General features: G+C 43.2%; 14 protein-coding genes across 18 annotated transcripts in view; 7 read left to right on the plus strand and 7 right to left on the minus strand.

The window, feature by feature from the left end:
- The first annotated feature begins 5,299 nt into the window (after positions 1-5,299).
- mad2l1bp (MAD2L1 binding protein) lies at positions 5,300-8,901 on the plus strand. The gene is made up of 4 exons (XM_083658066.1): positions 5,300-5,595; positions 6,045-6,368; positions 6,613-6,878; positions 7,803-8,901. The coding sequence occupies exons 1-4, from the start codon at positions 5,304-5,306 to the stop codon at positions 8,316-8,318; spliced, it is 1,398 nt and encodes a 465-aa protein (XP_083514192.1). The 5' UTR covers positions 5,300-5,303; the 3' UTR covers positions 8,319-8,901.
- Positions 8,902-16,201: 7,300 nt separating this feature from the next.
- LOC310796147 (glycine N-acyltransferase-like protein 3) lies at positions 16,202-17,492 on the minus strand (the record flags this gene model as incomplete). Its single annotated transcript, XM_083658292.1, has 3 exons — positions 16,202-16,610; positions 16,724-16,850; positions 17,471-17,492. 3 exons carry the CDS (start codon positions 17,490-17,492, stop codon positions 16,202-16,204), a joined length of 558 nt encoding a protein of 185 aa, XP_083514418.1.
- A 2,740-nt stretch (positions 17,493-20,232) lies between these two features.
- LOC310796148 (glycine N-acyltransferase-like protein 3) lies at positions 20,233-21,900 on the minus strand (the record flags this gene model as incomplete). The annotated part of the gene is made up of 4 exons (XM_083658293.1): positions 20,233-20,644; positions 20,758-20,884; positions 21,374-21,476; positions 21,829-21,900. The coding sequence occupies 4 exons, from the start codon at positions 21,898-21,900 to the stop codon at positions 20,233-20,235; spliced, it is 714 nt and encodes a 237-aa protein (XP_083514419.1).
- Positions 21,901-24,574: 2,674 nt separating this feature from the next.
- Positions 24,575-30,079, minus strand: ephx5 (epoxide hydrolase 5; the record flags this gene model as incomplete). The annotated part of the gene is made up of 9 exons (XM_083658295.1): positions 24,575-26,300; positions 26,393-26,518; positions 26,672-26,780; positions 27,032-27,243; positions 28,565-28,694; positions 29,115-29,327; positions 29,464-29,644; positions 29,741-29,954; positions 30,057-30,079. The coding sequence occupies 9 exons, from the start codon at positions 30,077-30,079 to the stop codon at positions 26,099-26,101; spliced, it is 1,410 nt and encodes a 469-aa protein (XP_083514421.1). The 3' UTR covers positions 24,575-26,098.
- Positions 30,080-36,285: 6,206 nt separating this feature from the next.
- On the plus strand, positions 36,286-41,370 carry cst3 (cystatin C (amyloid angiopathy and cerebral hemorrhage)). The gene is made up of 3 exons (XM_083658459.1): positions 36,286-36,570; positions 37,384-37,494; positions 40,919-41,370. The coding sequence occupies exons 1-3, from the start codon at positions 36,370-36,372 to the stop codon at positions 40,994-40,996; spliced, it is 390 nt and encodes a 129-aa protein (XP_083514585.1). The 5' UTR covers positions 36,286-36,369; the 3' UTR covers positions 40,997-41,370.
- A 1,522-nt stretch (positions 41,371-42,892) lies between these two features.
- Positions 42,893-44,883, plus strand: LOC310795875 (glycine N-acyltransferase-like protein 3; the record flags this gene model as incomplete). Its single annotated transcript, XM_083657966.1, has 5 exons — positions 42,893-42,967; positions 43,052-43,159; positions 43,267-43,384; positions 44,226-44,358; positions 44,484-44,883. 5 exons carry the CDS (start codon positions 42,893-42,895, stop codon positions 44,881-44,883), a joined length of 834 nt encoding a protein of 277 aa, XP_083514092.1.
- Positions 44,884-46,087: 1,204 nt separating this feature from the next.
- Positions 46,088-49,703, minus strand: mgme1 (mitochondrial genome maintenance exonuclease 1; the record flags this gene model as incomplete). The annotated part of the gene is made up of 5 exons (XM_083658006.1): positions 49,561-49,703; positions 48,789-49,264; positions 48,002-48,239; positions 47,769-47,901; positions 46,088-46,222 (listed from the first exon to the last, which is right to left on the minus strand). Exons 1-5 carry the CDS (start codon positions 49,623-49,625, stop codon positions 46,088-46,090), a joined length of 1,047 nt encoding a protein of 348 aa, XP_083514132.1. The 5' UTR covers positions 49,626-49,703.
- Positions 49,704-50,198: 495 nt separating this feature from the next.
- snx5 (sorting nexin 5) lies at positions 50,199-60,277 on the plus strand. Its single transcript, XM_083658372.1, has 13 exons — positions 50,199-50,337; positions 51,445-51,549; positions 51,668-51,778; positions 51,967-52,088; positions 52,345-52,468; positions 52,883-52,978; positions 53,074-53,179; positions 53,274-53,349; positions 54,109-54,148; positions 54,268-54,354; positions 55,408-55,567; positions 55,684-55,769; positions 58,336-60,277. Exons 1-13 carry the CDS (start codon positions 50,302-50,304, stop codon positions 58,384-58,386), a joined length of 1,200 nt encoding a protein of 399 aa, XP_083514498.1. The 5' UTR covers positions 50,199-50,301; the 3' UTR covers positions 58,387-60,277.
- Positions 60,278-66,462: 6,185 nt separating this feature from the next.
- On the plus strand, positions 66,463-84,572 carry rrbp1a (ribosome binding protein 1a). 4 transcript variants are annotated; one of them, XM_083658730.1, is made up of 27 exons: positions 66,463-66,608; positions 69,470-70,328; positions 72,664-72,818; positions 72,971-73,093; positions 73,727-73,879; positions 74,109-74,227; positions 74,559-74,712; positions 75,904-76,042; positions 76,757-76,938; positions 77,031-77,065; positions 77,175-77,250; positions 77,404-77,444; positions 77,541-77,622; positions 77,734-77,774; positions 77,872-78,451; positions 78,540-78,632; positions 78,740-78,832; positions 78,919-79,008; positions 79,146-79,238; positions 80,044-80,115; positions 80,233-80,328; positions 80,603-80,686; positions 80,924-81,001; positions 81,861-81,944; positions 82,765-82,863; positions 83,823-83,966; positions 84,068-84,572. In XM_083658730.1, exons 2-27 carry the CDS (start codon positions 69,488-69,490, stop codon positions 84,104-84,106), a joined length of 3,786 nt encoding a protein of 1,261 aa, XP_083514856.1. In that variant the 5' UTR covers positions 66,463-66,608; positions 69,470-69,487; the 3' UTR covers positions 84,107-84,572. The 4 variants fall into 4 exon arrangements, with proteins under 4 accessions (XP_083514856.1, XP_083514858.1, XP_083514857.1 ...); XM_083658732.1 differs by having other exon boundaries at positions 78,543-78,632; XM_083658731.1 differs by having other exon boundaries at positions 77,407-77,444.
- Positions 84,573-86,331: 1,759 nt separating this feature from the next.
- On the minus strand, positions 86,332-91,179 carry cfl1l (cofilin 1 (non-muscle), like). The gene is made up of 4 exons (XM_083657965.1): positions 91,022-91,179; positions 89,197-89,489; positions 88,277-88,353; positions 86,332-87,035 (listed from the first exon to the last, which is right to left on the minus strand). Exons 1-4 carry the CDS (start codon positions 91,022-91,024, stop codon positions 86,917-86,919), a joined length of 492 nt encoding a protein of 163 aa, XP_083514091.1. The 5' UTR covers positions 91,025-91,179; the 3' UTR covers positions 86,332-86,916.
- A 5,599-nt stretch (positions 91,180-96,778) lies between these two features.
- Positions 96,779-112,392, minus strand: LOC310795865 (calpain-2 catalytic subunit-like). Its single transcript, XM_083657957.1, has 20 exons — positions 112,020-112,392; positions 105,898-105,967; positions 105,142-105,260; positions 104,293-104,426; positions 103,987-104,155; positions 103,761-103,844; positions 103,580-103,665; positions 103,401-103,475; positions 103,011-103,171; positions 102,727-102,908; positions 101,140-101,351; positions 99,902-99,938; positions 99,479-99,547; positions 99,312-99,369; positions 99,143-99,207; positions 98,574-98,642; positions 98,394-98,472; positions 97,550-97,666; positions 97,371-97,429; positions 96,779-97,270 (listed from the first exon to the last, which is right to left on the minus strand). Exons 1-20 carry the CDS (start codon positions 112,254-112,256, stop codon positions 97,247-97,249), a joined length of 2,106 nt encoding a protein of 701 aa, XP_083514083.1. The 5' UTR covers positions 112,257-112,392; the 3' UTR covers positions 96,779-97,246.
- A 4,565-nt stretch (positions 112,393-116,957) lies between these two features.
- On the plus strand, positions 116,958-130,508 carry LOC310796341 (calpain-1 catalytic subunit-like). The gene is made up of 23 exons (XM_083658519.1): positions 116,958-117,040; positions 119,008-119,025; positions 119,799-120,048; positions 120,865-120,934; positions 123,150-123,268; positions 123,371-123,504; positions 123,651-123,819; positions 123,979-124,062; positions 124,157-124,242; positions 124,383-124,457; positions 124,566-124,726; positions 125,540-125,709; positions 126,223-126,234; positions 126,456-126,667; positions 126,765-126,804; positions 126,922-126,987; positions 127,293-127,350; positions 127,542-127,606; positions 128,353-128,421; positions 128,519-128,597; positions 128,726-128,839; positions 128,982-129,040; positions 129,417-130,508. Exons 3-23 carry the CDS (start codon positions 119,800-119,802, stop codon positions 129,441-129,443), a joined length of 2,118 nt encoding a protein of 705 aa, XP_083514645.1. The 5' UTR covers positions 116,958-117,040; positions 119,008-119,025; position 119,799; the 3' UTR covers positions 129,444-130,508.
- A 510-nt stretch (positions 130,509-131,018) lies between these two features.
- LOC310796310 (large ribosomal subunit protein uL14m-like) lies at positions 131,019-133,066 on the minus strand. The gene is made up of 2 exons (XM_083658478.1): positions 132,749-133,066; positions 131,019-131,522 (listed from the first exon to the last, which is right to left on the minus strand). The coding sequence occupies exons 1-2, from the start codon at positions 132,826-132,828 to the stop codon at positions 131,156-131,158; spliced, it is 447 nt and encodes a 148-aa protein (XP_083514604.1). The 5' UTR covers positions 132,829-133,066; the 3' UTR covers positions 131,019-131,155.
- A 479-nt stretch (positions 133,067-133,545) lies between these two features.
- The window catches only part of LOC310796464 (CSC1-like protein 2), a 40,357-nt gene continuing 32,438 nt past the window's right edge, over positions 133,546-141,464 (plus strand). For both annotated transcript variants that reach the window (XM_083658648.1, XM_083658649.1), the window contains exon 1: positions 133,546-133,810. The gene's annotated coding sequence lies outside the window, so the exon portion shown is untranslated. The remainder of the gene's footprint in view (positions 133,811-141,464) is intronic.

The following is a 141,464-nucleotide window of genomic DNA, read 5'->3' on the forward strand; positions in this document are numbered from 1 at the left end:
CACAGTTCAGAATTCAACCGGCGCGTTTCCAATTGTATTTCTGCAGAAACTTCCTCACTCCCATAGCACAAAACAGTCCAAAAAGCTCCACCTCGCACTGTGTCATACATCAAGAAGACAACGTTCAATTAAATATAGAGGGGTCACCATTTGGAATGAATGTTCTTATTTAGGAGATTAATCTCCATTGAATGTATTTAAAAGGATTTTGAGCTGCTAATGCACTTATTTACATACATTTCATTGCTTACCTAATAATCCTGGAGATGTACGTGATTTATTCATATTTTGTTTGTACCAGTTTACTAAACACTATTATGTAACATTCCACTAATTGCATTTTCACTACTACTTAGAGTGAATTATAAATGACTAACTTAATCAAGGCTATACTAAACATTTGTGAGTTTTTAATATAAGCTCACCTCCGGCGTTTTACCCCCCCTGCATTTATTTCCCTCTCTGTCTTTAATAGTTATTTAACTTTTTTTTTTTGGGGGGGGGGGGGGGTTTAATGCATATGAATAAAAAATGCACCTATAGTTGTAATATAGTCAGTGGTAGTTTTTGTATCCAGAGCGCTGTCAAGTTGGTTTCACCTTCTGTCCGGGATGCCCTTTTGTTTACATTTGGATGATAGATTTGGCCTTGAGAGAGCCAGGCCCGTGGGCCCGTGGGATAATAACCAATTACCGTCTTCACTCCATCAGTCAAAGCAATCAAAACAACTGAAGCACAGGTCCTGTTGGTTAATGCAAACAGATACAATCAAAATGCACGGCGTGGCGACCTACTGAAGGCCAATTTTGTTGACAGCCTTGTACTCTTCGCAAAGGAAAGAAAAGGGAGGATTTCTCTCTTCTCGAGGGCAGTGCCCGTTCGCCCTGCTGCTGCAGAGGGCACTGTTCGCGCCGCCCGCAGAGTAGCTCATTATTTTCAATCTCCGGAGTTTCCCTTTTGACCAGGTTTTCCCTGCAGGAAGTACAGACGGGTAGTTGGGAGTAGTGTCCTCTAGAGAGAGTGGCGTCAGCGGAGGACCAAAATGCGAGACTCATTAGCCAATGAACAGCCAGGAATGGGTCTCACGCTACTTTTGCATGCTAAAATAAAGCTGATAATGTACAATTTGATTCAAGGGATGAAAAACCCTTTCAAAGTACAACACAAACTGTCTATTTTACTGCAACTCGACAGTGCTGCTTTTTTTACTCAAGAGTTCCAGGACCTTACTTCCTGGAAAAAAAACTGGTCCATTGGAGTGAATGGAGATGTCGGAACTCTTCTATCTACACGGCTCTGGTTGGGAGCATTTGCAAATTGTGGACCGTTACTTTTAAGAGACTAGGGCAGATGTGACCATGTACAGTCAAGTTATTAACCACTTCCTGTGTTGCCAATAGGTGGCATTACGACTATACCTGAATATTGGCATGTAGACTTCTTCAGGCTGGGACTCTCGTCAAACATGTGAAGTTTGGTGCAGATTTATTTAACCATGTACAGGAGAGTTACAAACCACTTCCTGTGTTGCCGGTAGGTGGCACTATGACTATGTCCAAATTCCACCAAATTCAACACTGCACTTCCTCGGGTTCCCCAGCAACATACTCGCCAAGTGTTAAGTCGATCGGATGAATGCTTGTCGAAATAAACCACTTCCTATGTTGCCAGTAGGTGGCGCTATGTGCGTTTGAAGTCGATGGGACGAATCTTTATACAATTATAATAATTGTTTTAATTAATTAAACATTTATACAAGTACAACATACGAGTACATACATACATGGATACAGACTGTCCTGCATTTAGTTGAGAGATGGCATTACCAAACTTTCGCCACTTTTCAATATTGCCATGTCAGCTCAAGGGCAGTTGGCTATTAAAGATTATTTAGCCGTCAGGTTCTCTCTTCATTTAGAGCCCATCACGAAGTGGATGAGTGGATGTCTGCAAGCTAGTCAAGCCCCCTCGCTGCACCATGTTCCTCCTGCTCCACTCTGACTGGAGTGCTACCTGACGGCTGATTCTAATCAACACAAGTGACAGCTCATCTAACCGCTCTCTGGCACCCAATCAAACCTGCAGCACTCAAGTTTTTTGAAGTAAACTTCAGGTTCAAGTTGCAGTTGCCTCACATTATCATCAACTAAGCATAAAAGTCCTTTAAAAAAAATTAAAATAAAATAGGAGGCTGGAAAGCTTCTTACATTCTGATGTCAGAGATCGCATGGCTGGGTGCTCTATGGGGGAAAAAAGGGTTATGATGAGGTTAATAAAACGGCTATTCTATTAATTATGAAAAGCTAAAAGTGCGCCTGATGCGCTTTGGCCTCCTAGCCTTCATCAGAGTAAAGAAACGGCCTTGCCTTGAAATCTCTTTTCCCTCAGCTTTATTACTTATTCCTACCATCGCTTATGAAAATGAAATGCGGTGAATTGAAAAGTGGCTTAATTTGGTATCGACTTGCTCCAGCACTGCTAACAAATATTAACAGGATGCTGCTGCTGATTTGAATGCCCGCAAGCGGGATGGGGGGTGATCATTGATTAATTGGGCAGACTGCTAATAGTCCCCGAAGCTTCTCTTTATAAAGGAGGAGCCTTACTTCCCGTCTGTGTGGGGCCCTCTTACCTGACCTCGGTGCGGAAGGACACTGCATCACTCTTGGCTCTCTGAGAAATCTCGCAGAACAGGCCTTCGCAGATCCGTGGGATTAAACCTTTATCCCCCTGGTGGTCACAATAAGAAGGGAGGGAAATGTTACAATTATGAGCCTGGCGCCACAAAATGCTACTGTACTCACACACACACACACACACACACACACACACACACACTGTACAAGGCCATTATGCTCCCATTGTGTTAATGTGGTTGTCTTTTGCTCTCCTGCGACCGCAACTCTGCACGAGCAAAGACTGCTGAACACCCACAAACAACAGCTCATCTGATATGGAGTTACCGGAGCGTGAAAGCAATTCCACTCTGAGTTGCGCTCCCTCTTGTTTTAATTACAAAGTAACAGATAGTAAGTATTAAGAGCCATATATAATTATCTGATGTTGACAGCAGCCCCGCTGATGACCTTGCTGCTGCACATGTCTCCCGGGGTAGACGCCGGGCAGAAATCTCATCGGCAATGTGAAATTCCAAATGCTGCGCGAGCCAAGGTGAGGAGAGAGAGAGAGAGGTGGAGGACTGCTGGCCTCATCACATCCTCTGATTAGTGGGGAGAAACATGGAGGAGAGGAGGGGAGGAGGACCATGGGGACGCGGTGGCACATCGGTTAGTCTCTAATGTGGCGAGGAGCGACGCGCCCACGCCGGGCGAGCAGCAGTGCAGCCGGGGACGTTAGCTCGGCAAGCTCCGTGGTGTCGGCAATGTCATGTGACGTCCTTTGTGTTTTCGATGATGCAAGGCCGAGAGGCGTGTTTGTTTCGCATGCAAGTAGGAGATATTCAAAGTCTCCCCTGAGAAGGATAGGTACTTTTTACATTAAAAGTCTCCATGACATGTCCTGGAACGTGCCGTGTGGAAGCTCAGAGGAGGCCTTACTTACTGTATGTCCCATCATGGTGTGGGACTTCCCTGTGCCCGTCTGGCCATAGGCAAACACACAGGCATTGAAACCCTCGAATGCAGCTTCCAGGACGTCAGACCCCAAGTCCTGAAAGATCTAAAATAGCAGAATGAAGGTTAAGGTCAAATAAGAGACAAAAGAACATTGCATACATAAACAAGTCTTGTTTCCATTCAATTTGGGGGGGAGTGCACTAGGTTTTTAAGAAGCATGGGTTCAGAAAAGCAGCTGCACAGTTGCTTAATATGCTGACTCAGATAAGGACGGTCAACAGTCATATGGAGGATGACTGTGTTCAAGTTGCACAATGCTTTTGACCCAAGTCTTAACTCCTCCACAATAAATACACAAAGCTATAGTGTATAGCTATAGCTTGGCATGCTATATCAAAGAAAAAGTATCCATAATTAACCTATCACTGAGACAGATGAGATATGAAATGAAAACATCTGGATACCTTCTCCTGGGATGCAAAACTGGGGCTGCTTGTGTCAGATGAATCATAGGAGAAATCATAAGCAAACGTCTTCCCTCTGTCCTTCAGAGTAACAGGTTTGGGAAGCTAGAAAAAACAAAACTAACAGATTATAATAAATGAAAAACAGATGTTTCCACGTTAGAGGAGCACTGTTTGATTTAGTAGTAGTAGTACCTTGGCATTGATTATAGATGTGGTGTTCCCCTTCATATGGACTATCACTTTCGACGCTAACTGTTTTTCTCTGTGGAAAGGAGGATGTGTGGGAGGAGACAAGTCAGCTGAATAAAGTGGACAGTGCACATGTTGACAAAGCTGCGGTAGTACCTTTTGTTCAAGGGTCGGAGTCGGACTGCCACTCGCACTGAAGCCATTGTTGCGAAATAGTTGGTGAAGTGCAGACGGGGAGATTCAGCTAACCGCCAGTTCACCTCTGACACACAAGCCACACACACACACCAGGCGTCGCGACCTGACCTCGCGCCACCAGGCTCTCTCAAAAGCAGCCTGTCTTTCCCCTTTGTTTGATGGACCGACTGCCCACTCATAATTACCTCACCTGGCTGTACCCCCACTTTCTTGACTTGATGTACCACACAAACTCGCCACTAGTGGCACTTGTGGGAGATATGCGCCCTAGGACGAGCCACTTATATTATGTGAAACCTTGCAATAACTTTAGTTTTACCTCACAATAATAACCAAACGTAAGCTTGCATGTGTTTTCCAGCCTGTCATTACGTAACATTACCGGTTTGCCACGAGTTTTTCAAAGTAGCTTCAAGCTCCGCCCACTTTGCTTGTGCTGGGAAGTGGGAATGGCTCACTCGTTTTGTTGTTATGCGTCATCATGCGCATGTCACGCGGTATCATAACAACTAGTGTCCTCTAGTAGGTGTGGAGGAGACGAATTTGAAAACTATAAAGTCAAAGAGGTAGGAAGAGAGTGGGATCTGATGGTGATTATATGGGAACAGAGGGAAAAGGGATAGGAATCACGGGATACAAGATTGGTAGGCAGGATTTAAAATATTAGACGCAAATCGTTAAACGACATGATGTTGCACACTCTTGTACAGTAGGTGGCGGTATGCACCTAAAAGTTGTTTGCGACCAGTCATTAAATCGAGAGAAGAAGAAGAATTTAAAAACTATGGCGGAGGAGTCGAATGTAAAACCAACAGTGAGCTTGGAAGATAACGAGAATACTTCCAGCATTCATACCGAAGATGATCAGATAAAAATGTGCCTCTCGTTTTCGTTAGAAAAGGATATCACCAGACGTAAGGAACCCGATATAGCCTGTGAAGTCCTAACATTAGACAACGCAACTTGTCAAACTAGCGTTTCCGACACAAACTCACACCAGCCTGCTTCGGAAGTCGTCGGACAACTCTCACCATGTCTACAAGCAAAAAATACGTGTGAATCAGAAGATGTCTCCTCCGAACATCCGACAAATTCAAAACAACATAATTTGAGCAGCATGGACGACAAGGAAAACACCGCGCTGCCCTCTACAACCCCCGGTCCTGGTAGGTAACCAGCCATGGCAGGGTAGCTACTAGCGTTAGCTACTAGCTTAGGCTAGTTAGCTCCTGGCTAAATTTGAACGGGGTCCACCTGCTATGCCGACCACCCGCAGTGCCGACAGCCCAACACATTTGAGGGAGAGGTTAGGTTCAGGGTTAGGGTCTGGGGGAAGGTTAGGTTTAGGAGTGGGGGGTGGGGGAGGTTAGGTTTAGGCGTGGGGGTGGGAGAGGTTAGGGTTAGTCTGGGGGACGTTAGCTCCATTTGAACAAGATAGGCCTGTTGCTCTGCTCACCCTGCTAATATTATGATTTTGACAGATTTTTGATTTTTATTTACAAAATGATCATACCTGTACATATCACATATCAAGTAAGACATGTAGAAACCAGAAGTTGGCTACATGTACATATCAATAAAGATATGTAGCAATCATGTATTGTTATTTTGACAGATGACATTCAACAAGAGGACAGTTTACACGTCCCCCTTGTGACTGCCACGAAGCATGAAGACACAGAGGCCCCTGATGCTGAGGTGGTGAGGAGAGCCCGGGATGAAGGCTGTGTGGAAACTTGTCAAACTAGCGTTTCCAACACAAACTCACACCAGCCTGCTTCGGAAGTCGTCGGACAACTCTCACCATGTCTACAAGCAAAACATACGTGTGAATCAGAAGATGTCTCTTCCGAGCATCCGACACATTCAAAACAACATAATTTGAGCAGCATGGACGACAAGGAAAACACCGCGCTGCCCTCTACAACCCCTGGTCCTGGTAGGTAACCAGCCATGGCAGGGTAGCTACTAGCTTAGGCTAGTTAGCTCCTGGCTAAATTTGAACAAGATAGCTCTGTTGCTCTGCTCACCCTGCTAATATTCTGATTTTGACAGATTTTGTATTTTTATTTGCAAAATTACCATACCTGTACATATCAAGTAAGACATGTAGAAACCAGAAGTTAGCTACATGTACATATCAAGAAAGATAATGTAGCAATCATGTATTGTTATTTTGACAGATGACATTCAACAAGAGGACAGTTTACAACTCCCCCTTGTGACTGCCACGAAGCATGAAGACACAGAGGCCCATGATGCTGAGGTGGTGAGGAGAGCCCGGGATGAAGGCTGTGTGGACGTGGTCTTCTTTGGCACTGTAACCCAGGAGGGCTGCTGCCGTTTTGTCAGCGAGGTCCTCAAGTGCATTCTCTACCAGAGACAGCAGCTGCCCATGACCTATGACCAGCTGGTGTACTCTCAGAAGAAGCAGCAAACTTCAATGCAGGTGAATCCAGCTCTGGGGAAATTGTGTAAAAAATGATGGAATGCCGTTGGGAGCTTCTTGAAGTAAACAAGAGTAGAAATACTGTTGTTGTATTGTTTATTGACTTAACTAATATAACTGCAGACAGGAGGGATGGTGTTATCTTACTTTTGATTACTTTTAGATAAATTTTTGTTTTCATTATATCACACCATCATTCTGAATACTTACCCTGCTGACGCTTGAGGAATGTTCACTTATGTTGTGCTCAGTCTCAATGTATGTCATGCCTCGGTGCCTGTTAAAGGGATACACCACTTTTTTGGAAGTAGGAGGAAGGAAAAGAGGAAGGAAAAGAGGTAGCCGGCACTACTTTCCAAACATGGCCGCCGACCTCTTTTCCTTCCAAAAAGACAGATTATGTGCATTTTGGATTAACATTTCATCGTGTGGTGAGTACCCGAAGCACAACATGTATTTTGGCGCAGTGAGATGTGTGTTTTGGCAGATTTTTAACAGCTGTACCATTAGCCTCCATTCTATGGAGATAATTACTAACTTCACGACTGTAGCTCACTGTAAACTGAGCGGACAGTGCCGGTAAGGCATGGTGTATCATGGTTATGTTGGGGGGATGTGGCAAATGAGCTAAACTTCCAAAAAAGTGGTGTATCCCTTTAAGAGCGTCTGTGGTTCTCAACGTAGGGGTCCAAGGACCACCAGGGATCTGAGAGGGTTCCATTGGTTCTCCAGAAAATTAATGAATTGTTAAACTTCATAATTATTTAATTTATAAGAAGTTGAACACAATTAGAGAATGTAGAAGAATAACAACTGTTTTGATCATAGTTTCACAGGCCCTTTATATGAAAATGATTGAGAATCACTGTGCTAAATGCCTAAATAGTAAGGTGTTTGTTAAGCCTTGTTTCTTTTCCCTCGCAGAATAAGGACGTGGTGAGCTGGAGGCCGGTGCAGTCAGCAGATTTGGAGTGGCGGAAGTGTCAGCGGTCCCTCCAGGAGCTCGAGGAGCTGTTGCAGCAGCTGGAGGTGTTGTTCTCCCTTGGCCAGGTGCCTCGTGTGCTGCTGCTACTGGGCGGCACCCTCAACATCCCCAAAGAGCTGTATGAGATCAACATGGAGGCGCTGGCATTGGCTGCTGGAGATCAGAGTCTACGGGTGTCATCGTGCTTAAGGCAACTGTTTCGCACACTTTTTGTAGCTGACCTTCTGTCCGATGCTAGACCTGTTCATCTAATGGCCACCACAGTCTTAGCTTTGGCGCACAGAGGTTGTGGCGTAACTTGGTTCCGGCCTAAACTACACTTTAAGGTGCCAACCCGGGTAAAGAACAAAATTATTGCCCTGTCAACTGATCCTGGCGTCTGTGGGGCAGAAGTGTCAGACTGGCAGGATTATGTTTGGTTTCAGGCCCCCATGACTATCAAGGGTTTCAGGTAAATTCAGGAACTTTACACAAGTATAAGTTAATTGGGGGTGCTGCGATTAAAACAATAGTGGGTATGGTTCATTCATTGATCTGAGCAGTTCCGTATATTGTCTCCTTTTGTATAGCGTTGACAGCTTTTTTTGCATTGCGTCTTAAAATTTGATCCAGAACGGTGTGTATTCTTATATTTATAGTTTGTTTTACACGTTTTGCATAGAATATCAGCTCATTAATGAGTGTGCCTTTTATCAAGGACTTTTACAAAATCACACACAATTTTGGTGCAATGCATTATTAATAAACAGTGCTTGCAAGGTTTTTAGTACATTTATGTTGCTTAGTGTTTTTTGTTTTGTTGTTTGGCAATTTTTGTATATTTGTTAACATCTTGTTGCTAGCGAACCAGCAAGTGGGATTAAGAGACCAAGAATTGATATTAGCGGCAGTAAGCAGCATAAACGTTCAGGCAATGTCATGTCTCGCAAAATGTTTTCACAAGGCATTTTTGTTTACATTGTATTTATATTTTTCAAGTTTAAATAATTAAATAAATTCAAGTGTTGCATAAGTCATAAGTCATAAGGTCGTGTTCACATAGCATCAGGCAATAGAGCTCAACAGTCACATGACTTTTTGGGACGTTTCCCGCCCCGGAAGTAAGCTCCCCATTAATTTTCTCCTTGCTCAAACCAACTGTTTTATAGTCCCTTGCGTGATTCAGTAGGTCACCGGTTGGCTCGGTTCCAGCCTTAAAACTCATAAGGATTTTTCAAAATGTCTATGGAGAAAAGGAATTGGGAACTTACTTCCCGGGCAGGAAATGTCACAAAAAGTCATGTGACTGTTGAGCTGCAGAGAAAACACCAGTTAACCGCAGGTCCGCAGCTGTCGTGTGGCAAAAAGTTGAAACAGACTCAGCTTTTGGAGAAACGCAACCCGCCACAGTGCCAATCACAGATGCACACGGGAAGAAGACGCAGTCGGGCAATTAATTGCTAAGTAAGCAGTCCAGCAATTAATTGCTGGACTGCTTACTTAGCAATTAATTGCTAAGTTTCAGTTGCTTTGTTTCAGCAAGAGCTGGCGTAAGGGCCCCAAGTGTGTGTGTGTAGTGTAGTGTAGTGACACTCCCCCACAGACGCTCAATCCTCAGCTAATCACAACATCGCCTGATTCTGTGTGAATGCAGCCAAATGTGGGACCTCTGGATGTATTTTATGTACAAATCAATGCATCTTCACGTTTAAAGCCAGTGGTATTGTAAGAACAGTAGTGGCAAGGATGTGCAGATGTGGCCCCATTTGGAATGATGAATACAAAATCAAATATGACAGCAATATAACAAAAACCAAAGTGCCATAATTAAATTGGGTAAAGTGCATTAACAGGCTTACACCTTCTCCACTTTCTTAACGAACTGGAGAAAGTCATTGGCGAGCAGCTGGGGTTCCTCGGGGCATGAAGGAGTAGGAGTAGATGTTTCGATACCTAACCTCTGCCCATGGACGAGGAACGTGCCTCAGCTCATGGGGGAAGGCAGCCACTCCAGTAGGCACAAATATACCAGTCCTAAGACAAAAGAGCGATATTTCACAAGGAGTATAATAGAGGAGCAAATGCTTCTGCACACCTAAATGACAGGTGCATCGGGAGGAGGGAAAACCCGACTGGATCAAAAGAAGAACTCCCGCACACTCTCCAAATGCAAAAAGTTTATTTGACAGAATAACGTTTCGGTTCAGATTCTTACAGGGTAAGAGGAGGGACCCAGTTATATAGGCAGGTAGATCTGTGTGTGGACCAATCCCGACACACCACTCCCTACAGCATCATAATTGGAGCCAATTGGCCTGAATTGGCAGGTATGAAGGAGTAGGTTATGACATTCCATCATCCAAGCAAAATAAATTACATTGAAATAGCAATGTTGCAAATACACTTCATACATTATATACCACAATTAGATGTCAGTTATGTAGAAGCCTATAGAAAAACAAACAGCCAGAGTCATAGGGAAAGAAAAATAAGTAGCCTAATGATTCTGGAGCTAAAGGGAATCCTCCTAGGAAATGTCCCTATAAACAAGAAGAGAGAAATAGAATTAGAGGAATACAGTTAAAATGTATATAGACTATACAAGTTATCAGTGGCAACAAAAAACATAAAACTTTATTTTTGATACAAAAGTCTAAAAATAGGCTAGGTCCTAGACAACAATATAAAGTAATCAATACAATAAGTATAATACAAAGATCGATAGCCAAAATTAAAGCACACTGTGCCACATACAGTGTATCCACTCTCTTCTCTATAGTCTTCAAGTTCTCTTTGTAGAAGCGCATAGAAGAGACCATGGAGCCTGTGGTCCAGTAGATAATGACGTTGGTCAGGAGGTCACCCAGGCTGAATTTCCTGCAAAAAAAAATTCAACATTTTATGATTTACTACAACCAGGACCAATCAAATAAACCAAGTTGGCTTGTACAGTGTGCATCAAAACCACAATAAAATAATAATACCGGTAATCAAATCTAAAAAGACAAACTGGGAAAAGCCCTGTTGTAGGCTACCTCTCCAGTCCACCATCTACCAGGTCTTTGTTCTTGAGGTCAGTCCAGGTGGAAAACTTCTCCAGAATGTATAGGCAGCCAAGCCAACAGGAGAGTCATTCACTCCACAGCCTGTGCACACACGATGAAAGCTTTGTCAAGAACTGAAATGATGGTACACTGAGATCAACTAACAAATAATTAAAGGGTTTTGCAAGAAATTGTTGTCACATTTCATTTTCTGGAACCCATATCTTTACATCCAGTACAAAAGTGAAGTAAATAACAATGTGTATGAAAGGTGAACTATCAACAGTGTCAGTGTGTCCGAATTTGTGATCCTATTTCATGGTTGTCTTCCCATCTGCAGTGTCTGGTTTAGTGGCCTTGATATGAAGGTAGCCCGTTTCTCTCAGGAGGAGCTTGTTCTTCTCTCATGAGAAAGGAAACAACCGGCAGCAGACGTCTTCACGGGTGAAACCAGTTGCCCACCCCTGAAGTAGAACAATGATTGTATTGATCATGGTTTCACTGTTATCTACCTACAATAAATATAGTCATGGGTTTCTGGACAAAATCATGTCAAACAATACAATACAGTAGGCATGTTCTAAAACAGTCTAACATATCTTTGTGAAAACTGGCCCCTCAGGTGTGCAGGTCAGCCCTCACGGCCTCACCTGTGCAGGCACGTGCACACATAGACATCAAAGGGGGCTTGAGCCCCTGCCTTTTTTTCAGTCTGTAAAAAGTGCCCTTTCCTGACCATGCATGCAGCATTTCTAATGGTGCTTTGTATGGAAATTGCCCTTTCCATGCCGTCACTGAAGGCAGCATTCAAAGAGAAATGCCTTTTCCGAGCTCTCTTGGCCTTGAATGCACCATTTCTAATAGGCCTCTGCATGGACCAGTGTTTTTCTAAGCCGCCCCTGAAGGCAGCAGCCCAAAGCCCAAAAGAATTTCCGCCGGCGGCGGCATTTCTGCGCCGAAGTGCCCTTTTAAGAATTTGAGCCCCTGCCCCTCTAATGTTTTCTGCACGTCCCTGCACCTGTGTGTCGGCCTGCCTCAGACCCGCCCCCACAGCACAGCCCAGCCCCGACATCGATGTTGTTTATATAGGCATTAGGCCTAATATATATAAGCTGTCTGTTCTGTTGTTTTGGCTCCAGTTCTTCTTCAAGCCGTCGTGACCAGAGAAACATGAGTTGGAAGGTGACCGTTGCCATATTTGCGGCGGCGTTGGCCGTGGGCATGGTCATGCCTCAGCCTGGCACCATGATGCCGGGAGGAGCTCCGATGGACGGCGACTTCATGCACGACATGATGGACCCCGACTTCATCCCCGACTTAATGAACGACATGATGACAGGAGCTCCGATGGAAACCGACACCGTGCTGCACCCAGGATCCGTGAGGGACGTCGATGTGAATAAAGCGGAGGTGCAGGATGCCCTGAAGGTCGCTATGGTGCAGCACAACAAACAGAGCAACGACATGTACCTCAGCCAGGTGGCCCGAGTGATCCGCGTTCAAGAACAGGTCAGCAATAACGAATAGGTTCATCCGTTGGACTCGTTAAGTTGTGCAGATCTGACAAAAAGCCACTGGTCCTGGCCTGTCCGAAAAGACCATCCAGTTTATATGGAGGCTGCCTGCGTTACGAAAAGGACAGCCAAACTCTTTTAGACCTGTAACATTAGGTGAATAGCCCACCAATTTGGCATTATCCCAAACAAAATCTCATTAACGTTACGTTACAGTAACGTTGGCCTATGTCTGTGGTACTCGATAATGAGTTTATGATCACATTATTTACTTTACGTAGCCTACTTTGTGTTTTTTTTTTTTATGTTATAGGCTACTTGATTTCCAATGTTGGGCAAGTTACTGAAAATTGGTAATTAGTTACAGTTAGCCTACTAGTTACTTCTCTCAAAAAGTAATTTAATTACTTTAAAGTTACTAGTTAGGCTAGGGAAAGTAACTTTTGTGTTAGCCTACTTTTAAAAGTCCACTTTGATTGTTATTAATGTTATGTTAGTGTTGCTGTGCCACAGTGTGGCATTGAACATTCATTCACATCTGGGGAGGCTTATAGCCTATCAAGGTCATTAGCCTCTGGTGCTCTGGCTGCAGCTGCGGCTCTCTCCCCAGACTAGGTCTGAGGATCAGAACCCGGATAATCCTCTGAAGTTGTCCGTTATTTTCATGTCCTAAAGTAACTAGTAACTAACCCAGTTACTATTTTAGTAACTGTAACTGTGGTAGCCTATACAGATATATTTTAGTTTTGCTGTGATATTTGTGTAGTGTCTCTGTCACTGGATTATTTTAGGATTATAGTTCCGTTTCCTCAGGGATATATACTTTTCTGATATTGCCTCACCTTTTTATTATTATTATACCGTATTATAATATGTGTATTTCCCATAGGGTTTGTGTCAGACAGTGAGTTAACAAGCATCCTGAACCTCACCTGAAATTAAATCACTACAATATGCCTACAGCCAGGGACTAATTGTTTGTCCTGTGTACAGTAGTGTGTAGTAGTTTGGACATATATTTTTTTATGCCATGCAGCCAGCCCTATATAAATCCATCCATCCATCTTCAACCGATAATCATAATATTATGCATTAAAGTGACTTCATGGCACAAATATGCTATTAAGATAGATAGCATTTTTTTATCACTCTAATAACCCTTTAGGCTATTCGCTGCTGTGATATTTGTATAGTAGCCTATCCTTCTGAACTGTATTGTAGGATGAGGTTGTGGTTATTGTGAGGATCTATCCCCTGATATGCCATGTCTCACCCACTCACTGCCCCCTACAGGTGGTAGAAGGCTATATGTACTTTATCACTGTGGAACTGGGGAAGACACCCTGCAGGAAGAGCAGGAAGAGATCCTGCAGGAAGAGGGGTGACCGGAAGGCATGGAGCGGTGTGGAGCAAGTGTGCAGCATCTATGCAGACCTAGAAAAGGCTCGGGTAAGGACAATGTTTTAATGGTGTGAGCTAGACTTGCCACCCACGCATTATCAGATTGTGAAACAACTAACAACTTTGTTGTTGATGTAAGGGATAATGTACAGTGAGCTGGTCTTTATTGGAAAATAACAGCCTTCAGGTTGTTATTTTCTATAGGACGAATCAGCGTGACATCACGACACCCGGATATACCACCCGGAACAGCAGGAGTTAACTAGTATGATGAGTTGTGCCAAACAAATGTTAATATCTCAAAAGCTATTGATCACATCACTTATATGTTGACATTCTGAGTGAGAGCAGAAGTAGCTCAAGGGTCTCGATGTATAATATGTACGTCGTGTTACAGTTGTGTGAACTGTCACAGTTTTTCAAATGAAGTGAATTTAGTCAAAAGCACAGACTGCTAGCACGAGACACTCAAGGCTGGCTATAGGGTCCCATTACAAGGGATCAGTGTTTACCAACACTGATCCCTCGTATAATCTTAGTCATTGGAAAAATAGTTATACAGGTACTAATAATGTATAAATGTATGCCTACTTGAAACACTCAATATTATTTAGTAGCCTATCACTGTTTAACATGGGGAAAGGGAGGTGTCATTGGTTTCCTGCCCCATTTTCACTGCCTACAGGAAGAATACGGTGTTTGTTCCCTCTAAAAAATAAAATAAAATAAAAATTGCCTTGCCTTTTATTTTGTGATCGTATAGAGATCAATTGTTTTACCCTCATGATTCATCTTTTAACAGGTTGGTTTGATTCAAAGCTTAATACATCGGGCTGTATATCGGCCTTTTCTTTAAATGCCTATGGAGAAAATGAACAGGACCAGGCCCACTGAAAGGAGACATTTGGGCTCTAGTATCAATCTATCACACCAGCAAGGCTGAAGTCACTGTCATGAGTTTGTTTCATTATTATTAGGCCTATTCACCTTATTCAGAAGAGACTCATAAACCTAGTCTGACACATGAAAGTGAGTTAAACTAGGTTTGACCAGGTGAGTCAGACTAGTTTGAGCAGGTAAAACAGCCGGCATTTTGAACACAATGGGTCAAGTGGGCGGTGCTGCATAAGGTGAATAGAGTAGACTACACTGGTAAAATAATAGAAAGCCTGAAAATTCAATTTAGAGAACTTCAGTTGCTACAAATCTGTATGTTTATGTGTTTTCTAAACTTGTGTCCTTTCTTTTCCCTCAGCTTTACCAGTGCACATTTGAAGTGTGGAGCCGCCCATGGAAGCATGCTACTCAGTTGCTGAAGCAGACGTGCCACCTGTAAGAGTACTGCAGGGAAAATGTGCATTTCCAGCTTTATTTGCAGAATATAACCTTCACGCACCTTGAATTGTTCAGATGAACCCGCAAAATTGCCCCTAGCATTTTCTACGTTACCTCACCACATGCTACGTTGAATAACTTATGTGTGTGTAAGCGTTAACACTATGCAATATAACAATATAAGAGTAACTTTTGGTATATAGTCTGGGACAGCTCCATTCTGTCTTGCATTTCATTTTATTTGTAACTTGACTGAATCTGTCTGTCTCTTTAAACGTAACCCTACTGTCAATGATACAATTATATCAGTATCAATCATCTGCTGCTGTCTGTACCCAATCACCCCAATGTGTATTAAAAGGGGGCGGAAAGAATAGTTTTTTTGTGATTCTTTGTGTATTTTCGGGGGGAGGGGCTGGGGGGCTGTATTATTTATTATATTATTTTGGTAGTTGCAACGCTTTTCGACATGTTAATTAATAAGGGTTTCATTTTAAAAGTATATTGATTCTGGTCGCCACAAGGCTTTTATTTGGAAAATCTTGACCGGAAGCCATTTTTTTAATCCACCTTTTTGGTTGTTGGTAGAATGGATCAATCAGAGGGCACTAACCCCAACCAATCATCACTCGCCATGCCTAAATCCAACCAATCATCACTCCCCATGCCTAAACCCAACCTCTCATCACTCCTCGTGTCCCTCCAGCAGATCCATTGTAGCATCGACCCACATTTTTCGGGCCGTCTTGCCTTGACAGCATTCTTGACAGTAACTGTGTAACTTACTGTACACTAGTGGGCTGTTAGGGGATATATGTAGGCTATATAAGAGGATATATGTAGGCTATATAAGAAGATATATGTAGGCTATATAAGAAGACAGGTTGCATAACCGCAGATCCTGACAGTGGTTGTTGTCATGGCTGGCTCAAAGTTCATGGCAAATAACAGGAGAGGCAAGAAAAAGTTGAAATAATGCGAAGTATTTAACTAAACTAACAAGTGGAGCAGTGGTGGCCCAGCGGATTCCACTGTAAATAACATTGTAGCTCTCAAGTAAGCGCTTTACTTGAGAGATGAACTGTTGAAAAGGAACCAGGCTTTCCTGTAGGAGGGGTCTTCAGTGAAGCCCAGGTTTGTGAAGAGCCTGTGGGACAGAACATTCTCCTCCTCTATGAAGCAGTACACAGGGAGGCCCTGAGCATGCAGTTTCTTGGCCATGGTGCTGACCAGGACTTTGGCGTAACCTTTCCCTCGGTGCTCCGGCAGAGTGTACAACAGGCCCATGGCACAATATGCGTAGGTCAGAATCCAGGCCACAGGCTGCCCGTCTGCATCCAGCACACAGCAGGAAGGCAGTTGTGCGATCATGTCCCGTAACATCCCCGCGCTGGCATCGTCCTGGGCAAACTTCCACATCCGATTCACCAGGCCAACATGCGATTCATCCAGAGAGCTCAATGAGACTCCAGAGCTGATGCAAAAGAGAGCAGAGGACTTTTGAGATCAGAAAATGCCATTAAAAATGAATCGCAATGATTATGTCTCATGCTGGAATTAAAATACTATTATGTAGATAGGCAATACCCGTCTATAGAGGGAAGGTTGGATATGTCTTCTAGTATCATCTGGTGACACACTGCCACTTTGCTCCCGGACACGTTTCTCTCTGAAGCCACCGCCTTCACCGTCTCCTCATGGCAAAGATCTATTGCTGGATGGGAGTGAAGAACATTGATTTTTTTGTAATGGAAAGTGCTTCACAGATATTTGAAACTTTTATTTTTCATTCTTTTGTTCAGAAAATGTATTGTTGTGGATAATTTATATGATGCATAATGCATATAATACATGTCATGTCGAAATAATAGGACACACTCTCAGTCGCTGTGAAGATGGATCTGTTTATTTATACACCACACAATCATTTTATACTAAACTGCACCTCGCACGCAAAGCCCAAGTTCACACAATGAAAGGAAACCACACCACCTAGCTAATCGTCCCTCAGGGAAATTGTTGACAACTTCTTACCTAGAAACAATTTCACCTATTCCATGCGTGAGTCATGCAAAAAATCCACTACAGTATCACTCATGCAGGATCAAGGCCTGCCTTCATTCAGCAGATTCAAGTACTGAGATTTCAACCTCATTTCTAAACCAGAAGAATGGAAATCTTCATGTGTTATGAAGGCTCGGGTCACCAGTTTGCTCTAATGTGGCACAGCAGGCAATTAAATCAAGATATTCATCGCAAAATTTCAAGTGTTCTGTTTTGATGTGAATCCCTATTTTGATCGCTCTCAAAATCCTTTCTCCTTATAACTCTTACTCCAGTTCTTGTGCCAGCACATTGCTCTTAGATTATTGTCTTATGGCCATTGGAATATTGTAATGGATTTGAGTTTGCACTCATTTTGGTTGCTTTAGATCAGATTTTATGTGAGAGACAAAGAAAGAACAAAAGTGAGTTGTTATTACCAAAACAAAGGTACTGGGTCCAATGCATAACCTTCCTGATGGTTTCCTTGAGAATAGCTTCATCAGTTGCGAAAACCCACAAGTCTTTAAAGTAGTCACCCTTCTGTAAGAACAATGAGATTTGATGAGTAGCCTATAATGGGAAGAGGTTAACAAGATCGATATTTAATTCATATTATTAGTTACCTTCTCACCTTTTCATATTGTGGTTGGCAAACAATGACACTGAAGTCTGGCCAGTGGTCCACTAAAACCTTCATAGGGTATGCTACTGATGTGTTTCTGAGCACCAAATGACTGTAAATCTGTAAATGAAACAGGAATTGTGATTTTAAGTCGCTATTCAAAAATGTCAGAAAAAAACAGATTGATCTTCATTGCAAATATCAAATGAGATTCATCAGTAATTATAAGAGTTAGATTTGACTTAATTGGCACACCTGTTGTGACTGAGGTAAAAACCTCCTCAGTTGAGTCTCAACCACTTTCAGCTGCTCCCCGGTCAGTTCCATGGCAGACGAGGCTGCTTTCTCCAGCCTTCACCAAAGCGTGAAGTGACTGGAGCAGGTTTAGCAACCAAACAACCTCGTACTATTTTAAGAATCGAGATAGTGAAAATATGTTTTAAGTAGGCTACACGTTTATAATCTTACACGCATTAGGAGACAGAAGCCAGCACTGTCAATACTTCTACCAGTGAAAGTGAAATTTGAGAACTACCGGTATTTTGCCCCTCCGCCGAGCGAGAGGCTTTTCAAAATAAAAGTACCGCGGTCTATTTTTCTAGGGGTGCATTTTGCAAGGGGGAAACCAGACCGGGCATACCTCCTCCGCCCCCTGTGATTTAACACTAGCCTAGGCACAAATGGCATACAAGTCGACTGGCCAAACTAAGCATGTCTATGCGTCTGATCTCCTATTCTCAATTTACTAATTTCATTTAAATTCTATTAAGTCAATTTGAAATTAGGTTTGATAAGGGTTTCATTTTGAAAGTATATTTTTGATTCTGGTCGCACACAAGCTCTTATTTTGGAAATCTTGACCGGAAGCCTTATTTTTAACCCACCTTTTTGGTTGATGGTAGAATGGAACGACCGGAGGGAGATAACCCCGCCTCTAGCCCTAAACCCAACCAATTGTCACTCCTCGTGTCCCTCCGGTCCATCCATTCTAGCATCGATCCACATTTTTCGGGCTGCCTTGCCTTGACAGCATGCTTGACAGTAACTGCAACTTACTGTAGCCTACACTAGTGGGCTGTTAGGGGATATATGTATGCTATATAAAAATATCAATCAAAAAAATATAAGCAGGCTGGTTACAAAACCAAAACCGCAGATCCTGACAGTCACTGGATTGTGTACGCGTAGTGTATGCAAGGATGCAAATTAGTCACCTTTAAGTGTCACCTTTTTCATCCCAAAGTAGGAGGATTTTTGAGTGGTTTTATGTCTACCCAGGTATGTCACCACAAGGCTCTTATTTTGAAAATCTTGACCACAAGCCTTTTTTTTTTATTCCACCTTTTTGGTTGATTGTTGAATGGATCGACTGGAGGGAGATAACCCCGCCTCTAGCCCTAACCGCCATGCCTAGTCTGGGCACCTTCCACCCCGCTTTTTGTCATGGGGGCGTAAACCCCGGACCCAGAATTATCACCGGAAGGAAGTGGGCCAAAAAACGTCTTTGTTGCCGTTAGCTTGACGTCTCTTTCCTCGATTAATTGTCTGATGCAAAGCTTCTGTATTGGTTTAAAAGATGTGAGATTGTGAATGTTTATACAAGAACTTCTTCAAAAACTTCGTTAGGTACGTCCATCTTTTGTTTTGTTGTTTGCCGTTCTGATACGTTGTGTCTAATTGTCAAGTTAACGTGAAAGTTGACGAGCTAGATCCGGTCTAGGGCGGGCTCTAGGCCGGACCCAGTATGATGACAAAATCAATTGTGGGCGGGAGCCAGGCTCTTTCTCGCCGAGAAGAGCCTGGTGACGCGAGGTTAGCCATGCCTAAACCCAACCAATCATCACTCCTCCTCCTCGTGTTCCTCCAACTGATTAACCTCGCGTCACCAGGCTCTTCTCGGCGAGAAAGAGCCTGGCTCCCGCCCACAATTGATTTTGTCACCCTACTGGTTCCCGCCTAGAGCCCGCCCTAGACCGGATGGCAGCGTTTCTAGCTCGTCAACTTTCACGTTAACTTGACAATTTGACCCAAGTATCAGAATCCTCTTTCACCGTTTTGACCAGTGTGTCAGGCGGTGGTGGCGGAGATGCCATATTGCATAAACGTTTTGTTTTATGTAACGCTAGCTTTGTTTTGATCAGACTCTAGTTTAGGTAACATCACCGCGTCAAGCTAACGGCAACAAAGACGTTGTTAGGCGCATTGCCATCCGGTGTTAATTCTGGGTCCGGGGTTTACGCCCCCATGACAAAAAGCGGAGTGGAAGGTGCCCAGACTACCAACTGATCCATTCTAGCATGGACCCACATTTTTCGGGCTGCCTTGCCTTGACAGCATGCATGAAAGTAACTGTAACTAGTATGCTGTTAGGGGATATATGTAGGCTATATAAGAAGACAGGTTGCAAACATGCAGTGCAGTAAGCGCTTTACTTGAGAGATGAACTGTTGAAAAGGAACCAGGCTTTCCTGCTGTATGAGGGGTCTTCAGTGAAGCCCAGGTTTGTGAAGAGCCTGTGGGACAGGATGTTCTCCTCCTCTATGAAGCAGTACACAGGGAGGCCCTGAGCATGCAGTTTCTTGGCCATGGTGCTGACCAGGACTTTGGCGTAACCTTTCCGTCGGTGCTCCGGCAGAGTGTACAACAGGCCCATGGCACAATATGCGTAGGTCAGAATCCAGGCCACAGGCTGCCCGTCTGCATCCAGCACACAGCAGGAAGGCAGGTGTGCGATCATGTCCCGTAACATCCCCGCGCTGGCATCGTCCTGGGCAAACTTCCACATCCGATTCACCAGGCCAACATGCGATTCATCCAGAGAGCTCAATGAGACTCCAGAGCTGATGCAAAAGAGAGCAGAGGACTTTTGAGATCAGAAAATCCCATTAAAAATTAATCGCAATGATTATGTCTCACGCTGGAATTAAAATACTATTATGTAGATAGGCAATACCCGTCTATAGAGGGAAGGTTGGATATGTCTTCTAGTATCATCTGGTGACACACTGCCACTTTGCTCCCGGACACGTTTCTCTCTGAAGCCACCGCCTTCACCGTCTCCTCATGGCAAAGATCTATTGCTGGATGGGAGTGAAGAACATTGATTTTTTTGTAATGGAAAGTGCTTCACAGATTTTTGAAACTTTTATTTTTCATTCTTTTGTTCGGAAAATGTATCACTCATGCAGGATCAAGGCCTGCCTTCATTCAGCAGATTCAAGTGCTGAGATTTCAACCTCATTTCTAAACCAGAAGAATGGAAATCTTCATGTGTTATGAAGGCTCAGGTCACCAGTTTGCTCTAATGTGGCACAGCAGCCGGCAATTAAATGATATTCATCGCAGCATTTCAAGTGTTCTGTTTTGATGTGAATCCCTATTTTGATCGCTCTCAAAATCCTTTCTCCTTATAGCTCTTACTCCAGCTTGTGCCAGCACATTGCTCTTAGATTATTGTCTCATGGTCATTGGAATATTGTAATTGCTTTGAGTTTGCACTCATTTTGGTTGCTTTAGATCAGATTTTATGTGAGAGAGACAAAGAAAGAACAAAGGTGAGTTGTTATTACCAAAACGAAGGTACTGGGTCCAATTCATAACCTTCCTGATGGTTTCCTTGAGAATAGCTTCATCAGTTGCGAAAACCCACGAGTCTTTAAAGTAGTCACCCTTCTGTAAGAACAATGACAAGAGAGGTTAACGATTACACTATTCTGCTTTACCACCTCAAAATGTTGCTGTGAATTTGAAATGAGCCTATTCCATTAGTTACCTCACCTGTTCATATTGTGGTTGGCAAACAATGACACTGAAGTCTGGCCAGTGATCCACTAAAATCTTCATAGGGTATGCTACTGATGTGTTTCTGAGCACCAAATGACTATAAATCTGTAAATGAAACAGGAATTGTGATTTTAAGTCGCTATTCCAAAAATTTCACTTAAAAACAGATTGATCTTCATTGCAAATATCAAATGAGATTTATCAGCAATTATAAGAGTTAGATTTGACTTAATTGGCACACCTGTTGTGACTGAGGTAAAAACCTCCTCAGTTGAGTCTCAACCACTTTCAGCTGCTCCCCGGTCAGTTCCATGGCAGACGAGGCTGCTTTCTTTCCTGCCTTCACAAAATCATGAAGTGACTGGAGCAGGTTTAGCAACCAAACAACCTCGTACTATTTTAAGAATCAAGATTGTGAAAATATGATTTTAAGTTTTAAGTACACGTTTACGCATTAGGACTGGAGACAGAAGCAAGCACTGATACTTCTGCCGGTGAAAGTGAAGTGATTGGAGAACTACCGGTATTTATTTGGCCCCTCCGCCGAGCGAGAGGCTTTTCAAAATAAAAGTACCGCGGTCTATTTTTCTAGGGGTGCATTTTGCAAGGGGGAAACCAGACCGGGCATACCGCCGCCCCCTGTGATTTAACACCACTAGCCTAGTAGGCACAAATGGCATAATGAAAAGTCGACTGGCCAAACTAAGCATGTCTATGTCTGATCTCTCATTCTCAATTTACTCATTTCATTTCAATTCTATTAAGTCCATTTAAAATTTGATTTCAAAGATGCTTTAAAAAGTTCAAGTAGCCTACATAAATCATAATCAATAATTGCCTAAGAGTAGGCTAATATGTAATGTGTTGCTTACCTTTGTTATGAGGAGTGCAGTGCCTGTTCAAAACATGCCTGGGCGGGCTGATGCGTGGCCTCCAGTTTTCTTGAGAACCGCACAACTTCACACACAACACTAGCCTACTACGCTTCTTCAGGTCCTGAAAATGAACACATTTCACATGCACTTATTACAGTAGGGCTACCGGATTACAAAAACAACAGCGCTTTCGGACCAAACAGTTCCAGCCTTCATTGCAAATATCAAATGAGATTTATGAGTAAGAGTTAGATTTGACTTGGCACACCTGAGCCCTGTACTACGAAACTAGTTTAACAGATCCGCGATAAGTCCCTTTGATCTGGTTTGACTGAACAGGATCAAAGCTATCTAGTTAACTGATACTACGACGCTGGTTTTTTACTAGGTAAGTGGACCTGGGATCTGCCTGTGCACGCGCACGTTTTTCGCTCGTGCACAGGCGCGCGTCCACGCGAAAGAGGTGCGCTAGCCAATCACATTATGAACAGCTGAGTTTATCCACGCCCACACCCATTTCCACACCCATTTCCTCGTTCAATGAAGCGCAGTGCATGATCAGAGTTTTAGCGGATATTTAATGTATCCGCGATTTAATGTCAGAATGAAAATCCGCGTTGGATAGTCTGCTGAAGGGCTGTCTAAAGCAGCAGCTTGTATTCACATCAGTCATTTGATTTACTTTGATCAGCGATTGATACAGCTGCATTGATACAGGCAGCAGCAACAAATCTAAATGTGTAATCTCAGTCTATACATTTCCACAATCTGTAAGCCTATTTAGACCATAGATTTAGAAACGCATGCTCAATGAATAATGATCTCTATCACTCATGTGTGTGGTTGCACTGATCGAATAATTCATATATAAAATAGCCTAGTATAAAGCCTAATAGCCTACTATAAAAGAGAAAACTGCTGAACTGAATTGAGACAATGCGGGCATAGTTATCATTGATAAAAACTAGCCTATTTTTGCTCATATATTGGCATACAGCCTACAGGACACAGATCCAGCTGAAAGATGCAAGAATAGCCTGCATATTTAGTATTGGGGCTATCCATATTTATCCCATATCTATATTATATGTATAGGCTTTTCTGGCATGTAGGAGAATATCACCCTCACTCCATTTGAGGGTCCATTCATGATATGCGCCGCGGTGATTAATAGTGATCATATTTCTCCACGCATCGTTGAGCTGTTAAGACATAAAGTGGTAAGTAGGCTTAATTTAATTATGTAGCCTACAGAGCCACAAATGTTTTTCTTGTTATATTCTCAGTTGACTGCAATCTATTTTTCATATGGCGATCTTATATGAACGGTGAGTGACTCCAGAGAGCCGATTATATGGGTCTGTCATGGATTTTGATCTTATCCTCTGACGGCCCGGCCACATCTACGCGTCGTTTGACGCGGGGCTGACGCTGCTGCCCATCCACTTTGTATTGGAACATGCTGCTCGACGCCTCGCAAAGCATGCTGGGAGACCAGACGACGCATGCAGCATGTTCCAATACAAAGTGGATGGGCAGCAGCGTCAGCCCTGCATCAAACGACGCGTAGATGTGGCTGGGCCGTGAAGCTAACCTGGTCGCGACCAGGTTAGCTTTGCAGCGTCAGTTGCCATGGTGATTGAAAGTTAACTTGCTTTGTAGTACGGCTAAACCAGGTTTAAACTCAAACTTACTCGGATAAGGCATTAAACTAGCTTCGTAGTACAGGCTACTGTTGTGACTGAGGTAAAAACCTCCTCAGTTGAGTCTCAGCCACTTTCAGCTGCTCCCCGGTCAGTTCCATGGCAGACGAGGCTGCTTTCTTTCCAGCCTTCACGAAAGCGTGAAGTGACTGGAGCAGGTGTAGCAACCAAACAACGCCATACTATTTTAAGAATCAAGAACTTAGTGAAAATATGTTTTAAGTACACGTTTATAATCTTACACGTGAGATAGATGCAAGCACTGTAAATACTTCCTTTACCATTAGCAGCAGAGTCAGTGCTTCAGGGTTGCTCTCTGCCAGCATGCGTAACCGCCGGTGAACTTCTGCGTTGTGTAACTTGTTTGTGATTGAAATGAAGGACCCAGACAACCGGAGTATCTTTGTCATCCGTGTATTCTGACAAGAAAGAAAATAAAACAAAATCAAACCTCCTGCACAGAGGGGCGGCTTGTGAACAGGCAAGGCAGGCAACTGCTTGAGGCCCCAGTCCGTTAGGGCCCCCTGAGGGCAGACAAACTTTACTCCACAGCAGTGACCACAAACCCATATCCATTAAAGAACCAATTGAACATTTGCAATGACATTGAAACCTCCCTAAAGGGGCTCCATGACATCCCCTGGCGTGGACGATTTTGAATGATGTGAATTCACTTTCACTTTCAATTCAAGTCAAGTATGCATGATTCACGTATTCTCTTGAATTGAAAGTGAATGAAATTATCTGGAAGTCAAAACGAAAGAGAAAAAAGAGGATGTGGGAAAAAAACAAGTGGAGCAGATTCTGATTAGGCAGATAACTGAATGCTGTTATTTTAGTATAGCCTATGGGGAGATACTTGAATAAATTTAGCTAGCAATGGTGTCACTTTTTTGTTTTTTTTGTTAGTTAACCTGGCTAAGCTAATAGTTAAGCTATGAATTGCTATGAAAGCAGGGCACACAATTAGCACCAGTCACCACTCACCAGCCAAATGCTGGTAAAATATAAATCTGCACGTGGCTGGAAGGTAGATTTGATTCACTCACCACCAGCCAAAAACAAACAATGCTAATCCACTGAGTGGCTGCAACATTTGAACATTCACTAGACATTTGGCCGGTGGACAAAAAAGTAAACATTGCACCATGTATGAACGTTATGAATAGGCTAATAAAATATGTCCTAGGAACTTGAGGAATGCTAATGATAATATTGATGTATGTCACGTTATTAATAATGGTGATGAGGTTGGAGGGGCCCCCCGGGGAATTTTTGCCTAGGGCCCCTACAGACTCTAGAATCACCACTGCTCCTGCTGCACTCTCCACGTCTCAAACACAATCGTCTCCCAACGAGGAACAGATTAAAGAGGGAAGAGTCACCACATCGACTCATTGATTCACGGTATGACGTTAAACAGTGTTTTTGGCAATTGTGAAAACGTAACAATATGGGTGAAACAAAACACAGTAAACAACATATCTGACAAGAAAGAAAATAAAACAAAATCAATCCTCCACTCTCCACATGTCCAATGCAATCCTGCAGAAATTAAACCAAGGGAAAATGCGTAAGTTCAGCGGACAGATTTCGCTCGTCAAAACACATTAATACATGGATCAATACATGGAAATATATGAACTAACAGGTGCATCCATACTTCATAAAGGTAAGAACAAAAATATAAACAGAATTGATCAGAGATTATAGGATGGAATGTGATACAGAGCAAAAACAACACCCACTTCTCCCAACGAGGAACAGAGTAAAGAGGAAGAATGAGGAGTTATATTACTAGACAGCAGAGGTGGGGTTGGAAGTAGAAGAAAAACTGCCAGGTATACATTAAAATAACAGAAATAACAGAAATGAATAACAGATTCAGTGTAATTATACATACATTGGTTAGAGTCACGAGTGCATAACAGGCTTACACCTTCTCCACCTTCTTGACGAACTGGAGAAAGTCATTGGCGAGCAACTGGGGCTCCTCAAAGGCAGCAAAGTGGCCTCCTCGGGGCATGAAGGAGTAGGAGTAGATGTTTCGATACCTAACCTCTGCCCACGAACGAGGAACGTGGTTCAGCTCACGGGGGAAGGCAGCCAGTCCAGTAGGCACAAATATCCCAGTCCTGAGAGAAAAGAGCGATAGTACACAATAAGCAACAGCAAAAGTATAATACAAAGATCGATAGCCACAATTAAAGCACACTGGGCCACATACAGTGCATCCACTCTCTTCTCTATATTAGTCTTCAAGTTCTCTTTGTAGAAGCGCATAGAAGAGACCATGGAGCCTGTGGTCCAGTAGATCATGACGTTGGTCAGGAGGTCATCCAGGCTGAATTTCCTACAAAAAAAATACAAAAATGCAACATTTTATGATTCACTACAACCAGGACCAATCAGATAAACCAAGTTGGCTTGTACAGTGTGCATCAAAACCACAATAAAATAAAATAAATCAAATCTAAAAAGACAAACTGAAAAAGCCCTGTTGTACCTCTCCAATCCCCCATCTACCAGGTCTTTGTTCTTGAGGTCAGTCCAGGTGGAAAACTTCTCCAGAATGCAGGCAGCCAAGCCAACAGGAGAGTCATTCACTCCACAGCCTGTGCACACAGGATTATGATGGTAGACTGAGATCAACTACAGTAACACTAATTAAAGGGTTTCGCAAGAAATTGTTAGCAGCTTGTCTGTGTCACATTTCATTCGCTGGAACCCATATCTTTACGTCCAGTACAAAAGCTGATTATGTGAGGAAATGTGAAGTAAAGAACAATGTGTATGAGAAGGTGAACTATCAACAGTGTCAATGTCTCTGAATTTGTGCTCCTATTTCATGGTTGTGTGTTCCCACCTGCAGTGTCTGGTTTAGTGGCCTGGATATGAAGGTAGCCCGTTTCCCTCAGGAGCTCATAGAAGTTCTTCTCAAAGAAAGGAAACAAACGGCGGACGTCTTCACGGGTGAAACCCACCAGGAAGGGCAGGTAGGGACCAATCAGGAGGGACAAGCACACTTTGAACCCCATTTGTGACATAATCATGTTCTGATGGAGACCTTTCACACATCTGAAAAGGGTAGATTCGGAAGGAAATCACAGACTTTCACTTAGGACATTTTGGTGATTTTCTCATTTGACATCTGTGGTACAATTTTGTTCTGAGGAATTCCTCTGTATTCAGTACAGATTGATTATGTATTACATCAAATGTATGAATAAATCCAAGTTAATACAATGTTCTTGTGTTGGCAAAAGTACCCACAACAAGCTGCAGTACGCAATACATGCGGCTCCATGACTTTGCAGAGTCACCAGTTTTTCAGTAAATTGTGCACTTTTGTTGCACACTGCAGGCACTGTTCCACTCTATGACTAAGATTATCACAATGTCTTCTTTGGGAAAACAAGTGGGCGGTGGAAAATTCCAGGGCGATAAGTTAAAACCTTGGTTTCAGTAAACGCCTGTAAACAAGTCTGTGTAACGCAGGGGTGTCCAAACCTTTTTGAATGGGGGCCAGATTAGATCATGTGAAAATACCGGGGGGCCGGTCAGCTGCTTCTCGCATCATATGCCTTATAAAAATACAAATAAGATACAATTGTACGTGGAGCAAGGAAAACTAGTTCATTTAAAGTTAAAAAGCCTTTATTATTGCATGGCTTTAGGCTACATGTAGAACAATTAACAATTAAAAAACCGACCGGTTTTTGACCGACAAGGTCTTCATCACCCTGATGAAGACCTTGTCGGTCGAAACCGGTCGGTTGAACCGGTCGGTAATTGGTGAACTCCCTCACCAATTAGGTTTGGGTGACACCCCAAACCAAGCACATTATTTCTGTCCAGCCTGTCCGTCCTCATTGTAACCCTGATGAAGACCTTGTCGGTCGAAACCGGTCGGTTTTTTAATTGTTAATTGTTCTACATGTAAAGCCATGCAATAATAAAGGCTTTTTAACTTTAAATTAACTAGTTTTCCTTGCTCCACGTACGAGTGCCTGAAGCCTGCCTTTTGCTCCAATATGATGAACCCTTTCTTCAAGAGCACCTACGTTCATTTTCCTTGAGACACCAGAACAATCCTCAGAGCACACCACCACCTCTGTTCACAAGATACAATTGTACACAATTGTGTTTACCATCTGAAAACATTAGTTCTGCCTGTGCTGTTCCTACGTGGTGCTCGTCTACAAACTGTATGATAGTGCTGTCATCGTTAGGTGAACAGAAAAAATGCTAATTGAACTGGCTTGATTAACCAATACTGTGCGGAGGGCCACATATAGTATATTTTGAGAGACAAGCCGAGGGCCAAAGGTCATCTGTCTGGCCCCACGGCCGGACTTTGGACATGCCTGGTAACGCCTTGTTTGGCCGGTTCTCTTACTGTGGCTTCATCTGTGCCATGTTGATGGTGATGAGGGCGCCCCAGTCGCCTCCCTGCAGATAGAACTGGGAGAATCCCAAACGCTCCATCAGCGTCAGGAAGACTCGGGCAGCAGCAAGACTGTCAAATCCTGGAGAGGTGCCAGATGTACGGCTGTAAACTGCTGCTCAAACCAAATGTTTCCACTTTTATCTAGCATTAGGGCTGGGCGATAATTCAATATTATAGTCTATCGTCTTTCAGTGGAATTATACTGCGATATGAAGATATTTTAATACCATGACATACATTCCTGCCACCTAAACTGAAGATTACAACTGGCAGATTTCACATAAAAACTCAAAATGAGTTATGGTAGGAATATTTGAATACTTCTGTTTTGTTTGACATCATTACCATTGGGTTCAATGAGATGCACATTCATTTGATTATTGAATGTGATTTTGCATACGTCATGAACCATATCATGATATACATTGATAGAGAAAAATCCTCATGATTATCGTGATATTGATTCCACCCATACTGTCCAGCCCTATTTAGTCTTCACCTTGTTTATGAGGGGCTTCTGAGAAACCGTAGCCAGGGATGGATGGGCATATGACCTCAAACACAAGGCCATCTTCTTGGGCCTCTGTGAGCAGGGGCAGAATCTTGTAGAACTCGTAGAAGGAGCCGGGCCAGCCGTGGACGAGCATGAGGGGCAGAACCCGCTGGCCCTCGCGGTGTGGTGGGCGCACATGGATGAAGTGCACATCCAATCCTGCATTAGCATTCATGAAAAGAAAAATTTATTATTTCTGTATTGTAGAATGGATCTGGATCAATTTTATTTAAACTAGTGGAGCACTGTAGATGGATAGAATACAACCATGTTGATTCAGGATTGGGCTGCTTACCTTCTATTCTGGTTTTGAAGTGTGGATACTTGTTAATCACTGCCACCTGCTTTTTCCAGTCGAACTCATGTCTCCAGTAGGAAACCACTTTCTTGAGATAGGTGGAGTTGAAGCCATATTGGAAGCAGCTATCTTCCAAAGGCTCCGTGTAACGCGTTCTGTCAATGCGCTTGTGAAGGTCCTGAAGAATAAGCATATTTTTAGATTGCTTCACAGAAACCAGTGCATGTTTCTCCTAGACAGTGATGAAAGTTTGATTCAAATTGTCCTAAATTACCTCAATCTCTTCATCTGAGGTTTGCACCTCAAAGGGATGGATCGTATCCTCCTCTGACAGTGGCTTCTCTCCTGCACCCCACCACCCCTCGCCCAAAGGAATACTTTTGACTTCTCTTCGTTTACGCAGCAGATAGGCCAGGACTGCCCCAGCTGCCACACCTGAGCCTATTAGAAGCTGTTGGTGAGCAGCATCCAAACTGAAGAAAGCTTGTCTGCAAAGGTTGGATGAAAATAAAACCTGATTGTAAGCACACACAAGCATTGATCTGAATAGATTCATAGGGCAAGATTTGTGTTAAATATAGGCAACTTACTTCAAATCATGAAGTCTCTCCATTGTGCCGTTCCACAGTTGGCTGCCTGCTTGGCTTCCTGGTAAACAAGGTCTAAAGGTCTATCTATGGAAACAAGCCAAAACACACAGTCTGAACCAGGGCCGGCGCCAGGATGAAATGGCTTAGGGGGCGGTTATAACTGGGGAGGGGTCTAATATTTTTATATCGTAAAACATAGGTTATATACCCGCTATGCCTATTTATGGACTTTTTAACCATAATAACCTCTGAAAAGTGCAATAACAACACAAGAAAGACTACTATTCAAAATCAAATAAAACATTTATTTCACAGCAGCAGATTAAGGCATTAATAGAGCTGAGCTTTGCATAACGTAAAATGCGGGACCTGTCTGGAGCACTCTGAACATATATGTCTATGAAAAGTCATAGAATAAACAATTGCTGCAAAAATCAACAAAAACTAAACAAAATAATAGCCAGTCAGTGCCAGGTTCATTCAATTAAAGAAATAAAGTGATCAGATGCGTTGTCTCCGTCTTTCTGCCCTTGTGACAACCAAAGCACAGCAAATAGCGCTTCCCTGCCAATTCTGAAACAACAGAGCTATGTTTATAAGGGGTAGCCTACATTAACTTAAACTGATCAAATTTGATGAAGACTGCAGAAACAGCAGCTGAAACATGTCAGGTACAAACATTGCCTAACTGGCCTTTATAGATGAACTATTCTAAAAATTTTTTTTTTTTTTTTTTTTTTTTTTTTTTTTTTTAAAGTGCAAGGGTATATAAGGGTGCAAGTAACAGGTTTTGTCAAGTTTTTTTTTTTTTTTTTTTTCGTTTATTGAACAGGGACAAATGCATTGAACATGATTTCATATGACCTACAAAACAGATGTCATGCATACAGGTTTCTAGCCAAGGCTAATTTGCAACCCCTGTCCCTGGTTAGGCCTTTACTATTAAAACTAAAGTTCAAGAGAAAAGTTAAAACAGTACCAAAGTCAAGTCGAGTCGAGTCCTCAGGAGACAAGTCAAGTCCCCCCCCCCCCCCCCCCCCGCCCAAGATACTGCAGTCTTACCTTGCTTTATAAAGAAAAAAGCCAAGGTATTTCCTGCCAAATAGTGATATTATTGGCCAATTTATCTAACCTGTTCAAAAGTATGACAATGAATCAGAATCAGAATCAGAATCACTTTTACTGCCACAGTATGCAAGTTACATACGAGGAATTTGTCTTAGTGTCTGTAGGCTATGTAGCGGTCACATCAATATACAGAGATAAGAAGTAGGAAGATAACTAAAGACAATCGCAAAGTTGCAAGTGCAATCAAATTGAGTAAATATATACAATATGTACATGAGTGGTGAAGTGTTCTGTGGATGATAAATATGAATTTACGTTGGATTTACATGAGATTTACAGACTGAGTTAAATAGATGTTAAATAGGCAGTGGATTTACATGAATTTACAGTCGGAGTTTAAGAGTTTACATTGAATGTACATGAAATTTACAGGCTAAGTTAAATAGGCATTAATGTATTAATGTGCAGGGAATTTACATGAATTTACAGTCCCAGTTAGACAGGCATTAAATTATATATGAGTTCCAGTTTTATGGGGGGAGTTGAGTTTAGGAGGAGGTAGTGAGTTTGTGTGTGTGTGTGTGGGGGGGGGGGCGGGGGTTGTTGGTGAAGCCCTTGGCGGAAGGGGTTTCCGGGCCTTGTTGGTGAGGCTGATGGCGGTTGGGAAGAAGCTGGTCTTGTGGCGGGTGGTTCTGGTCTTGGCAGACCTCAGTCTCTTGCCGTGGGGGAGTGTCTTAAAGAGTTTGTGGCCAGGGTGGGAGGGGTCAGCCATGATCTTGCGAGACCGCTTCAGTGTCCTGGCTGCATGCAGGTCCTGGAGGGATGGCAGGTTGCATCCGATTATCTTCTCAGCGCAGCGGATGATGCGCTGAAGTCTGTTGATCAGAATCAGAATCAGAATCAGATGTCTTTGAGAGTGGCAGCAGCATACCAGACGGTGATGGAGGAGGTGAGGATGGACTCAACGATTGAGGTGTAGAAGTGCCATCGTGGCCAAACACTAGCCTGGTAAACCGCCCGTCACGTGAACTCCCATTTCATTTGGTTCTCCGTGACGGTCTGGACCCGCACAGGCAGTTAAGATGATTGGTCGAGCCATGCCGGCTCGACGAATCAGCGGCAGCCTAGGCGGGCTTAGGCTCGTCTGGGCAAGTAGTGGGTACATGGTCTTTGTAGTTCTTTTCACTCGTCAACATGGCTGCCGCCGCGGAAGTGACAGGCAGTCTGAATGAAATTGAATGTAACGTTCCCAATTCTATGTATTAAATTCTAAAAAACGACCCTCAACATTTGGGAAGGCTAAGCCACACAACTAGTTCGTTATAATCTAACTAAATGCTTCGAAGGTGACTTTACGACCGTGAGGACTCAATCAATGAATACCACGGAGATCATCCACAGGCACCTTCGGCGATCTGATTGGTTGAAGTTAACACCCACCAGCGGTGATAGACAGATGGGTCATCCAATCACCTGCCAAGTAGCTTGGAAGAAGTGCCCGCCTCCGTCAGCGGGTCTGGTGACTTCATTCCCAGATCGACTGGTTTAGTGAAACCTATGTGGAGCTATACCGTCCATCTGGCAGCGTCAGGTTAGCCAAACACCATCACAATTCACAATTCAGTCACAATTCACAATTCAGTCACGATGGTGACTGAATTGAATTTGGATTAAAATTATTGATATTCAGTTAAATTAATGTAATCAAACATAATTACATCTCAACTTAGTCATGTCAAGTCTCGAGTCTTTAACGTCCAAGTCCAAGTAAAGTCTCAAGTCATTTACTTTTTTGTCAAGTCAAAAGAGGCCCTCAAGTCTCAGTGCCTGCGTCCGTATAGTCTAGGGAAAATAAGGTTTGACCTTAAACTAATTGCAACAGAATTTATTTTCACATTTTTATGTTTATATTGATGCCCGAAACACTATATTAAAAATCCCAGAAAATCCCATTAGTGGAAATATGTTAAAATTACATTTTTTCAAAATGGCTGCCATTATTAAAATGTTGGCCATATCTTGACTCCAACTAGACATAGAATTACAAATTTGGTGTCTATTTCCACATTTTTGGGGGCAATCCACAGAAATGGTTGTTGAGTCTCTAAGTAGAACATATTTTTATTTTCTCATGTAAGTATGTAGTCGTAATACAACATGTAATTTCTCACAATGTTAGCTACAACTTCGTATTTGTTAATCATACACATTTTGGGTGATACCCATTACCCTTGAGCATATTGAAGTGCTTGCCATTGAAAAAAAAAGTTTGTTGAATTTATTCCCTCACAGTGTCTCTAAAAGTGTCTGGAAATGCATCAAAAATGAGCACATCTATCTACAGTATCTAAGGGAGCTAGGGCTCTGTTTGTTTGTCTGTTTGTCTGTCCGTCCCACTGATGACATCATCTCGAGCAATTGTGATGCCATCAGTGATGTCACTCGAGCAATTGTGATGTCATAAATCCTTCCTGGCTCACCCTATATAAGTGGAAGCAGTGCACACGCAAGCATCCAGTCCCATAAAACACCACCAGCAAGCATCCAGTCTGTCCATAAGACGAAAAAGCAGCTCCTGCTGGTATATCAATTGTGTGACCCCACAGACCTGCAGCGTAGGACCGAAGAGATACAAACTCCCCAGGTGGCTATTAATCGCTCAGCCTCCCTCTCCATCTAACATCAACTCCACCAGTACCTCATCCACGCTACAACAGTGAGGCAACAGGCAAGTAACTACTACTTTTGTTTGTGAATATACTGATTCCTACTTGTATTGTTGTGAGATGCCTCGCAACAAAAAACGGAATCAGATGATGAAAAAGCTACATGCTGCAAAGAAACCTGAACCTGCTTTGAATCCCTTAGTTTTAGCTATGCAATGTTCTAAGCAGACTGGATGGCATGCAGCAGAAGCAGATGATAGAACGCTCATCCATAAGAGACTTGAGACTTGACTTGGACTTGTGACCAAAGACGTGAGACTTGACTTGGAGTATAGCTAAAAGACTTCAGCCTTGACTTGGGGACTCTAGCTCAAAGCCTTGAGACTTGCCCGGCCACGACCCATTGCTGTGCAGCAGCTATAATTGTTTATTTATGTTTGTTTGTTTATTTGCACAAAGAAAATGAATAACAACAGATAGTACCTTAGAAAGTATCTTAATTAGCTATTATTAAGCTATACCTATTAGTAAGCTATTAGCTAACTAGTAAGTGCTTATTAAGCTAGCCTACTTTGAATGGTAACACACAAAGACTGTCATTGGTAACAGACGATAAATGGCGGTCAACTTATCCATAACCTTCGGATATGGAGACTTGCGCTGTGCCTTGCCAAAATCAAATTGCCTCCAATGCGAAGCAGCTGCTTATGCGAGCTGCAGGGCTAGCTCAGCGAGCTGCAAGGCAGGCGAACTCGCGTAGGGTGCAAGATGCCTAGTGGATTATAATTTCAATTTGAATGGTGAAATTAGATCCTACTTGATATATTTGAGTTTTGCTATGAGTTGTACCATGTTCATGAGAATCACACACCTGTGGCATTCTCAATCCTCCCATAGGACATGGATTAAAGGCCAGGGGGTCTCTGATTTTGGATATTGATGTGTCCAACTGCTGCTATGTCACAGCTATCAGAGGTACTGGTTTGGCTCTCTGGTGTAACTCCAGCTATAATGCCCATAACATGGAATGTGTTGTGGCCATCAATGGTTCTGATGTTATGGTCCAATAAGTGGGCAGGCGGTGTGTGTGCCACGATTGTGATGTCACGATTGTCATGTATCAGTGATGTCATCAGTGATGTCACTTGAGCAATTGTGATGTCATCAGTGATGTCACTTGAGCAATTGTGATGTCATCAGTGATGTCACTTGAGCAATTGTGATGTCATCAGTGATGTCACTTGAGCAATTGTGATGTCATCAGTGATGTCACTCGAGCAATTGTGATGTCATCAGTGATGTAATAAATCCTTCTGTGGTGTTTTATGGCAGTTGGCATCCTTTATGTTGCATTACCGCCTGGCTGAGGCTTTATAAGTGGTTGGAGTATAAGTAGGGAGAAGAGCACAAGTGGTAGGCTACATCATCTCCAGAGTAAGTGTTTATTGTTTATTTATGTTTGTTTATTGTTTATTTGCACAAAGAAAATGAATAACAGATAGTACAAGTATCTTAATAAGCTATTATTAAGCTATACCTATTATAGCTAACTAGTAAGTGCTTAATAAGCTAGCCTACTTTGAATGGTAACAGACAATGACTGTCATTGGTAACAGACAATAAATGGTGGTCAACTTACCCATAACCTTCGGATATGGAGACTTAGCCTACCTGTCCACTAGTCTGCATGTTTGAGCTACAACTTGCGCTGTGCCTTGCCGAAATCAAATTGCCTCCAATGCAAGACTCATGAATGACATGACTATGAAGTTATGGTTTGCGATGGCTGTCTGAGGGAACAAGATGTGCATGAAAACTCACCCTTTTCCACTAACTATTAGAACATATTAGCCACACTTACATTTTTTATGTTTTGTTTTGTTATGTTACAGTATGTTTGGTAGAGCTTTTCCCTAGCCCCACCTTTTTCCTGACCACACCCCCTCCCACCTCCCACATACACTCCCCCCCGATACACCTGTCCATGCCCCCTACCCACCTCTCGAATCCAGACTCTCTACGACCTTCCTATCCCTAGCAACAGACTCTTTTCCCTAGCCCCGCCCCCTCCATTGAGCCGACCCGGATCAGATCCGCTCCAAAATGTAATGGGTTCTTCCTTGGCCCACGCTACACCCTTCCACCAAGTTTCATGAAAATCGGCCCAGTAGTTTTGCCGTAATCCTCCTGCTAACAGACAAACAGCACTGAAAACATCACCTCCTTTGTGGAGACAATGCCAATTTTGAGAATGTTCCACTTCTGGGATTTTCTGGGATTTTCAGTATGTTAAATTGGAAGGTTTCAAGAGCTGAATACAACACAAATAATTTCTGTTGCAATTTGTTTAAGGTTGGGTAATTTTTTCTCACATATTCCCTAGACTAGTAGTCTCACGTGGTCTACTGCGGCCGCACCGGTGTAGAAAACGAACGAACACACACAACGGCCTGCCTGCCTCAGTCCCCGCCCCCACAGCGCAGCCCAGCCCCGACATCGATGTTGTTTATATAATAAGCTGTTCTTCATGTTGTTTTGGTTCCAGTTCTTCTTCGAGCCGTTGTCGTGACCAGAGAAACATGATTTGGAAGGTGACCATTGCCATATTTGCGGCGGTGTTGGCCGTGGGGATGGCCGGCATGCCAGGAGCCCCGATCGACGCCAATGAGAATGAAGAGGGGGTACAGAATGCCCTGAAGTTCGCTGTGGCGCAGCACAACAAAGAGAGCAACGACATGTACCTCAGCCAGGTGGCCCGAGTGATCCGCGTGCAAAAGCAGGTCAGCGATAATAACGGTTTATCAGTTGGACTTGTGAAGTTATGCAAAGTGACGAAAAGCCACTGGTCCTCCTGGCCTGGCCCGAAAAGACCATCCAGTTTATATGGAGGAGGCTGCCTGCGTTATGAAAAGAACAGCCAAACACAGCCAGCCATTTACTTTGTTTTTAGGCCTGTAACGCTAAATGTGAATAGCCCACCAATATGGGATCATCCCAAACAAAAACTCATTAACGTTACGTTACACTAACGTTGTGCTGTGTCTGTGTGGTAGGCTACTCGATGATAAGTTTATGATGACGTTATCGTACTTTGTGGATTTCCTGCGGTATGCAGATATATTTTAGTGGTGTGATATGTGTCATTGGATTATTTTATTATTATAGTTCTGTTTCCTCAGGGATATTTACTTTTCTGATATTGCCTCACCTTTTATATACCATAATGTGTATTTCACATAGTTTATTAAATCACTACAATATGCCTACAGGGACTAATTGTGTGTCCTGTGTACAGTAGTGAGTAGTAGCTTGTATTGGACCTGTATTTATTATGCCCAGCCCTATAATCCATCCATCTTCAAGACTTCAACCGCTTATTATCATAATATTAATGTATATTAACGTGACTTCATGACACTTAATAGTATTTTTGTATCACTCCAATATCCCTTTAGTAGGCTATTCTGCTGCTGTGCTATTTGTATAGTAGCCTATCCTTCTGAACTGTATTATAGGATTAGGTAAAGGTTGTGGTTATTGTGAGGATCTACCCCCTGATATGCCGTGTCTCACCCACTCACTCCCCCCTGCAGGTGGTAGCTGGCCTAAAGTACATTATCACCGTGGAAATGGGGAAGACGGCTTGCAGGAAGAGCGGTGTTGAGGAAGTGTGCGCCATCCATACGGAGCCAGCGCAGGCTCGGGTAACTAAGGACTGTATTAAAGAGTTGGAATGTCGGGTTCTGGGAGACGGTTTCCTATTCATCTTTGCCACTGGGAATTTGATTGTTAGCCACAATGTTAATAGTCTAAGCTAGACTTGCCACGTATTATCAGATTGAGTGAAACAACTAACAACTTTGTTGTTTACCACAAGTTAACAGATTGTGAAACAACTAACAATGTTGTTGTTGTTGTTAAGCTTAAGCTAAAGAGAACTCAGCACACTGCGCTTGCAACACCACATCAGTTATTTTAATGAACACAGTAGCCTACTAACATTTACAGTACTAACATTCCATCTGGTCTTTCACCACTATCTTCATCAAAATAGCTTGTGGTGTTGCAAGAGAAGTTCTCTTTTCTCTTTCACACTTCTCTTTACTAAGTTTGATATTTCCCCTCATGCATCTGCACCAATCAACTGGATGTGCAAATACATTCCTACTGCACCATGATTAACTTTACTGTTAAAGTCGAGCTGAACCCAAAAATGACTTTTCTTTTCTTTTAGTTCAAATACCTGGGTATGCAGTGCACCTATTTAACAGTAATGTACAGTTTGCTGACATCACCTAGTACTATCAAATTTGTACCCCATTTCAACCAATCATATCACAACATGCAGCTGTCAATCAAATCTTCATTTCAGGATAATTTTCTCTTCCAAATAAAGTCGAAAATGGCGCCTAGTGCCTGTCATCTGGCATAATTCCTATCCCATAAACTAACTACCGTACTAACTTGGCCAATTGTTAGAAACGAACAAAAAACAAAAACTATAATCTCTAAGAATGCAAAGAAATGTAACTGGCTCGTTAAAACATGGCATTCCAGGGATATCGTATCGTTACAGCAGCGATAATGGCGCGCGCATCCGAGAGCTTGGTTGTCAGGGGTCGCACTTCGGAGATTCCAGGCCGACGTGCTGCACTCTCCGCTTGGCAACACGAAGGCAGCTGGCTGCCTGCGGGTCGCTGAGCTCCACTCCTCCCGTCAAAAGGCTCTTCCCGAGGGGAGCGCCACAACACACTGAATCCCACTCGATTTGGAGGCGGAACGCGCCAGGATTGGCCAAAGCCCAATCCAGTCCCCAGAATTGTCAAATAAAATCATCGACATGATACTATGACCCGCCTCTCAACCTGTCATCTTAGACAAACTATGTTTTCAGTCTGAAACGGACTCATTATGCACGTGACGAACAGGTTCAGTTCGACTTTAAGACTCGTTAATAGGCTCGTTTGAGATTACCTCTGGCTGGCCTCGAACAGACGAGAGCAGCCATGCGAGGCGTCACCAGCCAAACACGCCCGACTGCACAGTCACTGCTATTATTTCTTCTTCTACAGTTTTGTTTAACGGTGGTTGATAAACATCTTAAAAATGCGCATTACCGCCACGCCACCCACACATAGCCTGGGTAAACCCAGCCTCCACGTGACCTCTATCTATGTGCTATCAGTCACTGTGACTGATTGCACATAGATAGGTCACGTGGAGGCTGGGTTTACCCAGGCTAACCCACACACACTTCTCAAATGACCCAGCCCTTCACGTTACTTATTTTTGTTTTGATGTAGGCATGACAGGTGGTAGTTATGGAAAATATGACATAGCATGCTAATGACAGATGTAAAGTTGAAGTTTCTTCATTTCACTGTGGGTGTATGTGATACAACTGTGCACAGTCGGGTATAGTAGGCGGAGCATGTCGGACAACTTTTCTAACCATCATGCAATGAACCAAGCAAGTCGCAGGGTGTTTTATTCCCAAGCTCCTCGTGAAACACACTACACTATCCAGAAGCTTCAGTGAGTCTCCACCGATCACCAAATCGATCATTTTGCTCGATCGAAATGACCACCACTAAAACGATCACCCTCCCTTTCATCCGCGTCTGTCTCCAATATATTATTCCATACTATTATGCTTCTCAAACCTATCTAACTGCAGTTTAAATACTGCAAGCATGTAAATACGCTACACTAAAGCAAGATCAAAGTGAAAATAATGTTCTAAACGCATTGGCTAGAAAAATATAGCCTATCCCTATGTGGCCTATGTCATGATGAGATTAGATTGGTGAAAGTTTGTCCAGATTAGAATGATATCGTTTTCTCTTGCTACCTTTTTGACTACTGTCAATGTGTTTTAAAAGTAGGCTTACACATTTTACTACTACTACTACTATAATAATAATAAAACCTCTACAATCTTAGTCATTTAACAAATGACTTAAACATTAGTTTGCAAACAAAAGATGTACCTGGAGCAGGAAAAATAACTATACAAGTATTAACTATGTATAAATGTATGCCTACTTGAAACACTCAATATTATTTAGTAGCCTATCACTGTTTAAAATGGGGAAAGGGAAGTGTCATATGTAGCTTCACTTCCCCATTTTCACTGCCTACAGGAAGAATACGGTAGTTTGTTCCCTCTTAAAATATATATATAAATAAATATATATATATGTGTGTGTGTGTGTGTGTGTGCGTGTATGTATGTAATGTATATATATATATACATATATATAGACACATATATATATATATGTGTGTGTGTGTGTGTGTATATATGTATATATATATATACATTACATACATACACGCAACAATGACGATCACCCAATGCAGGCCGTCTTTAGTGACCTGAAGAGCTCCATTAGTGACAGGCTTATTATGCCTAGGTGCTCTTCAGAGAGATTTAGGAAATCCTTTGTACCTGCTGCTGTGAGGTTTCTTAACGATAATTGTCGTTGAGCTGCTTGTTGTGTCTATGTTGTTGCTGCACTCTAGCCTGCAGACTGCTGCAGTGGGTGGCATCATGGAATATTGGACTTATTAACCTGGTTGGCCTCGTTTGGCAATGTGCTCTCCTCTTTTTTGTGCTGCTGAGACATGTATTTTATTTTATTCTTTGTCCACTGTGATTGTCTTTACTGTTTACCATTGTCTGTTTGTCTTGCATGTCCAGTATGGTGGCACTCAGTTTCTCCCCTGGGGGATTAATCAAGTATTTCGTATCGTATCGTATAGCCTTGCATTTTATTTTGTGTCCATATATATAGAGATCTATTGTTTTAACCTCACGATTCATCTTGTAACAAGTTGGTTTGATTCAAAGCTTAATATACATTGGGCTGTGTGTATATTGGCATTTTCCTTAAATGCCTATGGAGAAAATGAATGGGAAATTGACTTCCAGGACCAGGCCCACTGAAAGGACACATTTCAATCTATAACACCAGTGAGGCTGAAGTCACTGTCATGAGCTTGTTTCATTATTAGTAGACTACACTGGTAAAGTAATACAAAGACTGAGAATTGAATTGAGAGAACATCAGTTGCTACTGTTTCATATAATGGGTTTCTAAACATGTGTCCTTTCTTTTCCCTCAGCTTCACCAGTGCACATTTACAGTGTGGAGCCGCCCATGGCTGCATGATATTCAGTTGCTGAAGCAGACGTGCCCGTAAGAAGAGCACTGCAGGGGAAATTTCCGATTCCAGCTTTATTTGCAGAATATAAACTTCACGCACCTTAAATTGTTCAGATGAACCACAAAATTGTCCCTGTTTTCTACATGTTACCTCACCACATGCTACGTTGAATAACCTATGATGTGTGTGGAAGCGTTAACACTATAGCAATATAAGAGTAACTTTGGTATAGTCTGGGACAGTTCCATTCTGTCTTGCATTTCATTTTGTTTGTAACTTGAATGAATCTGTCTGACTGTCTGCCTTTCTAAACCCCCTACTGTCAATGATCAAATTATATCAGTATCAATAATCTGCTGCTGTCTGTACCCAATCACCCAAATGTGTATTAAAAGTGGGGGAAGAATACAGTTTTTGTTTTGTGATTCTTTGTGGATTTTCGGGGGGTGGGGGGGGGGGGGCACAGCTGTATTTTCATTGTATTACTAGATTATTATATTATTTTGGTACTTGCAACGCTTTTCGACATATGTTAATAAGGGTTTCATTTTGAAAGTATATTTTTGATTCTGGTCGCACACAAGGCTCTTATTTTGAAAATCTTAACCGGAAGCCTTTTTTTAAACCATCCTTTTGGTTGATGGTAGAATGGATCGACCAGAGGGAGATAACCCCGCCTCTAGCCCTAAACCCAACCTATTATCACTCCTCGTGTCCCTCCGACCGATCCATTCTAGCATCGACACACATTTTTCAGGCTGCCTTGACAGCATGCTTGACATAACTTACTCTACACTAGTGGGCTGTTAGGGGATATATGTAGGCTATATATAAGCAGACGGGTTGCAAAACCGCAGATCCCGACAGTCACTGAATTGTGTAAGCGTAGTTTATGCAAGGGTGCAAATTAGTCACCTTTAAGTGACACTCAGTCACCTTTTTCATCCCAAAATAGGATTTCTGAGTGGTTTTATGTCTACCCAGGTATGTCACCTTTTTCACTCTCCACAACTTTGCATCCCTGTTTACCGTAGGCTTATGTCAAACACTGATGTCAGACTGTTTATTTGTTTATTTGGATCCCCATTAGTTGTTACCGAGGTAACATCTACTCTTCCTGGGGTCCACCTTAAAAACATAAAAGTATATACATGCTTTCACATAATATGCATACATTAACCCCCCCCCAAACAAAAACAAAAACCGACAAAACAAAAACCAAATAAAAACATTACAGTACAGTACACAAAAAATATTTCAAGCAAATAGTGTTTCAATGAACCACATAAAACTCTGTATCTCTGCTATATCGATATCAAAGTTATCTATGTTTTTTGCGGGCCTGTACCCAAGAATAGCCTCTTTAGTTTCTTTTTAAAGCTATCTTTGCTTGGTGCTTGAGTAATTAAGTAAGGCAACTTATTCCAATGGGAGAGATTGCTCTATACAAAACAGTTTTTTTCATTGCATTTGTTCTTGGTTGAGGCATTGTAACATGACCCCTACTCACTTGTCTTGTTTCATGGTCATGTCTGTTCTTAGAAAATAATATTTTTGAGTACAGGCTGCCGGGTTGTTTTAAAAACACAAATATTTCTGAATAAGATTAGGAGACTGCATGTTAATCTGACTTCCACTTTCAGCCAGGAAAGATCAGCGTGCATTTTATCAATACTTTGGCCTTATTCAACACCTGAGGGCAAGACGTGCAGCTCTATTCTGCACTAACTGAAGCTTGTGCAGCTCTTTATTGCTGCACTGGACCAGATTGCAGGGCAGTAGTCAAGTCAAGATGAGACAATACCAATACCTGTATAACCTGTTAATGATTTATCGAGACTGAACTGACCACAGTGTAGGCCTATCTACAGTATTTACACAGGAGATGCTTTGCGTCCGTAGGCTACAGTACATAACTAACGGGACTCCAACATGAAGACCCTAAATACAGAAGATCTACAAATCGCTGAAGGAGTGCTGTTGAAGCATTTACCAAAAAGTTTTAAGGTAAGACTACACGCCATCCGAGATCAAATGAAGCAAAGGTTATTGGTCAATGCAGCCATTGCAGCTTTGTTTTCTGTGTTATAGGTGTATGGATTCTTGTATGCTATGAACAGGAACAGACCTAACACACTGGAGGTAGTTGTTGATACATGGCCTGATTTTAAGGTCATCATTTGCCGACCTGACCCCAAGGTGAGTTCAAGCTGCATAAATAACTTGAATTTTGAGCTTTCGTGCCAACCAGATTAGTTGCCATTTTCTGTGTGACATATAGTGCTGCTAAACTGTTTATTTCACAGAACAAGCATGCTTTAGAGTTCATGAAAAAGGTGACCTACTACAGCATGGATGAGCAGATCTTGAGAAGAATGCTGACAGAAGATGCAATTGACTGGAACACTTATTTCTTAATCGGAGGTGAGTTCAGAGCACTGTAGTGAATCCCATTCAATTCAACCTCAGTTGAACGAACACAAGTTAACTGCAACAGTGTCAAATAATACCTGAAAGGAATAGTTCACTCAAAAATGGAAATTTCTGTCACCTACCCATCCTCAAGCAAGTCGAAACACAGATGAAGTTTGTTCGTCCACACACACACACACACACACACACACACACACACACACACACACACACACACACACACAGGTTGCCAACACAACTCCATATAGCAGCCTTCTCCAAAACAACTGAAGTCAGTGGGGCTTCAGAGTTCTTCAGAGTTCCTCTTACACCATAATTGAGTACAAATCGTTATTGATTTGCAACAAATAATGGTGTACTGTAGGGCTTTCTATTCACAGTGACTGTTTGACTGTTTTTGCTTTGGAACTCTAAGAACAGGGTCCCCAGGTTATAGCCTAACAAATTTCACCTGCATTTCATTAAGCATGAGGGGTGAATAAATGATGACAGAAATTACATTTTTGGGTGAACTATTCCTTTAATTGTATATAAATAGTCTGTGTCGAAAGGTCAACCAATACAACATGCAAATAGGACCGAATGGGCCTTTTTCGAAGCAGCCATTTTGTGTCTAAAGGCAGGGTAAACATAGGTGCAACCAAAACATTAATGAGGGTTTCCAACTTCCAATCCATTTAGGTGTTCCCAGTGCTGGGGACCTCATTAATGTTTTGGTTGCACCTGAGTTTACCCTGCCTTTTAGGCACAAAATGGCCTCTGTGAAAAAGGCCCATCTTTCTTGTTACTGTATAACCTTAGTCTGTGTTTGTGCCAATCATTTGTCCCACAGGATTTGATTTTTCCCATGCCCCCATGCTCAGAGAGGTGTCCTCCGCCAGAGGCGTCAATAACCGACTCTATGTTTTGGTGCATCTGATGTATTTGCCGGACTGTAGCACTCTGCCCCCATCAGCAGTTGACAGGTAGGCTACAGGTTAAAGGCTAGATGTTTCAGCTCAATCTCACCTGGAAAAGGCGAAATCACCTTTTTTTCTTCAGTCAGAGGAAGCTGAAATTGTAATCTTTCCTTCCTTCTGCAAATTCACAGCGAGCTGGAATCAAGGATATCACCTCTCAACGATTCCCACATCGAATTGGTGAATAAAACGTGGAAGTTTGGAGGGAACGCGAAGGGGTACAGGAACATACAAAAGCTCATCAGCAACTTCCCTTCGTGCTGCATCACGGATGAGCAGGGTCAGCCTGTGGCCTGGATTCTGGCGTATGATTACTGCGCCTTGGGCCTGTTGTACACTCTGCCCGAGCACCGAGGGAAAGGTTACGCCAAAGTCCTGGTCAGCACCATGGCCAAGAAACTGCATGCTCAGGGCTTCCCTGTGTACTGCTTCATAGAGGAGGAGAACATCCTGTCCCACAGGCTCTTCACAAACCTGGGCTTCACTGAAGACCCCTCCTACAGGGCAGGCTGGTTTGAGTTCAACTTTTGATTAGTTCGCTTTTCCTCCGCACCTGAGTCAGTTAGTTTTTCTCGAAGGAAAGACATATAGCGAATGGAAAGTAGGCTATTTTATTTCAAATTGCCAGCCGTTATTAAAATATGAGCCAGCCAGCAATAAGCTGTTTTTCCCCCCAGAGTTTTATTCTTTATTCTTTATTTACTTTTATCTGAGAAAAAGCCTAGCCTATAGCAAATGGAAATATTTGATTTCAAATTGGCAGCTGCACTAATGAAAATATTTGTGAGCAATAAGTTTGTAAGTTTTTTTTTTTTTTTTTTTCAAAGAGTAAGCTAATTAAAATATTATGAGCCATGGTTATTTCAAAGAGTGTTTATTCCAGAGCCATTACATTTCAAAGAGTTTTTGTTTTACCCTAATGAACGCATGCCGTGGCTGCGTGGCATGGGGTGGAGTCTATTGTCGGGAGTCGGGACAAATCATAGGCTAATTGAGTCTTATAGTGGCCTGGTTTATACTTTTAAATAAAAAATATAAATCTACATGCATCTACATGTCATTCTTTATATCACCTAATCCTATAACAATTGTTTTTACAATGTTATTTATTACAGACTATTAAAAGCGGATGTTTTATCCTTTGTATCCACATTTAGTGATGACAGTCCCTATAAGTATTTTAATAAAGATTAAGAAAAGAATACATGTTACCTGCACCTTCTGAATCTGACCTAATATATTTCTAGTCTGGGAAAGTTTGAATTGAAAATGCCCACTTGGCAGAAATTGGAAGTTTGGTTACAAAAGGTCAAGTGTAGATACATATATATACACTTGAACTTTTGTAACCAAACAATTTCTGCCAAGTCAGCATTTTCAATTCAAACTTTCCAAGACTAGAAATATATTAGATCAGATTCAGAAGGATAATCTATTGGATTTAATGGCTTATTTATATGGCTGTTTTTGTATAGACTCCTGTGGTGCAGGTTTATGGAGTAAAATACAACCTTTTAGTTTTTGATATAACTCCATAGTCAAACAATACTAGGACATTTAATAATTTTTAAAATCTAAAATTTATTAACCATAAAATAGAATAAATTTTTTGGAAGGGATTATAAAAAAACACGACATTTGCTGCCTGGAAATGTACGTGTTGAACATAACACAATTGTGCAGATGTTCTTTTATCTGAGTCGTCTCTGGAGTTGAGGCTAAGCTGTGACGTCCTTCACCTCTTCTCCACAAACTCTTCAAGGCGAATGAGCCACCTCTCCCAGTACTGCCCCATCTTCTCTGAGCTCAACGGATGAGCGTGGGCAGGTGAGCCATCTTTGTAGGCCACCACAATGAGTCCACTTTCCACCTGCAGAGACGCACAGAAACCAAACACAGATCAGGCACAGAGCAGTGCCCCTCAATCTGTTCAGCTTGTGACCCTGAAAATGAGCCAATGGCGCAACTTTGACAATGAATAATGACTTTAATCTTCCCTGATAAAGGGCCAGCTCACCCTAAAATCCAAAATGACATGTTTTTCCACTTACACGTAGTGCTATTTATCCATCTACATCGTTTTGGTGTGAGTTGCTGAGTTTTGGAGATATCAGGCGTAGAGATTTCTGCCTTTTCTCCAACACAATGGAACTGGATGGCACTCGGCTTGTGATGCTCAAAACGGCAAAAACATACATTTGAAAAACACAACAGCAAATGTCTCTTTCCAGAAATAATGACCCGGTTACCCAAGATAAGACAGACCTAGTTGTGAGCAGTTTCATGTAGGAACTAACTAGTTCCTAATGGGTGTATTTCAGTCTAAAGAAAATAGTTCCTACATGAAACTACACACAACAAGGTTTGTGGATTATCTTGAATAACCGGGTCATGATTTCTGGAAAGAGACAATGCTGTTGAGTTTTTCAAATCTATGTTTTTGTCACTTCGACCACCACAAGCCGAAAGCCATCCAGTTCCATTGTATTTGAGAGAAGGCAAAAATCTCTAGGGCTGATATCTCCAAAACTCAGGCAACTAACACAAAACGATCAAGATGGATAAATAGCACTACAGGTGAGAGGAAAAATATGTATTTTGGATTTTAGGGTGAGCTGTCCCTTTAAGGACATTTAGCTGATCAGCAGCTGCGGCACCGTTGGCTGGTATTGTTTTCCCTTTGTGAGTCTGTGTGTGTGTGTCATCAAGGCTAAATGTGGTCCTGGAGACACCTGTTGTGGCGGGGACTACCACAGAAAAGGTTTTGAGTACTTTGCCAGGTGTCTGTGGACAGATTCAAAGTGAAGCTTTAGTTTGAGAATGGGCGTGATCGGAGCACCCCCTGCACCCCCCACACACACACACACTTTCCCTGGCCCACATTCGGTTTTAAGTTGCGGTGTGTCCAACGTCAGATGGTCTCTAGTTTATTATTGCAAGAAGACTAGGGCATGCAAATATTAATCATAGAGACACTGCGGAGCGCGTCATCATTCAGAAACCACGCCCAAAACGGGGGAAAAGAGAAACCCCCCCCTCCAATCCTGGCGTTCTCCTATGTCGCGTGCATGGTTGCGTGTTGCACAAAAAGATCGTATATACGGAAGATGAACACTCCAACTTACTTCCTTGACAGCTAGATCCACATTTTTCTTCTCGCCAATTCTCAATGGCTTCCTTGTTTTGCTCAGGAGTACAAAAAAACTCGTAACTGCCGATTATTTACATTTGTTGTGTGCGCAGCCCACCACACAACAGCTTTTAGCTATGTTTAATTCAAGGAAAATGATGCTGGTCTATGGGAGTGAACGGAGCGATTTCCCCCGTGATGGGCGTGGCCTATTTCATGCAGTGTCTCTATTGTCCAAAAAAAGTTTGCATCACAAAGATTCAAATGAATCTCAGTGCAGCAGCACCTGGTATTTGTAGTTGTCATCGTTGTTCAAAGCCCCGGCATAAGCTGCAACCTGGAGAGGGTTGTCATATGTGTTGCTGATGTAGGGCTTGGGTTTCTCCGAGGTCTTCCAGTCGATAACACACAGAACCCCCCTGAGGACGAGAACATTGGACTATGAAGGAACCGAGGAAACAGGGAAATCAGAGAGTGTATAGCGACGTCTACCTGTCTTCAAACCATCAGGGCGTTTACCTGTAGCGGGCCACACAATCCACAATGCCCAGATAATTGAGTGTCCCGTGCTGCACAGTGCTCTCAAGAGCTCTCACTCCGCGGACATCCTCCAGGACATGAGCGATGCTCTCCATGTAGCCCTCGACCTCAGGTAGCCTCTCGGACGTCTCTGCAAGATCTGGCTGCTTCAGCGCTGCACCCGTCGTCAGCATGTCCTCCACAGCTGCATGGAAAAGCTTCCCTTGCCTAAATAAAGCTGATTTAAAACAAGACGAAGAACAAATTTAGTCCACAATCATCAGGCTGTGCAAGGAAATCACACTTTTCTTTTTTTTAATAAAGTTTATTCAAATTCTTCTCCCATTTTCTTCCCAATTGTACTTTGCCAATTCACCTGCTAGGTTGTCCCGGTTATTGCTCCACCTCCTTTACTGATCTGGGGAGAGTTGTAGGCTTAGCACATGCTTCCTCCGATACATGTGCAGTCGCCAACCGCTTCTTTTCACCTGAAAGCGAGGAGTTTCACCGGCAGGACGTAGCGTGTGGGAGGATCACACTATTCCCCCAGTTCCCCTCCCCCCCCGAACAGGCGCCCCGACTGATCAGAGGAGGCACTAGTGCAGCGATCAGGACACATACCCTTAATCCGACTTCCCACCGACAGACAACGACCAATTGTGCCTGTATGGACGCCCGGAGGTAACATGGGGGGGGGCTCGAACCTGCGACCGTGTTGGTAGGCAGAGAATCTAGCGCTGCACTACCCGGAAATTACCTTTTATCACATGAAATTCACAAAACTTACTCTGAGTGTACTCTTTGAAGCCTTCCTCCCCCAGCTCTGCTATCATCCTCCTCTTCCACCTCTCCAGGTAGAACATCTGCTCAGGGGAAAGTGTCTGTTGAAGAATGCGGCTCACACTTGGGACCGATGACCTGTCTTTCCCCCGTTTCAACACAATCTGGGTAGGAGGTCCTGGCTCAGGCTCTCCGGCTGTATAAGTCCCGTGGAAGTTAAGGAAGGGGTGGTTGATTTTAGGCACTCTGGGCTCTGATCTTGTTTGGGCTTTGACAACAGGTCCATAAATGTGCTCGTCCTCCTCTTCTAGGGTGTGGGGGGTTTGGGAGCTGACCTTAGACACAACAGACTTGACGAGGGATGAGTATCGCCCACTGTCCACTGAGCTGTACGGGCTGTTTCTCTTTGGAGATGCCAAGGCTTGGTAGGCAGAGAAGTTCTTCCTTAAGAGGCAGGTGCATTGAGGGATCCGTTTAGTAGAGCTGCAATGATTAATCGATTAGTTGGCAAGAAAAAAATGGGTCCAAATTCTCTTATCCCAAATTCTTATAAAATGTGTGTAGTTTCCGGTTTATTTAGTTACTCCTCTATGACAGTAAACTGAATATCTTTGGGTTTAGGGTTATGATCAAAACAGGATATTTGGACATCATCTTGTGCTTTGGGAAACACTGATCAACATTTTTTCACCATTTTATAGACCAAACAACTAGTCAATTAATCTAGAAAATAATGGACAGATTCATCAACAATGAAAATAAACAATTTGCAGTCCTACCGTTTAGTCGTGGCTCCAGTGGATGCCACACGTTTAACACACCTCAGCAACCGACAAAAGTACATTCTGGCGTGTTTCAGGCAGCACGTTTGGAAGACTGCATTACCGACTATTCAAGATTTTTACAGTAACGTTACACTGTGGTGGAGATACTTTCCCCAACTTTAAAATATAATTCTTCACTGTTCCCAAACGGCGCAGCTCCGAGGTTACACAAATTTCCGTAGCTGGGATTTGAAGTTCCAAGTGTGAGTTTATGAATGGATCACTAACGCTGAAGAAACTACCTTACCCATAATGCACACAGTGTATCATTGAAATGTGTCCGTGTGCCTAGTGAATAGGCGGTACTGATTTTATAGTTAATTTAATATCTCATCTTTCGCCGTTTATTACGACCCATCTGTTGACACACTATTTTAACACATACTAGCTGTGTTATTATGAGGCAAATGTGTCACTAATAAACTGTCGTCAGTGGGCCTAGGAGGGCACAGTAAACCTCAGGGACAACATATGATTGACAAGGTAAAAAACCAATCGTTGCGTTTGTAACTTTGACATTGTCCAGTCAAATTCATTGTAAGGCGGGGTTTATTCTCTTATTAGCATGAGGGCGAGAAAAACGGTTTGACAGTTTGTCAGCTCGTAAAGAGAGCTTCCTGCTATATATTTTTGTTATTTGATTTGGCCAACGTCAAGCAGCTTCAGATCATTCCGTTAATTTCAGTCCCCCCCATCATGACATCTACCCCAGATGAAATGGACAAAGAAAAGGTAAGTTAAATGGGGACAAGACAGCCAACGTCAACGTTAAAGTTATTAAAATGCCAGTCTTGCTAGCACTAACGTTAGCTAACATTAACGCTTCCTGACGCCAATGTTAGCTTTGCAATGTTTGTCGCTAACCTCTGTTGTTTTTGTCTACATAACAGTCAGTAGATGGCTAACGCTAATGCTAACCTTTTATCGATCAATCTGGATAGCGTTCTGTGTGTCAGTCTGTGTGCAGAATTAAACTACGTGGACTAGTAACGTTACCGAGTTAGCGTATAAAACCTATCACAGCAAGCTTGCAGGAAGATTTTGTCAAGATATTTGCGTTGATCGCTACTTTAATGCACAGCCTGGGCAGGGCACTCAGACTGGTTGAGGTATGAAAACTTAGTGAGCCGACATGGCAGGTGGATCCCTCCAGCAGCACCCCAAAGCTAGCCTGGGAACCTGGCAGATGCGTTTTGCTCCACCAAGATCATAACCAATCAGGTCAATGTTTGTTGGTTGTGTTATATATATAATCATCCAATAAGCAAGTTTGTGGGAACTTTTTTTTTTAACCTTTATTTATTCAGGGGAGTTTCGCTGCTCAATGCTCTCTTTTTCAGGAGTGTCCTGTTCACATTCACACACATTCATTCATACCTTTGCTGACCAGTACAACCACAGTCTGATCGGCTGGCCACTGAGCAGCTCCACTGGAGCGCTTGGGGTTAAGGGTCTTGCTCAAGGGCACCTCAGTGGTGGTAATGAGGGAGGGCCAAGCGCTGCCTTTTCACTTTCCTCACCCAGATTTATCCTGTCAGTTCCGGGGATTGAACCGATACAAGCTCATTTCTCTAACCGTTGGGCCACCACTGCCCCTGAAATTGCAAACTGCAATTAATGCAAACTATAAAACCACATCTAGGACTTTGACTCCCTGAACCCTAAACAAATTACAGCATACCACTTACCACCCATGCACTTGGTTTTTGCAGTGCAACAATTTTGTGCCATTTTACACCCTAGTAGTTGATGGTTCTTCAGGTGCAGAGGTGAATGACAAATAAAGCATCAGCTGGCCATAATTGTATTGGATAAGCTCTGTGTATTCTTTCTCCTTAGATGCGCTCTGTGTCTGTGGACCTAAACAATGATACCTCTCTTCTCATTGACATTCCTGATGCACTCTGTGAAAGAGATAAAGTCAAGTTTACTGTCCATACAAAGGTACAGACTCACCTAGACACATTCAAACTAATTCTATTTCTCATCATCTTAAAGGATTGAATGACATGCTGACAGTGTTTCTTATTAAATACTGTGATTACACCAACTGTCTTACCAGACCACACTTAGCTCCTTCCAGAAGCCAGAGTTCTCAGTTCCCAGACAGCATGAAGACTTCATCTGGCTACATGACACTCTGGTTGAGACAGAGGACTACGCTGGACTCATTGTGAGTTGGACTACTCACAAACATGACACGTACACACAAGCACACGCAGGCTGCAATGTCACAATTTATTTATTTTTCCTCCATGCATGGGGTGTTTCCACTTCTTCTCTTTATATATTTACTTCACTTGTCAATAAGAACCATTCTTGGTATTTTGATTCATTTATTTCTTGCGTCTCCCTTCATAGATTCCGCCAGCTCCACCAAAGCCTGATTTTGAGAGCCCAAGAGAGAAGATGCACAAATTGGGGGAAGGCGAAGCCACTATGACCAAGGAGGAGTACGGCAAGATGAAGCAGGAGTTGGAGGCGTGAGTGTGACACACTGTCATCACAATCAAGCCAAACACCGGATTTTAAATTTTTCTAAATGAGTAGTGTCCCTTTGACAATGCAGATCTTCCCTGAACATACACTCAGTGAAATTAAATATTGTTGCATGGGCTGAAAAGCTAGTGAATGTATATATATATATATATATATATATATATATATATATATATATATATATATATATATATATATATATATTTATTTATTTTAATTATTATTTGTTTGTTTGTTCAGTGAATATCTGGCTGTGTTCAAGAAGACTGTCCAAGTCCATGAGGTCTTCCTACAGAGATTGTCCTCTCACTCCATTCTAAGCAAGGACAGAAACTTCCAGATTTTCTTGGAGTATGACCAGGATGTGAGTTCCTCGCACTGCTGACTTCCTTTTCCCGGGCCGTCAGTTGGAGGGAGAGGAAGTCGAGTCTACGGGAGACTTGTGACACATACCCTACATCCTGCTGAGATCAGCGTTCATTTCGGTGTCGTCTTTATCAGTGGTGTTGATTCACAGAGTGGCTTAAGAGTAAAACATTTTGATCCATTGTATTTAGGCAGCGGTCTTATAGAATAGCGTAGGCTGCAATACATTTATTATATATTTTCTGTGGTAGTGGACACTCTGTGTCACATAATGATACTACAAAAGAGAACTACTGATACAACAATAAACACGGTTAACTTCCCTGGAAATATAATTGGCCGTAGGTTATCTTCCTCTTGTAGGTTTTGGAGCACTAAAAACTTTTCTCCTGATCACTTTTGGTTGTTTTAGCTCAGCGTGAGAAGAAAGAATGCCAAAGAGATGTTTGGAGGTTTCTTCAAGAACATGGTGAAGACGGCTGATGAGGTCATCATCTCGGGGATCAAGGTGGGGCTTGCTGTGGGTGACAGCATTCGAGGAGCATGCTTTAGTTTAGACCATCTGTCCAGGTGACTTCAGAGTGCTTTTGTTTTCTTCCGCAGGAAGTTGACGACTTCTTTGAGCAGGAGAAGACGTTCCTGCTCGACTATTCCAGCAAGATCAAAGATTCCACTGTCAAAGCAGAGAAAATGACCCGCTCGCACAAAAGTATTTGAGAATCGTACATTATCATCTTACATTGTGTTTTCTATGTGAATATTGGAATATGTTTGACTCTGGTTGTTAATTCCTCCCATTTCAGATGTTGCTGACGATTACATTCACATCTCTGCCACTCTGAACAGTCTATCTGCCGATGATACTACAGCACTTAAGAAGTGAGCGCAATGCATCGTTTCATGTTTATCGTGCTAGGACATCACTAGTACAGAGTAGGGCTGTCAAGGTAATATCATTTCTACTTCGATACCGATACCCAGGAAAATATCGATACTAGATACAATTTTCAATACCACAGGAGGGGGGGGATGACGACATATCAAGAGGCATAGAAATAGACTTCGATAGATGGACGGACAGATGCACACTTCTCCATAATCTAGGCCTGATCAAACTTTGAATTTAGTCAGCAGATTAGCCCTGCTGCTCTAGCCATCAGAACATGTTTAGCTTGTTGAAGCAACAGATACCCACCAATGATAGAGAGGGGAAAATCTGTGATTTGAAAACAAAGCACTGATGTATCAAACTTTTGCAAATTAGTATTGTATCCGTTTCAAATTTTCAGTTTTGGTACTTTTCGATACTATCGATACTTTTGACAACCCTACGACAGAGGCATGCAGTGTTTCTCAGTTTCTCACATGATCTGTGGTGGTGGCAAGCTGGGCCAGGCAGCAGAGGCATAGTCAAATGGCAAAACAAGAAAAAAATAATTGTTGGTTAATCAGTCCTGGGTGTGGTGGACTGCCACAAGTGTGTGCATGTACTGTATGGATCATTTTCAAGACGCTGTGGTGTGAGAATCATGATGATTGTGTGCCAAATGGTAATTAAGTAAATTCACATGTTTAGAAAATAAATAATTGCAGAGAGTTGTCTTCGATCTTATGGCTTTTGTTTCATTTCCTTCTTAGACACCTGGAGAAGTTGGCCGACCTGTTTGAGAAGCTTAGGGTAAGGAGGACCTCATCGACCAACAAATCAATCAGGAGAACTTGTCACCTTCGTTTTTGTATCCATATTCCTACATGCATTGTGGTGTGGTAGCTATGTCTGCATTTGTGGCCCTGCAGAAAGTGGAGGGTAGAGTGGCGTCTGACCAGGAGCTGAAACTCACAGAGCTGCTAAGATACTACACGAGAGACATCCAGGCTGCCAAGGTCAGACATCTTTTTCTCCTGCCTTCATACAAGAGACAGGTTGACAACTGTGCCGCTTGTTTAAGCAGCTTGTGTACTTTCTTATTTCAAGCAGCACTTCTGACCTGCTCCAGTCTGATTTCAGACGTCCGTACAGCACTGACGCAGCTCTAATCAGAATATATCGGCTATTAACTGCCGACCACGGTTCAGTATCAGTCCTCACTGTCCTCAGTTTGGTTGAGCATTGCTTCTTCCTGGACCTTTTGTAGAGAATCTTCTTGGCATCCACAACATTGCTTCTAACTGGTTTCACTCATGTCTGAAAGGAACCCAATTGACATGCTTAGATAGTAACATTTCTCCCTGTTTCGGTTTTATTATCATTTGTTTAATTATATCTTCCTCAAATGTCTAAGTGAATCTGACTGGCCAAAATATGAAGGGAATGTAGTCTGTACTGTACTACTCAGAGCAGCAAGGTAGCCTGTCTTTGGGCAACTTGGTATTAACATTTTTTAAAGTTATATTTAGCGTGCCGACCAATTAAATGCTTAATCGGATTTGAATGATTGCAGTTCAGGCACAGTAGGAAACCTTGGCATAAAAAAAGGTGGATGCCGCCTTGTGTCTCTGCAAATTATAAGCAATAATTGGACACAGGTTCAATCAATCAATCAATCAAGCAATCAATCATTTTAATACATGTCCCAGAAGGGCACTTTGGTTTACATCAGGCAGTAGTGGTTATTACAACATCATTACTAGTTTGAAAGTAGTAATAAAGGCACACTTCAGAATTATAGTAACATTATTACTAGTTTGAAAAGTAATAAAGGCACACTTCAATATTATACAATACATATACATTTGTTGCAATATGTACAAATTCAATGCGCTCATAGCAGCATTGTGACTGTGACTTGTTGAAAAAGCTGTCTTTGTTTTCTAGTGCTCTCACAACAGAAACATCTGGCTTTTGCAAACAAGGAAATGAGATCTCTTAACTGTTTGATGTTGCGCATAGCGGGAATGCTAAATATGTCTGTTAAACCCGGCCCGTGTCTCTGTTAGGACCTTCTGTACAGGCGAGCCCGGGCCCTAGCCGACTACGAGAACTCTAACAAGGCTTTGGATAAGGCACGGCTGAAGAGCAAGGACATTCCACAGGCCCAGGAGCACCAGCAGCACTGTCTGCAGAAGTTTGACAAGCTCTCCGAGTCTGGGAAGAGAGGTTTGTCAATAACACACGCGTGCTTCGCTCTGTTGATGTTTCTTATGACCTCATACTTGCACTGTGCGAAATCATGCTTAACTGTTTGACACAACGTGGTACCTTTCCTCTCATAGAACTCACCAGTTTCAAGGGCAGGCGTGTCGTGGCCTTCCGGAAGAACCTAATAGAGATGGCTGAGCTGGAGATAAAGCATGCCAAGGTGAGGTGAACACAATCAAACAGCACAAAGTGCGAGAGATAAGGTCCTTACACATCGGGAGCGTTTTTTCCGTGCGATTAATTTGCACGTCAATAATATTTTCCGAACCTATATCGGTCAATGCAACTGTGCATACCAACGGCTAAGTTTCGCTGGGCGTTATTGCGGTGTTTATTTTTTCGAACCACGGTCGATTTTTCAGAAATTCGCTTCCGACGTGTACACGTCTGTGGCTGTGATTGACAGGTGGGTCAAAACTCACATCGCAAATTTCGTGCCGTATATTCGCATCGCTCTTGATGTGTAAGGACCTATACTTAAATGAAAATAACACCCTCCGATACTCTGACACGGTCGTATGTCATCAGTCTGTGATGTTCAGTGCAAACCAGGTGTTATTTTGTGACAATGTTTTCATTTCCTTTTTTCGGTGAACCCCACTTCCCCTCAACCTACCTTGTCTGCGTCTACTTCACTTGACAAATTCCTATGTTTCCCAGAATGCCACAACCCCCGAAGAATGTGTCTGAACTTGTTGCGTTCAGTATATGTAGGTGGAGAAGAGCAATAGCTTTAATGATACACCTGCACAGAGGCTCCCGCGTTACATCGCTGGCTTGCTGGGGAAAGCTAAGCAGGTCTGACTGTGGTGAGGCCTTGGATGGGAGACCACCTGGTGCTGGAGGACCAGTAGGAGGCGCTCTTCCCTCTGGTCTCATGATGAATAATATCCCCATCCCCAATGCCGCAGGGCAGAGACAGGGACTGTGTCCTATGACTCTGGTCAGGACCAGATCCCATCTGCACTCATCGCAAGAGTAGGGGTGTAAACCCGGTGCCCTGGCTAAATTCCCACACAGGGCATTCTTTCCATCATGGCCGCCTAATCATCCCTCGTTATCCGATTGGCACATTCAGTCCTCAACATTCCACCGTGATATCTGATGTGTGGTGAGCGTTCTGGTGCAAACTGGCTGCTGTGCATCACCCAGGTGGGTGCTACACATTAGTGGTGTTTGGGTTCACTACCCCCCCCCCACCCACCCCGATATGTGAAGCACTTTAAGGCTACGTTCACACAGCAAGCCTTAGTGCTTGAATCTGATTTGTTGCTCACATCTGATTTTTTGTGTGGCTGTTCACACCGACTTTTTAAAAGTGGCCCATATCCTCCTCCAGTGTGAACAGATCGCGGACCTGAAGTGACCCGCATGCGCAGAAGAACAACAATAACGTCACACGCAGCACACTGCTGTTCTACGTAAACCCAGAAGAAGACAGCAGTAAACATGGCGGCAGCTGACGATGTTGTTTCATCTGTTGTTTATGGTTTAATTTACAAGTTATTGTGCAGTGGAAGACAGCGAATACAGGAGCAGATTATAGTGAGGAGGAGGAGAAAGAGAGCCAACATTTTAATAATGGCTTTCTGTGGAGCAATAGCTGCTACTTCTTGCTAATACTTATAAGGTCTAAAACCTCACTGTCCCTCCACTGATTAGCTCCCTCGCAGCTGTCCTCCATGTTTGTACCGTAATCACAATCTGCCCGCTTGGTGCTCCCTCCTCCCGCCAGCGCAGAATAGTGACGAATGTCGCTCTGGAATGACGTAAAAGTCACATTGAAGCATTAAATCAGATATGGGCCAGATGTCTGTTCACACCAAAGTCGCATTCCAAAACATCAGATTCGAATCGGATGTTTTTCCACATTTGAAAGTAGCCCAGGTCGTCTTTAAAAAAGTCACTTTCAATGTGACTTGTACTGTTCACACAGTCATAAAAAAGACTGACCTGAGTCACTTAGGGGGGAAAAGATTAGATTCAAGCATTAAGGATGGCTGTGTGAATGTAGCCTTTGTGTACTTATAGCTATATAAATGCAATCAATATAGTAACTGCAAGAGCCCCACTCCCACCCCAGTCAAAAAGAAAAAAGTATTGTGGCTGCAATGCATTCTGGTATATTGAGGCTACTGTCTGTAGAGAAATTGGTGTCTCCCGTTTCCTCTGTGATGAATTCGAGTCTAGAAAGATGCCCTTGCTCTTTGACTCTGAGGGGCTGACACCAAAACCTGGCATTTACTTATGATCTTTTAGATGGATAATTCTGTGTGTGAATCAGGCAAGGGATTGTGTCACCTAGTCCTAAAACAGAACTAAAAGTCTGTTGTCGCTGCGCTGGAACGATATCAACATGACAACGTCGTCTACGCTTGGCCAGTTCTGTGGCACTAAAGAAAAATGTTGGAGGTGATCCAAACAACAAAATGGGCTCAAGAATGCAAGTTGCATCACCAGTAGTTACTAGTAGTACGGTCGTATTTTAACGGTGTTAAAAAATAAAGTTTCATGGTGGAGTTTTGTGAAGATAGATTGTAAAGTGAATAGAAGGATGATGCAATAACGGGATGAACCAGGACTTGTTCATCAACCCAGTCACAAACATGTGATATACAGTAGCAGAGTGAGGCAGTATGACATTCCCCATGACTTCTAACAGAACAAGCACATCTGAGCAAATATCCTTCAGGAGAAATAACATTGCTATTTTATTCTCTCCACAGAACAATGTGACTCTGCTGCAGGGATGCATTGACCTGCTCAAGAGCAACTGACCTGTTTGCAAAGCATTCCTGTCCTACCTTCACCAAGTGACCAGACACAGCGAAGGGCATCCTGGCATCCCTAGGGCCTTGCATGAACCTGAATCCGAGCGCCCGTAATACCTCCGCTCCACCACCACCACCCCCCACCACCCACCCACCCAGGGTCAGATGCCACTTTCAAACCCTGCACAAGAACCAGTGTCTTGTAGCAGCATGTCTCCATGTTTACAGACTCCCTGTCCTCTGATCTGTGGTCTGTCCTATCCATGATCCATGGATTTCGCACTCGATGTAATAGCCTCCAGAGACTGAGGCTGCCAGCACCTGTTTTTAGCACAATTATGAGTGATTTCTTTTTGTAAAATCTTGCTTCCTCGTTTTTTTCGCCTCATCTTTTTTGCCTGTGCAAATGCACATTATACATTTTTCGTTTATTCCCCACATACACTTAAGCACAAATACTAGTAGCATAGAGCCTACTCCATGAAAATTAGCTTCTATTTGATGCATTTTGATTACCTTTTATGGGTATAGAGAATGCGTATTATTTTGCTTATTGCCATAGCCTCTGTCTTATGATTCATTATGCTTACTCTGCAACCAGCTGGGGCTTTTTTGTTTGGCAGTGGAAGAGTTTCACAGAGGGGACTGTTTGGGATAGAAAATGTACAGCGTACGAGAGAGGGGGTGAAACTAGTGCCTGGAAAAAAGTCCTCGTGTTCTGCATTCCTGGACCCTGAGATTAGTGTACGACCAAGCCAAACTTCTCCAAACCACTAGTAAAGTGCTCTTCACTGATTTTAGAAGACAAAAACCATCCTTGTGTGTTCTAAAAATAGCCGCACTGCACCTCAGGAATGGACCATTGGATTCTGTCCTCACATTCCTCTTTGTAATAACTGACTTCAAATCCCACAGTTGTCAAATATGCACATTCAAATGGCAAGATTACTGCATATGTATGGATGAATCATTTTTTTTTTTAATTCAATCTTGATTGGTGTCAGCAATTGATTTTGTGCTTATTTACTGGCTGATTGGTTGGTTGGAACGCGCGGTGCTGTCAAGCCACCCATTGTAGCAGACATCTTATATAATCCGATACGTTCTAGCAGAAGTTGTGACCAAGGGAGGAACATGTCCAGGTTTTGGGGTATTTGAACTTCTAGCACTTGTAACAGACAAAACAAGTATATTATCAATGGATGTGAGTCTGAATTTGCTCAGAGCATTGTGGTTTTATTTGCTCAGGTTTGTACTGTCTGGAGTGGCAGCGGCCGTAATACCTCTGTTTCATTGACCAGCTTGTATAGACCCTTTTCACTGGGGCCATTTTGTGTCGAAAAGGCAGAATAAACACAGGTGCAAGCAAAACACTAATGAGGGTTTCCAAATTCCAATCATTGAAGTTTGAACCCCTCATTAGTGTTTTGCTTGCACCTGTGTTTACCCTGCCTTTTTGACACAAAATGGCCCCCGTGAGAAGGGGCTATTATGCCTTTACCAGCTCCTTCACTCTAACCAACTCTACCCATTCATTTATGTCTTGTCAATGGATAGTGACTGTTTTTTTTTATCTTTCTTTCCCCCTAAATTCCTACTTGTTTACTGATGAGTTATTTGTCAGGCCTGAAATATTTACGGTTGATATCTCGAAACAGTTGCCGGTTTGAAGCAATGTAAGACTTAATTTCGATCAAATGCACTAAGAAGATGGAAAAATACTTTGCAATCAATACCAAGCTCAGTGGAGTGTTAAAATGCGTTGGAAGAGTTTTTTGATAATTGAATGTATTTCTAATGGATTACAGCTTGTGTGAATTACGTCACATAATGCATTTCTTACAGAACATCAGCATTTTATAAATTTGTACTAATGGTGTTGAATAAATCCTACTTTCCCAAATTTTGTTATGTGCCAGTTTCTATTTGTTGTTTTGGGCTTTGCAGTTGCCTTTCGTGCTCAGGGATTAAAGTTCTCAGTCGCTATGACGGATTTCAGTCAATTGGAGTCAAATATGAAATGTGAAAAATATGTCTATGTTGGAACCTATAGCATACTGATTCAGCCTGGAACACAATCCATGCATCATTACTGGGTGTTTGGGAAAATAAAATGTATATATATAAAAACTTTAGAGTGAAATGAGTGTGAAAAATTGACACTTTAAAAAGCCAGAAATAGCTAAAATAGGCCTGGAAAAATGTTCAGTCTGAAGATTTTTTTGTTGTTGCTTTAATCCCTGCAAACTACATGGAATCCTTGACTACTGGAGCCTTATAATTTGTTGTAAGGCCCAGAAGCAGTTTTTCTCTTTGCAGGAAGCATTGCAACAGTACACTGTTGGGGAGAGCTAGTACTATTCCTGCCACTAGGTGGTGGTGTGTGCTTCTGCAATCCTCGAGTCTGTGTGTGTGGGAGGGGCCACTTGAATGTAAGCACACGTGTACAGTACTGCATGTACCTCTGTGTTAAATCCATTGACCATAAAGGATCGTGGGGTGGGACGGTCTGGTGTATTGGGTAAGCTGCGAGGAAATGCCAGAGTGCTCATGGGAATCGCCACTACCAACATGCACAGTACACATATCCTGCTTAGTGAGCAGCTCTTAGCAACCGCTCCTAAACAAATACAGCACATATATGTGCACTGAAAGGCCAGTCTGATGAAATGCTTTGACGACTCGACTTTTAAGTATTCCCCAGCTCCTTCATCAAACACTGCCCACTAGTGTTTGCATGATATAATTTGTGTATGTTGTACACGTGTGTGTATCCAGTGCCTATAGGTGTTTGTGTGTAATGTGCATCCCCTGATACACTAGAAGTTGTTTTCTCTCTCTCTGATGGCATTGCACATGCAAAGACTAATTAAAAAAATACAGATTTATACATGGAGACTAGTTTAATGTACTTTATGTTAATATGCATTCCCCTCTCTTAAAGCGATTATTTGTATGTATTAAACCACAAAATTATGGCTGGACTTGTGGAACAAACTGATAGAGAACATAAACTGCTCACATTCTGATATATTCTTATAATCATATATCAAATAGCATAATGGGGAAATATTAACTAAATAACTGCATATCAGTGATTCAGCAGTGGAAGCTTCAATGAGAAGTGCAGACTAGGATATCTGAGAATTGGTAGCATGCTAAGCTGCGCATACAGTACCTGTGAGTAGGCCGACATGCGCCCTGGCTTTGTCAATATTGGCAGTAGTATCACACACACTGACACAGTCACAGTGACCTCTGGCTTTTGGTCCATTCGCTGATTGGCTGAAACCACAGGCTGACGACAACCAATGGAATCAAAACACATCACAAGTACAAACGGATTATTTTGCCAGCTGTGATCAGAGCAAACTATCTTTTTGAAAGCATGAAGAGTTATTGCTAAGCAGGATCCAAAGAGCAAGCATGAGCATGACGAGCAGGTCAAACAGCCACGCAGTCGTTATAGTTGCCTATGTGGACGCTTAATTACACACACGCGCGCACGCACACGCACACGCACACGCACACACACACACACACACACGCGCGCCTTTTAGGCCGTTCGGCTCCAAGAATTTGAGTATCCTGGAGGGCCATGCCAAATGAACATTGCAAATGAAAAGGAAATTCATTCACTCACATCTCTCACATCAGTTCAAGTCATTTGCCAGCGAGGATTCTCTGTGTTTTGTGGTCGTAGATCGATGCATATGAACCAAGCCTGCAGTGTCCCATCGTGTCACTATGCTGAGTGCTGACTGAGCCCAGGGATGTAGGCAGCTGTGCCTTCTGTCGTGTCTCTCGGGCAGCTCTCCACGGTTCAGCTAACAAGTCGAGATAAATGGCCACAGAAGCCTCTGAGGAGGAACGGAGGAGGTATGAAGCGTGACTGCCTCGTCAAATAGAAACGCGCTGTCCTCTGAGGGGACTCACTACAAAGATGCACCTGCAGCCGGGGCTTGATGCTGAAATAACTGACTGCAAAAACGTTGTCTTCCTATACAACTCCTGTTCTGCGGCCGTACGCCACTGACATCGTCTCCTGTATCAGAATACAGTCACTAAACAGAAGGTTTACTTTGTACATTCCAGGAGAACTAGTGACACTTGCCAAATGACAGTTAAACCTATTAAGGTATAAACATCTTTAGAACATCCTCCCCTCCCTACATAGAGACCCACATCACTCTTGTTCTGCTAACACAATGATCAATAATTGTTGTTGAGTAGTGGTTCTAACTAAATGAACTAGCTAGCGGAAGTCCCTGTGTGACAGTCCGGCCTCGCTCACAGAGTTGGCATGCAGCCTCTCCTCTCTCTCCACAGAGGGTTTTCATAGTCCACTTCACTGGTTGATTACAACTCCGCTCACCTGTGCGCTCCTCCACTCTGGCGCTCTCCACAGTGCTGAACCTTCTTGAGTCATTTTGGCCAGTAATTAGCCATTTTTGCCCATTTAGTCGACCCTAATCCCTAATCCCTTCAAAAATCCTGCTTCCTTAGGTCAGTGGTTCTAAAAATGGGGGTCCAGGAACCCCCAGGGGTCCTTGAGGGGGTTCCAGGGTGGTCCCCAGCCAAAAGTGGGTAATGTATTTTCGCTATAATTCCATTCAAAAGTAACACAATGACTATTTTGGTCATGGGTTTTATACACTTTCTGTGATAAAACATCTAAAAGCATCAATCTTATTATCATATGGGGGACCGTGGGACAAAATCCTATCAAATGGGGATCCGTAGTGTAATCTTTGTCAGTTTAGGGGTCCTTCATGTGAAACAATGTGAGAACCACTGTCTTAGGTCACCCGCAAGGGTGCTCTTTACACTTGCTGCTACACAATCACACAGTGCAACCAACCACAACACACCACAGATGGCACACACAGACACACACACACACACACACACACACACACACACACACACACGCACACACAGACACACAGACACACACACACACACACACACACACACACGCACACGCACACGCACACGCACACGCACACGCACACGCACACACACACGCACACACACACACACACCAGAGCATAGGAGCATAACAGGGAAATGACATGACTGGGTCATAACATTCACACAGCAATGAACAGCTGAATTTGAATTTCTTAATGTAAGAAGGATGACTGATAACAATCTGTTTCTCCATTTAGGAAAAACAGAATCCATACTGCTTGGGTCTAAAATAAAATTGAAAATGTCGCCCAGTTTTAATGTGGTTGTTGGAGATATACTGTGCTGGCAGCTAAGGAGTCGGTCGATTACCTTGCCTGTGTGCTGCTAGATAGCCATTACGTCAGGAGTGAGCCAGCCTGAAAAAGTGCTGACCCAGGTCAATCAAAGAACACGCTTCCTAGCCAGAATTTCAAAACATCTGGATAGAAATCAATGGTGACCCTGGCAGGAGCTCTGGTTGAGTGTTATTTCGACAGACCTTAGAGAGGATGTAAAGGATGTGAAGTAACAGAGAGAGAGGTGAGTAGGGCCTGACTCAGGCCATTTAAACCTGGCACTAGCATGTGTTTTCTGTGATAAGATTGCAATCAGATAGTGCTTTTTTGACCACTTGAAAATGCAGATGCTTAACTGTTCCCTTAACAAATATTCTCCGTTTTGGGTCCAAGGGGGGTCCAAGGTCCTAAAGTCGACTAAATTAGGGGTTCTTGACATGAAAAAGGTTGAGAATCAGTGAACTAGCTGGTATGAGATAGAAAACCAACCTGGTATCAACAAAGTATTTGAACTTAGTTACTTCCCATCTCTGCCAATTAGCACTCAGGGGTCCCGACTCCCGAGGGCCACAGTTGGGACCTATACTCCTACTAGGTTATATGTCGTCATGTCAGTCACTTTAGATTGAATACTTGATAGAGCAGTGCGTGCCAAACCATGCTTAGCTGTGTAGGTTATATGTCATCATGTCAGTCACTTTAGATTGAATACTTGATAGAGCAGTGCGTGGGTAAACCATGCTTAGCTGTGCATCCTGCAATCATAGGACAGTGAGGTTCTTGAATAGACTAGAAATGGCACCCACTATCTTCATATTGTTCGAGGCTGTGGTGCTTTGGAACACTTTTCAAGTCGCTCATCCAATACGAGAGGTTATACTATAGAATTCGCTGAGTAGTTGCAAAGACATGAGAACGTGTGCAAGTGCCTCTACTTATCAAGCCAGGTTTATTAAGCAGCTTGTGGAAAGGTAATGTCAAGGATGCTTTTAAAATCAGGTTTTTGAATGACTGACCACCACCGGCCTGGACACAGAATAGTTCCCCATATGGCGGTGAGGAGCTACTGCTACACTTCCAATTGTCAGTTCATTTGTCCACAACCTATGCGTGTGCATAAGGAGTTTAGGGCATCACATTGCTGCTACAGTGTCATGATCTGATCTCTCTGACGAAGTAGGCTACACAGTCTTTTATGTTTTAAGACAAAGGAAGGTGTGGTAACATGTTCAAACCTCTTTGAAACACAAACAGGACTCTCGCGACTTGGACGTCACTGCAGTGCTAACAATGTCTCACCTTTCTACACATTCAGCAGGCGCGGCTAGCGGTGATAACATCATGGGAGGCCTCTTGCGGAGTAGCATTGCTTGAGGCTGTGTGTTTTTCTCAAATGTTTTCCTGCCAAGGACCCCATAAACTGACACAAATTAGACCACGGATCCACATTTTGTCCCAGTGTCCCCCATCGGATAAGATTTTTGCTTTAAGATGTTTTACTACAGAAAGTGTATGAAATCCATGACCAAAATAGTCATACATCCTGTCATTGTGTTATGGAATAGTTGAAATAAATTATCCCCCTTTTTGCTGGGGACTCCCTGGAACTCCCTCAAGCAACTCTGGGGGGTCCCTGGACTAGGGGTGGGGGAAAAATCGATACAGCATATATCTCAATATTTTTCTTTGGCAATAATATATCAATACAGTTACACAAAGTATCGCGATATATAGCCTACACTAGTGGACCCGCGGTAGTTAGACCCCCCTGAGAGTTAGACCCCTCCTGGTCTGGAACTCCAAAGCAAATTCATCATAAATGATATAACTTACAGCTATGTATAGAATTGGTGATGTCACCAGTGATGTCACTCAAGCACTCAATGATAATGTCATCAGTGAGTGATGTCATCAGTTCAGATGTCACCAGATGATGTCATCATCGTTAGGTAATTTGGCCAATTAATCTGCCCTAATTACCTAATTAAAAAAATCTGGCTCCATTAGGTTCATTTTCCATTAGGGAAATTTCAGCCCGATGGAACGTAAAATGGCACAGCTGTGGCCAAACACAACTCTGCTCACACAGGCACTTTGCAATCTTATTATAGTCAGGTGCATGCAACATCTATGACCAGTTTTTATGACAGTGTTCGTCAGTCTGTTTACTTGATAATCCCATTTTTCTGCAATAAAAAATGATTGAAGTGAGATGAACAGACCTGAAACTATCAGATAAAAGACAAGAGTTTTTTATTATTTTGGGGACATAATGTGCACCTGGAAAAATTTAATAAATCGCAAAAAAGGCTATCACATTTTTTTAAATCACATAATACTGTATCGTGACCTAAGTATCGTGATAAATCGTATCGTGGGGCCTCTGATTCCCATTCCTACCCCGGACCCCACTTTGAGAACCACTGGTTGAGGCATTTGGGATGTGAAGTGACGTGGACAGTCTTTGAATGAAGGAGATCTGCCTGACAAACATCCAGGCCAGCAGAGGTCCCATCCCTGCATACCTACTAGACTAATTATCATTTCTCGACCGTAATGGTCACTGTGCTGAATAGTTGATGTGCAATTATCAGACATCACGTAAAACATCTCTACAGACGGTCAAACGAAGCGACGCTTTTCGTGGAATGCTGCTGTCGTTTCAGGAAGAAGACTACAATTCCCGATACGTTCATTTCCGGGTTGAGTGTATTCCAGCCAATCGGGTGGCTTCTGGAGTGATGGAAGCTATCTAGGGCACGGGGCCAGCGCGTCTAGCCAGCTCAAAGTGCCACGACTTCACAGACCACGGATTCTCCACTGGACTGAGGGAGAGCTCGGGAAAAGGCAAGTTAGCTAACGTTAGATAGCTAAATAAATAGATAGCTGTACACCGAGTGACTTCGTCTACAACTCAAAAGCTGTCTGTCTTCTCTCCATTTCCTCTTAAGCAAGCACGCTATATACATCACCAGAGAGGTAAGTGTGGGAATCTTGGATTTTGTATTTTATGTATTCTGATAAGCCAACGTTAGCTAGCTTCAAAAGCTAACCAAACGCTAACAAGTAGTCCAAGAAGCCAGTCGTTTTAGTTAAAGTTGGCTGAATTCTTTGCAATTTGATCTGACTGTAGCGCTATTTAACTAGTTTATAGTTGCACATGTAGTGCAATCTGTAGGCACACTTTCTACTGGAATAAATGTGCCCCGGATGCTCGTCAAGTCCATTGATATACAGCTGCAAAGCGAGCTTGCAATAGTGGTAAATCTCCATCACATAAAAAATGTGCATGATTAAGCTGTATCTTTTCCGGTCTCTGTGAGAATGGTTAACTTGTACTAGGCTAACGTAGTGTTAGTCCTCCGACTCCTCTTACATAACCAACTCGCGTTAGGCCTTTCTCCCTTTCAATTAAATCGAGGTATTAACGCTGTATTTAGTAAACATGCTTAGAGTTTAGTTAGTTAGGTGTGTGCATGGTAAATTACGTGGCACAGTAGGTGGGAGGTTGTGGATGAATCGATCAGAATCGTCACTATCTGTCTGAATCCAAAATTGAAATGGAACACGGACAACTAACTACTGAATCTGATTTAAATGGAAATGCAACAGATGCATGGCATAATTATGTTATCTCCTTAGCGTAGTCCTGTGCTATAGATTTTTTTTAAGCAGTTTTCTTTCCTAGATAGATAGAAACAGACCCCTGTAAAGACTATAATCTTTCTTTCAATGCACGCCCTGGAGGTATTGACTATGAGAGAGACTGACTTAGTTTGTGTGCTCGTAGAATATTTGTTTTAACCTTTACACCCGAATGAGCTTTATCTCATACTAGTCCTCCTATCTCTTATGGGGCCGGAACATGCACTTTAATCCACAGAAAGTAACACAGAGTTGGGGACTCTCGCAATCCTCTTTTTCCAATTCAGTCTGAGTGGAGATGCACTGAAATGTGACATCACATATTAGGAGGCAGGACTTAACTCTTCCCTTTCATTTCTGGCGTTAGACGTAATGAATGGGGACTCTGGACTGTTTCGACTTCACTGAAGTAGTTCAGCAGTTTGCACTCGCTCTAGTGCTCCGCTCTGACATAGTTGTTTTGAGCTATAGCACGGCACTCGTAAGCTTCTTTGTATATACATCTTTTTGTGACAATCACTTCCCAAACACAAATATTAGATTAGATTAATTTGATTTTGATTGTTGCCAGAATAAACACAAGATGGGCGTTTCAGCAGCCTCCCTGCTGTTTCCCACAATCCCTCAGCCAACTTTGCTCCCCTGCAGGCTAAACATTCTGGTTTGTGACCTGAGCTCTAAAAAGAGGCTTTAGGGGATAGTCGTTACAGGGCAGGAATTAACACCAGCAGCCAGCCAAAAGCTGGTCATTTTGGCTGTCGCTGGTAAATTCTTGTACTTTTTCGAGCCACTTTGGATGGCATCTATCGTATCGTGTTTTCCCCCCACTAAAATTCATATTTGGCTGGTAAAATAGGGAAATTGGATGGTTTAGCTTTGAATCCATCAAATTCAAAGCCAATGGCCAGTGTCTAGGGATAAGAGACACATTTGAACGCAAAAGTTCATTAGTGTCACTCCTTTTAAGAACATCTACAAATATGCTGTAGGCCTGTAGGGCTTTCAGAATCAGAATAAATACTACACAAGTTTAGAATTTGAAAGCATACTAAAACATAGCTCAAGCATCCTCCAGATGCTGCGTATATATTAAGTTGTATTTACTTTGTTTAACTTGCTCAGTTCCAGTACTTGCAGCTTTATCAGAAGAAGGCCCAATGGTGGCCTTTGGAATTCAGCAGTCTGTGTATGAGGCTTACGGTAATTTTGAAGGTGATTTTTGTTTGGCCATAAATCTGTTTTCCCCAAGGAGGAAGACATTGTATGCAAACCCAGTTTGACCAGCTGCTGCTATTTGTGGCATGGTGTAAAGAGTTCCTCTGTTATGTACAGTAGTGTCTCTGTTCAGACTCGAGGTAAATGAAAAGGAATAACAGCGACATCTTGAGGCCTTTTGGGTTAACTGAAAGGCTCTGTTTGCACTCACTCTGCACAGTAGTAGTCAGAAGAATCCTGTCATATTAACAGCTCTGTTACCGAAACACAGCTGCATTCCGTTTCAGGTTGCCCAGACAGAGAAACACGAGTGTTACTGTTCCTCTTGAAATACTGCCAGGGAAGGTACAGTGATTTTCGGCTTGTTTGTGAATTGTTTAGGTTTTGTCTGCACTTGAGAAACAAAACCAAGCAAGATTAAAGGCCAGGAACAGGAAGTCTTTCTTTGACACTTGGTTAAGCTCAATACTTTAACCCCTTCATAACTCCCCTGCTCTCAGTGGTCTATGCTTGTGTCTACAGAACTGTTTCTTTTGGAACCTTCCATCTGTTTGCTAGGAGAAGATTCCTTGATTTTAGTTAAATGGGTATTCTACAATCTACATCAATGGTTCTCAAACTTTTTTGCCTTGGCTTCAGTCCCTCCTTTCCCTGATTTCTGAATCCAAGTACCCCCTTTACACGACTACATTTTGCTCAGAAAACCTCAACAGGAAACTATAGCATATGATGCAATGAAAGATTGATAAGGCACCTTCTGAAGAATATAACATTACAAAATAAGAATACTTGCAAGTTGCAATAGTGCTTCCTGAGCAGATTTATTTTAACGTTTCATGTTTTATTTTTTACATTTTTCCATTTTCTCTCAAATATCACCTGCACTACATCTATGTACCCCTAGCGTTATGTACCCCAGTTTGGGAACCACAACATCATTGTGTTGACAAGTCTTGGTCTTCTGTTTTTCTCTTTGACAGGATAACCGAAACTGAACAATGGATATCTACGACCCCCAGACCCTTGGGATCATGGTGTTTGGTGGATTCATGGTGATCTCTGCCATAGGGATTGCTTTAGTCTCCACCTTCTCCATGAAGGAGACCTCTTATGAGGAGGCACTGGCTAAGCAACGCCGAGAGCTGGGTAAGATGCAGCCCCCTCGCGCTGAGAAGAAGAAGAAGGACAAGGCGTCCGAGAAGAAGAACCGAGGAAAGAAGAAGGAAGAAAAGCCCAATGGAAAGATCCCGGAGCCGGAGATAATCCCAGAGGCTCCTGAAGATGACCTGGTCCTTGAAGCTGCTTCTGCCCCACTTGTAGCTGCTGCTCCCCCCCCCGAACCTGCCCCTGCCCCTGAACCTGTCACTGTCTCTGAGCCTGAAGAACCACCTCCAACCGTAGCGTCTGCAGAGGCCCAACCAACGGCTGCTGCTGCCCCAAGCCCCGTTGTCGCCGAGTCCTCGCCTGCTCCCTCACCTAAAGAGAAGAAGAAGAAAAAGGTGGCCAAGGTGGAGCCAGCCTCCGCCCAAGCAGCCCCAGTCGTGTCTGCCCCTGCTCCTGCTCCTGCCCCTGCCCCTGCCCCGGCCAAGCCTGCTCCTGCACCCGCACCAGCCAAGTCTGTTCCAGCACCAGCCAAGTCTGCCGCAGCAGCGCCAGCCAAGTCTTCTCCAGCTCCCGCCAAGTCCGCCGTGGTGCCCAAGCCTGCCCCAGTGCTGGAGGCTGTCACCAAGGAGGTCCCGGTGATGGCAGTGCCCCCAGTGGGATCTCAGCAAACTGCCACTGTTGCCGCAAAACCACAGGAACCCAAGAAGAAGGCCTCCAAGAAAAAGGCTGAGCCTGGTAAGCAGATGTTCTTTGAGAAAGTAATACTGGTCAGTTTTCGGGGCAGCGCTAGGCTAGCCCAATCTGGCCAGTACCATGCTCATGGTTATTAAAGGTAAGATGGTGCCCACAAGTTTGGTTCAGTTGTTGCAGCAGCAGTTGTTTCTTCTCAGTGGCCAACAGACATAAAATGGTGCTGAAGTAGCTTCTAGTTCTGACTGTGTGTAACCACATCTCCCTCCTCTCTCTGCAACTGCTTCCCCCAGTCTGTTGCAGTAAATGAGAATATTCCTTGATTAGATGAGTCTTTAAAAAAAAGCATGGTCTAACTATATTCTTTCTTTAGAAAACATCACAGTAAACTAGATTGTTAAGGCCTTTTATTTTCAGTTCCAATCTTTTGTCTTGACAATTCAGGATATGTGGTCGAATTGTGATTCATACAATGCGATGCTAATTGTCTTTCAATTCAATTCAATCCTTTATTTCAGACCCAAGGAGGTCCATAGCACAATAAAAATAGCACAGTACAATAAATAAGGCATAGAAGAAAAAAAAAAAAAAAAGAGCATTCCACAAAGATCAGATTCTAAACAAACATTAATGCGCCAATGATTCCACAATTTAGAGGAGAACCGGACAGAACTGCGTATGGGGTTTGGTTATGACAGAGATGATATCATTCACTGACTCAGATTCCCTACATATGAATTTAAACATAAGGTTGCGTAACACAGCAGAGGGGGTGGGTACCCCAACACTAACAAACATATGGCTTGCACTAGAGCTTCCTTGGACCTTAAGGAGCAGCCTCATGCTGTCGTTATGAGCCACTTTTGAGGCGTTTGAAGCTGCCGTGTCTGTAGCGACACCGCAGGTGGGCACTATATAGTGGTGTGTGCAAAAAGCTCTGAAGAGAGAGATCTTCACAGCTTCTGAGCAGCACCAGCTAAATTTACGGCACGGCGTGTTCGCTTGAGCGTACAGCTTCCGGCACTGCCTGTACATCATGTCCTTATCATCCCGATAGATCATTTGAGATAATATGGCCCAGATATTTGATCTCGCTGCGCACGCTAAGGGCAGCGCCGGACAGATAGACGTCAGGAAAGGTTGAATGTTTGTTGTCTTCCCTACTTCGGATAATCGTAATGTTACTCTTTTTGGCATTGTATTTGATGTCAAAAATCAAAACCATATTGAGAGCATATTTTCAGAAGCTGTTGTATTAAGCGGACTGTGGACACTATAGTGAATTGTGTGCAACAGTAGAATATGCATAAATTCAATCAAGATTACATTGTAATGTTGGTGGAATTTACTAGTTGTAATACAACAAGTAACCAACATTATGAGTAACCAAAATTAAGCCGTGAGCAGAATCGCAGTGCCCTGACAGTGGATCATATATCAAGGTATTGTTGTTACCCTTGAATGACCATTGTTCACCCTCTCTTTTGAATAGATTGTAATAGTTGTCTAGGCAGGAACTACATCCTCCATAACCCTGATGATAGTATAGCTCTCAGACTAGAACGCGTTTGGTGGTTGGATCGGGGGCATGTCTCTACAAATGACACAGGCATGGCATGCACAAACGCACCCACGCACGCATCTAAGTCTGTACGGATGAACCTCTCGCTGTGTAGCCATGGGAAGCAGTGCCAGTGGGGCAGAGGTGGGTAATGTCTGGCGCTCAACTCTAGAGGGCACCGAGCACGCCGGCCTGTCCAAACACCGCTGCCCTGCTTTTGTGAGCTGACAAAAGGCTTCTCAGTGGCGCGACAATGAGAGGGTTTCTCCTCTGCCCGAGGCTCGTCTCCGCCTGGTGCCACAGTGCCCCATCGTTCTGCCATCCCCGAGCTGCCCAGGGGGCCCCCGAGCTGCCCAGGGGGCCCCGGGCCCCCAGAGGACGACTCAACCCGCTCGTTAGTGTGGCTTCCTAACGAGGCACCTCCAAAATGTCAGCATTTACCCTTCAACGTAATAACCATGAAATAAATCGGCCTTCAAACTATCTGTACTTTGTTGGGAATTTCGTGCTAATAGTCACTCTTTTTCTTTAAAAACCCACCCGTTTAAAACTGCTTTTCGGTGATTTTAGCACATTTTAGGTCATTTTATTTTTGTTCTTAATGTGATTCTTTTCTGGCTTTTAAGGTTGTTTATGCGGTTTTTATCCTTTTTTATTCATTGTGAATTTAACAATTTCTTGCCTGTTTTTATTGTAAAGCACTTTGTAACTGTGTTTTGAAAAGTGCTATATAAATAAAGTTTATTATTATTCTTTTTTTTTATTGCTTTGGTGCTGCTGCGCGTTTCATTGAAATTGCTGCGTCTTTTGTTTCTGTAGCTGTGGTGGTGGATTCTGCCGACGCCCCGCTGTATCTGCCCTACAAGGCTCTGGTGTCCACCATCAGTAGCATGGTGTTCAACGAGGGAGAGGCTCACAGACTCATCGAGATCCTGTCTGAGAAGGCCGGCATCATCCAGGACACCTGGCACACGGTAATGGGAGACCGCCATATAGGTGACACGGAGCAGATTCACGGAGACACCAGATGAAATGTCCACGGCGCACATCGTGGGTTTGCTGAATGTTTGTGAGACTTGGAGGGTGATCAACTCTGTTCTGTGTGTGTGTGTGTGTGTGTTTCCAGGCGACTCAGAAAGGAGACCCGGTGGCCGTGCTGAAGAAGCAACTGGACGAGAGGGAGAAACAGCTGGCGGCAGAACAAGAGGATGCAACTGGGGCCAAGAACCGTCTGAGAGATCTGTCCAAGGTTAGACAAAGCACTGAAATTCACTTTTTCCCTTTTAAATTGAACTGAACTTTTGAGAAGGAGTGGGGCATAGGCTGCCGCGGTGTTATTCAAGCCACCGGCTCTTAAACCAATGCACAAAACTTGATTTGTACAATGTGTACAGTAACAAGATCCTGTGCAGACCCCACGGCGCTCCCCCTAGAGGTCATCTGACAAAGCGCATCACCTCAACTGAGCGTTCCTGTCTGAGTGACTGAATCACGCCTGACCTGAATTTGGCTCACGATGCCGTCGGCTACGCCCTGTGAAAAAGCACGGTGTGGTTCCAACTTGCTCGTTAGCCATTTCTCAGCATTTCAATTAAGAAAGATCTAAATCAAATTTAACTTCTGGCTCAAAACAACTTCAGGGGAAAAAAATCATCTGTAATTTTCTCTTAAAAAAGCAGATTTGTTTTTGCTGGTGCTACAAAGCGCTGTGTGGGGTTGGCCCAGCCTTGTCCACAGCTGATTCGACACGTTGTTGAAATGACCAATGGTCACTTGTCCGCTCCCGGCATGGGGACTCGGTGATGCAGATGACTTCCTGAAATGGCTTTTGGCTGTTGGCCACAGACACAATCTGTCCGTTCCCCTCCTTTCTGTGAACCAGGAGCTGTCTGCTGAGAAGTCCAAGGTGGCCAGTGTGGAGACCAGGCTGAGCTCCCAGCTGAGCAAGCGGGAGCAGGAGATGATCGCGCTGCAAGCTCGCATGCAAGCCAGTTACCAGGACCATGTAGCCCAGACCCAGAGGCTCAACGCAAAGGTCTGTCCTCAGACACAAACATTTGAATTTTTCAAGATATGAGTCAGATTTGTCCCAAATTGGCCTGGTTTGTAAGAATATATACGCAATATTGGTGCTAGCCTTTTTAAAGAGAAATTCAGGATGCACTCTTTGATTAAATGTCCAAATACAATGCAACATTTCAAGGAGCACGAGTCACTTATTGGCTGCTCACTCATTTCCATACATTTCAAAACTACTCTGGCAGGTCGTCGGCCTTCAGGACCAGCTGGAAAAAGGGCCCAATGCCCAACTGGCCCGTCTGCAGCAGGAGAACTCCATCCTCCGCGACGCCCTCAACCAGGCCACCAGCCAGGCGGAGAGCAAGTGAGTGTTTCCCCACAGCACAGCCTCTGGGCCGGAGTACGACAGCAGCATGTCTGAATCAGTGTGGGCAAAGGAAGTGACAATAACGGAGAATCAGTGAGGAGCGGGCGTGTTTTACCTTCTGACACTGAAATTTGGTTGGAGTAAAGTGTAGATTGAGTACAGTATGTGTAATTATGAACTCTGTCTGTGGAGTCTGATGGTGTCCAGAGTGTGTGTGTGTGGGGGGGTGGGGGGGGGGGGCAGCCTGAGCTCAGCCTGTGTAGGTGTAGTGGACATGTATCCTGACTCTCTCTCTCTCTCTCTCTCTCTCTCTGTGCGTCTTCCTCAGACAAAATGCAGAGCTGGCCAAGCTGCGTCAGGACTGTGCTAAGCTGACCAAGGACCTGGGGGAGAAGACCGAGAGTCTGCAGGCTGATGAGCACATCAGGAGAGGCCTGGAAGCCAAGGTCTCCGCTACTGAGAAGCAGCTGTCCTTGCTGCAGGTTGGACTGGCCCCTGGGGGAAACGCCACATCATCTCCATTACAATTCCTGTGCTCAGCATGATTCTAAACGTGACTCAGCCTTCTTAATGCCGCATCGGTAGAATTTCTTGTTTGGAGCAGCCGTTTAGTTTTCAGAGTTTTCTCGAGCCTTGGCCCACCTGTCCTCCAGCCCACTAAATACAGTGTTATGGGAGGTTTTGATCGCCTTGTAATCACAGCGCCCCCGGCTGGGCTGGAATGCAGCCACACAATAACGGGGGCTGTGGGGGGGAGGGGACGCTTCTTAGCAGCAGCTGGAATGCGTGCGTGCCCGAGCATCACACCGGTCCAGCCCTCTCTAGCTGCATGCATGCAGAGAGCACGGCAACACTCTCACACTCCATCTGGAGACATGTGACTTTCAGACAGGAAGCAGGAAGCACACTTCTGCGTCGGCGTCTTATTCATTTGCTGTGCATTACCTGCGCGTGCTATCGGCCTACGACACGGGCTCCTACTAACAGAATGACTCGACTATTACGGTACATGTGGACCAAGTGAGTCAGCAGCACTTCCTGATAAGTCAAGTGTTTGCTTTGTCCAATCATTTACCAACATCCCCCTCCAGCAGTTTAAGGTCTATAATTGACATGTTATGCAATGACTCTGGCTATTAGTCAATTTACACATGTTCAATGATGAATGATGTTGTCCCCTCCCCAAACCAATTTTAACTGTAGAGGAGTCGGAGAACTTTGAATGTAATCACCATGCAAACATCAGCAATATTTAGCTGCTGCTACTGAACCTGGCATTATGTGCAAGGGCAGCAATCGATGGCCAAATCACCTTAAATCACCTCAAGCCACACACACACACACACACACACACACACACACACACAAAAAACAACAACACACAAACACAAACAAACAAAAAAGGATTATTATTTTGCACAGGACCAAACTTTGCGTTAGCATTTCACCAGCCATACTTTACTCTCATATTCTACTACATGGGGGGAAAAATGAGAATTATCCATTAAAGTACTATAATTACTATTTTTGTTTTGACTGTGGAAAAAGCTGCTATTTTGATGATTCCTACCAGAAGTAAGACATGGTCCACATGCATGTTGCCACAGCCAAGTGGCATAAATGTAGTGAGTCTCTGCTGCCCCCTGCTGTCTGACACATTTCTGTCCGTTTAGACCAGCCATGCGGAGAGCGAGCAGGCGTCACAGAGGAGACTGGAGGAGGTGTGTGAGGAGCTGAGGACTGCGCAGAGCAGCAACAGTAGCCTGCAGACGAGCATGGAGAAGGCCCAGCAGGACAACAGCGCCCTCTCAGGTCAGGGAAAGGGAGTGGAAGAGCATGGGATCATAGTAATTAGCAGGTCATACATAATGAGGAGGCAGGGGACTTTATTTGACTGACAAAGAATGAAGGATAAAAGGTGGAAATTAATTGAATCTTAGATGCTAGATCTTAGATTCTGTGACCCAGTGGGCAACAAGAATACTAAGGCCATGTTCACATTACAGGCAAATCAGATTTGCTGATAAAGTCATTAATCATCATTATCTTGTTTGGTTTCCCAAAACTGATTTGGGAGTGTGTCCACACTGCCACAAATCTGATTTTCAAGTCGGATCTGTGTGTCCAGACCTAAACAGACTATCTGCATGGGTTGCTATGGTAACAACGTGGGTCAGTAAATACGTACGTTGGTGACCTGGTTTTCCTGCGCAGAAGCATTTGATGATGAGTTGCGAGTGACGTTCAAATCAGATTTGGTGGATCTGCACGTCCGCACTGAAGTCACATCAGTCAAAAGCACATTTGAAGCAGATTGGAAACTACCTCCATATGTGGTTTGGGACAAGTGACACAAATCAGACTTGGAGCATCCAGACTCATAAAACCAATCTGGATAAAGTCATTAATAGGTCACTAAAGTTCACAAATCAGATTTGGCCTCCTAGTCTGAACATGGCCTTAAGTACAGTATTGTGAAAGGGGCCGTGAGTGCTGTGTTTTGACAGTGATCCTTTGTCCTTGCAGAACTTCAGGTGCATATGGGGACAATGGAGACTGAGGTCAAGGAGCGCTCTGCCCAGGTGGATACCCTCACTGCTCAGCTGGAGCAGACACAAGCTGAGAAGAGCCAGCTTGAACAGCAGGTGGCCACCATCAACTCACTTCTAGACGCCAGTCAGAACCAAAAGGAAGATGATAACAACCAGGCAAGACACTTTTGTGTGCAGACAAATAGCCAGAAGGCTCACCACACCATGGACTTTATTTCTAAACATGTCCGTCATTTGTGTTTTTGCAGGTGAATGCTGAAGAATTGGAACAGCTAAAGCTCAGGTAAGTGTTTGCACCTCCCGAGTTAACATCAGATCCAGAGGTGTTCCCGTCATTATGGTACATGCTTAGATGTTCCCGTCATTAGTTAAAAGCATACATCCTCTTTCAGCCTCCAGGAGAGGGACAACCAGTTAAACGCGCTCCACGAGGAACTGAAGCAGCTACACCTGCTGCAGGAAGCAGCTGTAAGTGCTGGGGGCAAAAGTATTTTTCATCCATTGACATGTAGATAGCTCCTAGCTACTATCACTCCTTGATTATTCAATAGGGATCATTTCTTTATTGATTCAATGATTCGGGCAATGGCGGTGCTAATCACAAACAATTTGCTCTCCTAGCAGGAAAACACAGCTGTTGAGCAACAGCAAAGCGATAACAGGTACGGTCCTTTTTAGACTTGCCACTTATTTGTCTGATTTCTGATGATTAGTGCTTTTTAGCTAATTTAGCCCAACTCTGTCCCTATTCATTTTAGCGAGGATGTCAGCCTCATAGCATCACTTCAGGATGAACTTACAAATGTCAAAGAAGAGATGGAGCAACTGAAGAACACACCGGTAAGCTTACCCTTCAGTGTGTTGCCTGCGTCCCCCTCTACTGCCGCCCTGCAGCACAGCAGCATAATCAGTCCCACTGAGTGACCCCTTTGCGCTTCTTTTGTGTTTCAGCCAGCGGATAACTCTGCAGAGCTGGCACTACTACAGAGCAGGTCAATAACCAAGTCTCTCCTAGCAAAATGGGACACACTTTATCAGTTCTGTTTAGACCGTATTTCTTACCTCTGTCCTATTTGGTTCTCTGACTAGTCTGACTGAGAGGGATGCCCAGGTCGCAGCACTACAAGAGGAGCTGAAGGAAGCCAGGGAAGCTTCTCTGATGACTGAGAGGGATGACCTGGTCGCATCACTACAAGAGGAGCTGAAGGAAGCCAGGGAAGCTTCTCTGACTGGTCTGACTGAGAGGGATGCCCACGTCGCATCACTACAAGAGGAGCTGAAGGAAGCCAGGGAAGGTTCTCTGATGACTGAGAGGGATGCCCTGGTCGCATCACTACAAGAGGAGCTGAAGGAAGCCAGGGAAGGTTCTCTGATGACTGAGAGGGATGCCCTGGTGACATCACTACAAGAGGAGCTGAAGGAAGCCAAGGAAGCTTCTCTGACTGGTCTGACTGAGAAGGATGCCCTGGTCGCATCACTACAAGAGGAGCTGAAGGAAGCCAAGGAAGCTTCTCTGACTGGTCTGACTGAGAGGGATGACCTGGTCGCATCACTACAAGAGGAGCTGAAGGAAGTCAGGGAAGGTTCTCTGACTGAGAGGGATGCCCTGGTCGCATCACTACAAGAGGAGCTGAAGGAAGCCAGGGAACAATCACCAGCTATCGATGGCGTAAGAGTCTATTTACGACTTATTGAGTGACACTGATTTTACACCTTTGCTATTAATCACCTCCCTGATCATGTCATCCGCTTTTCAGCAGGACCTGATGGTACAGCTGACGGCATTTCAAACGGAAGCCAAAGAAACTCTCCAGACACTCTTCCCACAGATCCCCCTAGAGACAGAGCAGGTAGGAATTTTTGCCGCGGGTTTTCGCAAAAAGAGTCTCAGAATAATCGCTGTCAAATAACATTTGTGTTGATGATTCATGTCTTATGTGCTTTCCCCATGGCTCAGGCCAACTGGTTACAAGACTTTGCACAGAAAGCGCAGGAGGCTCTCGCCCTCAGCCAGCAGAGCCAGGAGTCTGAGTCGAGCACAGAGTTGCCCGTGAGTCATGATCGTAACACCATTACTCGACGCTGGTTTGAATTAGCCTTGTCGGAAGAGGTTCTGATTGGTGCTTTGTCTTTCAGGAGTTGCTGGAGAAACTGAAGGAGGCTGAGGAGAGCCACGGTACACTGCAGGCCGAGTGCGACCAGTACAGGACAGTCTTGGCTGAAACGGTGATACATTCAACAATCTATCTCTGAATACATACGACAATGGCATATGTGCTTTATTGGTTTGCGTGTTAGCTACATGGGTAGGGGGTAATATTATGGGCTCATAATTATCCCATTATCGTTCCCCTTTCCTTCAGGAAGGAATGCTGAAAGACCTGCAGAAGAGTGTGGAGGAGGAAGAGCTGGTGTGGAAAACCAAGATGGCTGACTCAGAGGAGCAGTTGAAAATGGTGAGTTCTATGTATTGTAATAGAGTGCTGCAGGGATGACGTATTTTTGTAGTTGGAAGGCGGAAGTCCCGCACGTGTTGGAGCTTCAGGGGACAAGTGAATGGGGTTTTAGAATGGGGATTTTGCTTAAATGCATAAAATAAGGTCTATGGTTAACAAAGGTTTATGGGAGTGGTAATTTGTGTTCAGCAGGATAATCTTCACAAACGTGAATCACTTTTATGACTTTTGAAGCGTTTTCTATCAATCACATTTATAAAAACCCAAACGCATTTACGTCGGTCGGGGGCGCCTGTTCGTGGCAGAAGGGAACTGGTGGTTATAGCGTGATCTTCCCACGTGCTACGCCCTGCCGGTGAAGCTCCCCGCTATCGGGTGAAAAGAAGCGGCTGGCAAATGCGCATGTGTCGGAGGAAGCATGGTGCTACTCTACGGCTCTCCCCAGATCGGCAGAGGGTGGAGCAGCGACCAGGGCAGCAGGGGGGAAATTGGCCAAGTGCAATTTTGGAGGAAAGGGGGGGCCGCATTTACATTTCAAAAGTCATAAAAGTCATTCACGTTTGTGAAGATTACCACTCCCATAAACTTTTGTTAACCACAGATGCATTTCAGTGGAATCCCCATTCTAAAACCCCATTCACTTTCCCCCTGAAGATCCAACATGCTCCTTCCGCACTCATTCCTGCGGTGCTCTCTACACGCTTGAGTTGAATGTGATGTTGACATTGGTTCACTGTCGGCTACACCATTGTTTGTGTGTGCGTCCCCTTGCTTTGGCTAATAACGCCCTCTCACACCCTGCCAGGCTTCGGAGCAGGCCCACACGCTGGAGGTGGCTGTCGAGAGCTTGAAGGCAGAAAACCAAAGTACAGAGCAGGTGGGGATTTTGCCACACACACCATGGTAACGGCCCCCTCGGGGTAAGCCGGCGTGCTGGGAGATGTCTTCTCCTGCGGTCACATAAAGTGGTCTCTTTGGATCTCTCTCTCTGCAGTTGAAGGAGCAGGTGATGCTTCTGGAGGCCCAGCTGGAGAAGCAGTCGGAGTCTGCCTCATCGGACGGCCAGGAGAACTGTGATGAGATAGCAGAGGTACATGTGCAGTTCACTAGTACAGGCTACAGGCCACTTTTCAAATGTATTCTGGGAGAAAACAAATATATTGGTAATGCGCCTCGTTGTCTATCTGTATTTATTCTTTTTGCAAAATTTCAAATAATATTAATTTTTTATGTAAATATTTGTTTGCTTTACCGCATGCATTCATGTTTGTTTTCTGCTAAACTCTATCAAAAGATACTTACTACTTGCTTACTACTACAATAGTCATCCAGATGTATGAAAGCTGTTCTTCTCTGCTTTGTAGCTGAAGCTGCAGCTGTCAGAGTGTCAGAGCCAGCTGGATTCGGCCCAGAAGGAGGCCAAGGCACACGAGGAAGAGCTGACCCAGGTGAATCTACGTGCTTTACTCCACATTCCCATCTTCCCCACAGCAGGGCTTCACACATTCGGCTGCCTGTGTGCAATTGATTTCTGTGAGACGTTGACATTCCAAGGAATTAGTAGGAATCTCTCCTTGATGCACACGACCGGCTCGGGACTGTCTGCAACCCCCAGTGATGTGTAACGCTACAGGCATTCATGGCTGATTACGTAACCACTGACTAGCGACGGCTTCCCGTTTCAGGTCAGAGAGCAGCTGAGCGAGGTCACGCTGCGGGCTCAGCCAGAGCAGAACGGCCCAGCCGAGGCTCAACCCAGTCAGGTCAGGGTGCTCACGTCGCAGGCACCCTTCACGTCTGTCGGAGAGTACTGGACAGCGGACGCCACTGACTAGGCCACAAAACTCAAAGAAACTAGGGCTAAGGTCTATTTGGCTGAAAACTCAAAGAAACTAGGGCTACAGTACATTACATTACGTCATTTGGCAGACGCTTTTATCCAAAGCGACTTACATTAACACATTTTTGTCAGCAATAGAGCAATCAACTATGCTATGCTAACTATACTAGGGCTAAGGTCTATTTGGCTGAAAACTCAGCCAAATAGAAAAAAAAGAAGGAATCTGTATTATGGATTTGCTTCTGGCAGTTTTTATTTGAACCTATTGTGATGAGGAGGCAGCAGGCGCCTGACAGACTTGGTCAAGACCGTGTCCTGAGTGAAGGACGTTGTTGCCACAGTATGTGGCTATTGAGCAACACATGACTCTGTTAAAGAAGTGCAGTATTTCCAGTCTGTCCAGTACTGTCCCAGACCAAGCAGCTGTTTACGCTAACCACTGTTTGCATTGACCGAGTGCGCTCTGTGCTCCACATAACCCTAACCACTGCTGTTCGGCATCTCCCCTCGGCATGCTCACTTTTCCTCTTCAGTTTTCAGATATTTTATTTTGAGTTGATTCCTAACCCCAACAAAATTGTGTTTTTTTGCCTTTATTTGCCCGAATTGGTTTGTAAGGAAAACTAACTTGGCATACAGGTTGATCAGCTTGTGCGTACGTACGTGTGGGTGGGTTGCAGTGACGTTTTGGCACACGAGTGTTTACATTACACACGCATGCATGTGTTAAACATTTGTCTGTGTATATTCATCGCGTGTGCCCTGTACGTGTCTGTCGTCAGGTCCAGTGTGAGTTGAGTCAGTCAACAGAGAAGCTGCAGGAGGAGGAGGCTCGGACTCTGCAGCTGTCTGAAGAGTTTGAACAGGTACAGTTTATTGCCTTCTGTAAGCACCCATTACGTCAATACCGTAGGTGTGCCCCAGGGCTGACCGTGAGACTCGCACAGTTGACACTTTTCACACGGCTCTCATGCCACAAGTCTCCTTTTGTCATGCAGGGAAAAACAAATTCATAACTGATAACAGCAGTCTGATTGCAGCAGTCACTTATTCAGATCATCAGGGGGAAAACCAGAAATAATCTCAGGCAGCAGTGCAGTGTCGCTCCTCTCACGCCCTGTGCGCACACAGGCAGGAGTGAGTTACTATGGTTATGAGGATGCCATGTGTCTCTGTCGCTCTGAAACTTTCTCACAATTCCCAATAACACATTTTTAGGTTAGTATGCCTATGCAAAATCATGAATGTAAGTACCTCAATGCTGAAATCTAGTAACATGATCAGAATCACTTTTATTGCTACAGTATGCAAGTTACATACGAGGAATTTGTCTTAGTGTCTGTATGCAGTGTAGCGGTCACATCAATATACAGAGATAAGAAGTAGGAAGATAACTAAAGACAATCACAAAGTTGCAATCAAATCGAGTAAATATACACAATATGTACATGAGTGGTGAAGTGTTCTGTGGATAATAAATATGAATTTACATGAGATTTACAGACTGAGTTAAATAGATGTTAAATAGGCAGTGGATTTACATGAATTTACTTTTAATTCCAAGTTTTTGGTTAAAACATTATACAGACTTGTTGTTTCTTGACTTATTCAAAGAGGCTAGGTGGTGTAGAAATGCAGGATTTTTTTTTTATGATGGTCATTGTCCAATGTGCTGTCCTCTCCCAGGCCCAGAAGACTGTCTCAGAACTGCAGGCTCAACTGGAACTCCTGCAGACTGCTGGAGATTCAGCACAGACGGACACGGAGGATCTCACTCAGCTTAAGGTGCGGTAACAAATGACATTGTGAAAACGAACCTTTATTTTGTATCACTACTGAACTAGTCTCGCAGTAGCAGCCGTAGATAGAGATCTACGTCTGCTATACAACTCTTGAAAAGTGGTTAAAGACCGCCCCCTAAGATCAAAACAAAATGTGTGACAGGCATGTGAATTGACCAACCGCTGACCTTGTTTGCGTGATGCAACTCCTGGGCGGTACATTTTGAATGATGCACGCAGAGAGCTGCACGTCTGCCATGATACTATTGCACCCAGGGGGATTTCCTCTGGCAGAAGTGTGCTGACGTAAGACGTTGGGTCTACTGTGAGACTACTACTGAACTATTGCAACTCCCAGTGCAACTGCCTAACCCAGCAGGGCGGTACAGTTGCAGCCAGCCAGACTCCTGACAAGAACCGAGAACGGATAGCATCTTACTGCCATTTTCGCTGTACTTCACCGGCTACCAGTGCAATTTAGGACAGTTTAAAATTGTATTGACCACCGTTTTTTAAGGCATGATTTGGACCAGTTGTCTGGCTGTATCTCAGAGCTTTTTGACAGCAGCTTCACGTCCTCTGTGGTCGTTCAGACTAAGCTAAAGATTACAGTTGATTGAGCTTTCTCCCATCTCTAGCCTCTGAAATGACCTGGTCTAACTCTCTGTTCTCATGTCTTTAACTTTATCTGTTACCTGTATTGTTTTTATTCTAGTGTCAATTATTGTACGACCTTTTATGCATTATTGTTCTTAATTATTACCACCGGCACAGAGCCTCAGCCCCAATCAGAAGCGTATGTCTTCACTTTACTAGGTGTGTTCTACTAGCAGCCTCTTTAACGAAGAGCTGCCCCAGTTGCTCTTGTGTTCATGTGTAGGCAGGTGGCCTCTTGTCCAAATGGTTTCCTATTTAAGAGTGCACAGAGCCGACCTAATGTATTCCCGTTGCCATCTTGAATAGGAGCGTCTGGAGAAGGAGAAGAAGCTGTCCAAAGACCTGGGCCAGGCGGCCACCAAGCTGCAGCAGCTCCTCAAAGCCACGCAGGAGCAGCTGACCAAAGAGAGGGACACGGTGAGGACGCTGCAGGAGCACCTGGAAGGAAAGGTGAGAGCGCCCCCCCGACCGCTCCCACAGTACTGCATTTCTCTGCTCGCATCGTTTGCTCCGTCCGTTCTGACACTTTCCCCCTTCTGTGTTTTTTCAAGGGAGAGTACGTGGAGCTGAAGGAAGGAACGTCCGTCTAAGACCGAAGCTGACTGCGGACACTACACAAAAACTGCCAAATATGCCTTATGATTACCATAGTTATGCATTCCAAAACTTTTTTTTTTCTTTCTTGTACTGTAGTTGATTGCATTTGTTGCAACTTTAGGAGTCAGATGTTTATTATGAGCATTTCAATGTAAGATTAGAGGAGAAATCCTGCTGCAAACTTTATTGAAACCCACATTCCATCGATTCTGGCTATGTCAGAAGTTATTTATCCCCCCTGCCTTATATTCCAAATATTTCCCCATAGTTCAGTGTTAAAAGGGAAACTGATTGTACGTCAAACGTACATCAACCTGTGCAATGACTTTGTATGTCTTTTCTATGTGGTTGAGTGATGGGAACATTTTATGGTACAACGATGCAATACATTTCGGGGCACGCTACCCTCTGTAGCTGACTGCCAACAACACAGTATGAATTTGAATTTGTATGGATGAAATAAACTACAGTGTAGCGATATGTGATTTTTCCGACTATGATTCTGTAGCATTGACCATAAATGTGCGATATATTTAAGCAGGGCAATATTAGGCAATTTAAGCAAAGGCTGTTGGCTGAATCCAGTACATTATTTTATGAGTATATTGAATTAGTTTCAGATCCAGTGAGGATCACAAAAGACCAAACGTGCCTACAGTTTAAACTAAATATAAGCCACTCCCTCTTGACACATGACGTTACTGTAACACAGAGGGCTCTTGGACTTGTAGAGTATGAAGGCCATGCAACATAACCTTTTTCTACCTCCAGTACTTTCACCCTACAAGGACAAAATGCAATCGGCACAAATCTGTCCTGTAGTGCAGTGCATTTCATAAGAGATCAGACAAAATGGGTCGGAAATATTATGCTCTTCATAGCACCCTCTTAAATGCTCTAATAAAAGTAGCCTTTTGGTGTCTCATTTATATGATTGCCATTTTGTTGCTTGTCTATTTCTAAATGTTGCCAACCAATATGTTCAATTGTTAAGCAAATGACGGCTAAATACAGCAATTAATTTATCTTAATTTAAGGTACCGCCAATTGCTTCTGCCAGGGACTTGAATAATTGGTCTTACTAGACTCCTGACATGTTTCCAGGATGCAAAGTTTGTTGTTTGGAGGGCAATCCACAGTACCATTCAGCTGCCTGCGAAATTGAAAACCGGGTTCAACAGCGCCATCTGCTGAACAAACGCCAGCAACGAGGAGCATTTCTCTTCAATGTCAGTCCCCTGCCTTGGTGCCTTTGCTCTGACACCACGACCTGAAGTCCTCTTCATGCCAAACGACTTTTGCATTGCGAACCTCTTTTTCTAACGCTAATGCTACTTCATTAGCAGGTAAGCTGTTGTAAATTCCGTTTAAGCAAATCTAATGGAAAGTATTCCTTTAGCTACATCAGTGAACAGAAACGACAGAATTGTATCGAATTATTTACTAGCTTTAAGGCTAACCTCGACTAACATTTTATGTGGCACTCATCAGTAAGCTAAGTGCAGGGACAACTGCATGTTAAATTCAAATGTATGTCAAATGTAGGCTATCGGCACAGCAGACACGTGGTTTGTCCCATTGGAACAGGTTCTCAAAGTGGGGTCCGGGTTTCAGGGGGTCCCCAGCAAAAAGGGGAATAATTAGGCTACTTTATTTTCACTATAATTCCATCCATAAGTAGGCTAACATAACGGCATGTGTACACACGCGCGCGCACACACACACACACACACACACACACACACACACACACACACACACACACACACACACACACACACACACACACACAGTGAAGAGAAATAGCAGGAGTCAGGGATTTCCTCCTGCAGCTCCTCCTCCCCCACAAATGTTATATTTCATGTTGTCTTTAGCTAAATACTTTACTTTACTGCTTCTTTGCACTCCAGACAATTTAATATGCAAATATTTATTTAATTTCAACAACCAACTTTGCCTGCTTCTTACTGCCTTTTTTGTTCATTATAATTAATCACTGTTTGACTTATTTCACTTAAGTTGAGTTGGCTCTGAAAAAAAAGGCTTGCATTATTGGTAATGTTTCATGATCATTATAACACACACACAGCAATGCGTTGGTTGCATGGGGTGGATGGTTTATTTGACAGCTGCAGCAGACAGTTGATTGAATACTTTTGGAACAGTGATGGATGAAATTGCAGTCAAACCATTTCCACAAAAGTGGCAGCAAGTGAGCAAGTGTCCATTATAGTTTTAATTAAAGCACATAATACAATCGTCTATACAGACCAAATTCAAATCTCAAACTCACAGGTCCAGCCATTTTGACCAGGTAAGGTGGCGTTGTAATGTTTCATTGATTATAATGTTGTAATGAACAAGTCACATTCTTCACCACTTTGTTTTCAATCATACCAAATGGCACTGAACACCAAGACATGAAATGTTGTATTTAGGAATATGTAGGGTTTCACAAAGGATGCTTTTTTTTTTATAAAGAGGGATAATTTGAAAAGTTGACAATATATTGCTAAGGAAAGCTAGAGAAAGAAAGTAGAACATAAACTGTATGGGTGTTACATAGGAATATAATTCATCTGAACAAGACGCATAACACAACCACGCCTGTGTGATTGGACAGCTTAGCAGGACACAAACGTTGGGGTTTTGTGTTACAGGGATCTAGCGCTATCCAGAGCCCAACCCCTCCCTTTAATCCTGTTCCATCTCTGAAAAGGAGTTTGCTGATTGAAGCAATCCAAGGAGGAAGATTTTATTTTGAAACTAACTTTTATCTATGCTTTTAATCTGAAATTCTATTTTATCTCAACTCTTTCCCCTCCAGGGTCTTGACTACTCCTCTTCCGCCCAGCTTGTCCAGAAGAACCTCTTCGGTACAGATGTCAGAATCATCATTTATCTGCCACTCATGTTTGATGCCTGAAAAGAAGATAGCAGGCATTACAAAGAGGGAAATGGCTCAATTTCAACCGACTGTTGTCTAGGTAAGTTTAATATTTGCGCAGATCTCTCCCACAGCTCAAATGCAGTGTTAACTAAAATGTGGACCTGTGATATTGTTAAAGGAACACTCCGCCCATTTTCAACCAGCTTTGTATCATTAGAACATCAGTAGTATATCAGAAAACTGTAAACGGTTTTGAAGTCTGTCATTTGATTTGACAGTTATTGAGTGTTAAAGTGTGGACCAGTGACATCACTGGTCCACACTAACTCAAATTAATAACTCATTAACTCAAATCAACTCTCAATAACTGTCAAACTAGATGAATGATGAATAGTTTGACAGTTATTGAGTTGATTTGTGTTAATGAGTTATTAATTTGAGTTAGTGTGGACCAGTGATGTCACTGGTCCACACTTTAACACTCAATAACTGTCAAATGAAATGACAGACTTCAAAACAGTTTACAGTTTTCTGATATACTACTGATGTTCTAATGATACAAAGCTGGTTGAAAATGGGCGGAGTGTTCCTTTAAGATGTAAAAATGTGGAGCTTCTCAATTTCCACAGATAATTAAATTGTAAAGACGCTAACACTGACTGGGGATTTTCTACAGCAGTGGTTCTCAAAGTGGGGTCCAGGGACCCCCAGGGGTCCTTGAGGCAAATTGAAGGGGCTCCAGAGCATCCCCAGCAAAAAGTAGAATCATTTATTTTAACAAAAAGTCCATCCGTAAGTAACACAATGACAGAATATATGACCGTCATCATGGGCCGGTTTCATAAACCTTCTGTAATAAAACATCTAAAAAGGAAAAAAACAAAAACATAAGATAGTGGACTCTGGGGTAAAAATCTTATCAAATGGGGGTCCGTGGTCTAATGTGTGTCAGTTTAGGGGTCCGTTTTATACTGGTTCAGAGCTGATTCAATGGACATTGACTCCAGCTCATTTGTATCCAAAACAAAAACATTCAAAATACATCTTCCATTCATTAGCTATGGCGCAGCATTCCATCTTGATAACACAGGTAGGCCTACTACTGTTGTTGTTCTTTGGTTTATGCCTTTGAGGTGGAATTTCTCATGGTCAAGATTTGACCATCATAGTTCATGACCCAATTTCCTCAGTAGATATAAGGATCTAAAATATGATACGATAAGTTATTTCTAAAATGAACAAGACAAAATCTGAAGGGGAAAAAATGTCTCACCGTGTAAGGATTTCTTTAAGCCCGTGCACGAGCTAGCATACAGCATTCTCTGTTTGATTGGCGCATCTTGAGGAGCCCTGATGGGGAAGAAAATCAGTCATGTGCCACGCTTCAAGGTGTTTATTCATCCTAACTGCCACGCACACGATTAGGATCAGCACAACTTAGCCTCAGCATAAGATAGGCATTATGCATGTGGAAATTGCTACAGATATGAAAGATGTGCTACAGTAGAAATAATTGTTGCCTTCTTTCATTCAGTTTACTGGCAGCTAACGACACAGAAATGTAGTTTCTCATGATTATATTGCTGTTTCACTACAGTCTGTACCGCAGGAATGAGTCGAGAAGACCTGGATGTTGGCACTTCCGGTTCCTTAAAAGTCAGGATTTTTTGTGTGGGGATTTTGGTTAAATGCTTTTAATTAATAAGGTCTGTGCTTAACAATAGTTTATGAGACAGCGGACTTTGTGTTCAGCAAGATAATCTTCACAAATGAAGATCACTTTTATGATTTTTTGAAGCGTAGATGCGGTTTTTTTAAAATGCGATTTTCAGAAAACGCTTCAGAAGTGATAAAAGTGGTGTAATCTTTCAGTGTAGAGATAATCAGAATCCAGTAGGATGTTAAGTTAACTCTCATACTTCTACTCTGCTCATTTGTGAAGATTATCTTGCTGAACACAAAGTTCACTGTTCCATGAACTTTTCTTAACCACAGAGCTTATTTCATGCATTGAACCAAAATTCCCATACAAAAATCCCATTGACCTTTACGCGTAGGAACCAGGAGGAAGTGCAGGAACTTCTGGGTAAGCCTACAAAAATGCATCATCCCTGCAGTGCTTGTGCATTCAGCTGCAAAACTAAAATGATCGACATATTTGATGTTTGTTTCAACTGTAACACAGGGGCCTACCACATGATGAAGACCAGGTCTTCTTTTCCAATCTCCTTGGTCTCGTAGCAGCAGTCGTAGAGAGCGTAGCAGCATTGCTTCTTGGGCAGGTGGCTGGTGAGATCCTTGTAGACGTTTTCGCCTCCCTTGACATCTTTCACTTTGAGGTTACAGTCGCCATCCACAATGATCTTACCATCGTCGATCTTTAAGAGCACAAACTTGTAACGTTCTTGGAGGTCTTCTCCCCGATGATGTTCTCGCATCGCCTTAAACAGTTCCAGGACTTCGTCAGAGACCCTTACTCCAGATGCCTGTTTCAAGACGACACAAAGTGTTACATGTGACTTAATTTGTCATCTGTCGTTGCCTTTTACCCAATTGAACTGTACTCTGTTTGAGAAACTGAAACACTGCAGTGCTCTTATTTCTTTAAAGTTCTATGTCATACGTGATCATCCTCAGGTCATAGGAATATTTTATTAAATCTATTATTGGAAGCCATGACCCTTGCTCAAATCAGTTTCAAATTATTCTAATGTTCCACTCCTTGTAAAGTTGCTCTGGATAAGAGCATCGAAAACATCTAGAACACAGATGAAAAATGTAAATAATTTGTATGCGTGGGGTAAAAAAATAAAAGGCAGCTCAGGCCTCCTAGGTGACTCAGTGGTCTAAGGCGTGTACTATGTTGGCTACACCTGACGTCCTGTGTTCCAATCTGGCACTATGGAACTATGGAATAGGAACTATGTTGCAGGTCATCCCTCTAGTCTCTCCTAGTCTCTTCTCTCGTGAAAACGCCCTCTCCAAAAAAGAAAAAGAAAATAGCAAAAATAGAAATGAAAAAAGAAGACCGGGTTGACTGGATGAGTGTGTGTCGTACTCATTGAAAAGTAATTAAACAAACAGTTGTCGCCTTGGGGTGACACAACAGGGCCAGTCATACAAGCATAAGATTTTAAATATATAATGGTCATAACGTAAAACCACAATGAATTTGTAGAAGCAAGTGGTTGCCCTTTGTGTTAGTACTGACAGCAACTGTACTACCAGCCCCCCCCCCCTTCTCATTTTAAAGATGGGCCAAAGCACAGCAGCTAATCACAATCAGCCTCGCCGTCTGTGTGTTATGGATTTGTAAGAGAAAATGATAAAGACAACTTGGTGCATCTGGTGAAGACCTTAGGGTCAAAAACATGGTTCTAAGCCACGACAATCAACAGCTTTTTAGAGTCAAAGGTTTAAGTCTCTTCCTTCCCTTATTATAGGGCCTTGGCCATTACGGATAGAGCGAGAGTTCACTTTCTTCTTACTGGAGGTTCTCATTTTCCACATGATAAATTCACTACTATCAAAACAAATGGAAAAAAAAAAAAAAAGCAACACTGCCGTGGATTATGACCATTCAAGGTACAAAAACCTTCCCAGGTCTGGGAGTGACATTCCACGGGCGTGTCTGTGTTCAAGGCCTTTGCTCTGTCACATTCCAGTCAGTGTGGAACAAGTTAGCACAAGAGAGACCGCCCTGAGGCAGTCTACAGGAACAAGTTTGGAGCAACTAGCAAAGGAAAAAGCTCCCTCCATTTTAGGGTAAAACCACATTTTGAACAAGCCCCTTAAAACAAATCCACAAACAAAAACATTTTCCTAAACAGGATACATATAAAAAGCATGGCTTCCAGGAAGATCACACATTTCTTCCAACAGGCTGTAGATTTGAGACGTAGGTGACGTAAAAAAAAGTGTCCCGTTCTTCCAATTATACTGCGTGTGAACCCACTCAAAACACAAACAAAAGACATTGATAACCAACACGGCGGAATTCTGTGCGAAAGATACTCACCATTTTGAGTGTGTGAAGGAAACAGGCGGGAGAGCAAAAGTAGTGAACTGCTGCAGTGGAGAGCTGAAGGGTCTGAAGGAAGGAGAGAAGCAGAGTCAAGTGGGAGGAGACAGGGCGTGAGCACACCTCCACAACTAGGTCCGCCCCTCTCCTCAGGTGTGAACAACTACAGCAGCTTCAATGTTTGTATTTAGCAAAGTCGACTTTACTTTTGAAAACCTAAACGCAAAAGTATATATGCGCTTAACTGGCTTTCACCGTACAGAAGGTTCGGTTTTACCACTCCATCTTATTCAGTTATGGAACAGTAAGACCTTCCGTTTCAGGTAAAAGAAGAAAAAAAAAAGGGAGGGGGGGAAAGGCCCAGGTAAGCTGGAGCCAGTCATGGGTGGGGAGCGGCAGATAACACCCTTATATGGAAAACAAACCTGTCCACATATTTAAACTCCGCTGCACCCGAGACGTTTTTCAACAGCCTTATATGGTAAAACAGAGGACAAGTGGGCAGACAGGGCGCAGATGTGCTGAAAAGATTGATCTGTCGACACAAGAAAAGTGAGACCTGTTGCGTTGCAGTGGCTCAGCCTGGTCCTCAGGATCCAACAGATTCTCAGTTCTACACACCTGGTTAATGACACTCACCTGGTGTCCCAGGTGCAAATCAGTCCCTGATTAGATGCAGGGGTTCGGGAAAAGTATCAAAAATGAATTTGATCCTTCCAGGTATTGAAATGTTTGGGAATTTGAAAATAAAAAATGTCTGGAAAAGATTGGAAAATGTTGTGAGGTCCGATACATAATTGTAGCTTTTATGTTGTTGCAGAGCCACTTTGAGTCCACAGTTTTTCTTGATGTGAAGAATAATGTTCACATAGAGGGATGTTCTTATTACCCAGCCACTGTCAGCATGCATTATATCAAATCCCCTGCCCCAAAATCACATCCAGTCAAGAACATATAGGTCGGCCTGGAAAAAGATGGGATTTTACAATGGAAAGCGTGTAGGAACCCTGCCAATCATCTCACATATTCTGATATGTGTGGCTGTGAAGAACAACCTTCATCTACAGTATACAGTGATATGACCTAGTTAGCAGGGGCAAGACGTCTATATGTGTGTAAATCATATTGAACATCAAAAAAGATCTTCAAAACAAATCAAGGTCTGGAAAAAGTAGGGACTTTTTTTAATTGAAAATGTGTAAGAACCCTGGCCTATAGTGGCTAGAATGAAAACAGGAAGGCGAGAGTCCTGAGGACTGGATTGAGAACTACTGCGCTATATTGGGTACCAATAGTCACCATAAAGTGTTCATCAAAAGAAGCTTAATTATGAGATTTAGATCAAACCCTCATATAGTGTCTTTGAAGTGCAGAAGCTTCAAAATGTCATCTAGTCAAAAACATTACATGTTTGCTTCAATCAAAGGTCTATCCTTTTTTAATATCTTTTTTTTTTTTTTTTTTTTTTTTTTTTTTACCTTTATTTATACAGGGGGAGTCTCACTGAGAGCAATGCTCTCTTTTTCAGGAGTGCCCTGTTCACATTCACACACACATTCATACCTGGAAGCTGACCAGTACAACCACAGTCTGATCTGCTGGCCACTGATCAGCTCCACTGGAGCAGTTGGGGTTAAAGGCCTTGCTCAAGGGCACCTCATAGGGCGAGTGCAATGTCATTAAGACTTATGCAATAGCATTGGGGCAGGTGCAATATTAAGAAGGCATGTTTGTGTAATCTCAATACCTCATATCATCCCCTCGTCTTATAGTCTTATATTTACCTCTGTGTCACCACAGGGACACCACTGTGTCTTAGTCCAATACGTGTGTTGCTGTTGGGCATGTTCTGTATTAGTGTCTCAGTGTCACTCTGTTTTGTTTGGTTGACTTGTACTGTACTGGTTGTGATTGCAGCTGTCTGTAGTAATTTTCCCCTCTGGGACAATAAAGTTGATCTTATCAGTTTTCCCTTAGCGGTTCCTTCACCTCGGTCCTAAAATGACCTTGTGCAGTTAGATACAGCAGCCAGCAGGGGCTCTCAACCTTTTGTAGCTTCAGGCCCACTTCTGATTGTTAAAAACCTTCCCGAAATGAATAAGAGAGGGGCGGGGAAAACAAACAAACATGACATGACAAAAAAAGGAGAAAAAATAAACTGGACTATGTTATGCCACTGTCAGCTGCGTCACGTGGTGATATTCAAACAGGAACGCTTTGACAAAATTGCTTCAAATCTGGCTCAAACGTTCAGTTGGACTCAAGGATGAACGGATTCGATTTTAGTGGTCAAAGGTCAAAGTTCAAGGTCACTGTGGACCCTGGAGCACTTCAACCCCTATGTAGCTAACATGTCAGACATCGCTCTTTAAAGCTAATGTAAATACTCTTTGCGGTTGAGCCTAATTTCATTAAGATATCTTCATGTGAGAGATCAAGAGACCCATTTGAAAATAGTCATGCCCATTTACCTTAGTCAAAAATGGTGCAGAATTTAGAGCTATTTTACCCCTGCTTCCCAAAGAGCTAGCATAACATGTCTGGTGCCTACGTATTCACGTGGATGTCTAGTTTATCACAATACCAGAGGCTGCATTCTAGCTTAAAAACTGAGCTTGCGAGAGCTCATCAAACAACTGCCCACTATGGGTTACTAATCATAGACTTACTAGTCTCATTTTGTTCTAAATAAATGATGATGTAATCTGTGAAAAATAATAAAAATGTCATTATAAAAAAACAACAACTGCCCACTCAGATTTTCTTTTGGGGGGAAGAAATGCAAAATTCATGGCGGTCATTTGTAGTAGAGCATCACTCCCCTTTTCACACATGTGAAAATGAAATGCTGTTAGTTATTAATAGGCATCTCACGCGGAATGTCGCCCCCTCAGAATTTTGCCTTGCATGACGCCCCTGTGTGGGGGAGCATGCCCCTGCACTCCCCTAGATTTGGGCTAAGCCCCAAATGTTTACGTCTGGCTCCACCCCTGGTGATGCGCGACATACCCAGTGGTCTAGAATATAGTAAACCTGCTGCTAAGACGCGCCGTTCACATGTCACTCACCATACGCCGGGCTAGTCAACAAATCCGGTCAGATTAAAAATAGCAACAATAACCAAAAAAAACAAAACAACACTCACCACAATGGAGACAATTTGCGGCTCCGTCCAGATGAGTCAGATAGTGCTAAATCGTCTAAATGTGTGAGGGGCAGTGGTGCAGTGAAGAGGCAGCTCTCTCTGCTCCACTGCAGGAAAGCCCAGCCCCCACCAGGAGGATCAATCAATAAAACAGGCCTGGTTGACGCACATGTCGTGACAACGCATTTTCTGAGCAATCCAATGTACCACAGTGAAGCTTAAGAATATATCTGAATCTCTATATCTTTGCATGTGTGTGTGTGTGTGTGTGTGTGTGTGTGTGTGTGTGTGTGTGTGTGTGTGTGTGTGTGTGTGTGTGTGTGTGTGCGCAAGACAAACCTTAAACCAGCCAACTTGCAACAAGGTAAACTGGGGGTAAGACGCCCCCTTAAGAACAATGTCTATTTTCTATATATATTTTGAATGTCAATATAATATGTACACAAGAAGTACGCTTAAGTAAACACTTTTAGAGGGTTATTGAATCACAACAGACTACAACTACTACAACCTTATTATAAAACTAACTGTAAAATCTTGTAAGGGGGCATCCCCTTACTGAGGGAAGCCCAGGGGGGATGTTGCTTCAAGAGTGAGTTTGTCTTACCCCAGTTTACCCAATGTCTCCTATCTTAAAGAAGTCCATTTTAACCCATAGAGAAATTGTTCCTGAAATGAATAATGGCAATTCCATTACTTTGTGTCATGTCTGACACAATAACCAACCGTGTTGACTGACATGCACAATTCAGGGCTAAAACACCCAACAAACAAAAACAAAACAAAAACAGATTCAAGCCTATTTTACACACTTTTATTTTAAAGGCAACATTGCTCTCTGGCTGGCTCTGTCTGTAGGTGGCAGTCTAGCTATAAACTTCTATGTGTTTATGTGTGTGTGTGTGTGTGTGTGTGTGTGTGTGTGTGTGTGTGTGTGTGTGTGTGTGTGTGTGTGTGTGTGTGTGTGTGTGTGTGTGTGTGTGTGTGTGTGTGTGTGTGTGTGTGTGTGTGTGTGTGTGTGTGTGTGTGTGTAAGTACTGTCGTACTTTAAGTTTTATAATCTAGTTTTTGTCAACGATATTCACAAAAACTAAATTATTACTAAATCATGTCTCCAGGTCAAGATGCAGTTCTTTAAAATAATTAGCATTATTGTGGATATAGTCTTTTTATGTGAATAACATTTTGGGTGAAGCAAGATTTAGCTGTATTTCAAGAAAAGTGGCAGCAGTGGAGAAGCTAGTGTAGAAGTGAGTGATTAAGCTAATAACCATAAAAGGACAAATAATTGACCAAAATCTCTAAATAAATATACAGTATTTACCCTGGGGCCCTGTTCTGAAACACATGGACCGAGATGACACCACTCAATGGAATGTCAGTATGTCACACATTCCTCTACCCACACCACAGGCACCGTGCAGGCGAAATCTCTGAAACACCTCTAAGTGTGTTTGTGTCTGTGTGACTGTTTTAGTTCTTGAGGTGCATGGCTGAAATAGATTGAAATTTAGTTCCTATTAAAAGTCTGCTATAGCCTACTGTGAGGCATCCAAGAAAGGGTATACTGTTAGGTACTGTATGTGTTATTTCATGTGATAATGGTGATATGTACATCTGCAATGTTAGAAATATAATACAAAATCTCATGGCTGTAACAACACAACACTGATCAGGAGGATGTTGACGAAAAGTACATTTTATTTTAAATAAACTGTTCACACAGCATTTGTAACACTCACACTCTGACAGCTGTCTGCCAGATAGTAGAGTAACTAACTGCCACCAAGGTACCGCAAAATGGAATGAGCGGGTCTGTTCAGCCACCGCCTTGCCCTTTAGAACGATCTGAGCAAGGCCGGGCCTCATCATTTCAAAAGCCCCCCTACAGGCCCCGACACTAGAATGAAAAAAAAACACTCACAGTTTTAATTGCACAGTATTAACTCACTTGTCACTCCAGTCCAGGCTCCATTCCACTCCTTCCGAGTCGACCCCAGGGCGTTCGAACCCTGATCAGTTGCACCACGTCTCCACTGTCTGCGCTCCACCTGGAGCAAGTGTCAACTACGGTAGTCTCAACCAGAAAAACGGAATACAAATGGTAAAAAAACAAAAAACAATACATAACAGGTTGTAGATTCTCACCCAAACCATATATTAGGGATTTTCACACTGCACTCCCTTAGCCCAGGGCTAACATAGCCCTGGCTAATAGAATGCTATGGGTGTGTATACCTGGCTACTAGCTCACTAGGATTCTGTTAACCCCAGGCTAGCGTAATTCCTTATCCCGGGGCAAAGTGCAGTGTGAAAAGCTCCATAGTGTCTTAAAGGGGCCATATTATGCATTTCTTAATTTTGTATCATATGCTGTTACAATCTTGGATGGTCATATTAAACGTGGGCTAAGCTTCAAATAAATAGGCGAAAGTGTTTAAATGTTACCCCCATGGTGCATGTGCTTGTGTGTGTGTGCATGAAGAGAGAGAAAGAAAGAGAGATCCCATATGGGCAGGAAGAGAACCAGTCTTTCAATGAATATGAATAGTCCAGAGGTCACAGTTTCTTTTTTATATCTTGTTTAATTTGATACAGAAATTGTAGCAACAGTAGAGCAGAGCACAAGCACCAACTCATCTTTCATTCAAATTATATTCAAATACATTTCACACATACTGTACTTCAGAATATGCTTACAGGTATTTTGGACAATGTACAAAAAATGGTCAAACGTGGGTTTTATACATGTAGAAATGAATTGAAATAGTATATTTGGAACACTGGAAATACATGTTCTTCCTATACCTGCTGTTGACAGCATATCTGCAAATACTGTATATCCAAATACATGATCTTAGATTCTATTTTGAATGAATGCCATATAAACGTACAAAGACATTCTTGCCCAACTTGTTGTTGCATTTTCATATGTCAAGTATATATAAAAGTTGTATTTTATTTTATTTGATATAGTGACAATGACTGCAAACATAGATACATTTATGCAGCTTTCAAAAGTCAGCTCTTCTTCCACAGAATTCCTACAGGCATCCATGTGTGTCTGGTCTTCAGAGCTAGTTGAGTGCCAGGCACAACCACTGCAGATAGGAACAAAATCATCGTTAACAAAGTGAGCTCAATAAAGTGGGCGTGGCAACTAACCCGCAGCTTTGCGTTTTCTCCTCTCTTCTCGCTCACCTGCAGCAGATCCAGCTCGATCTTCCCCGAGTCGGCTCTGTCCAGAGTCTTGAACATCTCTGGTTGAGACACAGAAGAAGAGCGGTGAGCCAAAACGCATGCAGCTCTCATACAAATCGATATATCTGATATCTGTGTTGTTCAAGCGGTCGCTGATGTGCTAATCTGTTGACACTTACTGAAGAGCATCTCCAGTCTGATGAGGCAGCCCACAAAGCAGTCAAAGTCTATGGCGTACTGAGTGTCGGCGTAGCGAGAGACAACGACCTGCAGCAGCGCGCTGTTGATCTGGAAGCCTTTGGGAGAAACACATAGTCACCACACACATCGTTCTCTCTAAGCAGGAAGGGCCAGTTTGTAGGCCTCGTCCTGGGGAAATAGTGTTTACACAGGTGTCATATTTAGAGGCAGGTACTGGATGTGGTCATGTTACACAGCCTCTCCCATGCTTGTTTTGCACCTGTGGCAAAGGTTAGCCCAATTGAATATGAATAAGTCCCCCAACTGGTATATCCGGTCTTGTCGGTAACATCCCAACAGGTCAAGTCTACTCGCCAGCTGGCTCTACAATGGTCAAACTTGAAAAAATAATATTTCAATTGCTGACATTCTTTGCTGCAAAGCGAGCTGAAGTCTTCAGGCAAAATACCCGAATAACAACCTTAATGTGACCCATATCTGTCAGTTTTACAACTAAGGATGCCGATGGTTGTTGGAACCATTTCTTTTAGAATAAACATGATCACACATGGGGGGTGGAGGTGGGGGGGGGGGGGTGGGCAATCAATTTAATTTAAATCAAATATTATTTATGCGTACATACAGTATGAACAGATGACCAGGCTACTATCACCTAACAAGCCTGAAGGGAATCTGAATGAGCAGTGTGTGAACATCACTACTGTATACAAATTAAATAATAATAATAACAACTTCCAACGTGGGCTATTTGGAGGATTTCATCGATGTGTGTTTGCTCACATGGGGACTGATGATAACGATACCAACAGTGATGTTTGTTACCTGCTTTAGTAAGGGCGCCTCTCATCTCATGGGAACTCATGGTGCCAGAGTTGTCCGTGTCGTGACTCTTAAAGATTTCCTGTACATACCAAACACTCAGTTAGATCTGAGAAAAACAGCTCTTCTATATGGTGAAAAAATGACCAACCCTGATTTCAAACCGCATAAATCAGATCGTACCAGATATTTCTGGATTTTGCACCAAAGCTTGTGGAATTCCATCAGTCCCAACGTAGTGCTTCCATCTTTCTGGAGAATGTTAAGGTTTTTCTTTTTAAGTGGTTATTCTAAAGTAAAGTTAACCTGTGTGTTTTAGACACCCTCTCCACGCTATACATGCAGGCATGACCTATTGTAATTCATATGACAATATTATACAAGGTGTGAACTGGAACCAAAAATGGTTCTGTGATGCCATAGTAGAAGAACCATTTCTGGTTCCACAAATAACCTCCCAAGAACCTTTTAATATCCAAAAGAACCATTTAAAAAGTTATTGGATGTGGGTGATGGCATAACGGTGGACAACAACCAAACCTGTCCATAGTATATAGTGTGGTGAACTTTTTGTGGACCAACCGACAGACCGACAGAGTGACTTATAGAGCTGCTGAAATTTACATCTAAACATGCAATGCATATAGTGCAGAAACGATTCTACGTGGAACCATAAATCTTTACAAATACACCACAATATACAAATACATCTATATATGCTATGCAAAGTGTTTGTTTAACCAGAAGGATACATCCAGTAGATTGACAATGTGGCGACCTGTCTCCAGGCTGAAGCCGTCCGTCTTGATGTCAGACCCTGAAGACAGTGATGGAACATTGCTCACACAGATTCCTCACATCATGGGAACTGAAAGGCTGTGTATGAATGATTCAAGCTGTTTAGTGTAGTAGGCTACTTACTCTGTGTGACAACTTTGTTCAAAATTTGAACCAGTTCAAAGACGGATATCTCCGAGTCCTGTTTGAGAAATGCATGTTTATTGGCTGAATTACGGTTATAATTCCAAGTTCCTGTTCAGTTAAATATCCCTTATTGTCAGTTCTGACTTTCCTCCACAAAAACTTACATTGCCAGCAACCTGTTTGAAGAGGTATTTGAATTGAGGATCCACATCATTCTCAGATATTTCCACATCCTGGGAATGAAAGACAATATTTATTTATTTATTTATTTATTTATTTATTTATTTATTTATTTATTTATTTTAGATTTGGGCACATTTGCACACAAATTAAGCTACATTCATGTACAATAGATTTATGCAAATGATAGTTCCTTGAATCACCTAACCTCATATTTGTAATTTAAACACGAATGTTAATATTATTAGCACACTCAATCTGTGTCTGTGAACTTGGCCTGTAGATTTAGCAACTTCAAAGTTATTAATTTACCAGTGAAACCAAAGTGAAACTGAAGGAATGCAAATTAATAAAAAGAGGCTTTGGTATTTCACATTTAATGTATCTGATTCTGTGGATTGTCTTACCTCTTCGATTTCAGCATCAACATCTTCCTCCATTTCACTAAAAAAGGGAGATAACATTCAAAGTTAGCTGGGCGCCGCCGGAAAATTTGGGGGGCGTTTGAAGCTCAATTTGGGCCGTTTGAAGCCCAATTTGGGCCGTTTGAAGCCAGATTTGGGTCGTTTAAAGCCAGATTTGGGCTGTTTGAAGCCCGATTTGGGCCATTTGAAGCCCGATTTGGGCCGTTTGAAGCCCAATTTGGGCCGTTTGAAGCCCAATTTGGGCCAAGTCCAATTTTACAATGAGATGCACCCACTTTAAACCTGAATAAAGTAATAAAACCACTAGTAAACCAGTAGGCGGCGCCTGGCCTGCTGTTCAGTGAGTGGCCTGGCCTGGCCTGCAAAAAAAAAAAATTTTTTTTTTTTTTTTTGGCAGGCCAGGCCAGGCCAGGCCACCGGGCATTTGCCCGACGTGCCCGATTATGCAGTCCGCCACTAGCCTGGTAAACCGCCCGTCACGTGAACTCACATTGCATTTGGTTCTCCGTGACGGTCTGGACCTGCACAGGCAGTTAAGATGATTGGTCGAGCCATGCCGGCTCGACGAATCAGCGGCGGCCGTAGGCGGGCTCTGGCTCGTCTGGGCAAGTAGTGGGTACATGGTCTTTGTAGTTCTTTTCACTCATCAGCATGGCTGCCGCCGCGGAAGTGACAGGCAGTGAATGAAATTGAATGTAACGTTCCCAATTCTATGTATTAAATTCTAAAAAACGACCCTCAACATTTGGGAAGGCTAAGCCACACAACTAGTTCGTTATAATCTAACTAAATGCTTCGAAGGTGACTTTACGACCGTGAGGACTCAATCAATGAATACCACGGAGATCATCCACAGGCACCTTCCGCGATCTGATTGGTTGAAGTTAACACCCACCAGCGGTGATAGACAGATGGGTCATCCAATCACCTGCCAAGTAGCTTGGACAAAGTGCCCGCCTCCGTCAGCGGGTCTGGTGACTTCAAACCCAGATCGACTGGTTTAGTGAAACCTATGTGGAGCTATACCGTCCATCTGGCAGCGTCAGGTTAGTCCGCCACTGGCTGTGAGTGTGAATTCTGAACATCGAAACTCAACTCCTGACAAGGAGCTGACTTAGTTTTGTCCACTAGATGGCGGCATTAGCTCAGCTGTAGCAGCCCAGCCACTGAGGTCTATCTGGCATGGAAGACAACAAGCAGTAGGAGTACATGTCAGTCACCTGGTGGCGGCCTGTTTCTCTGAGAACACCCTCAGAATGAAGCTGCCTTTCTTGTGCGGCTGAAAGGTGGAGGGCACGATGACGTACTCTCCCGGCGGCAGTCTGAAGCGGTCGCACACCTCGCGCGTGTTGATGAAGCTGCTGCTCCTCGCTACAGCGTTCTGCTGCAGGAGGACCTCCGGACCCAGGTGAACATTGCTCTGGCCTTTGTACTGAAGAGGAAGGGAACAGAAAGAAGGAATGGGAAGAGCTTCATGAGAAAACTACCAAAGATTTCACTGACTGTATCATAACACACGGAACAATGGTGTTTTGTGGTGTTTTTTGTTTGTGGATTTATAACTTGAATAAGCAAACTGGCATGTGAAAACACGACGATACACACCTTCTCAGGAACCTATAAAAAAAAGAAACAGGGAAAGAATTTAGGATGATCGATCTGTGATTACTTTTAAAAAAAAAGGTCAAATGCAAAGTATTGATCTCATTTGAAATATCCAATAATTCTGTGGCACCAGAAGCGTCATGCCCATTGAAACTGAGGGGGCAGTTGCCCCCTCAGATTTTTTGAAAAAAATAAATGAAGGGGGAAGTAAAATTCATGCTGTTAGTTATTATAGGTATAGTTTGCATAGCAAGTTAGTTGGCTATATTTGTACTACCATGCAGCTAAAGTTAGCATTGTAATGTTAGCCAGAGCTGTTATGGCAGTGAGCTGTTTTTACCACTACCACCACTGTCACAGGTAAATCCATTTGATGTCTCCAGGTCAAGATGCAGTTTTTTTAAATAATTTGCATTGTGGATACTGGATATAGTCTTTTTATGTGAATAACATTTTGGGTGAAGCAAGATTGAGCTATTTCAAGAAAAGTGGCAGCAGTGTAGAAGCTAGTGTGGAAGTGACTAAGCTAATAACCATAAAAGCACAATCACCGAAATCTCTAAATAAATATACAGTATTTACCGTAATGAGAAAAGGAGCAAAATATTGATGGTTAAAACTTAATCATGATATCACAACACTCTAATCCCAATGATAATTTAAAATGAGATATTATAAATCTGGCCAACATTTTAGAAATAGCTAAATGGACGATTGATAGATAAATCAATCAATCATGAGTGGATTCAGCACACTTTATCTGGGCAGACTGATTGAATCATTGCAGATCTATTCAGACCTTAGGTCGCCACCAAAACTTTTCTGCTGGGGACCTTTGGTCGCTGCCGAATGTTTATCTCTAAATACATATACAGTATTTACCCTAATGAGAAAAGGAGCAAAATATTGATGGTTAAAACCGAATAATGATATCACAACACTCTAATCCCTCTAAACTCTAATAAAAAAATTATAATTTAAAATGAGATCTTCCTCTAAATCTGGCTTCAAATGGCAAACATTTTAGAAATAGCTAAATGGACTGATTCAATCATGAGTGGATTCAGCACACTTTATCTGGGCAGACTGATTGAATCATTGCAGATCTATTCAGACCTTCGGTCGCCACTGACATTTTTTAGCTGGGGACCTTTGGTCGCCACCGAATGTCGCCCCCTCAGAATTTTGGTTTGCATGACGCCCCTGTGTGGCACCTCATAGATGGCAAAGCCAATGGTCTCAAGGTCGCGACCAAGCCTCTTCAACCGTCGCCCGTCCTTCTGCATCAGCCCCACCAGGAAGGTGCACGCGTCCTCCCCATCCAGAGGGTCATCGTCCAGATCTTCCAGACGCACCAGAAACTGGGGATTGGAGGCGAACGTCGCTGGAACACAAAAAGCATCAACATTCAAAGTTCACCCTACGTGCTCATGCATACATCGCCTACGTGTTGCTAACGGATTAGACCGAGCTGCAGCTGCTTTACCTGCGTGATTGCGGCAGCCCCCGGCGGTGGAGCCCACCCTCCACATGCCTTCGTACTGGTAGTGGTTCCAGCGGCCGACCTCGTTACTGGTCAGCGTGTCCGGGGTCAAATTACAGATCTCCAGCTTGGAGAACTGCTTGATGAAGTCTGTGTAGGACATCCTGGGGAGAGGAGAGGAGATGAGCACCGTTTCTAAAATCACTTCTGGCCAATTAGAACTGAATTTCACCAAAGATAGATTCCTAGCACTTCTCTTCGACATGATTATGGTCACAGAAATATTATCGGGACAATGTAGGTCTGATCCCTGGTACTCTTGTCGCTATCGTCAGCTAAATCCCTAAATAGTAACATGAAATGTAAATTTGAAAGTCACGAGACTGGATTTACCAAAACTCTCCGTCCTCTGCAGTGTGATTCAGCTTTGATTTCTCATCTTCGCGGACGTAGTTCCATTCACTGGATCTGATTGTGATAAACAGCCATTGTTAGAGGAGAGAGCGCAACCCTGCGCCAACGCTGAACACTTGACACTGATGGTTTATGCATACAGGACCGGATGAACTCACCCGTCACTCCACGGCCCGGTCCACTCCACCTGACCCCACGGGTTCCTGATGCGGACCAGCTGAACAGGCCTGCCCTGGACATGGACCTGTGGGAGAGAGCAACAGCAAGCAATGCATTCTGCATACAATGCACTGGTGAAACCCAACTAACATGAAGACCCAGCGAGAGACGAAGATATACCTCTTGTGCACCAGTGACGGAGTAAGCGTGCCCTTTCACAAGTTTAAGAGCTGTAACTGCCTCCGTCTCATAGGCACTGGTGATCTGACAGGACCAGAGACAAAACTTTAGATTTGTTTTCTGACATAGAGCTATCTATTATGAACGGTGTGTTTGGTAGCCAAATCGGCATGCAAATTTAAATTTGAAAATTGCAAATTGAAGAAAGAAGAAGAGAGAGACTCACGTCTATGGAGCAGCCCATCAGGGAGCCCAGCCCCAGAGCTCTCTGGATGATCTTGAAGAGCTGTGGCGGAGCTTTGTCCAGCTGGTACATTTCTGAGATGCCTGCTGTGAAGTCCTCAAAGCCCTCGGTGGTGCTTCCTCCTGACAGGGCCTCATAGCAGCCATTCAACCTGTCAGACAGAGAGGAATTGCAGTAAGAATCAAATGTATTCACCAACTACACTTACAGTGTGTGTGTATTTACATATCAGTGTATGGCACTGTAGCACAGGATCTTTGAGAAAAAACTAAGAGGAGCAATCCATACTTGGCGTAGGCCTTCTCCAGCAGGGCACTCCAAAACTCAGAGCCCACCGCTGAGTGAACGAACAGCAGCTCCCCGTCTCTGGTGGGCAAACGGTCATCGACCACCACGTCGACCCACTGACCATACTGCCAGAACTGAGGATAGAATATAGTCCATAGTATCATCTCTACGCCATTTATGAACACTAGTGCAGCGCCCGTTCCCTTCCCTCCCCTTCCCCCCATTCACACATCATGTGCTCTCCCACTCTTCACCCCCCCCCCCCCCCCATCCTCCCCCTGCTTGCAGCGCTCACCCCAATTGGTTGAATTGCATGAAGTCGATCGGATGAACGGTTCTCGAGATGAACCACTTTTTGTGTTGCCAGTAGGTGGTGCTCTGACTATGTGTGTGTCTGAATTGCATGAAATATTCGCCACCGCACTCTGTCGGCTTCCCAGCAGCACAACTGCCACGTTGATCGGACGAATGGTTCTCGAGATAAACCGCTATTTGTGTTGCCAGTAGTTGGCGCTATGGCTATGCACGTGTCCGAAATTCGACACCGCACTCCGCCGGGTTCCCAGCAGCGCAATCCCAAAGTTTGAAGTAGATCGGACAACGGTTCTCATGATAAATCGCTCTTTGTGTTGCTAGTAGGTGGCTCTATGAGTGACTAGTTGCGTGTCCAAATTTCACAAAATTCGGCACTGCACTCCGCCAGGTCCCCCACGCACTCCCCGAGTTTGAAGTTGATTTGACGAGTGGTTCTTGAGTCGAGATATGTGAAGGACAGACAGAAACACATACAGAATTGCCTTTATTAGATAGATGTGAATAATTTATCTTTAGCGATGAGGTGAGTCTAACCTGGAAGTGAAATATCCCAGCATAATCATCGGTGAAATTCTGTCCAGACGGCACCACACGACCCAGGATCTGCTGGTCTAGAGTCAGAGAGGCTATGGCAGCCAGGAGCCAGCAGTCACCTGAACAGTACGAGCAGATAGCTACATGACTGCATGCACTGAGATTGGGAAACATGTATTACCCAATGCAGCAACTGACAAGAGCAAGCAAACACCTAGGAGATAATTCCTAACAGAAGCATCATGCCCATTGAAACTGAGGGTGCAGATATACAGTATTTACCCTCATGAGAAAAGGAGCAAAAATATTGATGGTTAAAACTGAATAATGACATCACAACAGTCTAATCCTAATGTTAATTTAAAATGAGATATTCCTCTAAATCTGACTTCAAATGGCCAACATTTTAGAAATAGCTAAATGGACCGATTGATAGAGAAATCAATCAATCATGAGTGGGTTCAGCACACTTTATCTGGGCAGACTGATTGAATCATTGCAGATCTATTCAGACCTTAGGTCGGCGCCGATTTTTTTTAGCCGAATGTCGCCCCCTCAGAGTTTTGGCTTGCATGACACCCCTGATTCCTAATATGTTGCAATTTGACTTAGGAGCTTAAAGGCATCATTGGTGGAGTGCTTAGCAGTTCCCTTCTATAAACCCTAGGCAGCATCACACAACAGTTTGTTTGTTTGTTCATTCATTCATTCATTCATTCATTCATTCATTCATTCAGTCTCTTTCCTCTGACTTACCCAGAGAACCCTGGCAGATATCTGTCCTTGTGGCTCCACCATCGATGAACTTTGGGGCGGGACACAATTCCTACAAAGAGCACAAATAACGGCTTACAATTTGACCATTTGAAAATCGTTTGGAGAAATATTTATTTATAGTTGTCGCACTTGTACTCGTACTTAACTAGATGCCTGGATGAAATAGTGGTTGAATCAATCAATATTTTTAGATGAATAATTGGATAGAATTTTAATAATACCGGTAATAGTTGATCGCTCAAAGGTACTCAAAGCGCTTCACCTATTGGAGGGTGTGTGTGTGTGTGTGTGTGTGTGTGTGTGTGGGTGTGTATGTGTGTGTGTGTGTGTATGTGTGTGTGTGTGTGTGTGGGGGGGGGGGGGGGGTAGCCTGGGTAAACCCATCCCCCACGTGACCTGCTCTCAGACCTGTTCTCAGTCACTGGGAACTGAGAGAGCAGGTCACGTGGGGGCTGGGTTTACCTAGGCTAGGGGGGGGGGGGTTTGGGAGTACCAGTTTGCACCAGTTCCGCTCACCACACATCAGCTATCATGGTGGAGAGTAGAGGAAAGAATGTGCCAATTAGATATTGATAATTAGATTAGCTCATCAGGAGGGATGATTAGGCGGCCATGATGGAAGGAAGGCCAGTGTGTGGGAATGTAGTCAGGGCACCGGGGTTACGCCCCTACTCTTGCGAAGAGTGCCGATGGGATCTTTATTGACGACAGAGAGTCAGGACCTCGGGTTAACGTCTCATCCGAAGGACGGAGCTCACTCACAGCGCAGAGATGGGAAAAGTACTGACATTCTGTACTTGAGTAGAAGTACAGTTACTTGTGTAAAAAACTACTCTGGTAAAAGTAGAAGTACTGATTCAATTATTTTACTCAAGTAAAAGTAAAAAAGTACAGGCTCTGAAATGTACCCAACGAGTAAAAGTAAAAGTATTTTTACCGTATCTTTCTGAATGACTGAACCTCACATCATAGAATATAATTTGAGGATAAAAGATCCCCTACAAATGTTTTACACATCTTAAAACTCTACTTTAAATAGTGTGCTATGGTTTTTCCCACACAAAAAAACCCATTAAAATCATATCTAGTCCTCCCTCATTAATATTTCCATGATATATGAATGTGCAAATAGTTAGACAAGTTTAACTGCTGGATACAAGGTGTCCCTTACAAAGTGCAGAATCACAATACTCGAGACTGATATGATACTGATACCCAGAGATGGGCGAAAATACATCATAAAGTATTTTGATACAAATTACAAATACTTGCTCAAAAAATGTATCACAATACAAATACAAAATACTCGTCTGAAAAATGTATTTGAGATACAAATACGTATTTTGTATTTTGAAAATACATAAAAATACATTTTATAAAAACTGATAAAGAGCTGCAACAATTAGTCAATCCATCAATTCATTGCTAAATATTACATTAATTGCCTATTTTGATCATCTGTTCATCATTTTGAGCCATTTCTGTAAAGAAAATGTCCTAATTCTCTGATTCCAGCTTATCAAATGTGAAATTTTCTGCTTTCCTTAGATGGTAAATCATCTCTTAGTCTCTGTGACAGTATTCTCCTTTGTGTACTAGGGTTGGCAGCACCATGGACGATGGAATCGACCATCGTCGATGGGCCGACCCCCATCGACCTCTGACACTTCTACATCGGACCATCGTGATTATCTGTTTGAATCAAAAATTTGGCAGATTTAATCATAAAAAAGGCTATCTCCACTCAACCGCGACACACGGGGGACGCACAGGCGGCATTAAACAAGCGGCAAAGCGTACCTTATCCCCAGTTCAGAGAAGTGGTAAGGCGGAGAGGAAGATAAGATAAGCAGAAGTCGGTTGTGTTGTGAAAATGTTAAGAAAGAAGAAACTTCACGTTCTTTCCTGTTTGCAACCCAATGTGAGTGTTACAAGTCTTCAACTGTGAATTCAACTCGCCTGTTTCCAGGAACTCTCTCCATTACATACTGTGTAGGCTGCCTGATGCTGTGTTTCTATCCCTCCTTAAGGTAACCCAATGTTAGGTTCAAAACTGAGCCCACACAAATCTAACGTTAGCCACCACTAATTCTGCCCCTTTTCTGCCAGCTAGTTAAATTAAACACACACACGTTGTTGGTCACGATCTGTAACGTTAACGTTTGATTGTTTTGCGCCTTTCAATATTGCTGGTAGTGATAGCCTACTGTTTGAATTGCCTGGCTCTGTGTAGTAGTAGCCTATCCAAGCCCGCTGGTCTCTCATGACATGTAGAGCTCAGCTGTCCTGTTGTAAACGTGAACGTACATTGCAGTGGCGCAGCCAAACGGCACCGCATGGACTTCATAAATCATTAATTAACCCCACCCCCCGTCAACGACGATGCCAACGTCCATCGCGATGTTTCACTGTGGAACCATCGCGATGGTTATTTAGGTGACATCGCACAACCCTATTGTGTACCCTCTAACACATTACAGTTCTTTCATTTCAGTTTTAGCTGTTTTTCAGCACAGCTAATTTCTCCCTCACTTCAGCTGTTAATCACCTTCTGTGAGGGCTTTTGACTTACAGGCAGCATTTCTACATGTTAACCTCAAGCTTTGGAACTTTGACCATGTTAGCCCTAAATATCTGACATCATAACAGTATCCCTGGAGATGATGCGCCATGGCTGCAGTTATGGAAATCGCCGGCTCCACGGGCTCCCAAAATCATGACTGACAGACAGACAGACACCGCCCACCCACCTTGGTGCCATCGTGCAAATGTGCGCCATCGGCTCATACTACATCAGAGTTGCTCGAGTGACATCACTGATGACATCTCAATTGATCGAGTGACATCACTGATGACATCACAATCATGACCCACACTGCTGCCACACACACTGCCACCCACTTTGCCAATTTTAATTAAGAAGATAGTTAGTTGTGTCTTGATACATACAATATGATACACAGGTTTGAATATGCAGTAAACCGTTTCATTTGCAGATAGGCCAGTGCATGCAATATCTAATCATCAATTTATATTACTAATTTATCTCTGGGGGAATTTCCACCGACACAAGGCTTCATACTAGACGAAGAAGTGATGTGAAGTCTGACTCAAGACCCACCCTACTCTGCCTCTGATTTGTCATTGAGTTTGTTCAAAGCGTACCTTATCCCCAGTTCAGAGAAGTGGTAAAGCGGAGAGGAAGATAAGCAGAAGTCGGTTGTGTTGTGAAAATGTTAAGAAAGAAGAAACTTCATGTTCTTTCCTGTTTGCAACCCAATGTGAGTAATGTTACAAGTCTTCAACTGTGAATTCAACTCGACTGTTTCCAGGAACTCTCTCCATTACATACTGTGTAGGCTGCCTGATGCTGTGTTTCTATAGTAGAAGTGACATGTCACATTTCTTTCCTCCACAGTTTAAACCTGTGTCAATGGTAAGAATGTGTCAATTTGAGAATCAAATAACATAAAATTAAAGAAAAAAGTATTTTATGTATTTAAAATACACAAAATACAAGGTCTGAAAGTATCTTGATACAAATTACATCTTATTTTTCTCGGTCCAGCCAAATACAAATTACGAAATACACAAATGTATTTGAAATACTGCCCATCTCTGATACCTAATGGATAAGGAACTGAATGTCCACAGGTTGATCACATTCACAAATTCAAGGTTTATTATTAAGACAGAACTGTCTCTGGTGTTAGAACACCACCATATTCCATATTAGCTGAATGTTGACAGTGCACAAACTGAATGTATGTGTTAGAACAACACCATAAGGGGCCATGCGGTTATTTAAAAAAGAACGCTTGGAAAAGCCAGATTATTGGCAACTCTGGAAGCAGCGAGATGAAAATCCTCCTCTCCTGGGAGAAGACTCGAGGTGGGAGGAGTGAAGAGGAGCAGGGCGCTTTTCCTGTTAAACTTTCCTCAGCTTTCAGCGCCCAGAGCGCTGCGCAAAAAAAAACACCACCAGCTTTTAAACGCGATGAAATGCTTCTTGAAAGAGATGCGCGCTAAACGCGTACTTATAGAGAATTAATTGCAAAAAGAGGAGCGTTAATAAGTGCTGGCTGTCTGCATGGCTCCTATGTCTGCGTGTGTCTCCCCTCAGAGAAAATCCGTGTTTCTCTTCTTTGTCCACGCCCCGGAGGAGTGCCAAGTCATACTATTGGCGGAACTGGAATGAGCTTTTATCAGCAGCGCTGGGAAACTCGTCTATTACTTCTGCTCCGTTCTCCCGTTTCTACTCGTTTTTAAATTACATTCTCGTGCATTTAAACAAAAGTAACGAACCTGTTTTGAAAATGTACACAAGTAAAAGTACAGATACTTGTGTTAAAATGTAACGAGTAAAAGTAAAAAGTCGTCAGAAAATTAAATACTCAAGTAAAGTACAGATACTCGAAAAATCTACTTAAGTACAGTAACGAAGTATTTGTACTTCGTTACTTCCCATCTCTGCTCACAGGACAGAGCCCCTGTCTCTGCCCTGGGGCATTGGGGATGGGGATATTATTCATTAGGCCGGAGGGAAGAGCACCTCCTACTGGTCCTCCGACACCACTTCCATCTCCCATCCAAGGACAGATGACAGCCTTCCTCCAGCAAGACAGTGATGTAATGCAGAAGCCACTGGTGCTATGAATAAATCATGGCAAATGGATGCACTGTCCAATTACTGTAGCACAGTACTCAGTTGACAGTCATAAAATACCAAGATGTTTCAAGCAAAGATGTCATTTATTCATGGTGGCCTCAAGAGACAAATCGTCGCTGTCCCATGAAAACCCATCTCCAAAATGTCAACTTTTCATGTTCTTTTCAGTTCATCCAGTGGGCTTTGAAATGATAATTGAAAATAATGAAAATCACCAAAATAGAAGCTGTGAGGTTATGAGCAAAAACTGCGAAATGCTGGAGCTGCTCTCTGCATTTAAGACTGATGTAGTGGACATGCAGAATGTTTGTTTTACACAAGCTTTTACATCCAGATGGCCTTTCTGTCTCCACAAAGCCTATAGTCTCTTAAAACCAGACGGTTGGCCCTCGCAATTTTCAAATGCTTCCTGCAAAACGTCTGTAATTCGAGCTGGGAAAACTTGGTCAAAACGGAAAGGGGAACTCAAGGAAATAATGGGCGATGATAGGGGGATGTCCCGGATGTCCCGCCTAAAGGCAGGTGATTGGTCCAATCACCTGCATCGTTTCGAACTTCTTCTGGTCTGAAGCGTCCCCCCCCCTTCCCCAACTTCCTTTGTCCATGTTCTGTGGGGCATGAATTACAGACTGTTTATGGTGCATTCGCAGGAGGTAGAAGAGACAGTGTGGTTTGAGAGACTCCACAAAGCCAGCCTCCTCCACTGTCAACGGGGTAGGTCTGTGAATGATCTTCAAAAGATATTTGACACTTTTGTTTCCAGCTTGAATGCTGCCAAGTCTAGAACACACTGACCCAGATCAAATGAATATGAATTTTGCTTTGGGGAATATATATATACAGTATATATATATATATATATATATATATATATATTTTTTTAATTGAACAGGAAGGACTTAGCACAAGTCATCTCAGAGAAAGCAGAGCAAGTCCTGACAGATCACAACATAGTATCAACAGCTTTTGTCATCATATCTCTGATATGATGGTGAATGGAGTGACACCTGATAGCCTATTGCAGTGTTTTGGGTACAAATACGACCTGATTTCCAAACAATATCATCAGTGGGTTTTATCCTCACACGTTGTAGACCCAAATCTAAGTGAAAAGGAACTACTTAAAGCAACTCGATTTAGACTTAATATATTTTCTTGTTATACTTTTCCTTGATTCATTTAAATTTTTAGACATAAGGAGTCCTGCATGACTCATATCTTTAATTGTTTTCACCCTGCCCCTCCCGTGACTTGAGGAAAATATAACTGTATTACCAGATGAGTTAAAAACAAAAACAAAAAAAACAATACTCACTGACAAAGCACTGCCAAGCTCATCACTTACCTTACCCCTTAACTATAACACATGTTAATATTACTAATTCTGTTTTTTATTGTCTTCAGTGTGACTGGTTCTCAGTGGGTTTCGTACCGTTGGCCTCTTCCAGACTACGCCCCTGGTCTTGGATGAGTATGGTCCCAGCTCATTGTAGCCCAGAGATTTGCTCTCAGCTGGGAAGCAGTCGTCCTCGAACAGTGCTCCCCTCTCCAGACAGCGCTGGCGCAGAGCCTGGTAGTCCTGCTGGGAGAACTTCGCCGCCTGCTGGTTGGTCCCAATGCCTTCCTCCCTGTCCCTCTTCTGGGCCAGATGACCTGCCGTGGACGTCATCCTCGCCTCTGAAGAAGATGTATGGTTGAAGTGTCTGAGGTGTCTTTAGGTCTGCAGGACTGGACTTCCCCGTTTGTGAGCTGAGTTCCTTCTCAGCCAGGCTCAGGTGAGGGGAAGGCAGGATGGCAGTGCAGACAGGGAGTGGTGACTGGACAGGTGAAGCAAACAGAGCAGCCAACAGCAGCCCTAAGCAAATGTGCCACTGTTGGCCCTGACCACAGCAGAAACACAAACAGGGCCACACCTAAAGGCAACCTAAACCACATCTCATGTTGTCTTTTGTGTGTGTGTGTGTGTGTGTGTGTGTGTGTGTGTGTGTGTGTGTGTGTGTGTGTGTGTGTGTGTGTGTGTGTGTGTGTGAATGTAGACAATAGGTAATTTGACTCCGGTATACGTTGCTCTAGTCTATACGTTGCCTACGGCCCAGGTGGGGTATCTTGTCAAAAGGGCCTTTCTGTGTGGAGTTTGCATGTTCTCCCTGTGCTCCCCTTGGGTTCCTCCATACAACATCGGTATGGGCCCCCACTAAAAAACATGCAGAAGATAGTCATCTGGCCCGTGACGACAACGTTTGAAGTTGGTCCCCGGGCGCTGTACACAAGGAAGCTGCCCACTGTTCCTGGCCTGCCCCCCCCCGGAGGAAGGACAAGCCTGGATGGGTTAAAAGCAGAGACTATAATGTGCGCGCGCATCTCCTGAACTCAATCTATGTGAAATCTGGGATAAATAATTGATCAAGGACTGTATTCATTTTCTCCCACCCCCACCTTCCAAATAGAAAACAAAGGCAAATGCATATTCTGGTTTTATATTTGACAGAGATACACACATTTCCATGGAAATTCTGGTACAATAAAATAGCCATTTTGAATGCAACTTGCATGCATTCAGGCATTAACACAAATGTGCAAAAAGAGCAAAAAACAAACATTTGAGATGTTTTTCTCGTGGGATTAGAGGAGAATTATAGGGATACGGCCGAGCGTTGTGAAAGGCATGGAGGCATGTCATGAAGCAAGTGTTGTAATCAAAATGGATTAACAAAGAAATTGCAACACCTGATGAGTTTTGAGTCTGCAGGGCAGCCTATAATATTATGCAGCATACTCAATTATGCTCCATAGTATACCTTATATTATGCTCGACACAACAAAACGAACCCTTAATCAAACAATTATCAAAGTGAAAACTCTGTTTGATTAGTTGGATTAGTCATGGAGTGACATCACTGTTGGAACATTGTTTGCTTTATCAAATTCAAGAGAGATGAATACATAATAACTAAGCCTCAAAAGTACCGTGTGAGCACATGATAAATAAGGATATTGCATTCAGTGAATCCGCCCTTGTTTAAGTTACAGATGGGTGTATCCAGACACTTTTCAAAAGTAGGCCTGTGCACATCCCACCTTCATCCAGGTGCAGGGCAAAAGGCGTGATATTCAGTAGGAGAGAATGAATGTCCGCACACCGGTTAAGCTCCCATAATTTAATAATTGAAATAGCGCAACGTTTCGACCCCACACGGGTCTTCTTCAGGCAATCAATCAGTTTGTTGATTGATTGCCTGAAGAAGACCCGTGTGGGGTCGAAACGTTGCGCTATTTCAATTATTAAATTATGGGAGCTTAACCGGTGTGCGGACATTCATTCTCTCCTACTGTATCCAGACACTTACCACGCACCTCTAGGACTCTTCCAACTGCTGAGAGAGGGGGGCAGAGCCGGGCTGATGAGCTGCTGATACAGAGAAGATGCAGAGTGAAGAGACAAGCTACAGCAGCTGTAGGCTGCTCCGTGTTGCTGTCGACGGTACACAAAACACTGAGCAGAAGAATCATTTGCTCGTGATCTTAAATACTAATCTGAAATAGAACAGGCACTGCAGGCACACAACAAAATAACCAATGAGGAATTTGCAGAGGAGAACAACAGGAAAGTTTTGGTTTGAGTGGATTGTTTGATCTTTTCTTGACATGCTTCTGGACCACACACTGAACCATGTTTTTAAGTGAACACAGTGGGCTCGTCATGGGGATGAGCTCTTACATGGCTAATTTGAGGTTATCCATTATGGCTCAAAACAGCTCTCTGTCTGAACAGTTGTGATCTCTCTCGAGACAGACGTTCGACTTGTGGGTTCCCAGATTGGAACCGTTGTGGAAGAAAGTTGAATCGTGAGCCACTGAATGCCATGTCTTTACAGGCCGTTTATGACCATGAGATGAAACATGTGGTCAGTACCGATGACGGACTTACTCTAGTGCTTCTCGGCATTAGGCTTAAGTTGGACATGTTTACACTTGTAGTACATTCAAATGTGGGTGCATACTTCAGATAGTACTGCTGTATGTGGTGGAGCTCACGGCAAGGTACTACTGTATAACATACTGGTATTAACCATAGTAAATTATGCATTGGTTTCACCCCACAGGAAAAAAAAAAAAACTTTTAAAGGTTTCCATTTATAAATCAATCTCATTAAGAATCACAAAATATAAATGAGATGTAATGTGTACAAACACCCAAGTACTCCAACATTGAACAAATATAGACAAAGTGAATAAATCCTCCTGTTGACTTTCTTGGCTATTAATGTTCGTGAGGGGGAGTTTGCTTTGTAATGTTGCACAGCGACCTCTAGTAGTCAATATTTGATCAGCAGCATTCAAAAACATCAGTAATACTGTCAGTATATAAGCTCTCATAACAGGCTTATCTGTCTTACATGGCATAATGGCATTACAATTAATATACTTAGACATTAATGTATGTATGTATCAAACCTGCATTTTTATTTGCAACAAATACATATAGGCTACATCAACTATAATCCCTACACATCAAACTGTACTTTCAGCTGAATTCACAAGTTCATACTTACAAGTTACAACACAACATACACAACCACCTGTGTCTTCCCAGATCACAGACTGCTCACTGAGAGCTCCCTAATAAAGATCAATACTGAGACGTAAGACGATGTTTAATCTAAAATAGCATTGTCAATTAATCTACATCTAACAATTTCAAACATAGACTGATCTTTCTGATGAATAAAACTGCTTCAATTAGTCTCACTAACTCAGCGCACACACATGCACACACGCGCGTACACACACGCACACACACACACACACACACACACACACACACACACACACTGCAAATTCCCCATAGAAGTTTATGTTATAATGCTAGACTGCCACCTGCAGACAGAGCAGCATCGAGCCAGCCAGAAAGCTGTAACAATAGACTACCAGAAAAGGGTACATTTTTTATTCAAAATAAAAGCGTGTAAGTTTCCTGTTCAAATCAGATTTTTATGTCTTTATTTGTTTTATTTTTGCAGCCCTGGATTGTGCATGTCATACACAGAGCATTGATTTATTTATGTATTTATTTATTTATTTATTTATTTATTTATTTATTTATTTATTTATTTATTTATTTATTTATGTATTTATTTATTTATTTATTTATTTTTATTATATTTGCTTGGTGTGGTATCAGTGTTTGGAGTTGAGATGGGCTCAGCCTACCTCTGTAGACTGAAACAGGGGGCAAAGGAGTTTTATGGCCCTAGGTCTGAACAATGCTTGAGTAAAGATGACCGTTAACTTTTGCAACAGACTATATGGTTCTTCTTTGAAGCTCGTCGTGGTCTGCTGTGTTCATTCAGGAATGTGAGAGGTACAGTGTGGGGGAGAAGCATGTTAAATCCAGTGTTGGCCTGGCAAGTTACTTTCAAAATGTAATATACTACATATTACTAGTTACTTTCATTTGAAAGTAATACGTTACTTTACAATATTACTTTCTGTGTAGAGTAACTCGTTACTTATTACACTACTTTTGCATTACTTTTACCAAAACAACAGCAGCAGCAGAATGACATCGCCGCCCCGGAACCATCCCGAAAAATAATTTCAACTGCCTTGAAGTCAGTGTAAACAATCCAAAATTCTAAATGTTATTATTTTCCTTTGTTATTGTCATCTATAGTGGTTATTTGCATAGAAACACACAGTTTGATTAGGAAATGATTGTATCTTTTTAAATATGTGCTTTGATTTAATAAAATGTAACTCAATTTGTAACTTGAGTTACTTGACAAAGTAACTGGTATAATATTACTGAAATCCTATAAGTAATAAGTTATATTACTGAGTTACTGCTAAAAGTAATATATTACAATGTAATATGTTACTTTTGTAATGAGTTACCCCCAACACTGCTTAAATCACAGTCCTGTTGATGACATTACAGTAAGAACCTCAGGTTATTTCATATCTGTGCAGTGCAGTATCATGGCAGTATCATATTCAAATACAGTTTCAGCCTGATCGGTCCAGTCCACAACACTTCACTGTGTTTTTGTGTGTCACCTACTTTGCATTGCTCAGAAAACGCGTTGTCACAACATGTGCGTCCAGTCCAACAAGACCTATTTATTGATTTATCTATCTATTTTTAAGTGATTTTGTTAATCACGAGTGCAGCAGTGTGTTGTGTTGTGTTGTGTGTTGTATAGTCGTGCAGGCCAGGCCAGGCCTGGGACAGTGTGGACAGAGAGAGCCTGGTGACGCGAGGTTAGTGGACAGTACAGTGGCTGGCTGGCCCCTCCTCCCGGTGGGCTGGGCTTTCCCGCAGTGTGTATATCTCAGTGGTGTGTACTAGCTGCCTCACTGCACCACCACTGCCTCTCACAGCACAGATTTATACGATTAGCAGCAGTGTCTGACTGACCCATTTGGAAGGAGCCGCAAATTGCATCCATTGTGGTAAGTGTTGTTTTGCTTTTTGGTTGTCCTTTTAATCTGACCTTTTTACGTGTGGTGACGCGTGATTAACGGTGCAGGTTTACTATTGTTGTAGGCCATATTGTAGCGGTTTGTTTCACCAATAACAATACAGAACACTAGTTATATCATCATGACAGCGCGCAACGGGAATCGAGTGTTGAGTACAGGTGGGGTGGTTTTTAAAGGTGAGAAGTTGTGAGCTATTGTGAGAAATCTCTGAAATGGACTATCGGCCAATGCGGAGACACAGAAGAAGACAGGCCTTCTGAACAGGTGCTGGAAACTATCTGAGCCTAGGCCTGGTCTCTGTATCCAGTATCATCATTATATGACTAACTGGTTACAAAGTAACTCTGGCATGGGCTATATAATGTAGCCAACATGCGAGGCTTTTTGGGGGGGAGAGTAGAGGGGAGCCCACTGTTGATGAGGCTGTGAACTGAACTCGTCGCTGTTTAGGGCGGTGGTTCTCAACTTGGGGTCAGGGGACTACCAGGGGTCCCCCTAAGGGGGTTCCAGGGGGTCCCCAGCAAATTGATGAATTGTTAAACTTCACCTTAGTTAATTTACTGTACAAGAAGTTAACACAATTAGAGAATGTACTGTAGAAGATTTACTATTTTGGTCATAATTCTCTGTTATCTCTCTCTAATAAAGATAGCCTACCGGTTCTCAGATTTATTTGGGTCTCCTAGAAAAAATATAGCCTAATCAAATGGCCTAAATGTGGACTAAATTAGGGATCCTTGATATGAAAAAGTTTGAGAATAACTGGTTTAGTGTTTTCTTTTTATTATATAAACTTTATTTCGCATTTCATAACATACATTTGAACAGACATCAGAACTGAAAACATGTAGAGATACAAAACAGTAAACAGCAGATGTAACATACAGTGTACATAAAATAAAGTAAAAAGAAAGAAAAATAAGGGTGCGAGAGGGGTTTATGGGTTCACATACAAACTTTCAAAGCTTTGCAGATAGACAATGTTTTGACTGCTTTTTTGCTTGTTGAGGATGAGATAGTAGAGAGGTAAAGCTCCATTTCCTTCATGAATACTAAGAATCTAGGTTTTTTGTTCGCAAATTTACATTTGTGAATGTGGAATTCGGTAAGAAGAAGAATCAGATTGATAAGAAAAAAACCGCATTATCATCTTTGACTTTGCAATCAGAGTGGTTGAGTGTTTTTGTTGATGTTGAAATCCTATTGATGACTATCACAGATCTGCATGCATCAGCTTTTCCCTGGCCTGATATCCCTTTTGCCACTAGCTCTTTGACATTCCTGCAGACTCCACAGGGCCTACGGGGCCTCCGAGGGGCGCTCCCACATATACAGTGTGTGTGGGTGTGCTTGTTTCTATCACAACAAGCACAGTCTATTTGCACAGCCCATCATTGTTTTTCCCCTCCCTCACTCATTCATTCATTCAGTCCCTCATCACTGGAGCACCAATCCCAGCCTCCCATCTTCCCCCTCCCAGTGCCAGCAGGCTACTGAAGAAACCTGCTCATTAGAATTCCTTCTCAGTGCAGCAGAGCAGCATAAATGGATTTATTTTTAGATCGTCCCGTTTTCTGCCGTTTCCCAGCACTGTTTCAGGAAGGAGTATTCATGTAAAAACATAAAATGTAACAATTTCTCATTGACTTTTTTCAACTTTCACTTAACTGTTTTACACTCAAAAGCTATTACCGATTCGACCCCCTGGTGACTTTGCTGAAAGTTGTGAAAGAAAGAGACCCTCTCTGGCTGGAAAAAGGAAGTGCACTCTGCCTGCAGCACTTAGGGAAGGCAGAAGGACATGCTAAACCCCCTCAGGGCCTGGGTTGGTTTACCAAAGACCCCTCTGCAAGCTCAAGCCAGATGACATCGTCAATTGAACATGATGTTACTTCAGTCAATGACATCTATCCTTTTTGTGTCTTGTTCTCCCTTAGCTTGTCCATTGACCCAAGGTATCATGTTTCCAACTCTTTTTGCTATTTATGATTTTTTTTAGATGTGTTTTAAGGTGGTGGTTTGCTGTCCTTGTCTCGCATTGCTGACCGCCCCCTCCCCCTCCCCAGTGCCACCCTGCTGTCTGCTTACATAATATCTGTATTGGGGCTTTGCGCTGTCTGTGTCTAACTGATTAAAGGCTCCATACTGTTAGCAGCAGCATGCTTATTGCCTGGGTGCAGGCAGGCCTTCGAATTATCCCCCTCTCAAGGAAGAGGAGCATAACGAGTAGACAATTCAGCCTGCGAGCTAGCATGCTTAGTTTCATAAAATGTCACTATCACTCCATTATGTCCTTGCCTATAATTAAACAGAGATGATTAACTAAGCTGGTTCGGCGGAGGAGATTCAAAAGTATAGTCTATAACAGTGTATATATATTATTAAGAATCTGCATTTATTTAGCATCTAACTGGTCTTTTTGCTTGAATATTTCAAAGTGTTTTAGGTTTGTGCTGCTAATGCAGGCCAGCAGGCGGGTGCAGGTTCCGAAAGCAATGACTAACACAATTGTGTCAGACCAGATTAGTAGAAGACAGATCCAGCCCAGAAAAATCAGCAAAAAAAATAAAAAATAAACAGGCTGTGCTTTGCACCAGGAACAAATGACACCTGATTGCCCCGGCTGTAGCTCATAGAGACAAGAGTGTGCCGCTGTTGAAGAAGCCGCTGCTATTTATAGTCGGGAGCGTGCTCACCCACCCAGCCCCATATTTTTATCTGGCCCCAGTATGTATCCAGGAGCAAGCGGGATATCTGCCACCATACAGGCGAACAGGCTGCGGGCAGAAGGCATGGGCTCCAAGGAGCAGGCGGTGCTCTTCAGCAACCAGGACTACGAGGCGCTGAAGCAGCAGTGTCTGGAGAGCGGCGGCCTGTTTGAAGACCCCTGCTTCCCCGCCGAGCCTCCATCCCTGGGGTTCAAGGAGCTCGCCCCATACTCCTCCAAAACCAGGGATGTGGAGTGGATGAGGCCCACGGTGAGAAACCCGAAGGGGGCGGGGAAGTTAATTATGACACATTTTTTAATTTGATTTTTAACATTGTTTTCTTCTTGGAATTCTTATTCAGAGATGTGTTACGTACTAGAAATGTATACAACTGTGATATTTTAATCTTAGTGATTGCTTTAATGATGCATATGGTTGGTTGGTGTGCACACATGTACTCATGAAAAGAAAAGAAAACGTCTTTCAAGACACACATTACAGATCTGGAAATAATGTGGAAGTATCTCTCGTTATTATTTTTTTAGAATGCTTCTCCCGGCTGACAGTGTGCATATAGGATTTCACAGCTTGCATAGGGCATGTGGCAGTTGACAGCACAGACTCCAATTTCCTTCGGGACAGGTTGTGTCTAGTCTACACAGTAACATGTTAGTCCCTCTCAGTACCAAGCCACGTCTGCAGTCTGGGACAGGTTGTGTCTAGTCTACACAGTAACATGTTAGTCCCTCTCGGTACCAAGCCATGTCTGCAGTCTGGGACAGAACGGGACAAGTAGGGACAGGAACCTGGCAGCTGTTGGCATCTCGTGGCATTCCCTGACCGCTCCCTCACCATGACATTTGTTTACAGTTGAAAAACACAGGACGTCGACACGTCGATGCAAGAATAGCAATGGCCCGGAAAGTCTGATGAGAGAAGCCTGATGACAAGTAGATCCTAAAATGTGTTGAGTTGTTTTGAATTAGCGTATAAAATGAAATGGCACTGTGGTAATGGGGGTTTAGAATTAGCTGCTGGCTGTTTTTAATAGCTGTCACAGTCACTTAGATGTTTCCTCTCTTGTAGGAACTGGGAGATGATCCAGAGTTCATCCTGGGTGGCGCAACCAGAACGGACATCTGTCAGGGAGCGCTAGGTGAGTCCTCGTTAGCCAAGTCAGTGTTAATGCCCCGTCTCGAGGAAGACCAGGCGAAGACAGGACGGCGGGGGGAGGTATCCTGGTCATGACTCAGGAAAATGAAAAACTGCCAAAGATGAGTCCGCACAACAGCCATTTGCAAACAACAAGTCTTTTGGAGATGGAGGAACTTATTGATTGGGGCTGTAACTGAACCACGCGGTTCGATTTGACTCAAAATGTAGAGTGCCATAGAAATGACTTTTTGTTCTTGACATAGACACTAATAGTCCTAATGTCCATTAGCGGACACTTTTGTCCAAAGCGACGTACTTTTTAACTAAGTGCACGCTATGATTCAATACAATTCAATACAATTAAAATAGGATGTATGACTGTGCAGAATGATGTTGATTTCTGAGACACAATTCCAATCTTTCCTGCAATGCTATTGGCTTGCTAGAATGTAAACAACAATTAAAAAATTTGCAAATAATTTTAATATGTGGAAATAATATCATTTTAATGGAGAGCTGGAGAAATCTTTCTGCCCCACGATACATATTGTCACATTTTTGTATACAACATTATGATGGGACATATATGATGCCCATCTATGCTCAATTCCGTCTCACAAGTTGTTGCAGCAATTATAATAGTATATTATATAATAGCAGTAAACGTAATAACTCTGACTTTGATCCACGTCTGTAGAATGGCCCACGTCGTGTTCTGCGTGTGTTTAGAAAGAATAAAGCCGGTGTGAGACTGCGCTTGTGGACTCGTCGGGGGTTTGTCCTGGTGAAATATCTTGTCATGTGTGATCCCCCTGTTACAGCTCACTCATATAGAGTGAAACATCAATAACACAAAGACTCCTGATTACAAGACAGACAGTTGTGTCATCTGAACAGAAGAGTGACTGACGACTGATAACCGTCGTGCAGTGTGTCCGTGCCAAGGGTCATGAAAATGATTGTAAAGCTCACTGCAAAGACAGTAAAAGTAGGGTGGTGTTTGCTGTCAAAAGGGTGTAACTGCACTTACGCCCGTCTGACACCTAGCAAAACCCCACTTTTGACACTGACCAAGCCTTGTGGGTAGACTGGAGGATCCTAACAGCACTTGTTAACATGACCTGGTTGCAAAACCACAGACATTGATATGAACTGTTTTTAATGAGTAATGTCATCTTGTTTGTGTTTGTCTTAATAACTGCCTGCTGGCTTCCAACATGTATGTTGTTCTTTTGTGTTTGGTGAGCTGAAGACAATTTTCCACTCTAGTGACACTGGACAATAAAGTTATATTCTATTCTATTCTATAATAAGATTAAGTTTATCAAGCGGATGATATGTTGAGACAATAAGTTGATTTTAAGACTCATTATTCTTGTATGAATAACTACTGTTGTACTCAGTCCTTTCCCCTGGCTGGGTGGCGGCCCGAGTGACAGTCTGACAGTTTTGACACCTAGCAAAACCCCACTTTTGACACTGACCAAGCCTTGTGGGTAGACTGGAGGATCTTAACAGCACTTAGGTCAGCTCATAATGCATGCTGACATAAGTAATGCTAGCATTGCAGCATGATAAAATAATTTCTACTATCCTATATTCAAATTCATATTCTAGGTCAATTTTACATGATATAAATATGTTAATATTCCTCCAGCTTGGTCGGGCATCCATACAGGCACGATTGGCTGTGTCTGCGGGTGGGAAGCCGGATTAGGGTTAGGTGTCCTGGTCACTGCACTAGCGCCTCCTCTGGTCGGCCAGGGCACCTGTTCGGGGCGGAAGGGAACTGGTGGGAATAGCGTGATGCTCCCACGTGCTACGTCCTGCCGGTGAAGCTCCCCGCTGTCAGGTGAAAAGAAGCGGCAGGCAACTGTACAAGTACAATTGGGGAGAAAATGGGGGGGGGAATGAGGCGTGGAAGTAAAGTAACTTTATTACTTTTTAAATTAGTAATTAGTAACTTATTACATTTTCTGAATAGCTTGTCCAACACACTGGCACTTATACACCAGACATTATGGCAGAAGTCAAACAAGCATCAACTTTTAAAGTCTCGTGATTGGATGGGCCCAGGCAAGAAGTGGGCGGGCCTAGGCCCATACATAGCCACGCCCCTGTTGTGATGCGTCAACATTTTTTATTGTATCTCAGTATTTACACTCTTTCCCGTAATGGTTGTTTGAACATCCCCCACACGTCTCTCTGATTTCAAGGTGACTGCTGGCTCTTGGCGGCCATCGCCTCCCTCACCCTGAACGAGAGGCTCCTTCACCGGGTCGTTCCGCACGACCAGAACTTCCGCGACGACTACGCCGGCATCTTCCACTTCCAGGTACTTAAAGGTCAACTGCTGCACTGTCTCCTTCCCGGCAAGCGTAAGTAAGGCACTTTACATCTTACAGTCCTAATGTGTGATTCGTGCTCTGCGTTGCAGTTCTGGCAGTTTGGCGAATGGGTAGACGTTGTGATTGATGACCGATTGCCAGTCAAAGATGGCGAGCTGATGTTCGTCCATTCTGCTGAGGGCAACGAGTTCTGGAGTGCTCTGATGGAGAAGGCTTACGCCAAGTAGGTGTTGAGAACGGTCTGGCCTGGTTGCTAAATTATTCAGCACTAGTCTATTTGTCTCAAGCAAGGAAACTGTAAATCTCTCTCTCGCACACGCTGCAGTTGAAAGTCATTCAAACCTCCGTGGATTTGGTGTGTGGTTTCAGGTTGAATGGCTCCTACGAGGCCCTGTCGGGAGGAAGCACCATTGAAGGCTTTGAGGACTTCACAGGCGGCGTGTCGGAGATGTACGAGCTCCGCAAAGCCCCCAGAGACTTGTACAGGATCATCGGCAAAGCCCTGGAGAGAGGCTCCCTGATGGGCTGCTCCATCGATGTAAGTGCTGGACCTGCTGTGCTGGCACACCACCAAGACTCGCCGGGTCGATGTTCTCCCATCTCAAAAAGGACCAATCATATTAAAAGCATTTTGATCTGATCCTGTGGTGGATGGTTCTTACTCAGATGTGCCAATCGTGTTTCCATATGAATACAGATCACCAGTGCTTTTGATATGGAGGCGGTTACGTTCAAGAAGCTCGTGAAGGGCCACGCTTACTCCGTCACTGGACTGAAGCAGGTCTGTGTGTATGCTTGTTGATTCAATCCATCCAGTTGCTATGAGGCGTGTTCTCTATGAGACTTAAGTCGCCCGTCTCTCCGGTGTTCTATAGGTCGACTTCCGCGGCAACATGGAGCGACTAATCCGGGTCCGGAACCCCTGGGGCCAGGTGGAGTGGACCGGTGCCTGGAGTGACAAGTGAGTGTGCATAGCATACCAAATATACCCACATTTGCTCGAATAATTCCCATCTCGAACCATATATTATTTGCTTGGTTACTGTCTCCTTTGCCTCGTAATGGTTGAATATTTATACCTGTCGGCCTATCTTTGTGTAGCGCTCCTGAATGGGACGAGATCGACCCATCCGAACGGGAAGACCTGCATCTTCAGATGGAAGACGGAGAGTTTTGGTAAGTTCCCACAATTTAACATGGTCACGGTCTCGGCCATCTCCGCTAATCGCTGTATAAATAGTGGCGCTCGGGTTTCTCATCAAACGCATTCTTCTCATCCTCTAGGATGTCGTTCAACGAGTTCTTGAGGCAGTTTAACCGTCTGGAGATCTGCAACTTGACCGCGGACGTGCTGAGTGACGACAGCCTCAGCCACTGGAACACCATCAAGTTCCACGGCACATGGAGGAGAGGCAGCACTGCTGGAGGCTGCAGGAACCACCCCAGTCAGTCACACACGCACACACACACACACACACACACACACACACACATGCACACACACACGCACACACACACACACACACACACACACACACACACACACACACACAATATTATTAAAGAAATTGTACTACTGTATTTACTCTAACAGTGGCCGGTAGTCATTGATAATGCCTGGGGGGGCGTGGTCGACACGAACAAATACAGGCCGGGGGGGGGGGGGGGGGGGGGGGGGGGGGACAACAACAGTGGATACTGGTCAAATGCTGGTGCATGTTATATAATCTAACTGTGATTTGTAGTAACGTACAAGTGCCACAAGATGGCAGTAGCTACATTCAAAGCACCATAATGAGACCTGTCATCATCAATTACCGTAATTATCGGTTATGCATTGCAGTACCAAAATATGAGCACATCTACTTCTCAAACTGAGGGAATCATAAATAAAGGCCTGCCTCTTCCAATAAAGGCCTGGTACCCTCTGCAGGTGAGCTACATAAAGACCCGGGCCAATATGAGAGGAAATGCGGTACTGCATATTACAAGCACACACAGCTCCTGGTCTAACACAGACCAGCGCACACAGCTCCTGGTCTAACACAGACCAGCACACACAGCTCCTGGTCTAACACAGACCAGCACACACAGCTCCTGGTCTAACACAGACCAGCACACACAGCTCCTGGTCTAACACAGACCAGCACACACAGCTCCTGGTCTAACACAGACCAGCACACACACAGCTCCTGGTCTAACACAGACCAGCACACACAGCTCCTGGTCTAACACAGACAATTGAACCATCTGCACAGACACATTTTGGATCAACCCTCAGTATAAGATCACCCTGCTGGAGGAGGATGACGACCCGGAGGATGACGAGGCGGCGTGCAGTTTCCTGGTGGCTCTGATGCAGAAGGACCGGCGGAGACATCGGCGCCAGGGTCAGGACATGCACACCATTGGCTTCGCGATCTACGAGGTGAGAGCCGAGAGGGGGAAAAACATTGCCCATTGCTGCTTCGCAAAGTTTATTATCTACACTGATTTTTTAAAGACAGGGCGTCAGGGAGAGAAAGGCAATTTTACGGTTGAATTGACTTAATATATGTGCCTACCAGAGCCGTGTATATAGAAGAGTCCCAACATCTCCATTCACTCCAATTGATCAGTTTTTTACTCTCAAGAGTTCCAGGAAGTAAGGTTCTGGATTCAGTTTGTGATGTACATTACTTTGAAATGTTTTTTTTTTTTTATATATAAAATTGTACATTATCAGCTTTATTTTAGCATTAGAAAAGTAGCGCGAGCCTCCTTCCAGGCTGTTCATTGGCTAATGAGTCACGCATTTTGGACCTCCGCTGACGCCACTCTCTTACTAGATTGCTCTGGTGCCTGCTAGTGCAACATGAGGTCACCACTAAAGATACTGTGTTCCAGGAAGTAAAAGAACCAATACCATACTAATCTTTTCACTCTTATCTTTTTTGTGCAGATTCCAGAAGAGGTATGGCACAGCACCAAACACCACCACTGTCAAGACTCCACCACAGCATTATAATTAACACCATGACTTAAGTCTTAAGTACTATAGTACTAATACTATATCTTAAGTCTTAAGATATAGTATTACCTTTTACTTCACCTACCTTTACTTTGTCCGAGTTGCGTAACTGTGTGTGTGCGGTGGTATTCCAACCCGAGGTTTGTTTGCTAATGCCCTCTCAGTACAAGGGCTGCCAGAATGTCCACCTGAAGAAGGACTTCTTCCTGACCAACTCGTCGTGCGCTCGCTCCGAGACCTTCATCAACCTGCGCGAGGTGAGCGCGCGTCTTCGCCTGCCGCCCGGAGAGTACCTGGTCGTCCCCTCCACCTTTGAGGCCGGTCAAGAGGCCGACTTTGTCCTCAGGGTCTTCACCGAGAAGCAGTCCGAAACGGAGTACGTGTCTTTTGCCATGTGGTTATACACGCTTGTAGCCACGGTAACGTGCGTGTGGAAATGGAAAGCTCATGCTCACATCTTTTTTCCATTGCAGAGAACTAGACGATGAAATCTCTGCGGATTTGGAAGATGAGGTAGCTATCTGAGAATCCTAAATGACATAGGATGAACACTGGAAAAATGTACCTACATTTTAAATAAAGGATGTTACACCAGTGCCTCATTATGCTCAATGCTTGTTCTGCCTACAGGATGAGATAACTGAAGATGCCATTGATGACTCCTTCAAGTCCATGTTTGCCCAGCTGGCAGGGGAGGTAAGCTCCTAAACACAGATCTTACCTTTTGTTTAAAGGTTATTCTGTTTCCATATCTGCTCTTTTACATTATAGTCGTATATATAATTTTCACATATCTGCATTAGCATTGCAATTTTGTCCAATCCAATGCATCTGTTTGTTTTGGTCATCACACATCATGAGAATCAACATCCACGCCATTATTTAAAAGTCTTAAAGATTAGACATGGTATCACTCAGTCTTATTACGGGGAAGAGGTTAACACATATGAGATTCTTTCAGTCTTACTTGAGTATATTGATCTCTTGTCTGTGCTTTTTAGGATATGGAGATTTCTATTTGTGAGCTTCGGACCATTCTGAACAGGGTCGTGACTCGACGTGAGTTATACTTATTCATAGTTTATCATGCATGGCTACTGGAAAGTTTACACATTGGTATTACTTTCCATCTGCCATTCCTGTATTACATTTCACTTGTTGTGCATATACCGCCCACTTGCTAAAGTGCCTCTCAGATAAGCCTGTGTGTGCTAACTACTGAGTAGGTCACGCTGTTTTTGTCATTTCAGACAAAGATCTGAAGACGGATGGCTTCAGTATGGAATCCTGCAGGACTATGGTCAACCTCATGGATGTATCCTCTCAAGCTATTGGGCATGAATAGCAAAAAAAGAAAAAAAAAGCTACTTATATTTTTAATTATAAACAAAACAACTTGACTTGTTGGGCATCTGGGTAGTATAGTATATAAAAGCACTCGTCTACCACCACGGAGACCCGGGTTCAATTCCCTGCAGCGCTACTTCCGACTTGGTCAGGCGTTCATACAGACACAATTGTGGGTGGGAAGCCGGTGGGGTTTGTGTCCTAGTCGGTCCACTGGGCCGTCGGGGCGCCTGTTCGGCGGGGAGGGGAACTGGGGGCAATAGCGTGACCCTCCCACATGCTACGTCCTGCCGGTGAAACTCCTCGCTGTCAGGTGAGAAAAACCGGCTGGCGACTGCACACACTGTATCGGAGGAAGCACGTCCTAGTCTACGGCCACCGGCGGTGGGGTATGTGTCCTGGTTGCTGCACTAGTGCCCCCTGTGGTCGGTCGGGGGGGCGGGGAATGTGGGAGCATGATCCTCCCACGCACTACGTTCTACCGGTGAAACTCCCTTCTGTCAGGTGAAAAGAAGCGGCTGGCAACTACACATGTATCAGAAGAATCATGTGCCAGTTTACGGCTGTCCCCAGATCGACAGAGGGGGCGGAGCAACGACCGGGAATTGACCAAGTACAATTGGGGGGAAAATGGGAGACAAATCTGAAAAAACTTGATAAAAAAAAGAAGACTCGTTTGTGTCCAGTATCATCCCTTGACGCAATGATTCCCAGAAAGATGGCAGCGCACGTTTAGGCCTGGTGGAGTTTCAGATCCTCTGGAATAAGATCCGAAAGTTGCTGGTAAGAAAGGGTTTGTCTTCAAACGAACAATACACAGTTTTACACTTGCTGTTTGTTTATATTTCTGATTTCTCGTTGTACCCGTCTCTGTTCTCAGGTCATTTTTAGACAGTTCGACCTTGACAAGTCAGGGGCCATGAGCTCGTACGAGATGCGTCTCGCTGTGGAGTCAGCAGGTACACGGTTCTTGAGCAATCGACGACACACACACACACACACACACACACACACACACACACACACACACACACACACACACAGGCAATAGTGTGTAACCCTCTCTTTGATCTCCCCTCCTATGTAGGTTTTAAACTGAACAACAGACTGAACCAGATTCTGGTAGCCCGCTATGCAGAGAATGAAATCATTGACTTTGACAACTTCATCTGCTGCTTGGTCAAACTTGAAACCATGTTTAGTGAGTATTCCACATGTTGTTCTAAGTGAATGTGTTTGCAGACTAATAATAAGTAATAGACTCCTGAATCTAAAAAATAGATATATTTGCTCTTGCACATGTACAGCATAAGGAAAGATTTATTATTATTAATGTTTTACAGGATCTTTCCGGCAGCTTGACAAGGAGGGAACAGGAGAGGCTGAAATGAATATCACAGAGGTGAGTTATGTTTCACAAGTACATTTCTAAAATAAAAGTAAAGCTGCTGCAGTGCACACAGCGGGAAAACTTCAAGAATACTTCAAAAATTTATTGTTCTTGTGAACAACACACAGGAGGAAAACTTGGCATTAGTGTGCAACAACCACCAGTTACTACCACTAACAATGCATCACCTACTAGCTTCAAATCACAATCAGTTTAAGTTTGTGATTAAGTATGTGATTTGACCTGAAATCCTTCTCCTTATATTACCTACATATTTTGAAGCATGGACATGTTGGTTGATTGATTGATTGATTGAAAAGTACATTTCAATATATGTATCCATCTTCTCTGTCCACTTAACTCAATCCTGTCTTTCTCAAATGTCTAGTGGCTATACATGACCATGTGTGGTTGAAGACCTTAACTAGCAGAGCGACGCACAGAAGGGGTACAGTGCCGTGCCGAGTGCCATGAACCTGGAGCGCTAAAGACTCTCAGCCTTAGTGACCTGGGCGATGAATGATCCTTCTAACACATCCCACCTCAGTACCTGAAGTAGCGACTACCCACCTACCTTAAGTAGTGGCCGAGCTGTGCAACGGAGAACCAAGGTCCTGCCAATCCAAGTACTTCTCACCTATACCTTTAGAAACTATGCAAAATTGCTGTATAAAGCAGTCACTGTGCTACACCGACCAGTCATCTCTTTATATACATGGCATGGGTCAAAGCATGAGGAAATCACTAGCTGTAATGTGCATTGCAATGTCTAATTTTATATTGTCCCACTTTTTTTTTGCCGTATGTCTGCATGTGAACTGATTTATTAACCAATGACAACTGTCTTCATTGTACCAAACCTCACAAAAGCCGAAGGTGGAAGAAAAGTTACAGAAATTGAATTTGTGATTTCTTTGAGGTGTAAGTCTTTGTTACTGCAGTGCTTCCATAAGTGAAGTCTTACTAGTTGCTCATAATGATTTTTTTTTTTTTTTACTTATTTGTGTCTACATTTTTTTAAATTGACAACATTTTAAACATGACCTGAACACTTCAGTGTTGTTTAAATTGGTTGTCGTTTCATTTTTACAACTGTAGGTGGCAGCACAGGCATGACCTTATGTCAGTATGGGAAAGGTCGTTGTTGCCTTTGATATTGAAGTTAGTCTATTTATTTTAGCCTCGTTTCCCTAACGTAACTTGAAGTCAAATATCTGACCGCTGATGAAGTTTTACATGATAGATTGTATTATTGCACTGGGATGTGGTTCAGTGTAGGGAAGCTGCTAGTGAAGTTCAACGTGCAATTACTTCAGATTAAAGCTATTTTTAGTTTAAGGCGTCACATCAAGCTGATCACTGAGAGCCTTATACTTATACCCATAACATATAGACACTGCTGTTAGGGGAAAAAATGTGCCAGTCATATTTGTGTACTACTGTGTTGTGTGAATGTATGTTGTGCCTTCAAAAAATAAATATTTCCCTCAAGATTTGTGCAATGTCAATGCATTCTATCCCACTGCTTTCAAGGTTTCCCCTGGCTTTTTGGTAGGTGCTGTGTCACTGGGCAGTTGTCAAAATAGTTGTCGATTCTTTTTCTGACGATTGACTAATCGATTAATCGTTGCAGCTCTAATTACCATATACGTGTACAAACATCTGGAAAAGCCAGAGCAGATAGTAAACGTCACCGAAAAAGCTTAAAGACAAAATACTTGCGATAGTAGTCCTGGACACATTGATTTTACATTACCAATAGGTGGTGCCCAAAATGGTTTGGGTGCTGTGCCTAAGCCTTATAATGGTAGGGAAAACCCTGGCTTTCATGGTGTGCTGTTCATGGGAACTTGGCCCACGTTGGACTGTTTCGTTCACTGAAAAAATTTAGGAATGCCTCAGTAAAAATGCTTGACATGTTGACAAAGATTTCACATTAAAAGTTATAAAGAAAAATTCTGACTGGGTGCATGTTTTTGTTTTGTATTGAAGGACGCTGATGAGACAAACCACAAAATGCTCATACAAATGTACAGTAAATTGTTTTCTTTGCAACAGTTGACAGCAATAAAGGACAATGAATAGGCAAGCCTAAAAAGTGGTGAAATTAGATTAGTTATGCTGGAACTATACAAATGTACTAGCAATTGCCAACAGTTTGGAGTAGTTTCCCTCCATTCTACGCAGATGTGTAGGTATGGGGACCTTAATTCTTGTTCCGGTGGGGTTGCCATTGTCCTCTATCAGAACAACATTGTTCGAATCAAAACGTGCAGTCATGCGTTCTCCAGGCATCTTGTGTCCAACAATAAGTGCCTTCTTCTTCCCGCCCTTGATGGCGAGCAAAACTTGGTCACCAACTTTTCCCACGCCGTTCTTGGTGTAGACATGAATGACCCGGGGTGCGCGGTGATATGGGGTGTTTCCAAGAGAGCTGTTATCCACAACTCGCACTCTTGTCATTTTCTGAATGGCTGCTGCAACAGCTGAGACACTGATGAGACAAAAAGGTACATCGGCCATCAGCATCATCCTACAGGAAGAGACTACTGGGCCTAAACCCGAATACAGGATCACGGTAAATTCCTTCAAACAGGCCATTAGTTTACAGGGCAAAGTAGAAGTGACAATAGACCCTTCTCACGGGGGCCATTTTGTGTCGAAGAGGCAGAATAAACACAGGTGCAAGCACAACACTAATGAGGGTTTCCTTCTTCCATGATTGGAAGTTGGAAACCCTCATTAGTGTTTTGCTTGCACCTGTGTTTATCCTGCCTCTTCGACACAAAATGGCCCCCATGAAAAGGGTCTATTGATTCCAACACAGCTGCTCGTCATCCCTACCCTGGATCTCCACAACTGAAGATAGTCTGAACCCCAAAAGCCTATTTTCACTGCAGCCATTTCGATGTGTCAAAGCAGAGTAAACATAGTAGTAATGTATAGTATGTAGTAATGTATAGTAGTGTAATGTATAGTAGTAATGGATAGTAATGTATTAGTTAGGCTATAGGTAGATGTATTATATTATAGTATTTTATGCCTGTATATACTGTATATTATTTTAGGAAGATTGTGATGGAGGTTACATGGTTATTTGGATGGACATATGCTGTATTTAGAACCAGGTTGAGTGAGTTTTTGTTTGTTTTCTCTTGTTTGTCTTAAATTTATGATTTTAAAATGTGTTTTGTCTTTTACTTTGCATATTTGTAATGTATCTGTATTGTTTGTTTTGACTGTGGACCCCAGGAAGAGTAGCTGTTGCCTTGTGTAATGGCTAATGGGGATCCTAATAAACTAAACTAAACTAAACAAAACAAAACAAAACACAGGTGTAACCAATAACATTAATGAGGGCCCTGGCTGGCAGAACTCACCTAAATGGAACCATCATTCATGTTATTGGTTACACACCAGTGTTTACCCTGCTTGGCTGCTTCAACACGTCAAAATCCCATTTTTACTAGTGATTATGCTCAAGTGCAGAGTTTGCTTTTTGTGACTTGCCCCTATATAGGCCAGATCACTGCAAATAAAACACTGGTCTCAATTTAGTTCAGCTGGTTAAACAAACAACTGTGAATGAGGAATGTGTCAGTAGGGCCTAAACCAGGCCACTCACGGCGAATACACAACCGTTCACTGTCACCTCACAAGTACTTGTTAAAATAACACAGTCCACATTTCTAAAAGTTTGACAGAAAAATGACTTAATACCTGAAAGCCCTCTGTTGGGTTAGTGACAACGCCTCTGCAAGGAGCCCACCAAAGGGTCTGGAAACCTGGAGAAGAGCCATGACTACAGCAGACACAGTCTATCTGAAGAGAAAATGCAGAGCTCAAAACCTTGGGCAAACCTGGGCTAGTTAGCGGTTAGCTAACAACAGAGGAGTATCGTGCGATGACAAGTTGCAACAAATCGGGATCGTGCTTGGTTCAACGTTTTTGCCCCATAAAGGCAGTGTAATAGTAGCGTCCCGATTAAAGTGAGAACGCCACCAAAATATTTTGATAGCTAGCTCGTTACCCTTCTACACTCGCACGCCATGCCAATGTCAAAATGTGACGTCAGCAAAGTGCGACTGCAGCCGCATTTAGCCGAGCGAGCTAAGAAACAAACAGAATAGATAAAACATCGAGAGACAAACGGTCCCACCTTCAAATAACCAGACCAGTACTGTTGTGCGCAAATTGTACATGTTCATCATTTGTGACCATACAGCTGACTGACAAAGGAACAAGCAAAAAAGCTACCAACCCAGTTAGCTTGTTTGTCAGACGTCATAAGAATGCGCTAAAGAAAACATAGATATATACTGACATAGAAGCTGCACCAACGAATCATTGCTCAAATAGACCTGTTTCCCTTCTACTTCGTCTATGTCTAATTTACGTCACGGCCTAAATCCCCATCCATTGCTTTCACCTCCCATTCGCTCCCGTTGGACTGGTTAGCGAGTTGTTAAACCGGGCTGACAGACACACACAACCTTAGCTGTTTATATCAAGGCCGAATTCAAGCCCTCTCGTTAGATAGTGTACCTAGCGTTAACTGGTTAGCGCTGGCTCGGCAGCTAGCGGTCATTGCTGGTGTTGCTGTCAGGGAAAAACAGTCGTGATTCGATGAGGGAATTAGCCACAGGGCGTTAATAGATAGCCTCCACCTGTTATTTGCCACATCGCGGAGCTACGTTTGCTAGCGTTAACCGTTGCGGTTGACTGCTAAGCTCACATCGGCTAAGCGGCTGACAAATTCTGCCCCCTGCGTATCATAGCAAGGTAAGTCAGTAGTTTAACGTTAACGTTACTAAGCAGTAATATACGTTAATATTTGCTGGGTATTTGTGATGGCATGTCTTCTGCTGCGTCCAATTGCGGCAGCGAACCGTGTTAACGCTAGAACAATAAGCGAGTAAACACATCGCCCAACGCTTGACGTACTAGCAAATCTACCATAGGCATTCAGCAGCAAGGTAAACTAGATTTAGTTAACGTTAATTGTTTTATATGCCAACTCTGTCAATGTAGGTCATTTAGGTATTGTGTGGTTTTGTTTGAAGTGGAAGCTGTGGCATTTGTGCATGGTTTATTTATGCATGTCACACTCTGTTCTATGGTCACACTCTAGCCACTTGCTAGCCACAAGCTGATGTTCTGCAAGCCGATGCTAGCGAGATTGATATTGAAAGCCCGCAATGTCTTTCTCTATCACCTTAAACTGTCAATAAATGATAATCCCTCGTCAGAAACATAACATAATGCATCTAACGTTCATTTAAACTTTTGCCTAGCTATAGCGGTATCATATTTAGGCATGGCAATAGATGATCCGCAACCGATTAACGTTAATAATGTTAAATCCAGTAACGTTAGTTGAGGAATATATTGCCCTGAGAATATGTTGACAGTTGCACAGCTCTAATCACTTCGATTCATTAACACGGAGTGATGATGACTAGCCACAATCCGGTACTGTCCTTTTATCTTTCCTTTGGCTCTGTCCAGGACGGGATGAATATGAGACGGCTCCTGTTGTTAGCAGTTTTAATTCTGTATTCATGAGCTCTAAGGTGTTGAGTGACTGGGATGAAATATTGATGGTATGCCTTTCAGAGAGAATTATCACTTTGACATACTTGTGCTTAGAGCCAGTCCCTTATGCTATAATATACAAGATTCACTATTTTACATGAGATAACAATACAAAATATTCACTGATTCCCTTTAGGAAGCTGCCACTTATCCTACTTATTGATGAGAATCCTAGCTGGCTAAAAGGAGAACATATTTGGGGGTCCCACTTCCAAGCTCGAGTGACATGACAGCTGTAACTGTTTGTGGTTTGGTGGTTGAGACTTTAAGTCCTTTTGCAATGGGGGAAAAAACAAAACAGAAACACCATAGTGCATCACCCACCTTAGTCTTCTGTAGATAGAATTGAATTGCAATGGCAAAGTTACCTACACCGTCCAAGATAATGTCATTATTTTTTACATGGATATAATTCACCACTGAGTCAGGCTCTCTCATATGTCTAGTAGTGCGTTGACCCATTATGCTGATTTGCAGTTTTTCTTTCTCTAGTCTCTAGGTATAACACTCAGTTAGCCACCTCTTTGTCAGTCATCCAACTTGCACTTTGCCCTATTTTGAACACACGAACCTCTGATTCTGAGCAGGGATGTGATTTTTCTTCTTCTCCGGGAATTTACTCTCCATTTTCTCCTTCTTACCCCACTTTTCTCTGCTATGTGTTGTCCTGATAGGCTATTTGTTGTCACACGATTACGAAACCAAGGGTTTTGACATAATAATCCTCTGATAGCACAGGTGTTGAGCAGTATTTGCATGGCCAATGATTTACAAGCTACTACCCAGCCACAAGGCTAATAATAGGGGCAATTCTACATTATCAGCCAAGTCACTTGTCCATCTTGTTTATGCAAGCTAACTCGTGCCAAGTTTGAAATGTTGTCAAACAGAATATTGTCACGACAGATTCAAGCCTCCAGGCATATTATTATCATTATCAAGGCTTTATCTCATTGTCTAGCTTCAGGCAGTCTGATCCACCATGAGCATTTAATTAGAGAAATGGAGACTTTACCAGATGAGGTAGTTTGAGGTGTGGAGCTTACCTGCTAGATGGTAGTCTGGGGCCCAAAGCGTAGCACCACGTCATCCGGCAGATGACGCCGGGAACGGCAAAAAAAAGAGAGAGAAAATAAGCTAATATTAACATAAATAAATGTGATGCGCGTTATCTAGCTATGTAGCTGCAAAAATAAAATGAACTAACACCATATAAAAGCATCCTTCTATGGGGGACTAAGCGGAAAGACCACCGGAAGAACCACCGGAAATACAACTGGGGGCGGGTCTTAGGGCGGATGATCATGTGACGCGAGGTTAGCTAGCTGGTGGCTTCTGATGCCGGTGCAACGGCTCATCTCTTGCCAGCTTGCTCTTAGCAGGTCCTCCAGCACTTCGGTCCGGTCCTGTTTAGACACTTTATTTGGACATTATAGCACACAGACATAAACTTAACACAAACTTTGTTATGGAAAAGGACAAACACAACAGTGTATTATCCTTCTCACGAGGCCCCCGCCGCCATCTCAGCAAGCAAGACTAGTATAGGGCCCCTGCTCTCATCTGGAAGACCTTCTCCAAGACAGCGTAACCTCCTGGTATTCATAGTATTCCCATGACGTCACAAGCATTTTCCTACCAATATGGCGCTACAATACACACAGCTCATTGGCTGTTTGTGTCACTTGATTGTAATCACCTGTTAATTGATTACAATCACCTGCTATTTTCCTACCAAGATGGCCCTGTGGTGATGTAACAGAATACTATCAATTGACATTTTCCTTGCCGTGGTGGAAAAAGTAGCCAAAAAAAAACCATGTGGAGACTTAATATGCATGTTATCAGGGGCTTTCCCCGTCTATATGTCACATGTAGTTCAATGATGTTCATCATGTCTTCATTTATACATAGACGTTTGTGTTTTCTTGTGATCAGACATAGGTTTATAGATGTTATTTATTTACCTTGACAGTTTCGACGAGTCAACTCTCGTCTTCGTCAGAAGCAGTCGCACTGACAGCTGGGTATGACGTGTCAACCAGTTGCTTTCATACCCACCAGCTGTCAGTGCGACTGCTTCTGAAGAAGACGAGAGTTGACTCGTCGAAACTGTCGAGGTAAATAAATAACATCTATAAACCTATGTCTGATCACAAGAAAACACAAACGTCTATATATTTCACATGTGATTACTGACATAGTTAGAATAACTGTTACAGCGTGATGTGCGAGGTGGATGTCAATCAACTGAAAAGCATTAATTGGGAATCACGCTTCTGTAGCCTATTTATGGAATATGCAAACATGGATATTGATGACAGCTACTGGACAAACCATGTCAAAGAACAGCTTCAGACAGACAAATTGTTGTCAGTCAGAGGAAAGGGGAGGAGAGCAAGACAGGTGTGTGCCGTGTGAATCACGTTCCTAGACTACTTACTTGCACAACTCCACTACTTCCTGAAATGAGTAGGGCATCTTGGTTTCCTGTCCTACACTATTGGATGAACTGATTAATGTCAGGTGTGCCTGACTGCTGCGGTCACAACAACAGTGATCAGGCACACCTGACATGAATCCGTTCATCCAATAGTGTAGGACAGGAAACCAAGATGCCCTACTCATTTCAGGAAGTAGTGGAGTTGTGCAAGTAGTCTATTAGATGTAGTATAATTTTGTCATATGTCAAATGAATGTGTGTAGGAATTTGTGGGAATTGACAACCTAGTCGGGTATAATAACGTTGCGAGGCAGGCAGCTGGCCAAGCTATTAGTTTAACTCCGCCCCCAGCAGTGAGCTGGACCAATCAGCGTCCAGAGGCAGCTACGGTCGGGATTTAAGGTGTGATGACAGCGAGAAGCGAGCCCGTGATAGACGGTGATAGACAGATGGTCCATCCAGTCACCTCCCAGGTATTTTTTGAACGCACCTGCCCTTTTCCAAACAGTTTCTAAAGGCGAGGTGCCAGGAAATGGTTCTGTGTAACAATTAGCAAACGATCTAGCAGGTTAGGTGTAGATGGCCCTTGGCACTTTGCTCAAAACTAAAAGGTGTGCTCTTCCTTTGTTAGTTTCAGCTGACTCCCACCCACAAATCTATCAGATGTGGTAACTCACACACAGAAGCCAACGCCAAAAACGCGTAAAAGTCACAGGTTATTTCGAGTAAGTTGCCCTAGACCAGTGGTTCTCAAAGTGGGGTCCGGCGGGGACCACCTGGGGGGTCCTTGAAGGGGGTTCCAGGGGGTCCCGAGCAAAAAGGGGAATCATTTATTTTCACTATAATTCCATCCACAAGTAACACAATGACAGAATATGACTATTTTGGCTTTAATACGCTTCCTGTAATGAAACATTTAAAAGCAAAAATCATGAGATGGGTGACTCTGGGACAAACGAGTTCCGTGGTCTACTTTGTGTCAGTTTAGGGCTCCTTGATGTGAAAAAAGTTTTTGAAACAACCACCCTAGACTAGAGTAGACCACTCGACTCATTCACATTTCTGATAGGAGTTATTTGGGTCGCCAAATAAATCTGCAGAATCTCTTCCACAGTGTTTTATTTAAAACGTGCATATTGTTTTACTGAGAGGAAGAAAAAAACAACGAAACTGCCTGTTAACTCCACCTAAATGTATTTATTTGCTCTCATTTATAAACTATTTGAGGTGTATATGTTTTCAATGATGTCGTCGTGCATAAAACAAAGTTATGATTTACCAAACGCATATCTCTTCGAAATGGCTGGTTTACCTATTCGAGATCATATGAGGTGATGCGGAAATGACAGTAAAAATGGTCAGGAACGTTTGTTCATTCACAAATTCACTCTTCTCATCATTCATAGATCAGGCCTATTGTGAATTTGGTCACAATGGTTTAATAGACTACTTGCACAACTCCACTACTTCCTGAAATGAGTAGGGCATCTTGGTTTCCTGTCCTACACTATTGGATGAACTGATTAATGTCAGGTGTGCCTGACTGCTGCAGTCACAACAACAGTGATCAGGCACACCTGATATTAATCAGTTCATCCAATAGTGTAGGACAGGAAACCAAGATGCCCTACTCATTTCAGGAAGTAGTGGAGTTGTGCAAGTAGTCTATTGTCATCTTTAAAAAGTAGCTCCCCCCAAAAACCTGCTCTAAAGGAGGATGATGACTCACTCAATGACATCATTCTGTTAAGAAGGCACGATTGGCTGAAGCTTGTGTGATCTACAGTAACCTTCAAAGGTTTACCCAGGTGATTGTGAAGCATCAGGTGTCAATCTTAGCTGTCGTCGCTGTGTTGACAACTTGTAAAAGATCCTGTTTTGAATGGATCACACCTGACCTCTACCAAGATTCCTTGACGACTGTTGTGTTGTTGCCAGTAGATGTTTCCAATGCAAGTGGAACCCTGTTGTTGATTTAAAAGGAAGCTATTTGCTAATCTCTCTTGCACAATCAGAGAAGGCAGTTAGCCGTGAGCATACAATCGTTTTCTCGTTTAAGGGGGAGTGGTGGTTGTTTGACCCTGACTTAAGTTGTATCCATCCGAGAGATCGTTTTTAAATCGTTGAGGTTTGCCTCATCCTGTTGGAGATTTTGGCTCTTTTTCTGGATTACATGGTAATGCAAACAGATTTGACCAAACAAAGCCGTCGCTCTGGTAAGAATGCCGGCAGCGGTTGTGGTGGTTAGGGTTAGGGGTCATCTCAAGGGGATGGGATGTTGCACGATTGTTAGCATGCATTATGGACCCTTCTCACGGGGGCCATTTTGTGTCGAAAAGGCAGGGTAAACACAGGTGCAAGCAAAACACTAATGAGGGTTTCAAACTTCCATGATTGGCATTTGGAAACCCCCATCAGTGTATTGCTTGCACTCGGGATGCACGATATATCGGCAATCATATCGGTATCGGTCCGATGTTGCAATGTTAATATCGGTTATCATTATCAGCCAAATTCTTCACATTGAGATGAAATAATGCAGTAAATCTATGATTTATGGGCTTTTCCAAAAGTTTTGGAAATAAAGAAATGCATTACTTTTTCAAATTCAGTGTTTGCATGTGTTTTTCAGTATGTACAAAATGTGATGATCATAAAAATTAGGTTTTATACAGATCATATCGACATCGGTAAATATCGGTTATCGGCCATAACAGCAATGTTAATATCGGTTATCGGCATCGGCCAAATTTTTCATATCGGTGCATCCCTAGCTTGCATTGCACCTGTGTTTATTCGGCCTTTTCGACACAAATTGCCCCCCGTGAAAAGGGTCTATTAGTCCTAATGCGGAAAACATGCTACACCGTCCTCCTCGACTTGGAGCGTCGCCGACAGCAGCCAGACCTATATACTCGAACTTCCGCTTGACGAGGGAGTAGCAGGGGAGTCCCCCCAGCAGAATGAGTCAAATTGTGTGATTTCACTCGGATTTCAATGACTAGAAGTTAGCCCAAGGAGGGATGAATGTAATGTATATTCTTGGTAATAGCTTTCGCTCTCTCCCGTTATTTCTCCATTGACATGTATACTGGCGCTGTTGTTCGGGGAGCTGCTCAACCCTCGACACATACGACGCAGGGTTTGACGTTATAGTAGCATGTTTTCCATTTAAGCACTGAAGCGAAGCAGGTTGGCATCAATGGGAGCCAATTATAATATGAATACCAATAGACCGATTTATTTATGAAACAGAGTCCACTACCTCCTTTGGATAAGTCTTTTACAGCATAAATTAGTAGTGCATGCGATAGCAAGTAGTAGGGATGTTAACAATATGACATTTCACAGTACACTATGGTATCTATCTACCAAAAATATCATGGTGTAATATACGGCAGGGGTTCCCAAACTTAAGAATGCCCACCTGCTGTAGGCTGAGTTTCAAATGTGACAAATGTGATTTCCTCCCTCCCTCTGCCTGCACCTTCCCTCGGTGTTTATTTGTATTTTGAGACTGTATGCTAGACCGATGCTACCATAGCAACTAGCATCAGGCGCAGAGGGGGCCGAGTATTTCTGTGCTGCTGACTCATGCTGTCGGCATGTCTTTCTGCGCTGCCGAGTCATGCTGTCTGTCGGCTCCACAAGTAGTACGACGGTCCATTCATGCTGCACCCATCTGCCTCAGTCTACTTGACTGCTGGCAAAGAGTTGTCGTCGAGTCAAATATATTTATAACACAAGCAGGTTTATCATTGACATGCTTTTATAGAGATGAATAGACAGCGCTGCAGATTAAAAGCAACCGTTTAGCTATTGTAAATCAAGATGATTATTGCAAATGAGCGACCAAGTACAACACTCAGAAGTCCAAGAACTGTGGCCTCTGTGTGTGTGTGTGTGTGTGTGTGTGTGTGTGTGTGTGTGTGTGTGTGTGTGTGTGTGTGTGTGTGTGTGTGTGTGCGTGTGCGTGTGCGTGCGTGTGCGTGTGCGTGTGTGCGTGTGCAAGCAGCAGGAAGTTGGTTCCCTATAGGGGAATGCTTTGACCCCAGCTGTTGTGTATGCAGGAAATAGCATGGAGTTGTGCATCCTGTGAAAAGACTAGAAGTAAATCAGCTGTACAGTATATATTGTGGCACAAAATCACATCACGCTTGTGGACGGTCAGGTTATTTTCTTTATTGAATCATAGCATACAGCCATAACGCAGAGGGAAGTGTGATCATTGATGTCTTTGTTCCTTAGGGCCCTAAAAGGAGCAATTTAATTTTGTCTGCATTAAGGAGAGAGTAAAGAATGTTTGTCATCCAGCTTTTGATGTCTAAGATAGGATTCAATGTTTTTAGCTCTTATTCTACCAGCAGGTTTGTATAGTTATTGTGTATTTCCTGCATG

This window comes from Poromitra crassiceps (genome assembly GCF_964638095.1).
Source record: "Poromitra crassiceps genome assembly, chromosome: 22".
In the NCBI taxonomy this organism is placed as follows: Eukaryota; Metazoa; Chordata; class Actinopteri; order Beryciformes; family Melamphaidae; genus Poromitra; species Poromitra crassiceps.

Bases quoted from the DNA above. Each gene is read 5' to 3' on its own strand.
- mad2l1bp (XM_083658066.1), top strand. From the start codon at position 5,304: ATGTGCCTCTCGTTTTCGTTAGAAAAGGATATCACCAGACGTAAGGAA. The intron at 5,596-6,044 runs GTAGGTAACCAG...TTATTTTGACAG, and splicing joins CTCTACAACCCCCGGTCCTG to ATGACATTCAACAAGAGGAC. The intron at 6,369-6,612 runs GTAGGTAACCAG...TTATTTTGACAG, and splicing joins CTCTACAACCCCTGGTCCTG to ATGACATTCAACAAGAGGAC.
- cst3 (XM_083658459.1), top strand. From the start codon at position 36,370: ATGATTTGGAAGGTGACCATTGCCATATTTGCGGCGGTGTTGGCCGTG. The intron at 36,571-37,383 runs GTCAGCGATAAT...TCCCCCCTGCAG, and splicing joins TGATCCGCGTGCAAAAGCAG to GTGGTAGCTGGCCTAAAGTA. The intron at 37,495-40,918 runs GTAACTAAGGAC...CTTTTCCCTCAG, and splicing joins CGGAGCCAGCGCAGGCTCGG to CTTCACCAGTGCACATTTAC.
- snx5 (XM_083658372.1), top strand. From the start codon at position 50,302: ATGACATCTACCCCAGATGAAATGGACAAAGAAAAG. The intron at 54,149-54,267 runs GTAAGGAGGACC...GTGGCCCTGCAG, and splicing joins ACCTGTTTGAGAAGCTTAGG to AAAGTGGAGGGTAGAGTGGC. The intron at 55,770-58,335 runs GTGAGGTGAACA...TTCTCTCCACAG, and splicing joins TGGAGATAAAGCATGCCAAG to AACAATGTGACTCTGCTGCA.
- rrbp1a (XM_083658730.1), top strand. From the start codon at position 69,488: ATGGATATCTACGACCCCCAGACCCTTGGGATCATGGTGTTTGGTGGA. The intron at 77,066-77,174 runs GTAAGTGTTTGC...ATCCTCTTTCAG, and splicing joins TTGGAACAGCTAAAGCTCAG to CCTCCAGGAGAGGGACAACC. The intron at 82,864-83,822 runs GTGCGGTAACAA...CATCTTGAATAG, and splicing joins AGGATCTCACTCAGCTTAAG to GAGCGTCTGGAGAAGGAGAA.
- cfl1l (XM_083657965.1), bottom strand. The intron at 88,354-89,196 runs GTAGGCCCCTGT...CTTCCCCATCAG, and splicing joins GACCTGGTCTTCATCATGTG to GGCTCCTCAAGATGCGCCAA. The intron at 87,036-88,276 runs GTGAGACATTTT...TCTTCTTTTCAG, and splicing joins CTTAAAGAAATCCTTACACG to GCATCAAACATGAGTGGCAG.
- LOC310795865 (XM_083657957.1), bottom strand. From the start codon at position 112,256: ATGACGTCCACGGCAGGTCATCTGGCCCAGAAGAGGGACAGGGAGGAA. The intron at 104,156-104,292 runs GTATGGATTGCT...TCTGTCTGACAG, and splicing joins CTGGAGAAGGCCTACGCCAA to GTTGAATGGCTGCTATGAGG. The intron at 97,430-97,549 runs GTAAGTGTCAAC...TGTCTCAACCAG, and splicing joins CAGACTGGAGATGCTCTTCA to AGATGTTCAAGACTCTGGAC.
- LOC310796341 (XM_083658519.1), top strand. From the start codon at position 119,800: ATGTATCCAGGAGCAAGCGGGATATCTGCCACCATACAGGCGAACAGG. The intron at 124,243-124,382 runs GTGAGTGTGCAT...ATCTTTGTGTAG, and splicing joins ACCGGTGCCTGGAGTGACAA to CGCTCCTGAATGGGACGAGA. The intron at 127,351-127,541 runs GTGAGTTATACT...TTGTCATTTCAG, and splicing joins GAACAGGGTCGTGACTCGAC to ACAAAGATCTGAAGACGGAT.
- LOC310796310 (XM_083658478.1), bottom strand. From the start codon at position 132,828: ATGGCTCTTCTCCAGGTTTCCAGACCCTTTGGTGGGCTCCTTGCAGAG. The intron at 131,523-132,748 runs GTATTAAGTCAT...TTGTCTCATCAG, and splicing joins ACCCAACAGAGGGCTTTCAG to TGTCTCAGCTGTTGCAGCAG.